Source organism: Haliotis rufescens, unplaced genomic scaffold, assembly GCF_023055435.1.
Source record: "Haliotis rufescens isolate VD_foot unplaced genomic scaffold, xgHalRufe1.0.p SCAF_9, whole genome shotgun sequence".
Taxonomy (NCBI): domain Eukaryota; kingdom Metazoa; phylum Mollusca; class Gastropoda; order Lepetellida; family Haliotidae; genus Haliotis; species Haliotis rufescens.
The window spans coordinates 20,024,913-20,169,091 of NW_025964383.1; the positions used below are offsets into that span (position 1 = coordinate 20,024,913).

Here is a 144,179-nt window from a genome sequence, read left to right on the forward strand (position 1 = left end):
CCTGACCACCCGATCCCGTTAGTCGCCTTTTACGACAAGCATATATAGTCGCCTTTTACGGCAAGTATGGGTTGCTGAAGACCTATTCCGCCCCAATCTCATTAAAATCAGATCTTAATTCTCGCTACCGCTAAACTCATTAAAATCAGATCTTAATTCTCGCTACCGCTAAACTTTGTTTAGCGGTAGCGAGAACTAAGGTCTGATTTTAATGAGATTGATTCCGCCCCGAATTCTAACGGGTCCGATGATGAATAAGAATATGTGTGTGACACATAGTGAATATATTTGAATAAGGAGCTGGCTTCAGTGAACGACAGACCAAACATATGTAGAATAATACGTCTATGCCATGAAAACATATCCGTTGTCATCTGTTTAGCAACGTGACGTACTAATTGCTTTCAAAGACAAGGATACATGTTCAATTGCTGTAAGCAATATTCTATTAATATCCGGCGGCATGTTTCTTATCGAGACTGAAACCAGTGGCTGATGTAATGAGCAACGTCGGGTACGATGACTCGCAATCAACCATGTCACCTAACCTAGGCGATCGTAGATCTGCGACTTGTCGTAATAGTGACTTCTCGCCAGAGCGGCATTTGAAGATACAGATCTTCTTGCTCAAGCGACATGCGGAATGCCTTTGTAGACGTGTCTGTTCTTACAGCCATAGTTGAGTCATAACGCTAGGATCCCTTTGTGAAATGAGGCCCTGACCACCCGATATAACCCCGATATAACCCGAGAAGCAAAGATTTATTGAGTATGGTTTTACGCCGCTTTTAGCAATATTTCAGCTTTATCACGGCTGGGGACACCAGAAATGGGCGCACACATTGTACCCATGTCGGGAATCGAACCCGGGTTTTCGGCGTGACGAGCTAACGCCTTAACCACCCCCACCGACCCGAGAAGCAAAAGAGACTGCAGCTTTAATTCAACCCGTGCGGGGTGATGCAAATAAGAAGATGAGTAATTCACCTCCTTCCATGACATTATTTTATTCATGATAGATGTCACATTCACATTTACATAATTTTTTTTTTACTTTTCGTTACGTATGTACGATGCAAAACTAACAGGATATGAAGTTTATTTAAATCACAATGATACACAAACTGTACGCGTGTCTCATCCTGGTTGAAAACCATGATTTAGCCCGAATATATCGTGGACAAATAACGGTATACAAATATTTGTCTTGCTCAATCTCAAGGTTCTCTCAATGGACTTCACTGTGATGGACATGTCAACATGCATGTGTCCATTGTTTGATGATGTCGCTGCATTCCGATGTGACGTCATCTATTTTCACTGCTGTACGGGTAAGCGGGGAAAAAAGAGTGTTACCGCTTGTTTTACCAAAAAATAGATGAAGCACACGTCATGCCTCTTTGGGTGTTAAAGAGTTGTTAAAGACTAGGGCCAGACAAGGACCAAAAACCCACGGTTCCAAATAAAGTATCCGGACCTCCATTAGAACCTACTCATTAATACCCGCAAACCGGAAATAATTAACTCAATGTTATTCATCTATTTTATCAACTACAAAAAAATGTTTTGTTTGTGTGTTGTTTAACGCCGCACTCAGCAATATTTCAACTATATGACGGCAGTCTGTAAAGGATCTAGTCTGGACCAGACAATCCCGTGATTTATATCCAGCATCGATTCACACAAAATCGGATACGATGACATGCACCAAGACAGCGAGCCTGACCACCCGATCCCGTTAGTCGCCTCTTACGACAAGCATGGTTTACTGAAGACCTGTTCTAACCCGGATCTTCACAGGTCCTACAACGAACTGACAACTTATTGGTTTAGAAAGAATTATAGATAGCACGTTGATCTACTTAAAAGAACTGACGACAACGAAAAAGATACAACCTAATGACACTAACAAGAATCAGACAATTTACTGAACAAAGAACTGACAACTTCTTCATCTATAACTAAAAACAGACAACTAATTAATTCACAACAAAAACATAAAAGTTGTTTGTCTCCTACACAGACGAGACTTACAGATTTACTTCAAAGAAGTGACGACTTGTTGATATGCTACAAATCAGAAATAATAAGTCGATCCACAAAGCACTATTTACTCCGCTACAAATATCTAACACCTCATTTACTACCAGATAAACTTGATAGTGTTATTCATCTATTGAAAGAACTGGCGCCTTATTGACCTGTCTTTACTTGCCTTATACGGCAACTGAAGACAACTTCAAGAATTTATTATGCCAAAACGTTTACACTATCTGGTATCAATATCGCACATCTCATGTCAAAATGAAAACTTTCAACCTGAGCCCGAAGGGTAAAAGGGAGACTACTCTTCAAACTTCAGAGGCCAAACCGTGTTGATAATTTTAACTTTACCTAATCTTTATAAAACTCACGAAAGTGATCTAAAAAAAACATTAACGTCTTTGCACGTTAAAATTTATGATATTACAACATAAAACTGTGTCGAATAACGAATTTCTGTACCAGAATTTCCATGTGAAATATGTGAGGTGGGTGTTGGAAAATCCAAAATGGCTGTTACTGACGGTATATGGTCTCATATGGGGTCAGTAGTTCAGCTCTCTGATTGGTCAATCTCACTTTGAGGCATAATAAAGACGATAATGTACCTGCAGTTCTTATATTGTCCAGATGAACGAGTGCATGACAGAGTAAGCTAAATCAGAATTATGTATACTGTGAAATACGAAATAACGAACATGCTTATAACGAACTGATGGATATTCTGTGTATACTTTAGTGATATAACCTTTCAGAATTGTGTGCACACGGAAGAGACGGTTTGGGCAAAACTGGATACGGTGAATTGTCTGATAGACATTACAGTAAACTACGTTTATAACGAACACGCTTATAACGAACTGACGGATGTACTGCATATACTTTAGTGACATAACCTTTCAGAATTGTGTGCATTCGGAAGAGACGGTTTCGGTCAAACTGGATACGGTGAATTGTCTGATAGACATTACAGTAAACTACGTTTATAACGAACACGCTTATAACGAACTGACGGATGTACTGTATATACTTTAGTGTTATAACCTTTCAGATTTGTGTGCATTCGGAAGAGGCGGTTTCGGCCAAACTGGATACGGTGAATTGTTTGATAGACATTACATTAAACTACGTTTATAACGAACACGCTTATAACGAACTGACGGATGTACTGTATATACTTTAGCGATATAACCTTTCAGACTTGTGTGCATTCGGAAGTGGCGGTTTCGGCCAAACTGGACACGGTGATTTGTGTGATAGACATTACTTAGAAGTTGACGGATGGCAAGCCAGACAAAGTTTATGGATAACAACTTCTTTAATTTATGTAAAGGCGACGTTTCGGTATAGATCGGTGGATCCCGTGGTTTCACTGTTTCGAGTTAATACACAACACTGAGATGGAATGGCGACATGTAGATTCATACGATGAGCACCTGGTGCAGTTTGATACGATGCATGTGTTGTAACCATTACGCTGCTGGTGTTGTCACTTCAAGGGACCTGACTGCTGTTCCCGAGGATACAGAGATGTGCTCCACTCTCAGCGAGGGGGACGCGGAGGGGAAGTCCGATACCATCTTTCCGCCGACATATATCTGGAAACAGTGCAAGATAGGACATTGACATTCACCGGGAATAATAACTTTGCTTGTTTGTTTGTTTGGGCGACGCACTAACCAATAATACAGCAACACGACGGCGGCCTATTAAGAAGCGACTCTGGACCAGACGATCCAGTGATTGACATTGTGAAAAATTATCCACGCCGTCAGGGTATGATAAATCACTAGCAACCAATCCAGTTGGTCGCCTCTTATGACAAGCATAGATTGTTTGGTCCAATTCTAACCTGGAATTCCCAAGTAATAATTTAAAAAGGTAAACAATTCATCAACTCAGCTCTGTGGCATGTTCTATATCTTTACCTACTTTGCTTTCCTTTACCTACATGTACCTACACAATCAGCAATGTTTTCTATCACGGCGGCTTGTGAATAATCGAATCTGGACCAGATATTACCAGCAAAGTGCCACGCTGTCGAGTCTGATCTCCCACAATCTCATAAAAATCAGATCTTAGTTCTTGCTACCGCTAAACAAAGAATGTGTTTAATTTGTTCTCACAGATAGAGCGGTATTGAACAAACTTCGTTAAACCGTCGATGAAACTAACACAGTTGCGATAATAGTCACTGTGCTTGTATTTACATACACCTTCTACCGTGCTGTCTTTCAAACAAATCTGCAATAAACACAAGGAAATGCGGACTATCATGCTAATTTCCGATCGTATAAGAAAATCCAGGTTTTGTTAAGAAGGTGGCATTGGGCAGTTTATTGGATCAGGGTGCTTAATACGGCGACTGTCACTTATATATGTATAGCAACCACGCGAAGGTGTAAACTTCATCCTTCTGACCCGTGAAGATCTGGTAGAATAGGTCTTCAGTAACCCGTGCTTGCCGTAAAAGGCGACTATGCTTGTCGTAAGAGCGACTAACGGGATCGGGTGGTCAGGCTCGCTGACTTGGTTGATGCATGTCATCGATCCAAATTGCTTGGATCGATGCTTATGCTATCAATCACTGGATTGTCTGGTCCAGACTCGATTATTTACAGACCGTCGTCATAGAGCTGGAGTATTGCTGAATGCAGCGTTAAACAATAAACAAACAAACAAACAAACAAACAAACATCCATCCATCTTGGAAGTGAGAACTTTCCTTCATCCCTACCCTGATTAATTCATAACAATATCGCCTCCGTGGGTTACTTGATAGAGCGTCTGCCCGGAGAACGGAAGGTCGGTGGTTCGATTCCCTGGCCGCGTCATACCAAAATACTTTGAAAGATACTTGTTGTTACACTGTCTGGCGCTCGGCCTGAAGGTGATAAAACAAGGAATTGTCGGCTCGGGGTCAGTATACCGAGTCTGAGTGGGGTATCCATGTCAACCATCGTTGGCTAGCACTACAAGTCCTTCCTAGTACACCCACATCCTGAGACACACCCACGCAAAGACAAACACACCGCACGTCTCTAGATAAGTGCAGCATTCTCGAACGCCATCTTAAACGGCATTTCACCTCAACTTTACATTATGCTTTTGAAACAAACTACGATCGATGTCCGCAGGAACGGCACTGTCCGGTATTACGAGGTTTCTCTGTACAACATACAACATAACTTACCACGTAGGAATCTTTCAGCACTTTTATGCTCAGTTTGAACGCCACAGGTGCGAGCCCATGACTCGCTACTTCCTGCGTCGTCAGTACTTTGCCGTTCAGGACGTTGCTGATAATCAAGGAGTTCACTACTTGGTCATAGGTGATGAGAACAACTGCCTCTGGACCAGCTACCAGTGCCATGCGGAACCTGGTAAATACAGACGCATAGTTAGAGTGAGTGAGTTGGGTTCAACCACAAACTGGGGACACAAGGCACTGAACTCAGTGCACGGGTTCATGGTGCTGTCAAACCAATTATCATTATTGGACCGAATGTTGGATTCGAACCCACAACCGTTGAGTCAGACTACCGACAAGGGACACAACTTTGGAGAGTGAACGCGACACCTTAGACAACTTGGCCACCCGCAACCCCGTATTCTATATGCGTTATGAAATTGTGTTGAGATCGTGAGAAACACGGGAATAGATCAAGGGTTAGTGTAGGTTTACTGAAATGCGAGTCCTGGAGATTTTGAGGATGGAGGTGGGGTGTGGTTACGGAAAATGTAAATTATTTATTCCAGAAAAGAAAGGAAAAAAAGGATAACCTTGCTTAACATTTTAAAAACCAAAACTATTCGCTGGACATAAAGGATGTGCTGAAAGAAATACACCGACAGATGAAATTAAAACTTTCGGTGTATCTTTCAGATATTTCTTGTAACGTTTAAAGCAGTGACTGAAGCTGTTTTCTGTAACCATAATTGAAGACCCTAGCCTCATCCACCCATAACATGAAATGATCGGTCTCCATCTGTTAGGACAGTTGTCAGGTCAAGGTCAATACAGATTAGGTCACTACTTACACGTTCGTTGCCCTTGACAATGTGGCCTGCAGTATGATGACATCCCCGGTTTTCAGCACACATGGAATGGGGAAATTGGTCTCCTGGACAACAGAGAGAAAGTTTTAACTGAATCCAAGTACAAATGTAACTGGAACATATTTGCATTCAAACGTTAACAACTATAGATCATTTTTAGAGCTAGGCTAACGGTATTTTAGCCACATCATGACCCATTTAGAAATCCACGTGCAGGGATAAAGTGATGAAGAGCCAAGGATCACTGTTTGTTTGTGTTTCTGTTGTTAACGCCGCACTCACCAATATTCCAACATTCCAACTACCGTATTCGACGTTATAAGCGCCCAGGGCGCTCTCAAAATTAGACATAGCGGGCTCTTATCAGAATATTATTTTGGTTTATGCTGACAGCCTGAAATGTATATATACGACGGATATATTTTTCCTGGATTTAATTGCCCATAATTAAGGGTGCATATAACACACGAGTGCGTATTATACACGAATAAATAAGTCTTGTGCACATTGATCAATCCGAAGGGGTGCTAATTGGGATTGTTCACTAGCCAATATATTAGCAAATATAGCCGTTGGCGCTTATTAGAGCAGGGCACTTATTACGTCGAATACGGTAGTCTGTAAATGACCATGTCTGGACCAGACAATCTAGTGGTTGACATCATGAACATCGATCTGAGCAATCGGGATACGATGACATGCATCAACCAAGTCAGCGAACCTTCGAAGTCATGTGTCCAATTCCACATGTGGATACAAGGCGTAAAACTCTTTTATTGGGGTTCCCCTTCTGATATAATTGGCACAATACTGAGAGTGGCGTAAAACCAACTAGCTCACCACTCATGAAATGCTATTGTGTCCTTACCTTGCCTAGAGGCGCCAGGCTAGTCCATTGGTAGCGTTCGCATTTGTCAGGTCTGTAGAACTTCCAGGTGCCGTCACTCCAGCACGTGACCTTGGTGTGTGACCCGCAGTAGCGGTGTTCGACGTTACACTTCACATGCCCTTCAGCTCCCATTGACGTCTCGGAGGTGATGACCTTGGCATTGGGCACTGTGGCAGTTGCGCAGTCTGTGTAGCCTCTCTCTGGAAAGGCAGCGTGGAGAGTACGACCTTTGATATTTATTTTCTGAAAGGATACACTCCCAACGCCTCCGAAAACACTGTATTTTGAGTATGGACTGAAGCGTGATTAAAGGATGTGAGAATAACCCTTGTGTTGCGCTTATCATTATGAGTAAGGGCCCGCACATGAATGCTGATGGAGACAGTTCAGAGCAAGGGCCGATAGATCAAGCACTCATTGCCTTAAATGACCCTTGGCTGACCAGGCGAATTGCAGATCTCATGGCTTACATTGACCACGACGGCGCGGAACGACGTTTAAGTAACTGTCGTAGGGTTCAGTTTAAGCCCATTCGTTTCGACAATATCAAAGTCAAGATAATTTAAGATTCTTGCTTGGGACGAACGCCCAGAGTAAGGAATCAACTCTATTCCATATGACACTACCACACCGGTTCGGGGGCAGGCAGTGAAAGTAGCACTTGGAAAATATTTATGTTTATATGGAAAGACATTTTTTATTATTATTATTATTTATTTTTTTATTTAGTTTTTTTTTATTTTTATTTTTTGTTTGTTTTTTTTTTGGGGTGTATAGTAGTCTCGGTTATATTTGTCAGCTGTGATACATTAAATTGAAAAGGTTAAGTGGGAATACTTTGTGGATTCCCTCATTGACGTACTATGACATGAAGAGAAATCAGGTCCAAAGAGAGTGGACCCCTGAAGATTCCGGGGTAGAACAGGCCATGTTTGCTGTAAAAGGCGACTATGCATGTCGTAAGAGGCGACTAACGGGATCGGGTGGTCAGGCTCGCCGACTTCCTTGATGCATATCATCGATCCCAGATGCTCATGAGGTCAATCACTGGATTGTCTGGTCCAGACTCGATTATTTACAGACCGCCGGCATATAGCTGGAATATTGTTGAGTGCGGCTATAACAACAAAACAACCAACCAAAGAGAGTTCTAACTACACTTTAGTGGAAACAGGCGCCTTGTTTTCGTGTTATATAACCAGGTCTCTTTGGACCTGACCGCCTCCGTGGTCTATTGGTAGAGAGTCCGCCCGGAGAGCAGGAGGTCCGGGGTTCGATCCCCGACCGCGTCATACCAAAAGACGTTAAAAGATGGTACTTGTTGTTACCCTGTCTGGCGCTCGGCATTAAGGGGCAAAAACAAGCACTGGTCGGCTCGGAGTCAGTATACTGACTGTGTCTGAGTGGGGTATTCATGTTCAACTGCGGCATGGTATCTCAGTGAGCTAGCACTATAAATCGGCATCAGTCCGGACTAGTACAAGCAGCCACACACACACACACACGTGCATGCACGTCGATATATAAGTGAAATAATCTTGGACGCGACGTTAAACCACATTTCACCTCACCTCACCATATACACCACAATTTAATTAACTAATACTCGGACGGTTTGACCTGAAAAACACACTCATTTATAACAACAACAACATATTACTGTTGCCAGTATGTTGGGATCAGCAGCTGTGATGCAATGGCGGCGTTGAGCGGGGACAGAGAAAGATCGATATTATTACATTCGACCTGTAACACTCATATTTATCATGAGAAGGCGACGCGATTCGCTGTGCAGAGTTGCGTCCCTTGGGCACGCCAGAAACCTATGATTGTGGGTTCGAATCCCGGTTCGCCCCGATTATGTTTCTAGGTTTGTCAGCACCATACCCGTGCTCGTGGGTTTCACCGAAGTGGTAAACGTCTGAGACCTGCATCACTTCGGGCTTTCCTCCCACATTAAGCTGACACGCCGTGATATAACTGGAATAGTGTTAAAAGCGGCGTTAAACCCAACTCACTCACTCACTCACTATCGCGAGAATATGTTTTCATATCCCGACGGTCTTCTTCACTGTTTACGGTGCAGACTAAACTAATCGTCACATCCGTTTACTATAATTGTACATTTTAATTCAATTTTTTATTTCAGAGCTTGCGCAAAAACGACAAGTTCCGGACTGCTGAATCGGTTTATCAATACTTACCAGGTGTAAAAATGTGGACAATGTCGACATTGGGAGCCTCGACTACTACGCTGCTGATTGTTGTGAAGTTGACGACATGGGGGGACGTAGCCACGGACGTCCCGTCTACTCGGACCTGGATGCAGATAGTTGGGCTTAACAATTAATCGAAAAATCGATGTATTGCAATTATCCATTATAGTTAGAACATGTTAGCGAGTAAGTAATCATTGATGTGCTTTTACGACGCTTTCAGTTATATTCCAGCAATATCATATCAGGAGACACCAGAAATGAGCTTTCCATATTTTTGGAAGTTTGGAAGTCGAACACGTGTCTTAGGCGTGACGAGCAAACGCTTTAACCACTGAGCTACCTCACCGCCCCAAAACCGCGTTAAATTATTGCCAGTTTACACAGAAGCAACTTAATGAAGCGTAACACTGATGTTCACCATTGGTTAATGTAGTGGGACCGTTTCCGTGGTCTAGTGGATAGAGCGTCTTAGTGGACGTGAGCCTTGCTTAAAGATTGTGTAGTGAATCATTGTTACCTCAAAATGTGGTTTCAGGATCGTGATAGTCAAGTGGAATCTCTTTTTGACCGGGAAAGGGAAGGGATTAACAGGGACTGATCCTCCCCCACCGGGTACTGTGTTACCCAGGGTAAGCTGCGACGTCACGGAGTCCGCCTTTAACATAAAGTGTTTGAGCTGTTCCTTCATCAAACTGACGCTGATCGACCTGAAATGTACATTGAAATTATAACATGAATGTGTTATACGTTTTGTACTGTTGGAAAATGTCTGAATTTCCCGATTTGATAAACATGATTGATGATTTCCAAATGTGTGTACTACATGTTGCTAACGCTTAAGGGATTTGACCGGACGTACAGATGGGAGGCCCGAACTCATTCCTATATCTCCTCTCTAGGTGGGCAGCGATAACTGCTTAACCAACCATTCGGCAGGACCCTGGGTAGAATACATATAGATCCCCAGGGGTGACTAAATGGGATCAGATATTCAGGCTCGGTGACGAGGTTAATTTGCATGTCATCGCACCCCCACGGCATGGGGCGGCATCAGTCAGGAGTTTGTCTGGCCCAGACGCGATTATTCATAGCTGGAATGGTGCAAACACATCACCCAATCCGTATTTATATTGTGACAGGAACCGTAAAAATACTATCATTATGGGCACAGTTAAGACAGATACTATAGTACCGTAACAGTAAACTGTATAAATATGTACATTAAAAATACCCGACAGGGCGATGCAGGGGCTACGTACGTGTTCAGAATGAGATACATGGCGTACGTACGTGTTTTGTGTGAGATACAGGGCGTACGTACGTGTTTAGTGTGAGATACAGGGCGTTCGTACGTGTTTAGTGTGAAATACAGGGCGTACGAACGTGTTCAATGTGAGATACAGGGCGTACGTACGTGTTTAGTATGAGTACAGGGCGTACGTACGTGTTTAGTGTGAGATACAGGGCGTACGTACGTGTTTAGTGAGAGATACAAGGCGTACGTACGTGTTTAGTGTGAGATACAGTGCGTACGTACGTGTTTAATGTGAGATACAAGGCGTACGTACGTGTTTTGTGTGAGATACAGGGCGTACGTACGTGTTTAGTGTGAGATACAGGGCGTATGTACGCGTTTAGTGTGAGATACAGGGCGTACGTACCTGTTTAGTGTGAGATACAGGGCGTACGTACCTGTTTAGTGAGATACAGGGCGTACGTTCCTGTTCAGTGTGAGATACAGGGCGTACGTACGTGTTCAGTGTGAGATACAGGGCGTACCTACGTGTTTAGTGTGAGATACAGGACGTACGTACATGTACGTGTTTAGTGTGAGATACAGGGCGTACCTACGTGTTTAGTGTGAGATACAGGACGTACGTACGTGTTCAGTGTGAGATACAGGGCGTACGTACGTGTTCAGTGTGAGATACAGGGAGACCGTGGAACCGACTAGTCTCTTGCAAGGCCAGGCGAATTTATTAAGCTGCGACTGAAATTTTATAAATTGGAAGAATACTAATACACAGCAAAACATACATGTACACATTTTTAAAAAAATAAAAGTTGTAATAATTTCTTAAGCAATTGATGTGTTCAAGCTAAACGCAAACATAATTCACTTCTGGTGGCCAACGTTTCATATCTTTCACATGCCACTGTATACTAACAGAATAATCAGCGGGAAGAAAAACAAAATCAACACGTTGACTGAGTAGAAAACACAACGAGTGTTAATTTACCTTTGGTATCCAGGTCATTTGCCGGCATTCGCCTTTTACTTGGTTCGTGACTGGGCCGGTAGCAGCACACCGAGACACCTTGTCCTCTCCACAGAACATGTACGTGTCTTCAATGCACCTGTACTTAGTTGTAGTGTAGTCCCCGGCGCTGTGTTCGTCAATTGTCATCTGGTATGGCGGTGGGTCTGGTTTGGTACACATGGCCAGATTCCCAACTGAAAAAAAGATACCACACTCAATACCCGATCTAGCTACGAATTAATGTCTGACGTCCCGTTGATCAGATGTTTGTTTGTTGTTTAACGCAGCACTCAACAATATTCCGGCTGTATGATGGCGGTCTGTAAATAATCGAGTCTGGACCAGATATTCCAGTGATTGACATCACGAGCATTGATCAACGCAATTGGGATCGATAACAAGCATCAACCAAGTCAGCGAGCCTGACAACCCGATCCCGTTAGTCGCCTTTTACGACAAGCGAAGTCACCTTTTACGGCAAGCATGGGTTGCTGAAGACCTATTCTATCCCGGAATCTTCACGGGTCGCCAGTTTATTTGATGTGGAAGTAAACTGGTCATTTAGGTTAGGGGCCGACCATTTGATACAGTGGAGGAAAAGGGAAATTGTCCCAGAAAATGCTTGAAACAAATATTAATGCTTCAGATTGTTGACAAACAATTGTCAGACACAAAACACAGAGCACGTTCGTCAACCAAGTCAGCTGGCCTGGCCACCCGATCCCGTTAGTCGCCTCTTACGACAAACATAGTGGCCTTTTACAACAAGTATGGGTTGCTGAAGACCTATTCTTCCCCGGATCTTTAATTATAGGGCAGTTTGGTATGCTAGGAGTGTAAGTGTTGGCATGGGTTCGATTTCCCACAAGGATACAAGGTGTGAAGTCAATCTTGGTATACTCAGTCGTGATATAGCTGGAGTAGAACAACAACGGCTAACTAACTTCTCAAGCTTTTTGTCAAAAAGTACGATTGTTAGTGGTGGCACTGACCCCGTGTACAGAGCACGGGCCGTCACAATGACAACCACGATGTATTAATGGATTTTTAAGGGTATTTGTTTTCATTATGTTGATTATTTCTTCATCTGCGAAGTTTATGTCACACTGGTTTGTTTGTTTGTTGTTTAATTCCTTACTCAACAATTATATATCAGCTACATGACGGCGGTCTGTAAATAATCGATTCTGTACCAGACAATCCAATGATTGACATCATGAGCATCGATCCACGTAATTGGGATCGATGACATGCATAAACCAACTCAGTGAGCCGGACCATCCGATCCCGTTCGTCGCCTCTTACCACAAGCATAGTCGCCTTTTACGGCAAGCATGGGTTGCTGAAGACCTATTCTACCCCGGATCTTCACGGTTCCTGGAATGTTTTGAGAGAGAAAAACGAACATTTGACAGCTTTTTAAGAGCTTTGACCCAGTTAGAATCCCACTTGCAGGGGCATAGTGATGAAGAACCAAGTATCACTATATGTTTGTGTTTCAAACAGACTTCAATGTGGATTTACAAAAGAACATGGAGCTACAACTGCTATCCACATACTGAAAAAATACATAAAAAAGCTGGTACAGGTTTGAACCCCCGCAGAAAACATTCGCCCAAATGCAACATGACCACAACCACAACGCAGATTTTCGAACGCAGCTTTCCAAATCATGCATTGTTGAAAACGTGCAAAAAACGTGATTTTGAGACATTTGGTCCAAATGCACGTGCGTGATTGTGGCATAAATACCGACGTTGGACAGAGCAGGCATTCAGTAAGCAAAAAAACCACCTCCGAAACAGATGTGTCAACGGCGGCAATAGCACTATGGCATGCCATCAGCAGACGAACAGTCCTTCGACGACTTCGTACGGCTGGTATACGAGCCTACCGACCCTTCCGTGGAATGGCCTTGACCCGTCTACACCGCCAACGCAGACGGCAATGGGCACGAACTGTACGTCGGTGGCAGCGACGTGACTGGGCGAGAGTGCTCTTTACAGATGAAAGTCGGTTCTGTCTGTTCAGGAACGATGGCAGAGTTCGAGTTTTTCGACGAAGCGGAGAGCGACTAGCGCCAAACTGCATTAGAGAAGTTCACCCGTTTGGAGGTGGAGGCGTCATGGTATGGGGTGGCATTTGTGGCCCGATTACAACACGGCTGGTTATCATCCAAGAAAACCTGAATGTTCAGCGATACAGGGATGAAGTGTTGAGACCTGTTGTGGTGCCCTTTATTCAACATCAACCAAGAGGATTAATTTTGCAACAAGACAACGCAAGGCCTCACACCGCCCGAATTGTTCAAGACTACCTGGACAACGTTAACGTCAACGTATTGCCCTGGCCACCTTGTTGTCCAGACATGAACCCCATTGAACATCTCTGGGATCATCTTGATCGTCAGCTGAGACAACATGTACCGCCTCCAGCGAACCGACAGGAACTTGAACATACTCTTATGGAACAGGATTCCTGCTGACGTTATCCGCCGACTGACGACGTCAATGAGGAGGACTACTGTGTCATTAATGGACTCTTCATGCATTTTTTCAATGAACTCTGATTTGTGTAATTTTTAATTTGGACCCCTTGACTCTTTCTTTGTGTATTGCGGAAAATGCAATATCGGCATTACAATGCATTTTCATGGAAAATGATTTCGGTTTATAAATTAATCATCATAAATCTCAAATATGCCTTTGTTTTTGGTGTTTGGTCAAGTGAAGTCGGTGAAAACTTTCTTTTGCCCGGTAGTTTATATGGCGGTGGTCTGTAAATGACCATGTCTGAACCAGACAAACTAGAGGTTGGCACTTGAGCATCGATCTACGCAACTGGGATACCATGACATGAATCCAATTCAGCGAGCCTGACCACCCGATCCCATCAGTCGCTTCATATGGTGTTGAAGCATGGGTTGCTAAAGACCCATTTCTAAGCGGGATCTTCACTGGGGACATGTCAGAAAGTGAAATTAAATGTTATTGTTTTGACAGAATTAAAAAAACAAACAAGCAGCACCACTTTCTATAATTACCATCTTTTACTTTGGCATTGGCACTAACGCGTATTCTCCCAACTGGAACGGTAGACGGCCACCCCGAACTCGTTATGAAGTCGCGACCGATGACGTAGCCAGCACCAACACGCATCTCGCTGTCATTGCCCCAATCCAACCAGAAAGGCATGTACTCGCCGCAGGAGAGGGGGCTGTGCCACTTTGTCAGTTCCGTTTCACATATCGTACAGTCGGTCTTTGTGTTCTTCCGGGCACCCAGGGTAAACTGGACATTTATCCCCCACACTTTATCCGCTATGACGTCAACAATAACCTCTGTGCACGAGTTTACCAGGAATAATTTCGTCCTCTTAGAACCAGTGAGGGGCAAGGTAACCCACGTGTTATCGGTATCCGGTTTCAACGGTTGGTCGCTATAGGCGAGGGCATTATCTGAAACAAATGGGTTGTAAGGCTTGTATTTGCAATTACACATTATTATATTTATTTCAAGTTTAATTTGACATTTCCTTGCATTATCATTAGCGGGACTCTGCATGCTGTAAAGCTTGTAACCTGTGAAGATCCAGGATAGAACTGGTCATAAGCAACCCATGCTTGTCGTAAAACATCACAAACGGGATCGGGTCGTCAGGCTCGCTGACTTGGTTGATACATGTCATCGATCCCAATTGTGTGGGTCGATGCTCATGATGTCAATCACTGGATTGTCTGGTCCAGACTCGATTATTTTACAGACCGCCGTCAAAGAGCTGGAATATTGCTGAGTGTGGCGTTAAACAACAAACTATAAAGCTTGTTTGTTGTTTTTCAACGGTCTGAAAATATTTGAGTCTCGGCCAGACACGCCAGTGGTTGATATAATGAGCATCTCCCAAAGCCGCCAGGATATAATGGTAATATATAATCTCTCACTAACACACACCTGACTCCCTCACTAACACATACCTGACTCCCTCACTAACACATACCTGACTCCCTCACAAACACATACCTGACTCCCTCACTAACACATACCTGACCCCCTCACTAACACATACCTGACTCCCTCACTTACACATACCTGACTCCCTCACTAACACACACCTGACTCCCTCACTAACACATACCTGTCTGTCACTAACATACCTGACTCCCTCACTAACACACACCTGACTCCCTCACTAACACATACCTGTCTGTCACTAACATACCTGACTCCCTCACTAACACACACCTGACTCCCTCACTAACACATACCTGTCTGTCACTAACATACCTGACTCCCTCACTAACACACACCTGACTCCCTCACTAACACATACCTGACTCCCTCACTTACACATACCTGACTCCCTCACTTACACATACCTGACTCCCTCACTTACACATATCCCACCTCACTCACTAACACATACCTGACTCCCTCACTAACACACACCTGACTCCCTCACTAACACATACCTGACTCCCTCACTAACACATACCTGACTCCCTCACTAACACATACCTGACTCCCTCACTAACACACACCAGACTCCCTCACTAACACACACCTGACTCCCTCACTAACACACACCTGACTCCCTCACTAACACACACCTGACTCCCTCATTACACATACCTGACTCCCTCACTAACACATACCTGACTCCCTCACTTACACATACCTGACTCCCTCACTAACACACACCTGACTCCCTCACTAACACATACCTGTCTGTCACTAACATACCTGACTCCCTCACTAACACACACCTGACTCCCTCACTAACACATACCTGACTCCCTCACTAACAAATACCTGACTCCCTCACTAACACATACCTGACTCCCTCACTAACACACACCAGACTCCCTCACTAACACACACCTGACTCCCTCACTAACACACACCTGACTCCCTCACTAACACACACCTGACTCCCTCATTACACATACCTGACTCCCTCACTAACACATATCTGACTCCCTCACTTACATACAACTGACTCCCTCACTAACACATACCTGACTCCCTCACTAACACATACCTAACTCCCTCACTAACACATACCTAACTCCCTCACTAACACATACCTAACTCCCTCACTAACACATACCTAACTCCCTCACTAACACATACCTGACTCCTTCACTAACACTAACCTGACTCCCTCACTAATACATACCTGACTCCCTCACTAACACATACCTGACTCCCTCACTAACACATACCTGGCATCTGAAACTCGACAGTCCGGACGGCCATTGGTCCTTGCATCGACACAGCGGGGATAAAATCTCCCTCTACATCGACCTGCACGTCTCTGACGTCTTTGCCGTCAACACCTACCTATGAGATATATATATTTCTTAAACATCCAAACTATGAGACATATATCTTTCTTAAACATCGAACCATAAACAATATGCTGATATGTAAGTGTTAACTTATCAAGTGGCCGGTATGAGACTTTTTCAGCTTGATCAATCGTTAAACATATACACACAAAACAACCACTTTATCCCTCTCCAACCGTCGTACAGGTCTAATATTGAACGAAAATGATCAGAAATAGTGTAAAGAACTTTGCAAGGCAGAATTCGAAATTTAAATTTAAAATAAGAATAAACAGCATTAGAACGAGTATAGGGATTTCACTCCAATTAAACACAGCACAACAACATCAACAGCAGCAACATGGTCATCATCGTCGTCGTCGTCATTTACATCAATATTTTGCCTTCTGTCACCAATAGATCTGTTTGGTCAAATATCATTGGCTGATTTGTCCGCATCTTCCCGAGGCAAGGGCGTTAAAGTCCAGTTTCCACCCTTGCCGAACTAGGCTTGAATATCCAGTGTCTATTAGAGAGAGATATTTGGAGATTTTACGAGCGCTTCAGCCTCTGGCTATTTCGCACTCGGCTTAGTGTCTATTACGAGTTATGTCCCTCCTATATCCCTCCTATTGACCAATCAGATTACAAGTCTCATATCACATGCATTTGCTTTAAACAAAATGGCTGTGCCCAGTCAAGAAGATCTGATCGCTAATCAAGATCTATATTAATGAAACGAACCTTACCCCCCGATTTGCATGGTCAACTCACTTGAGCAAAAAACATGAAATGACTTGCAAAATATTTGTCGACGCCCACTTGACGGTACACATGCTTTGCAAATCCTGCAGTCGAATTAACTCTGCACGTTGAAATCCATGTTGTTTACGAACCAGATGTCTAGTTCATTACGCGATTTTGATTGAACGATGCAGACTCGTTAGTCAATCCTAAGTGTAACTCCGGATTTCAAGCCAAGTTCGGCAAGGATGGAAACTGGACATTTATGGTCATTGTTTACGAACCAGATGTCTAGTTCATTACGCGATTTTGATTGAACGATGCAGACTCGTTAGTCAATCCTAAGTGTAACTCCGGATTTCAAGCCAAGTTCGGCAAGGATGGAAACTGGACATTTATGGTCATTTAAAGCCCTTGCCTCAGGAAGATGATTTTTCCTCTGACGTTGACTTTAGGGGTCTTTAGATAAAGAGAAATAATCGGTCCTGAGGATACATGACGATACACATCCTTATCCATGACCCCTTACATATCATGTGGTTATCGTCGGGTGTATATGGGGGCACGGGTGGCCCAGTCGTCTGAGGCGCCGCGATTCGCTGTGCAGAGTTGCGTCCCTTGGGGCACGCCAGAAACCTATGATTGTGGGTTCGAATTCCGGTTCGCCCCGACTATGTTTCTAGGCTTGTCAGCACCATACCCGTGCTCGTGGGTTTCACCAAAGTGGTAAACGTCTGAGATCTGCATCACTTCGGGCTTTCCTCCCACATTAAGCTGACACGCCGCGATATAACTGGAATACTGTGAAAAAGCGGCGTTAAAGCCAACTCACTCACTTACTCTGGTGTATACAATCATGAAATTAACATCTACTTCATAATTTAATTCTGTAACGTATTGTTGAAGTATCACTGTCTCTCTTCAAGCTTAGGTGTAATCGTTAAGTCTTGCATTTCCTTGTGTAAAATTCCCATCACAGAGTATGTCATCATATTGTAATAGAGAGGTTATTATCCATTGATTGATTCATTCATTGTTGTTTAACGCCGCACTTAGCAATATTCCAGCTATATGACGGCGGTCTGTAAATAATCGAGTCTGTACCAGACAATCCAGTAATTGACATCATGAGCATCGATCATCGCAATTGGGATCGATGACATGCATCAACCAAGTCAGCGAGCCTGACCACCCGATCCCGATAGTTGCCTCTGACGACAAGCATAGTCGCCTTATATATTTGATTAATCAACAGTCAACTAACAGGAATCATTGTATATACTTGAATATCACTCACACGGAAGCTCTTGACCAGATACGTGATGACCATGTGAAACTCCTGACCCATGTGGAACGGGAAGGAGTCGATGATGATGTTGCCGGTGACGTTGCTAGCCAAAATGAAGGTGTTGATGTACTGGACACTGGTGAAGATGATGCTCGCTGTCAGGACGGGCGTGTGTCTGGCGGTGGCGGTGTTGACGAGCTGTATCTCCATCCTGGAAACAAGGATAACCAGGACGATTCAGCAGCAGCATTCCCACACTGACAAGGATCATTTTGCTACAGAAGCATCGCTGGAAGTACCTTGTCGCTATAGTCACTGCCAGAATGTTGCTGGGAACACCTTTGGTAGGACCATGTTGCTATGGAAACATCACTGGACGGACATTGATGCTACGGAAATAGCAGTCGGGGAAATAGTTGCTGCGAGCTGTGGGTAGCATTTGCGTGTGCTTGTCTGGACGACAACGACCTTACACCATACAATAAACAATATTTGTAGAAGTTTAATTGCATCTTTGTATTTTTGTCTTGTAACATAAAATGTGTACTTAAGATTCTTGAAACATTACACAGACGGAAAAGCAAAATGATTAAAATGACCAACACTTGAGCCAAAGTTGGCGTTGCGTATATATGGAACTCCGTCGAAGACACTGGAGGACATGTGAGCGTGAACGCATTCTTCCCAGTCTGAAATGAAATATACGATAAAGCCAAATAACTTTGGAATTCTCACTTCTAACCAACAATATGTAATTGTTATGCGACATAATAATTCTTCCGTTTCCTTGACATCAACAAAATACATCACTAAAATACAACGTTTTGACCTTGACAGGAATGGCATACACATGTGGAGCATGGCTCCTCTTAAATTTCAAATTACTTTGAAATTGACCATTGTGTTACAATATGCGCCAGTGGTAAACGCAATAATCCTTTTCGTAACGATCCAGGGCTGGTTGAGGAAGCCTACTGGTTTAAAGGGTTTGGTTGTCACATTGAAGGTCCGGGTTCGATTCCCAACTTGGATACACTGTGTTAATGTCGTGATATTGCGGAAACATTATTAGACATTCAGACTCGCACACTAACTCGTATCGATAAACAAAATAAACAGTTATGTTGGTCATATATTGAAGCAGCCACACTCGTTGTCACAGTACGGAGTGGTTTAAGATTTAATCAGGTTATCAAGAATAATTGTCATTGGCCTTCATCATATCTCGCATTAGTGACCTGATTAGGAGATGACCAACATCTGCGTCTCCATCGTTACACCGACACCCCCATGAACATTAAAACTTTCATTCCAAATCTTTCCAAAAAATCAAACCGGTATTTTTTGTTTGCTGTTATATCACAAACATAAATGAGGACAAACATAGTATCCACGTCGTGACAATAAAGAGCAATACAACGCCTTCAAAAGCAGTTCAGAGCAGTAAAATGCCTTCAAAAGCAGTTCAGAGTAGTAACGCCTTCATAGGCAGTCCAGAGCAGTAAAACGCCTTCAAAAGCAGTCCAGAGTAGTAAAACCCCTCCAAAGCCAGTCCAGAGCAGTACAACGCCTTCAAAAGCAGTCCAGAGCAGTAAAACGCCTTCAAAGGCAGTCCAGAGCAGTAAAACGCCTTCAAAGGCAGTCCAGAGCAGTAAAACGCCTTCAAAAGCAGTTCAGAGCAGTAAAACGCCTTCAAATGCAGTCCAGAGCAGTAAAACGCCTTCAAAAGCAGTCCAGAGCAGTACAAAGCGTTCAAAAGCAGTCCAGAGCAGTACAACGCCTTCAAAAGCAGTTCAGAGCAGTACATCGCCTTCAAAAGCAGTCCAGAGCAGTACAACGCCTTCAAAAGCAGTTCAGAGCAGTAGAACGCCTTCAAAAGCAGTCCAGAGCAGTACAACGCCTTCAAAAACAGTCCAAAGCAGAACAACAGGATTAAATGCAGTACAGAGCAGCAAATGATCGAAATATAGCTGCCCACAACATACGTACAATATCAGGGTATCTGAATGTCGTCACGAAACATGTTCCTTCCACGGTCTGCCAGATCCCCTCGCGGCAGGTGCTGGAGGGCGGGGCTGCCCCACACGGAGCCGTGCCCACCTCGCACGTGTATCTGGCGACTAGGGAGCTCCCTGTCGTGGTTACTGCTTCTACTTTCATTCCTGCCATTGTGGGCGGGGGCAACATGCAGTCAAAGGGTCCGGGTTCTGAAAATATTTCTTCAGCCATGCAGTTCTCTAGAATATAGACTTTATCTCGGCCTCCGAAGTGGTCGGGGAGGAATAGGTCCCCAACACCAAGAGATTATCGTTAGAAACGAACGTTATGAGCACAATGTCGATCGGAACAATCAACAGTGGCTGTCAGTCTCGATAATTCAATTTACTTACAGCCATAACTTAGCTGGAATATTGCTGACTGCGGCGGACAACATCCACTTAGTTTGTTAGTTAATTCGTAGCTTAACGCCACACTCAGCAATATGCCAGCTATATGACGGCGGCCTGTAAGTAATCGAGTCTGGACCAGACAATGTTTGGCATCATGAGCATCGATCCACGCAATTGGGATACGATGACATGCATCATTCATCTCAGTGAGCCTGACCACCCGATCCCATTAATCGCCGCTTACAACAAGCATAGTCGCCTTTTACGGCAAGCATGGGTTGCTGAAGACCTATTCTACCCCGGATCGTCACCGGTTGCACCCATTCAGGCCATGTCAAGAGGGAGTTATTTGTTTCTGCAAAGCCAGTTGATAACAATGGTAGATGTTTAATTTGAGCATCTTTACTTGAGCTTCAGACATGACTATCGTTTCACTGAACCTTTTGCCAATTGATGTGACGGGTGATATATTAGTGCTTACCTTTATTTACGCCATGTCCCCGCGTCCAGACAACCCTCCTCAAGTTAGCGCTGACCGGTGATATTGACAGGATTTTGTTCGGCTCTATGGTGTATGGGTAGATCACCACCGGACGGCCGTTGACGGTTATCTACAAACAAATATCACGACAATTTACACTTGCAGGTTATAAATAACAATATCAACATTATGTCTATAAAACAGTCGGCACTCATAACATGACAAAAAAGAATGCTCAATAAAGGAATGACCCTCCCTTTGTATCAGTTCACTGAAGCAAGAGTGAGTGAATGTTGTTAAATGCGGCAGTCGGTATTATCAAATCCATAACAAATGATTGATATAATGAGCAACGTTGAACGCTGTCGTGAGTAGCATGACACGTAATCATCCAAGTCAACAAGCATGACCACCTGATCGATGTTAATTGTCAAGCAAAGTTTACTGTTAACTGTTTACAGTGCACACTTATATAAGGATTTTCTTATGTAGTACACACTTACGTACATACAGATGTTTTCCTGCAGTACACACATGCGTACATACAGATGTTCCCCTGCAGTAAACACTTATATACAGATGTTCCCCCGCAGTTTATACTTACATACAGATAATCCCCCGCAGTCTACACTCACATATAGATGTTCCCCTACAGTCTATACTTACATACAGATGTTCTCCTGCAGTACACACGTACATACAGATGTTCCCCTGCAGTGTAAACTTACATACAGATGTTCCCCTGGAGTCTACACTCACATACATATGTTCCCCTGCAGTCTATTCTTACATACAGATGTTCCCCTGCAGTCTATTCTTACATACAGATGTTCCCATGCAGTCTACACTTACATACATATGTTCCCCTGCAGTCTATACTTTCATACATATGTTCCCCTACAGTCTATACTTTCATACAGATGTTCCCCTACAGTCCATACTTTCATACAGATGTTCAGCTGCAGTACACACTTACATACAGATGTTCCCCTGCAGTCTATACTTACATACAGATGTTCCCCTGCAGTACACACTAACATACCGATGTTCCCCTGCAGTCTATACTTACATACAGATGTTCCCCTGCAGTACACACTAACATACAGATGTTCCCCTGCAGTACACACTAATATACAGATGTTCCTCTGCAGTACACACTTACATACATATGTTCCGCTGCAGTACACACTTACATACAGATGTTCCTCTGCAGTACACACTTACATACAGATGTTCTCCTGCAGTACACACTTACATACAGATGTTCCCCTGCAGTACACACTTACATACATATGTTCCTCTGCAGTACACACTTACATACAGATGTTCCTCTGCAGTACACACTTACATACAGATGTTCTCCTGCAGTACACACTTACATACAGATGTTCCCCTGCAGTACACACTTACATACAGATGTTCCCCTGCAGTACACACTTACATACAGATGTTCCCCTGCAGTACACACTGACATACAGATGTTCCCCTGCAGTACACACTTACATACAGATGTTCCGCTGCAGTACACACTTACATACAGATGTTCCCATGCAGTACACACTTACATACAGATGTTCCCCTGCAGTACACACTTACATACAGATGTTCCCCTGCAGTCTATACTTACATACAGATGTTCCCCTGCAGTCTATACTTACATACAGATGTTCCCCTGCAGTACACACTTACATACTGATGTTCCACTGCAGTACACACTTACATACAGATGTTTCCCATGCAGTACACACTTACATACAGATGTTCCTCTGCAGTACACACTTACATACAGATGTTCTGGCAGTAGGGTAAGGACCACGTGCCATTCTTTTCCCGACTTGAGGGAACTGACGTCGCTGGCGGGTACCGTATTTCCTGTTGTGACGTTTGGATTGAAAAAGTAAACCTCCAACTGTTTGGTTGATGAGACGTAGTTCAAAACTATACCATTCTCTGCCAGGTCGTCGGTAAACTTGAGTTTTGATCTACAAAAATGATAAAACTGTCGACTAGGAGATTATTGTCCAAGGGGTTTGAAAAATCGACACACGCATGATGACTGTCGATCTTCGTCAAAGAGGATCATTTCGTTATACTGGTGTATTGTTGAGAATAAATTTTGAGGTCATCTGTTGGTCATGACGCAATAAATGGATACAATTTATCAGAAGAATACGTTGACATCAGTGAAGTGTTGTCATTTCATTTCTGACCTTCTGCTTGAGTTCAGAACCATTGCTGTACCGACGATGTGTGATGCTTCTTGTTTCTTGTTTAAGGTGAGATCATGTAAACGTCGCGTTCCAGAGTATTGCACTTATATAGCGACGAGCTTGTACGTGTGTGTGGCGGCTTGTACTAGTCAGGACTGATGCCGATTTATTGTGCTAGCCCACTGAGATACCATGCCGCAGTTTAACATGAAACACAGGCATTATGCATAATGACTTAATCTTTCACGTCTTGCAAAGTTGTTTGCACTTCGGTAGAATAGCGGTGAGCGGCGCTCGCTGATCAACCTGTTCCATTTCTTCACTTAGGTACAATAGGCGAAAGCCAATAAGTATTATTGTCACCGGCGTAAAACGATTGCAGGTTTGTAAAGTTGGTACAACCAAACTCACTCACACACCCAATCCACTAGCGAAATAAAACTTAAGTATATCCAACACAACCCTGTTCTATAAGATATATTGTACTTCTCACCTAATACCAAAAGACACCATTACGGCTAAGCTGAAGCTACCAGTCCCGGTGTCATCAGGTAATGAGCGTTAGTGAAGGAAACTTATTTGTTGACATGTCTTACGTTGTTCCTTGAGGTGTCACCCATACTTCCAGTGCATCACCGATGTTCACAGGGCATTGCAGTTCCACCATGGACATCTGTAAAGAGGGACAGAAGAAGACGAATTGGTTCTTATTGCATACTTACTTTGACACACACAGTACAGTTTAACATACTTACAGGGGCGGTCGGGTAGCCTTGTGGTTAAAGCGTTCGCTCGTCACGCCGAAGACCCGGTTCGATTCCCGACATGGCTACAATGTGTGAAGCCCATTTCTGGTGTCCCCTGTCGTGATATTGCTAGAATATTGCTAAAAGCGGCGTAAAACCCAACTCACTCACTCACTTCATAATAAACACACGTACAACTGTTGCTCAGCGTCGGGCGTTTAGCAACATACTGCACGGTCAAACAATACGACAGCTGTTGCTCTTCCTTCGTGATGTTCGACCCACGGCGACGCCATTGCACGCCCCAGACCGTCCATTCATCCCTAGCAACTCGGTAAGCACGTTATTGCATGTCTTGCAGTTGCTGCAGTTTGCTGACTTTATTGGCGGAAACATACGTGCTCTGCACCACAATGCACTTATGTAATATTTAAACAACGTGATTAAACTGAACAAAATTTATATTAAAACTTAAATACAAATCTTACTTATTGCTGCGAGGGATTTGGGAATGACACACACTAAATGGATAATAAAATGTGACTCATTTACACCTAACCTGTAAATTTTAGGGCTGGTTTATTATGTTTAAAACGTATTTCGTCTGTTAACGTAGACAATAAGGGGGCAGCCTTTCAGTTTGTCATGTTCGTGCATTTCAATTTACGGGGCCGCTTTTTACAACTTTGATTTTAGAGCCATCTCCAACAAAAACAAGATTAGTCTTAAATTCGGCATCTTAGAAACATAATATAGGCTTGCTCTACCTACACGGGGTAGAGAGAAAGTTCGAGATAAGCGATGTCATGGAACACTCACACCCACACGTTCAAAGACAGCCTGTTTACAGACAATGTCGGCGTCCGGCCAACCTGAACTAGAGTTGCAGTTGATTGTGGTCCTCCCGCTACACAGGGCAAACCCCTCCTGGCACCGGTAGGTCGCTGTTGCCGCCGTGGCCGAGTGGGAGACCTGGACAGAGGCACCCCCGGGGAGAGGGGGGCGGGGACAGTCGAATGGGGACCAGTCGGAGATTACCCCTGAAGCGGAGAGTAAAACACAGATATTACACCTATTTATTCACTATTGGAGCCAACGTAGCATAGTGTACAATATGAGTTGACGAATGAAAGTAATATTCAGCTGCAGTCTACAATATTCCAGTTATATCACGGTGGCTTGTACATAATAAAGTGTAGACCAGACAAACCAGTGATTGAAAGCGTGAGCAGCAACACGCAGTCACCCAGAACCAGACAAACCGATTCCATGTCTACAGCTGCCTCTCACGACAAGCAATAGGGTGTTGGGGTATAGTATTTTTTGGATTGAGTAAAATATGATCGATCATGGTCCATGTACGTGTACCCAAGGAAAATGATGAAGGTACGGCTATACAAGGAAATTGGTTATTTACCCGAAGATAATTCCGAGGTGACTGTGTAATATTGATATCAGGTTCGGTTTGTTTGTTTGTTGTTTAACGCCGCACTCAGCAATATTCCAGCTACATGACAGCGGTCTGTAAATAATCGAGTCTGGACCAGATAATCCAGTAATGGACAACATGAGCAGTGATTCACGCAATTGGGATCGATGACGTGCATCAAAATATAGATATCAGGTTCGGTTTGTTTCTTTGTTGTTTTACTCCGAACTCAACAATATTCAAGCTATATGACGGCGATCTGTAAATAATCGAGTCTGGAACAGACAATCTAGTGATTGATATCATGAACATCGATCCACGCAATTGGGATACGATGATATGCATCAACCAAGTCAGCGAGCCTGACCACCTGGTCCTGATAGTCGCCTCTTCCGACAAGCATAGACGCCTTTTTCAACCCACAGCATGGGTTGCTGAAGACCAATGCTAACCCGGATCTTCACGGGTCAGATGTCAAGTACCAACATAAGAATCAGTAATGGTATTGTTCACATGGCACATTTGTGAAAGACAGCTATTTAACCATATGATTAACCGTAACCCTCTGGTTAAACTTCACCCTCTGGGTGTCTTGGTGATGGGGATCGGGGTGGTTGTTAAACTGCGGAATAAATGTTTCTCCATTCTTTGAGCAAATATCTGGCATTGGAATTCATGTGGGGTGCTTTATGTTTCCATGCAGTGCAATTTGTTGTGAAGTTTGTTTAAGGTGTTAGTTCTTGTTTTAGGGGATTGTGACCTATTTAAGAATCTCGGGCTGTTTTTTGTCAAACGTGGTTCCTAGCTTGTGGGAGACACGGGTAGCCCAGTCGTCTAAGGCGCCGCGATTCGCTGTGCAGAGTTGCGTCCCTTGGTTACGCAAGAAACCTATGATCGTCGGTTCGAATCCCGGTTCGCCCCGATTATGTTTCTAGGTTTGTCAGCACCATGCCCGTGCTCGTGGGTTTCACCGAAGTGGTAAACGTCTGAGACCTGCAACACTTCGGGCTTTCATCCCACATTAAGCTGACACGCCGTGATATAACTGGAATACTGTTAAAAGCGGCGTAAAACCTAACCCACTCACTCACTCCTTGCTTGTGGAAGTTGCATGAAAATTATTGTCTTGGCTTTTGTACAATATATATAATCTTCATTACAGGCTATGTAAACAAGGCGACAAAAACATTCTTTAATAATCAGAAAAAAATTATTCTAAAATTCATGTGTACGATTCCGACCATATCAAAAGCATGTGTCAATGATTCAGTATCAAACAGTGATGATACCAGGTGTGCGCGAAAAGGTCCGTACCTTGTATTGTTGGTTTTGATACAAAGACTTCCACTTCACACATCGTCATTGAATCACTGGCATCCAGTTTCTTCATACTACGGATCTTGACATAGCGACCAAAGACGTCAGGCAGACAGTCCAGCACCTGGCGTTTACCGTGGGGGAACTGTCCAGGGTGGGAGAAGCAGGACTTGGCGGGTGTGGCAGGGTAGAGTGTCGGGTCGTGCATCAATACCTCCACCTCAAAGTCGTGGAGAAACTTCTCTGCATCAGAAGACATGTCCAGAGCGTGAAATTATGAAGACAGGGAGAGACTTTGTATCGTCATCATTCCAAACCATACAGAATTAATGGGTCTACATGACGTTTCACATATCAAGTCTTTGAATGGCATTACGAAGTACAAAAACACACCAAAGCTTTATTGTCTGTGCTAATTATCCTTCTGTCATCCATTTGTCCGTTGTCATTACAATTGCTGTTACATATCAGTGCTAATTACCCCCTCCTTCCGTTTGCCCATTGACCCAATGTCCATTGTCAATTACCAATCAGCGATAATTTGGTTTAAACATATTTATTTTCACAAAAGTGTGAAAATGGATTGGTAAACAAGCGAAGCGCTTATGTTAATACCGCTCCATTACACATAGGACATATTACAATGAATACATAAATGAAGGTTAGATGTAACAAATAAATTGTACATGCCAAGCTAGATGTGTACATTTAATACATCTATTTGCAGTTTATTTTAAACAATCATTTAACTGAAAATCTGCCAGTTTTTAATATAAAGTGTTGAATAGAATCTAATATTAGCGTTTGCTCTTCCTTACTCAAATCCGAATTTCCGCATAGAACTGTTTGTGAAGAATAACCATGTTGGTAAAAATACATTAAATTTTCATTTCGAAGTCCTCTAATTAACTGTGAAGTGTTCCCTATCTGTTGTCAATAGCTTTCACCTATCAGCAGCAATTAAATGTTGGCTTCCCTTGTTAAGTTTCCACCTTTGTTATCGTGTTACTTTCTTGTTCTTACAGATACAATAATACGTTCTCTGCTTCATAGCATTTATTCACCAGATGAAGCAGTAAGTATATATATATCGAAATGTTGTGTTTACTTTCCGTCATTTGATCAAATGAGGAAGTGAGGTATCTCTGTAGGGAGGTCACAAGTCACACGTTGGGAACATAAAAAGGGCTCGGGACGTTTTTAGTCAGGTCGACGTCCAGACTCACCGCAACCCGCACACGTCTTCTTGTGTGTTATAGCCAGCCTGTCGATGTAGTAGTATGCCTGTAGGTCCACCTGCCACCATGGGTTAGGGTCCTGGGCGGACACTTGCCAACACGTCGTGCTACTGGCGGTAGGGGAGGGGAGTCCGTCCACCACTCTTCCCGCAGGGCTTCCGGTAGTTGAAGACCCCTTGGCCGGCTTCTGAAGTGCAACGTTCCTGCTGATGGGTTCTGTAACGATCCATGAATACAACGTTACATTTTGTACACGCTTGTATGAACAGTCTTAAAAAATCGAATCATTTTAATTGATTGATACATCAACTATATAATTCCTATGTTATCATTCAATAGTAACAAATGATGAAAATATACATTTATACTAACGGTAAGGTGACGTGAAATGGGGTTTAACGTTGCGTCCAAAATTATTGCACTTATATAGCGACGTGCATGCACGTGTGTGTGTGGCTGCTTGCAGTAGACCGGACTGATGCCGATTTATAGTGCTACCTCACTGAGATGCTGCAGTTTAACACAAATACCCTACTCAGACACAGTATACTGACTCCGAGCCGACCAGTCCTTGTATTAGCTCCTTAATGCAGAGCACCAAACAGGGTAACAACAAGTCCCATCTTTTAACGTCTTTTGGTATGACGCGGCCGGGAATCGAATCCCGGACTTTCCGCTCTCCGGGCGGACGCTCTACCACTAGACCACGGAGGCGGTCTTATACTTACGACAGAGATGGAGAAATATGTCTTTGTATGGGTGGTTGTCATCATTTGATTTTTGTGAACTCGTGTGTCTGGCAAAAAGACAAGGAAGACGAATTCTTCTTGGAGAAAACCTACCTTTACCAGCACCTTGCATAGTACATTGATGACACCGGGTGTTCATGAATAGCATGTGAATGTCTAGTCATGTCAATAACAATTGTACTGTGTTACATAGTACGTCATTAAACACCTGACAAGTTGATATCTTCATGACTTTATCAGTTACAGGATCAGATAAACTTATTGTTTGTCAACATGCATCGCGTTTGTTTATTTGTTTGTTGTTAAACGTTAAGTGTTCCAGTAACGTGATGGGACCGCTTCCGTGGTCTTGTGGTAGAGCGTCCGCCCGGAGAGCGGAACGTCCGGGGTTGGATCCCCGGTCGCGTCATACCAAAAGACGTTAAAAGATTGTACTTGTTGTTACCCTGTCTGGCGCTCGGCATTAAGGGGCTAAAGCAAGGACTGGTCGGCTCGGAGTCAGTATACTATGTCTGAGTGGGGTATTCATGTTAAACTGCGGCATGGTATCTCAGTGAGTTAGCACTATAAATCGGCATCAGTCCGGACTAGTACAAGCAGCCACACACACACACACGTGCAAGCACGTCGCTCTATAAGTGCAATAATCTTGGATGCGGCGTTAAACCCAAATTCACCTCACCTCACCAGTTACGTGATGGCTACCTGAAAATAATCGAGTCGATACTCGACAATCCAGTGATCCACGTCGCGGACCAAGCCTCGTCCTCGCACGACAAACATAGGTTGCTGGGTATCAATCGAAACCAGGAATTTTGTTTTCTGATATGAGACGGCAAATCACAGTGTCGTTGATGCAGATTGAAAATTAATACTTCCCTCACAAAATGAACTATTGATTTTATGTTTGCAGGAGAAGTGTATGCCATCGCGAAATACATACTAATACATGTATTTACCTTTCTTAATTCCATTCAGAACTCCCTTGCTCAGTTTCAGTTTCCTCAGAGGCAGGTTGGTAAACTGTAGACGTTTAGCCTTCAGAGCGTCGAACACGTGGTCCACCTTCATAACCTCCTTCTCGTCTATTTCCAGCTGAAAGAAAAGTAATATCAGATTACCTTAAAAGTACAAATATTGACCTCGATTAAACTAACGTTTGTATAAAGTTGTTGCTGTGATATCAGTGTATTCATTTATCCTTCATTCATATTGCAATGAAAATTAATGTTTACTTGATACAACAAAAGCTACGACACTGATGTATATAGAGAGTTATCTACCCTTGACGTATACTTAATCTGGGGAAAAGACCTGATGCAGTCTCACGTTTTCTTAAATCAAGAAACCAAAATGAACCCTTTATTATTTAATACCAGTCAGATTGTAATTCTGATCGTTGCGCCTAAATAAATTGCTTTGCATTATTCAATTAATTTTATTACAAGCTTATCACAAAACCTTTTCTTTCGAAAACATTTTTTTTTTCGTTTTAGTCATAAAACAATTTGACAGCAAGTGAAAAAAAGAGCGATCCAAATTTTGTTCCTGAGTATATTGGAGGCAGTCAGAGTGAATCAAGACAAATGAAAGTCAACCATGACAGTAAAACGGAGATCCTGAAGCATAAAAGGGAGGTGATCCAACCTGTGATGGAGATATCTTTGTGTGGAACAGACCCGTCTCAGATTGTGGCCCCTGGGGGACGTGGGATATACTTCAGTGACATTTTGTGCCAAGTTATATGCATATAATCGCCAGAGTTAAAAGATTCAACAGTGTAAACAGACATTTAGGAAACTTGTCGGCCATCTTGAAATAGGAGGCCATCTTGAATTTTTTCAGACGTGTCAATAGTCGAAAACGATCAGTAGTTTTGAACATCTTTTTAGAAACATAATATGGCTATTTCGAAATACAACACATACTTTTTTTTCATCAAAACATTGAACCTCATCTGAAATATGGAAGATATATTGATAATTGGTGGACATATTGGATTAGGCAAATTAGACATATTTCCCAAACTGGGATTGCTTGGGACTTTTAGATTGTTATTTTCGGGACCTTGTAGAAATGCATTGTTGTGAAAACAAAATTCTGTTGCAATTTGTTCCAAGTGAAACCTTATTTTGCCTGGATTATTTATCATGAATGTGTCCGTTTTATCTGATTCTTGTGAGGCTCGGTTAAAATGGGGATCTGTTGGTCAGCCTCTGTGCTTGTTTATGGCGTTGAAGGATGCTCATGATCCAGGCACTGGTTTGTCTGGTCCAGACCCGATCATTTACCGACCGTCGTGATATAACTTGACTTTTGCAGACCGTGGCGAGAAACAATATTCACTCATTCATTCACACATTGTTACCAGTTCTAGAAAACTTCCTTACAACCCGACTACCCACATGGTACAATGTGTGAAGCCCATGTCATGTGTCCCCAGCCGTGATATTGTTCACAAATGGCTACAATCGGCGTAAAACCATACTCACTCACTATAACCATCATATCCCCTAATTCAACCGTCTTTTGGAAAGCGGGGCAGAGTTGGAGCCCAACCTTTCGTGAGTGTGAGTGAGTGAGTTTTGGTTTTACGCCGCTTGTAGCACAATTCCAGCAATATCACGGACGGGGAACACCAGAAATGGGCTTCACACATTGTACCCATGTCGGGAATCGAACCCGGGTCCTCGGCGTGACGAGCGAACGCTTTAACCACTAGGCTACCCGACCGCCCCCAACCTTTCGTGTAATCGCCTCAGGGCTAAGAATACCTACATTACACTTACCACGATGTGTTCCGGGAGGAATGTGAACACGATGTGAGCTGGTTGATGGGGAACAAAGGGGAGTGTCTGGAGACGTTGATTCCCTAAGTGGTGACGAATATAGGCAAAGGGGACTGCAGCAGTGGTCGAATCCATGACGACCTCCATGGCTATGTTATTGTTGTCAATCATGACAGATATCTTCACGCTAAACAAATATCACCGTAGAGGGTATGATTCTGACAAGCAGTGTGTAATTAATTCAAAGTTGTGGTTAGAAATAAACATCGTTGAACTTGATTTATAACGTTTCGGTCACAAGCAAACAAATGCAATAGATACTAATGATAACAATAAATATCAATTTCGCTCATTTGAGCACATGTATCCTAAAAGCACAAGTCACGGTATTCGCCAAAGATTAAATTAAAGTATATAACATGTGGTAGTCGTAGCTACGACTATTGTAAGATTAAGCTGAAGTATTGGTCTTGTTGCAGACGTAGCTACGACTATCGTAAGATTCAGCTACAGTATGAGACAAATAGCAGTTGCAGCTACGACTATCGGCAGATGAAGTCAAAGATTTGTGGCAGACGTAGCTACGACTATCGTAAGATTCAGTCACAGTATGAGACATATAGCACTTGCAGTTACGACTATCGGCAGATGAAGTCAAAGGCTGGTGGCAGACGTAGCTACGACTATCGTAAGATTCAGCTACAGTATGAGACATATAGCAGTTGCAGCTACGACTATCGGCAGATGAAGTCAAAGACTTGTGGCAGACGCAGCTACGACTATCGTAAGATTCAGTCACAGTATGAGACATGTCGCAGGTGTAGCTACGACTATCGGCAGATGAAGTCAAAGACTTGTGGCAGACGCAGCTACGACTATCGTAAGACTCAGTTACAGTATGAGACAAATAGCACTTGCAGCTACGACTATCGGCAGATGAAGTCAAAGACTTGTGGCAGACGTAGCTGCGACTATCGTAAGATTCAGTTACAGTATGAGACATATCGCAGGTGTTACTACGACTATCGGCAGATGAAGTCAAAGACTTGTGGGAGACGTAGCTACGACTATCGTAAGATTCAGTTACAGTCTGAGACATATAGCACTTGCAGCTACGACTATCGGCAGATGTAGTCAAAGACTTGTGGCTGACGTAGCTACGACTATCGTAAGATTCAGTTACAGTATGAGACATATAGCACTTGCAGCTACGACTATCGGCAGATGAAGTCAAAGACTTGTGGCAGACGTAGCTACGACTATCGTAAGATTCAGCTACAGTATGAGACATGTCGCAGGTGTAGCTACGACTATCGGCAGATGAAGTCAAAGACTTGTGGCAGACGTAGCTACGACTATCGTAAGATTCAGTTACAGTATGAGACAAATAGCAGTTGCAGCTACGACTATCGGGAGATATGTCGTATACGAGGGATATGTATTCACTGATTCAAAGTGTACTCACTCAGGAGACTGCGGTGTGGCCCAGATCTCAAAGGATGTAAAAATCGTCAAAGGACAGCTGAACACAAACTCCGAAACCTGGAACAGCACACGGTCTAATCAGGAACACCACCGTCAAAGGTGATGTAGGAACCTCAAACACAGTTGCCAATACGTCGCTCATCATCTCAACTCTCTGACTCTTGTTGCCTGTTTCTACCCTTTTAGCTAGCTGAACAGCACTCTGTTGCAATCACATATTTTTTGTTTCCTACTAATGTAAGCTGTTTAATTATCATTTTAATTTATATTTAAATTATAATTTATTTTTTACTAATCTTAGTTATATGAATCTGTAACTATCTTTTTAATGAGTATTGTTTCACAAATAATAAAGAAATGGCAAACAGAAACGATTGATGAATACAGCGAAGAGAAAAATTAAGTACTCTGAAAAAAAAAGTCAGTTACCGTTATACTTAGTTTTTATTCAATCTATCCAGTATGTCTGCTTACACTATCGTTCTCGTCATATTCGAGCTGTGAAGGGGAACATTTTAGGGAGGCACCCGTCCACACTTGACCCTTGGAACACCTCATGACTCCCTTGCTGACGTTACCACAAGACATGGAATTGGCGTTGCACGTGAGTGTAGCAATGGCGTCAGTGTCGGTGTAAGTCAAGGTCATCAAGCTGTTCTTGGGCGCAGTTGGAGCACCGCAGTCAAAGGGAGACCACTCTGTTAACAGGGGTTGCGAACCTGAACTTTACTCATCAAGGCGTAACCAAACATCATCCAAATACTTATACTACTGTTCAATACAAAAGTCCTCAAATACAAAAGTCCCATCGGCCACGACTGAAAAGCATACAATGTGTATGGATACAAATTGTAATAAACATCAGAATTGAAAAATATGTATATTTCTTGTAATTTGAAGAAATATGCCATGGCGTGACAACATAATAACTGACACTGGAAGATAATCTCCAGCAAACGTACTGTGATGTTGGTTACATATTTCACTTCCTAGCAGAGCAATCATACCAATTGACCACCCAGTAACCACATTCAGAAACAAGTGAGTTCATGACAGGCAAGATAATACATAGTACATATTTCACTCCCTAGCAGAGGAATCATACCAATTCCCTATCCAGTAACCACATTCAGAAACAAGTGAGTCCATGCAATGCAAGATAATACATAGTACATATTTCACTCCCTAGCAGAGGAATCATACCAATTCCCTATCCAGTAACCACATTCAGAAACAAGTGAGTCCATGCAATGCAAGATAATACATAGTACATATTTCACTTCCTAGCAGTGGAATCATACCAATTGACCACCCAGTAACCACATTCAGAAACAAGTGAGTTCATGCAAGGCAAGATAATACATAGTACATTTTTCACACACGTTTAAGGGTAAGTCTGCTTCCGTAAACTCCCACTTCACAAAACGTAAGCAGGTCGTTGGTGTTCTGCCCGGCCTTGGGTTTAATCCTGACGTATCTCCCCAACACCTCCTTGTCACAGGCCAGTTTCTGGGTGTCTCCATCTGACATCGCGCCATGGTACATGTGACAGACCTCTTCTCCGTCTGACCTCACCGTGATCTCAAAGTCATGTGACCTCGTAGCTGTAATAATGAGCCAACACGATGCTTATTACGTTCATAGTCAGGAATATGGATGAGATATAGATACACGCTATTATTGTAATTGTTTAAACGATGCCTTTTCTTATTTGATCATGGTTCTTTTTTATTACAGTCCCATAGAACGATTATGGGCGGTTGGTTGGGACAAGTCAGTGGAGAAATTACAGTCGCATTCCCAGCTACCACTCGATGACAAAATTCATCAAAGCCTGGACTGTCCGCCAAGACAACGGGAAAGCAATAACATAATGATATTATATTAAGTGAGTGAGTGTGGTTTTCGCCGATTTTAGCAATATTCCAGCAATATCACGGCGGGGGACACCAGAAATGGGCTTCACACATTGTACCCATGCGAACGCTTTAACCACTAGGCTACCCGACCGCCCCGATGTTATATTTCCAAGTATTTACTATATATACTCACAACAAGGGCCGGTACAGTTGATGGTTGTGATGACAACGCTGTTGACGTAGTAGTAGCCGTGTAAGTCTACCTCCCAGTACACGTTGACGTCGGCTGCGGTGTGTGACCAGCAGGTGTTGTCGGCCCAGACGGGAGAGGAGTTGCCGTCCACGAGCCAGCCAGGTTGAGATCCATCTTTGTCCGAGCTGGATGTAGCGGGTTTGTTCAAGGCAAGGTTTGTACTGACTGACTCTGAAAAATACATGATTGTTTAAAGGTGAATGAGTGACATGGAGTTCCAGTGTTTCAGTGTTCGCAGAATTGTGTCTCTTAGTCGTGCAGGATCCTATATTCGTTCTGATAATGATCTTCGGTTTGATGCTCATGGTTTTGACCAGGGTGGTTTGTGTGTTTGTCAACTACTAATTTGTTAGATAATACCAGACACCGTGTGAATCATATCCAGTCGAAGTCGAGGATGCTTACATCCCAATGTGCAATATCTTCACGTATAATTGTTCTTACGAATCTTTCAGCTCATCCTCCCACCCCAGCACAGTATATTTTATCTCCGTTATATCATGAAAATAGATCAAATGTAATGTACTGGTGCATATAGGATGTAATATACTGGCTAATCAAGAATGAAATTCCCAATACCACAGGCATATAACGCCTGGCTCACAACAAACGATCTTCGTATATTGTATTCACGTAGACGTTCAGATCCAGGTCTTGTGACAAGTGGACGATTTAACCACTAGATCGCCCAACTATCACTTAAAGTTAAGATATTTTTAAAGATGAATCTGGTCTGTCTTGTTATGTAGTTCTGACACATGTATCCAAAACACTTATCTTTTTTGGCGGAAACTTTACCACTAACCTTTCGTGATGGCGTCGTTCATTGCTATCAAAACCTTGCGATTGTTAAAGCCATACGTGGTGAGCGCGCCGTGTTTATGGGCTGGCTGGTTGTGTGGATACTTCATGACGAGAACATCGTCAATCTCAACCTGGAGCACATGAACCGGAACACACAGATGTCAGGAACACAAGAACCAAACATACAGCGATGTTAAGAACGCAAGAACCAAAAACACAGCGATGTCAAGAACGCATGAACTGTAAACCCAGAGTTGCCAAGAACAAGAACTGAAAGAACAGAGATGTCTAGAACACGAGAACTGAAAACACACAGATGCCCGGAACATGAGAACTGAAAACACACAGATGCCCGGAACACGAGAACTGAAAACACAGAGATGTCTAGAACACAAGAACTGAAAACACAGAGATGTCCGGAACACGAGAACTGAAAACACAGAGATGTCCAGAACACGAGAACTGAAAACACAGAGATGTCAAGAACACGAGAACTGAAAACACACAGATGCCTGGAACATGAGAACTGAAAACACACAGATGTCCAGAACACGAGAACTGAAAACACAGAGATGTCCAGAACACGAGAACTGAAAACACACAGATGCCCGGAACACGAGAACTGACAACACAGAGATGTCAAGAACACGAGAACTGAAAACACACAGATGCCCAGAACACGAGGACTGAAAACACAGAGATGTCAAGAACACGAGAACTGAAAACACACAGATGTCTGGAACACGAGAACTGAAAACACAGAGATGTCCGGAACACGAGGACTGAAAACACAGAGATGTCCGGAACATGAGAACTGAAAACACAGAGATGCATGCCCAGAACTCGAGAACTGAAAACACAGAGATGTCAAGAACACGAGAACTGAAAACACACAGATGTCTGGAACACGAGAACTGAAAACACAGAGATGTCCGGAACACGAGAACTGAAAACACAGAGATGTCCGGAACAGGAGAACTGAAAACACACAGATGTCTGGAACACGAGAACTGAAAACACAGAGATGTCCGGAACACTAGAACTGAAAACACAGAGATGTCCGGAACAGGAGAACTGAAAACACACAGATGTCCGGAACAGGAGAACTGAAAACACACAGATGTCTGGAACACGAGAACTGAAAACACAGAGATGTCCGGAACACGAGAACTGAAAACACAGAGATGTCCGGAACACGAGAACTGAAAACACAGAGATGCCCAGAACTCGAGAACTGAAAACACAGATATGTCCGGAACACGAGAACTGAAAACACAGAGATGTCCGGAACAGGAGAACTGAAAACACACAGATGTCTGGAACACGAGAACTGAAAACACAGAGATGTCCGGAACACGAGAACTGAAAACACAGAGATGTCCGGAACAGGAGAACTGAAAACACACAGATGTCTGGAACACGAGAACTGAAAACACAGAGATGTCCGGAACACGAGAACTGAAAACACAGAGATGTCCGGAACACGAGAACTGAAAACACAGAGATGTCCGGAACACGAGAACTGAAAACACAGAGATGCCCAGAACTCGAGAACTGAAAACACAGATATGTCTAGAACACGAGAACTGAAAACACAGACATATCAAGAACACAAGAACAAAAAACACTGACATGTCAAGAACACAAGAACAGAAAACAGACATGACAAGAACACAAGAACATAAAACGGATATGTCAAGAACACAAGAACAGAAAGTAAAACATGTCAAGATGACAAGAACAGAAAACACAGGCATGGCAAGAACACAAGAACAGAACACAGACATGTCAAGAACACAAGAAAAGAAAGGGAAACGTCACGAAGCAGACTTAACAAGCATGTAATATTCAGTCCCGTCTTACAGTGGTCTGTGACTAATTGTATCCAGGTCAGAAACACCAGTATGATTAACCATTCACATCAGTGATACACAAGATCTAATGAACACAGTCAGTTGACATACTGAGGACCTGTTCAGCCTCTGAATCCCCATTGGGAGACAGTGTAGCCCCTCATGCATGATGTTCCTAACGTAGGGAAACGAAGGCCAACAACGATAAGCCTATCATAGACACACGAACACGCACTTCTGAATCGGAACGTGATTCCACTCACCTGTAGGTAGTCACTGAGAAACGTGTATACGAAATGGTACTCCACATCAGTTCTGATTGCTGGGAAGTTCACTTTAAACGGCTGTTGTGGCTTAAAACCGTCTTTGAAATGAAACAGTCCGGGACTGTTGAGATCAAGACTCAAACTCATGACTGTAGGTACTTGCTTTGTCTGCAGGAACACGGCGGGCTTCCTGAAATATTTAACCAGGTTCAAAAGGTGCATTAATTTTACTCCCGTTGGGAATAGGATTTCACTTTTTAACGGGCCACGTGGTATCGTGTGTCCAAGGATGTAACGCGTAAATGGACTAAACACAGTCCGCTTTATTTCTGCATAAGAAACTGTTCATTGTTGAAATTCCTTGGTTGCCTAAAAGCCCATAAGATGTTAGACATCCATGTCTTGTAATGTTCTACTGTCTGAAAGAGAGTTTGCTGAGTCTTGGTTATAGCATAACGATAAGAGTCTTACATCGCTGTGAAGCGTTGCAGATATTATCTTTTGAAAGACCGGGATCAAAAGCCACAATTATAAAATAAAATAAAATAGTTTCAATGTACTTTTATTTTAAGACAGCTCCATCTTTGATGAATTAAAAAAATAAAAGACAATAAACAAAAAACTGATACAAAATCAAAGAAGAAACATTTCTATGGAATGCATTGTATGTGTGTCTCTGGACTCTACAAACCTCCAAATGTGAACGAAGCTTTCTCAGAAGCAAATACATGTCAGCTTGAATACAAAGAGCCCTGCACAGAATAAACGTTTGTCTTCCTTCTCAACCGACCGAACCATAACAATCACGCAAGCAAAGATTCTTTTGTTTTCGTGAACTGCACATATTCATGTCGCTTTGGTCACAAGTCCATATATCATTTTATGGTTAACGGATAGTACGAAATGTGAACCAACACTTACGATTTCATCCCGTCAGGTGTTGTCCACAGGTGAAGACTTGAGCCGAGTTTAATAGGACACTTGAAGTCGTACCTGGTCATCTGAAAACAGAAATATTTAGTAAATAGTAACAACTGTTGCCGATTTATCTCAACGCTTCTCTGCAAAGTTGCGGAAAATAATTCTTTTTACGAAAAGGTTGCTCAATGTCGGGTACGGATAGAATATAATACAGTCAAGTCTCGTTAATCCGACAATCGGCTGTATCCGAGACAAATGATGGGAACCGATTAAATCAGTGCTATTTAGACCCGTTAATCCGACAGTCTCGCAGTCCGACTCCGACACACCTAATTTGCAACGAATTGCAGAAATCACTCATTAATCTCGTTAATCCGACACAGTGATCAGCGTACTCCGTGGTCATCTGTCCGCGAGTACACAGCCCCATGTTTTGCGAGACATGTCGGCGAGTAGCTGCATATTTCAACTTGCTTAACCAAAAACAATTACTGCTTTAAATAAACAAAACAGGATTTATCACATGCCTAGATTACCTCAATCTCATTAAAATCGGATACAAGTTCTCGCTACCGCTGAGGACACCCCATTACAGGTCATGTTAGAAAGACCTTTCGCGAACTTTGACCGACCAATGAAATTACTAACAGGAAGTCGCCATTAGCCACTAAGAAAACAGCTTTCTTAAGCCTTGCGGCACTAGTTTCAAATTGGCGACTTCCATTCCAGACTTTGCTATGATTAGGGCAAAATACGTTTAGAAGGGCGGGACAACTCACCGCGCCAAACACCATCGGTTGACATGACTCTGGCTGTCCCTGCCATCCGGAACTGCTGTTACAACGTACGACGTTGTCGTCACTGCACATGGCGTAGCCGTCGTCACAGACGTAGGTAGCCACTGCCTCGTCCAGGGAGTGGGATATTTGAACCGCCATGTTCTCCAGCAGAGGGGGGAAGGGACAATCTTTAGGTGACCAGAGTTTTTTCTCCGCTGGAATCGGGATTTCTTTTTAATATATTGGTGTCATGCCTTCCAGTTTTTTTTATTGTAATGCAATCGTTTAGAATGTGACAGTTTATGGTTCTTGTACAAAACATTATTTGCTGTCAACTCCGTTCAAACAAGAAACGGATAATTCAGGACAATATGGGATTTTATATAGCGCTGCATTATTTGGTTGTAGAATTGTTTTAAGTCACACTCTAAGTAGCACAACATATCACATGAGATGGGAATATTTCGTAGGAATCAATTGTCAAAGGATGATATAAGGGATTTAAATGTATCAAAATTCGGATTTACATAAAACTACCGACATATATATTTATTCAAATTGTTAGTAAGTAACTGGTATTTGTCATTCATTGAATTTGAATGACACTGTTCACAAAAACCTATTTATCAATTTGTCAATCAATAATTTAAAGATTTTAAAACCCCATATCGAAACTGTACATTCGCTTTTCTAAATTTTGACCAGTTAGTATCAAAACGATACATTTTAGTGTTTTATGAGATTTAACCGTTTAAAGGAACCTTTTTACAGAGCAAGATGGAAATGAAAAACATTTATTTGAATACATGTCTTTTCGAGTTTGCCTTATCTAGTAGAAAATCAACCGACTCATTCAGAGCACATTGAAATATAGCCACTGATTATGGGGTTGAGATTAAGGGGGCGTTATGACAACATGGCACAGCGAAAGAGGGGGGTGGGGTAGCCAAAATTATAACAGCTATACGGGCCTAGGGGGGGGGGGGGGGGGGGGGGGGGGGCAAAAAAAGAGAAAATTATCTAGGGACTGACTCGTCATTTATTAATGAAAATTCGGGATAGGTATCATGAAAAAAATGGTACATAAAATGAGGCGGGGGTGAAGTTCTCGGAAGCTTATCGTCTTGACAAATATGATTTAACCAATATGTCATAACCGATATGACAGTAGCCGATGAGAATGGCTGTCATGTTATTGGACGGATGTTACTCACGTTTCAAAACATATCTATATCCCATCACTTCCACCTCACAAACTGTCAGTACATCAGTGAGGCTGTTCCTCAGGGTACCCCTGAGTCGGACGTACCGCCCCACGTGCTCCTCCCGGCACGGCTTGTACTGGGAATAGGAGATTGCGTGTTCCCCATTGACGAACTGGCACAGCCCGGCCTTCGCACTGGGATCCGTCACCGGATTGGTCATGTACACGTCCAGGGCGTAGTCATGGAGCCCGCCGCCTGCAATAGAAAGGTGGTGTCAGTTTGATAGGTCATAGAATGAGTGAATTGTGTTTAATGCTGCAGTCAGCAATAGTCCAGCAATCATGCCCGCGTGTACAAAATCAAATTCGACCAAGCAAGCGGTGACTGAAAACGTCACTGAGGTAAGAGCCATGCCACCTGGTAACGATTAGACGCAATCGGTCAATTCACAGCCTCACCATCCCATTTTGTAAGCACGGGATACTCGGTACAAATTATAAATAACAATAATAATATTAATATTAATAATAATAATAATAATAATAGGCCTATTTATATTGCGCTATATCCATGGGAATGCTCAAAGCTACACTACCATTACCCCGGTGAATGGATCAGTGTACATTCAACCATCATTCTCAGCTCCTTGGGGAGTATACAACTCAAGCTGCATGTGAGGCGCTCGAAGGTTAACAACCAGCCATCTCTTCCTACCGGGTACCCACTCACAGCTGGGTGAACAGATGTACCTTTCGAACAAAGTCACTTGCCGAAGGAGACGCCACATGTGTTACGTATACATGAGCTTCAGTGTGGGGCAGGACCGAAGCCCTAGAAACTCTCAGGAGCCAAGCTGCCAAACACAGTCACCCATCCAAGTACTCTCTGCTACCAACGTTGCTTAACTTCACCTGTTTTGTGACCTGTGCGCTGTGCACGGGTCCATGTGCCGCAGAAACTAGTCTGCCCGAACCACGTCTGTTCATCGGCCTTCCGCCCATATTAAAATACAAAGCCATGATACACTCACACACACATATAAAAAAGGCCTTTAACGATTCACTCAATCACTTAGTCCCTCCCAAAAGGTTATTGGCAACTTAACCCTCTTTTCGAAACGGGATATGTGTCGTTTCTGTGTGACCTACACGACCTACCACAGCCACCCGCCGGGCACCCTTCTCCATTACGGCTTGTGACGACAACAGCTGTGACGATGTAGTAGTTTTGGATGTCCACCTGCCAATAGGGTGCCCAGTCACTGGCGTCCGACTGCCAACAAGACCCCGGCCCTGTGGCCAGGGATCGTCTCGACCCGTCTACCACAAGCCCAGAACGTTCCGCGTTGGACGATGCTGTAGTCGGCTTTCTCAACGAAAGGTTGCGACTGGATTCTGTGGTGGAAAAATAGTATATCATACAACAACATTCACTAGAGTTAAACAAATGACTTAATCTATAGTTTAATCCATATGTTTCATTTTAACCTACGTGTTTGTAAATGATATATGTCATTTGGTTAACTTTGTCGAAGTTGGGCGGTGGCGTAGCCTAGTGGTTAAAGCGTTCACTCGTCATGATCACGCCGAAAACCTGGGATCGATTCCCCACATGGGTATAATTTCTGGTGTCCCAGGCAGTGATATTGCTGGGATATTGGTAAAAGCGGCGTCAAACCGACTCACTCTGTCTAAGACACACGTGGTGTCTCCTTAGACAAGTGACTTTGTTCGAAATGTGCCACTGTTCACCCAGCTGTGAGTGGGTACCCGGTAGGATGAGATGGTAATGTGGCTGTTAACCTTCTAGCGCCTCACAGGCAGCTTGGGTTGTATACTCCCCAGGGAGCTGAGAATGAAAATCGTATGCTCACCGATCCATTGACCGGGGTAATAATAGTGTAGCGCTATGAGCATCCACTCGGTGAATGGAATCTGGCGCATTATAAATGTACTTATTATAATTATTATTATTATCATCATCATCATTATTAAGCATTGTCATTATGTGTCACTTTGTTTATTTCGGCATTGACACAACAGTAAGTAACCCAAGGTTTTGGGTTCAACCAACATCAACAAGGTCACGTTGAGGTAGGTTCGTGATGGCGGTCGATGTCATCGCCTCACCCACCTTTTGGGGAACTTGGTGAATTTCCCAGTTACTCAGAGATTCATGCAATGACACCAACAAAATCCCCACACAAAACATTTGACACACCAGAAGGTATTATTTCCTAGAAATAATAAATATCTTGTATGTTTAAGTTGGAAAAAGAATCATAGGGTTGGCCGGGGGGAAATAGGTCTGATACCGATCACTCATTGGTCGATTGGCATACGTGCTGACGTTAGGTAAACATTTTCATTTCTAACACCCCAACCCCACCCCGACTCTTTCTTGAGGTTGTCACAGTCAACACGTCCCCTGTCCCTCGGCTCACACCAACTCCAGATGTCATCTCAACATTTTGGAATTTCATATCGAGGGATAATTTACTAGTTTCAACAGTTCACATGACCATAACAATACACAACACAATCTGACGGCAGTCGTAACCCTTGAATATTGATACATAGTGTTCGCCATCAAAAGGTTCAAGGGATGACCATGGCAGGATGCAAAACCACTACTGCATTGCTTATTGAAGTACCATGTAGGTTACAGGGTTGGTAGTTCCATGTCTATCAATATGGTCGGAACCGTGGAGTCTCACGCTTTAACGTGTGTACTCATTTGAAACATGATCGTATTAAAGGATTAATTTTACAGTTGGTAAATAAATCTTTCCTCGTATCAAATATATACAGGAGTCGATAAAATATTTCATATTAAAATACTCTCGGTATATTTATATATCTTGTAATTTTCAAATGATCCATGTCAGCACCAATAAAACAACTTCGTACCTTTTTGGGTGGCCTTCGTCCAATCTTGATTGAGCATGATTTTCTTGATGGACAGTTTCTGGTCTTCAACAGCTATTCTGTCAATTAGCGGCGCTGGTACGTGATGGGGGACGGCCAGGAGGGACTCGTTGTCAACTAGAATCTGAAAACACACGGTTGACAGTACCGGTGAGGTGGTGAGGTGAAATTGGGTTTAACGTCGTGTCCAAGATTATTGCACTTATATAGCGACGTGCATGTACGTGTGTTTGTGTGGCTGCTTGTACTAGTCCGGACTGATGCCGATTTATAGTGCTAGCCCACTGAGATACCATGCCGCAGTTTAACATGAATACCCCAATCAGACACAGTTTACCGACTCCGAGCCGACCAGTCCTTGTTTTAGCCCCTTAATGCCGAGCGCCAGACAGGGTAACAACAAGTACCATCTTTTAACGTCTTTTGGTATGACGCGGCAGGGGATCGAACCCCGGACCTTCCGCTCTCCGGGCGGACTCTCTTCCACAAGACCACGGAGGCGGTCTTGACAGTACCGCCACAAACATATACATTGATAACTTTTTAATAAACTAAATTCAATCTTTTACACATCAAATGCTAGCGCCTTGGGTAGTTTCGGGGTGCAGAAGAGGTCACCCGAATTTATTGTTCGTATCCAGAACTGTTGTTGATGCTATCGGCCACTACTTTCATGACCACGAACTTATCACATGCTGCCGGACTATTGGAGTATTGCCACTGCGGCATCAAACAACATCACCTCACTTCCTTTTACTCTCGTCATTTCATTAAGAGGCGGGGCGGTCGGGTAGCCTCGTGGTTAAAGCGTTCGCTCGTCACGCCGAAGACCCGGGTTCGATTCCCAACATGGGTACAATGTGTGAAGCCCATTTCTGGTGTCCCCCGCCGTGATATTGTGGAATATTGCTAAAAGCAGCGTAAAACCAACTCACCCACTCATTAAGAGGCGACAATACTGATCAAGTGCGCTCGGTGCAAAGGTTGAATGTGTGGCATCGTACCCCGACGCTGTGTGACTATGCTCATAATATCAATCATTGGTTTGTCTCTGCAGGGTCGACTACCTACGGGCCGCCGTGTTATAGCTGCAGTGTTGGTTCTTGTCGCAGTTCACAGTATAAACTATGTAAGTCTTGTTCGGCAACGTTCCTAAACGTACGTACCTGCAGGTGTTCTGAGAGGAAGAGAAGGGTGATGTGAGACACGGTTCGACCCTGGAACGGCATGGGCGTGTCTGCAGGTATGGTGGTGGATATTCCATCCACTTCATAGGAGTATCGGATGTACGACCCCACAGCCGGCCACTCGAGGGTCATCTGTAGAGCCGTGTCATTGCCCGCCTTGAAGGCAATGTACGATCTGGATTGGAAACAGACATTCAATTACATAAATGACAATATTTACATGTTCGTTCGTTCGTTTGTTGTTTAACGCCGCACTCAGCAATATTCCAGCTATATGACGGCGGTCTGTAAATAATCGAGTCTGGACCAGACAATCCAGTGATTGACATCATGAGCATCGATCCACGCAATTGGGATACGATGACATGCATCAACCAAGTCAGCGAGCCTGGCCACCCTATCCCGTTAGTCGCCTCATACGACAAGCATGGTCATCCGCCTTTTACAGCAAGCATGGGTTGCTGAAGATTTATTCTAACCCGGATCTTCACGGGTTTAGTTATTCATGGAACACTTTCAAGTGATATTAAAAATGATAAAATGTATAACACGACAAATAAAGAAATGACAATATCGAAAGGCAGGGTGTTACTGTTTGTGGCATTAGGCAACACACACTGAGTGTTTTTGTGGAAAGTGTGTGAGTGGCGGGTGCTGCCGGTAGGCTCAGACATGCTTACACTTATTGCGAACACCATTGATGTATTCCAGTGATCCATTCAGATTAATTTCATCTCTGATGCATGTTTCTGCCGTTGACTTTTAAATTTATTCAGAAAGCGCTTTTTGATGTGGCTAGATGTAAATAGGAGTTACCTATTTTTCGTCCAAAAGGCTGTGCAGGAACCTATGATTGTGGGTTCGAATCCCAGTTCGCCCCGATTATGTCTCTAGGTTTGTCAGCACCATACCCGTGCTCGTTGGTTTCACCGAAGTGGTAAACGTGTAAGACCTGCATCACGTCGGGCTTTCCTCCCACATTAAGCTGACACGTCGCTATATAACTGTAATACTGTTAAAAGCGGCGTTAAACTCAACTCACTCACTCGTCCAAAAGGTGACAGTGAACAACATGAGCGACAGGTGTCGTCGGTGGGGAAGTGTACGCTCACCTTTTCACCCGGTATATTAAATACTTGATAGTGATTCATAAACACATGCTCATGATATAGACGGAATCGTACAATGGACTCTGCTTTTAGCAGATATTTCTTATAATTATAGGAATGATTTTGTCGCTTTTATTGTTCTGTAAATCGTGTTCTATGAACTATCTGGAAACGTTACCCGCTCTGTTTGGGTTCGACCCACACTTCATGTGCAAAGCCCACCTTCAACCGACATGGTAGTTCCACGGACCCAATCTGTGTACAGAAATAACATCATCAAGCGTACGTTTACAATGTTCTGGTTTCGTAAATTATTGAATTGTTGAAATGTCCTAAGATCGGTTAAAGGTTTCACAGTCAGTCAACAACGGCAGTGTGACAGTCAGCAAAAACATTACGTGATAGTGTCTCCTCCGTCTTTCAAGTATCTCTACCCCCACCGTTTCTTCTGTGTTTCAAGCATCTCTACTCCCTACCATCTCCCATGTTTCAAGCATCTCTACTCCCTACCATCTCCCGTGTTTCAAGCATCTCTACTCCCTACCATCTCCCGTGTTTCAAGCATCTCTACTCCCTACCGTCTCCCGTGTTTCAAGCATCTCTACTCCCTACCATCTCCCGTGTTTCAAGCATCTCTACTCCCTACCATCTCCCGTGTTTCAAGCATCTCTACTACCTACCTTCTCCCGTGTTTCAAGCATCTCTACTCCCTACCATCTCCCGTGTTTCAAGCATATCTACTCCCTACCATCTCCCCTGTGTTTCAAGTATCTCTACTCCCTACCTTCTCCCGTGTTTCAAGCATCTCTACTCCCTACCATCTCCCGTGTTTCAAGCATATCTACTCCCTACTGTCTCTCCTGTGTTTCAAGTATCTCTACTCCCTACCATCTCCCGTGTTTCAAGTATCTCTACTCCCTACCATCTCCCGTGTTTCAAGTATCTCTACTCCCTACCATCTCCCGTGTTTCAAGCATCTCTACTCCCTACCATCTCCCGTGTTTCAAGTATCTCTACTCCATACCGTCTCCTCTGTTCCCGAGTCCACCCTGATACAGGCTTTGGGTTGACCCTCCCAGCCCTTGTCACTGGTACAGTACAGCAGGTTGTTGTCGTCACAGCCGCCGGAGTAGCCGTCGTCACAGGAGTACACCGCCACAGCCGCGGCCAAGGAGTAGTGGACATCCACCATCGCCTTGTCCAGCAGAGGAGGGTTCGGGCACGAGAAGGGGCTCCAGCCAGTCACTGAAAGACGATGGACACAGATAGTGGAGTTGAAACAATATATCATAAGAAATGACAATCTATTAGATTTGAGAACATTTCAAAAGGTGACCGAAATATGATGTGATACACGTTATATATCACATTGCAACATTTCCTCGTTGATCATGTTATTATATTATAGCACGTTTGATATCATTTCACTTATCACATTTGGAATGTAATATCTGAACTATATCGTTATTTCTCACATTTCATTCATTTCACCATTGGTAAACAATTATGATACCTAACCTTGACATTTATGTCTCACCTTTCGTATGCACTATCCCACCTTGATGTGTCGTTTCACATTTGGTATGTAATATCGCACCTTAAAATGTTGTGTCGCATCTTCAGTGTGCAATATCCCACATATATATGTCTTACCTTTGGCATGCAATATCTCACCCTGATGTTATGCCACCCTTTGGTATGCAATATATTTCCTCACTATGCAATGTCTCACCTTTGGTAAGCAATATCTCTCCTTGATGTTATGCCACCCTTTAGTATGCAATATATTTCCTCACTATGCAATGTCTCACTTTTGGTAAGCAATATCTCACCTTGACGTTATGTCACCCTTTGGTATGCAATATATTACCTCACTATGCAATGTCTCACCTTTGGTAAGCAATATCTCACCTTGATGTTATATCCCCCTATGGTATGCAATATATTTCCTCACTATGCAATGTCTCACCTTTGGTAAGCAATATCTCACCTTGATGTTATGTCACCCTTTGGTATGCAATATATTTCCTCACTATGCAATGTCTCACCTTTGGTAAGCAATATCTCACCTTGATGTTATATCACCCTATGGAATGCAATATATTTCCCCACTATGCAATGTGTCACCTTTGGTAAGCAATATCTCACCTTGATGTTATGTCACCCTTTGGTATGCAATATATTTCCTCACTATGCAATGTCTCACTTTTGGTAAGCACTACCCAACTTTAATATGTTATATATCATCATCGGTATGTCATTTTCCACCCGATGTATCTCACTGCTGATACGATGAGTCTCACCTTTGCTCCCAAACACCTCCAGTTCACAGACAGTGAGCACCCCTCTAGAGCCGGCCACGTGCTGTACCCGCACAAACCGCCCGGGGGCAGGAGCTGCACACTGTTGTTTATCTCGAGCACCAGGTGGATGTCCAACCGTCGACACACACAGTACGCCAACAGCTTTGGGGTTGAGTTCCGGGTTCTGACTGTATACGGTTATCTCGACGTCTCCTTGTCGTTTCTCTGGTTATAATAATTAAAATAATATAGACTGTGCCGACATTATCATTACAGTAAACTACGGTTATCACGAACACGCTTATAACGAACTGACGGATATAACGAACTTACTTTTTTGTCCCGACTATCTGCTCTATTATGCTGTATATATGCTTATAACGAACTACGGTTATAACGAACTAAAATTTGTGGTCCCTTTGAGTTCGATATAACCGTAGTTTACTGTATTTGTTACAGAACCCAGCATAGTGTGGCTACGTCTCTGCGGCATCATGACGTCATAATGTTTTCTTTGATAGGCATTTAGAAGATTGACTATTAAGTAAGGATAAGATTCACGATGTCAATCACTGGATTGTCTGGTCCAGACTCGATTATTTACAGACCGCCGTCACATAGCTGGAATATTACTGAGTGCGGCGTTAAACAAGAAACAAACAAACAAACATACCGTCTGAGGCACTCCTCGTCAAGGCGATGGAAGTGACGTGGTACATGGATGTCAGGTCGACCATGACCCACGGGTCAACAGCGGCTGTCACGAAGCAGTGGTTAGAGGTGACGTTGTTGTCGGTCCTGCCGTCTACGACAGTCTCCAGTGAGTAACGCTCGTACATCACGGCACTAGCCAACACCGGTTTCTGGAGAGCTAGATTCTCTGTGGAAGTATATCAATAAGTTTAAAAAACTGACCCCAAAACGCATACAATTGTCCACATTAGTAATTGTCCTGGTAATATAAAAGAGTTTAACATTAGTGAATGAGTGAGTATTGTTTTACTTCGCTTTAGGCAATATTCAAGCAACATCATATACTAATGTGTGGAATCGACCTTGGCTCTGGCGTGACGTGACGCCTCCTAAAAAACTATGATTGTGGGTTCGAATCCCGGTTCACCCGGATTTTGTTTCTAGGTTTGTCAGCACCATACCCGTGCTCCTGGGTTTCACCGAAGTGGTAAGCGTCTAAGACCTGCATCACTTCGGGCTTTCCTCCCATATTAAGCTTACCCGTCTTGTTATTACTGGAATACCGTTAAAAGCGGCGTTAAACCAAATTCACTCACTAACACATTTGACGAGCGAACATTTTAACAGATTGCCTGTACCACCACCCCTTACAAAGGTACGACGTTCAGTGCAGAGTTGACTGTTCTCGTTGTTGGTCTGTCTGCACCATACTCGCGACCTTCGTCACTGGACGTCCACCAGCTGACACATTCTAATATACCTGAAGTACTAAGTGGGTGAGTGAGTTTGGTTTTACGCCACTTTTAGCAATATTCCAGCAATATCACGGCGGGGGACACCAGAAATGGGCTTCACACATTGTACCCATGTCGGGAATCGAACCCAGGTCTTCGGCGTGAGTAGCAAACGCTTTAACTACTAGGCTACCCGACCGCCCCCTCAAGTACTAAGACTACAAGTACTAATAGAATTACTTACGACCTGTTTCCGTGATTACAGGTGTGCCTTCGGTCGTTGTACTTGCAGGCGTTGTGCGTACAGGCGTAGTAGATGCAGTTGTAGTAGGTTCAGGTGTAGCAGACGCATGTGTAGTAGACGCAGGTGTTGTGGGAACGGTCGTAACAGGCGCAGGTTGAGGTGGCAGGACGGGTTCCAGGGCACCCGGGGGTAAGAGTCGCACCTCATACAGGCGACCACGCCCAGATACGGCAAGTTTCTGCACCCCGGAGCCCAGGGCTGCTTGGCCGTCATGATGGGCAGTTTTGATTCCGTTAACGAAGAGCTGTCACAGAAATAAATACCTTGAACGATTTGTTTGTTTGTTTGTTTTTCTGTTGTTTTACGAGCACTCAGCAATATTCCAGCTATATGACGGCGGTCTGTAAATAATCGAGTCTGGACCAGACAATCCAGTGATTGATATCATGACCCTTTAATGGAGCATATTTTCCTCTGTACTGAACAACATATTCCAACCTTTATATTCTGGAGATGTTGGTACTTGATGAACACTCTACATGAATTATTTCTTGGATTAAAAGTGACTTGCAAAACATGCATCTGAGCAATTATAACTCCCTGCTGAATGTCAAAGGATGGAAATTCACTGAAATCTAAAAGTTTATGAATAAATAGTTCATAATTATTGATATTCCATCGAAAACGATGAAGGCGTCATTTCGAAACTTGAACCTATGATATTTCTGTTTAAAAAAAAACATAATCAAGATATTAAGTTGTTTTGGACATTAAGCTGTACGTTAAGTGAAGATGTGTATATTGACATACAGCTTGAAATCGATTTAACTATATGACAATGATATTCATATTATGTTTCCAGTTGATCATCTTCGGTTTGTCAACGCCATGTTTGGCCAGTGTAGGTTAGTTTTCCGCACTCACTCACTCATAAACATACCCGCCCACCAAGAACGCATCAACACACAAACACTCACACTAATGTACTAACTCACTCACTCACTCACTCACTACCTCACATACTCACATCCAGAACACTCACGCACCCTTACTCACCTGCTCCCCCGCCCGACCGCCCGACCGCCCGGCCGAACGCCCACCGACCCACGCACCGACCCACCAACACACCCATTCACTCACTCAACCACTCACCCACTGACTCACTCGACCCGTGAAGATCTGGGTCGTCAGCAACCCATGCTTGTCGTAAGAGGCGACTAACGGGATCGGGTGGTCAGGCTCGCTGACTTGGTTGATGCATGTCATCGTAGCTTAACTGCGTGCATCGATGCTCATGATGTCAATGACTGGATTGTCTGATCCAGGTTCGATTATTTACAGCCCGCCATCACATAGCTGGAATATTGCTGAGAGCGGCGTTAAACAACAAATAAAACAAAACAAAACCCACTCACTCACTAACGAACTATTCACTCCTTACTCCCCCGCAGCACGCACGCTCATTATCTGCGTACCTCATATCGTCCTCCTCTGCGTGAAACCCTCCATGTTGTGGTGGACGATGTTGGAGACGGAGCCAAACCAAACGTCATGGCACCTGCCTTAACCTGTCCCTTTGATATTCCCACGAGAAACAAGAAGAGTTGTGTCCTTTCCTCCGTCAGTCGCACACCGAAGCTGAAGAACAAACCAATGAACATATTACCTTTCTATTGGACCCGTGAAGATCCGGGGTAGAATAGGTCTTCAGCAACCAATGGTTGCCGTAAAAGGCGACTATGCGACTAATGGGATCGGGTGGTCAAGCTCGCTGACTTGGTTGATGCATGTCATCGATCCCAATTGCGTGGATCGACGTTCATGATGTAAATCACTGGATTGTCTGGTCCAGACTCGATTATTTTACAGACCGCCGTCATATAGCTGGAATATTGCTGTGTGCGGAGTTAAACAACAACCAACCAACCAACCTTTCTCTTGAAAAAAAACCACCACTTATTTTGGGCATGACACTGCTATGTTAGCAGTGTGTGTGTGAGAGAGAGAGACACTAGGAAGAACACGTGCAGGTACATGCATGTTTAAACATAGGATATAAGCGATGGCGTGGTTGATTTATCAGTGCTCGCTGGATTGGAGACCAGAACATTCGTACCCAATTGTGTTCTTCAAGGTCACGTGTACTCCCTCTCTTCAGATCCGCATTCGTTAAACACTGCTTACCGATGGCATGTTGTGAGTATTAAATAACGCTCCACTGTCTCAAGAGCAATTTCATTGTGCGTACACACAGTTGAGACGTATTTCATGATAATACTTCGGTAAGCAGTCAACTCACAATGACAAAGTCCAAGGCTTGTAATTACGTCGACAAAGGAACATTTATATATGAGTGTCGGCCCGATATACCAGCATTCGACAGCTGTTGCCAGCTTTTTGAGACAAATGCATTTGGTTTCTACTCATTTGCATCTCTACTCATCGAATTCCGAAGCCTCAATCAAAGTACGGAAACCTTTTAGGGCCATTTGCTTTTTAATGCTATGGCATTTGACATTTTAAGATACTAATTTGAAAGTTCCAGATGCTGTGTTGAAATTAAAAGATAATGATCTTGAAATTTCAAGATATTGCGTTGACATTTTGTCACATAAACTACTTGTTCACAACCTTTCGTCACCAGTATAATGAACCCACAGAACATGAACACTACGTGTATATAATGTATTCCGAGGTAGCGCATTATCTTGAAATTTCAACTTAGTATCTTGAAATTACAAAAAAAGAAAGATACAAAAGCAGATGGCCCTGAAAGGTTTCCGTACAACTGGGCCACCCGTCGAATGGGTTAACATGATTGTTGTGAACATGACGTGCGGGGTGACCTACTCGTCTTGTGACGTCATCACGAAGTATATCGAGTTGTGGTCAGTGAAGGGACAGTCCAGTATCACGTAGCCAGCGTTCACACTCTGCAACGAAGAAAAAGAAGTATTTCAAAAGCAGTCAGAGACTTACATCTGTGATAGTGGAAGAGCGTCCACCCGGAGAGCGGAATGTGCGGGGTTCGATCCCCGCCGCGTCATACCAAAAAACGTAAAAAGATGGTACTTGTTGTTACCCTGTCTGGCGCTCGGCATTAAGGGGCTAAAACAAGGACTGGTCGGCTCTGAGTCAGTATACTGTGTCTGAGTGGGGTATTCATGTTAAACTGCGGCATGGTATCTCAGTGTGGTAGCACTATAAATCGGCATCAGTCCGGACTAGTACAGGCAGCCACACACACGTGCATGCACGTCGCTAAATAAGTGCAATAATCTTAGACGCGACGTTAAACCCCATTTCACCTCACTTAATTATGATGTGACTTGTTTGTCAGCATTAACATCACACCAAGTTCAACAACCAGCTGTGATGAAGATAGAGTTTCAACTTAATTTATCATTGGGATGTTTCAATTCGGTACAGATGCTAGTATCTTTATGAAGGTAGTATTACAACTAGGTTGGATATGATTATGTAGCTAAGAATTACATACACACAAATCCCTTCTGAAAGACTTACGTAGATTAATCTAATCTAATCTATATATATTGTTTGAATTACAGCTAGTGATATAAGGTGTTTTATCATACCCCCATGTCAGAATGATGAGATCTCATTGGCCCACGTGATCTTGATAAAATACTTTATCATTTCTCCATGTCAGAATGATGAGATCTGATTAGTCCACGTGATCTTGATGAAATACTGTGTAACCCGCCTTAGAGGGTAAAATTTCTCAAAGGGGGAATAAAGTTGTTAAACCCCGCCACGAGCAAGTCAGGCTGCACGTGGATTCCTGGGAGGCAGAATAAATCCCCCATACATACCCCGCTTCAAAGCAAAAGCCGCACGCTTTTTCCGAGTCAATGGAATTTCTGTGACAGCGCAAGCTAACCTCAGCTCAATCGAACAGCTGTTTTCTATCAATTTTGAATTTGTTTGAATTATTTTACAATATCATATTAAAACATGTCGGTAAGATAAATTCGTTCTAGAAGGACAACTCGGACCATATGGGGTTTTATGCGTCCCCCGTTAGGTTTGATACCCCGAGTCTGAAGCTCACCTTCCACACCACACGTCCGCACTTCCCAGGAGGGGCGGTCCAGACGTCGTTGTTCCTGCATCTGCTCACGTCGTTACCGTCACAGACGCCGTACTGTTCACTGACACAGGTATACCTTGCTACAGCCTCCTGACCCTCGTACGTCAGCTGGAAGCGAAAGATAAATAAGTTTGTTTGTTTGTTTGTTTGTTGTTTAACGCCGCACTTAGCAATATTCCAGCTACGTGACGGCGGTTTGTAAATAATCGAGTCTGGACCAGACAATCCAGTCATTGACATCAAAAGCATCGATCCACGCAATTGGGATCGATGACATGCATCAACCAAGTCAGCGAGCCTGACCACCCGATCCCCTTAGTCGCCTCTTACGACAAGCATGGCAAAAGGGGCAACTGTGCATATCGAATTGCGGCGACCAACCTCATCACATTAGACATTTACAAATTCATAGGGGTTTTGTCGAGTTTAGTAAAACGAAATACAGTAAACTACGGTTATAACGAACTCAAAGGGACCACTAATTTTAGTTCGTTATAACTTTAATTCGTTTTAAGCATATATACAGCATAGCTACAGCAAATAGTCGGGACCAAAGAGTAAGTTCGTTATATCCGTCAGTTCGTTATAAGCGTGTTCGTTTTAACCGTAGTCTACTGTATAGATAAGTAATGATAAATTATTGACAGAAATAGATGAACAAATACCTCCAATTATAATAAATGAGACATTTGTTTAATTTGAAGAGGTTGGAAAAGTCGGACATCGACGATTTATAAATGCTAGGAAAATGTTGTATTTGAGAACAGAAAGAGAAAATTGTCTGACTGACATCGGCTACGAGTGCAGTGGTGTCGTGAATGAGTGAGTGAGTGAGTGAGTTGGGTTTAACGCAGCTTTTAACATTATTCCAGTTATATCACGGCGTGTGAGCTTAATGTGGGAGGAAAGCCCGAAGTGATGCAGGTCTCTTCGGTGAAACCCACGAGCACGACAGTCCTAGAAATATAATCGGGGCAAACAGGGACTTCTGGCGTGCCTAGGGGACACCACTCTGCACGGCGAATAACGGCGCCTTCGAAAACTGGGCCACAAGTAAAGTGGAATAACGCCGTAATATAATATATTTGTCTTCATGAGACATGCGTCTTCTGTGAAAATTGCAACAAATATATACTGAAGAGCAAAAGAAACTATAACTTAGTTTTTTTCTTATGTTTAATTTTCAATTGAAAATATCTTAAGTTAGCGACATTATATCCAAAAATTAACTGTACTGGTGCTAATATAATTAGTCAGCACTCAAAGAATACTTCTATGTGGTCTTATTCTTTTAAACATAATTTGATTTAAAACTTTCAAATAGTAAAAATAATGTTTTCCCATTTTTGACAGCTGGACCCGTGAAGATCCGGGGTAGGATAGGTCTTCAGCAACCCATGCTTGCCATAGAAGGCGACTATGCTTGTCGTAAAAAGGCGACTAACGGGATCGGGTGGTCAGGCTCGCTGACTTGGTTGATGCATGTCATCGTATTCCAATTGCGTGGATCGATGCTCATGATGTCAATCACTGGATTGTCTGGTCCAGACGCGAATATTGACAGACCGCCGTCATATAGCTGGAATATTGCTGAGTGCGGCGTTAAACCACAAACAAACAAATATTAACAGCTGCTGGGTATCTTAGACATCTTATCTTTGAAAATCAATATATTTGCGTTTTTAGGCACACATTTACATTTAAAACACGGCAGGGTCATGTGGATGCAAATTCATTTCTTACCCCAGTCTTCACTGGACAAATATATATTTACACAAACTTGCAAAGCCACAGATTACGGCTTTACAAACTGTTGAAGGAATGAGTGATGATGGTTAAGTAGACATAATCAAATTTAACATTAGTTCTTTCAATTTGAAATTACATTTAAAATAACTTGGTCTACTCTCTTTTGCCTCTCAATTTTGGAACTGAAATATTTTTCGGTGCACGTGAGAAAAAATATATTCTCTCATCTGAACCCAACTCTCAGACATTAATTGTTTTATAGTGCGTCAGTACTGCTATATCAGCATTTACATCCTTAACAAGCGAGAGACTCAGGTAAGAATACTACACCCGAGTTACTGCTCCGTCAGGGGTGGGAGGGGACACACAGTCAAACGGACTCCTAACTGAAACAGAGAAAAACACAGTCACTCCAAATGGCAGACTATTATTTGAACAACCGAGTTTGCGGTTTACATAAAATATGTTCCACAATGACTGCGCTACAGTGAAACACTGTCAATATCGACGCAGCCGTTGCATGGGTTGCTGAAGACCTATTCTACCCCGGATGTTCACGGGTCAGTGAGTGAGTGAGTTTGGTTTGACGCCGCTTAGGCGTGTCAGCTTGTTGTGGAAGAGACGCTCGACGTGATGCAGGTCTTGGACGTTGACCAGTTTGGATGAAGCCTGCAAGTATGGTGCTCAGAAATCAAGAATCAAAATCAAGATGAACCGGGATTCGGGCCCGCCATCATATGATCCTGGCACGTCTAAGGGACGCAACTCTGTAAAACGAACTGCGCGGCTTTCGAGATTAGACAACCCGTCTCCCATAATATGTTGTAGGGTTAAAATTATATACAAGTCATCAATATATCCGCTGTTTGTAAGTTGAAGCCATTACCGGAGGGCGTCATTTGCTGCATCAAGGCGCGGGTGATGATCGTGAGGTTGTTGAGTCGCTGAAACAATGGCGTCATCTCCTCCCGACACGAGCACACAGGAGGGGGTGTTGGATACAAGGCCGTGGTAGTTGACGTGGACGTTGTTGTAGATGTAGGTGTGGTAGTTGTCGGGGGCTGTGTTGTAGTTGTCGATGTCGTTGTAGTTGTGGTTGTGGTTGTGGTCGTCGTTGATGGTGTTGTTGTCGTTGTTGGCTGCGTAGTCGACTTAGTAGTAGTAGCCTCTGTTGTCGCTATGGCTGTTGCTGTTATGATATTTAAATAAAATATATTTTTGGAAAGAACTTTCCATACATAAATGGTCATATATCTTTAAGAGTCATAAAGATAAAAACAGCTAATTACTATGGAATAGTGTAAGGGACATTCTCGCGGTCTCGCATTCTCGCGATCTCGACCTTTGGAAACGAGCTAAATATGCCCAAAACACGAGAATGCGAGATCTCAAAACTCTTGCGTTCTCGCGATCTCGAGTTCTCGTGCTTTTGGTACGTAGCATATATTGTCAAAAGTTAACAACGCCAGAATGCGACATTTGGACATGATGCAAATCTCGAGTTGTCAAATTAAGCCACAAACACACGAAATCGCGAGAATGCGACATTTCATTTTCTCGCGATCTCGCGTTCTCGCGTTTTAGACGCTGTCCGTGCGCATGCGTAATATCATAAGATCAAGGCGCATGAGCAAGTCCTATGTAGAGTTGAGTCCTCTCTCGTTGTTACAGTTTCCTATGTACTTTATATTAAAACCCTCAATTGCAACCTTCTTCATATAATTTAAGAAAAGAAATTCTGTGCATGAATGCCCAATGATAGTGAAAACATTAAAGTGTCACCGTCAGTGAGTGAGTAAAACTGTTTAAAGACCGCATCAGCTGTATTGCAGCTATTCGCGAGTACACCGTCAGTTATAGAAATAATCACAGACCAGTGGGGGCGGTCGGGTAGCCGAGTGGTTAAAGCGTTCGCTCGTCACGACGAAGACCCGGGTTCGATTCCCGACATGGGTACAATGTATGAAGCCCATTTCTGGTGTCCCCCGCCGTGATATTGCTGGAATATTGCTAAAAGCGGTGCAAAACCATACTCACTCACTCACTCACTCGCAGACCAGTGATTTTCTCACTGAGGCAATATTGCACAGGACTAGCATATTCATGAAAGCAAAATTCTCACTGACCAATTTGCCAAAATTACAAAATTAATTAATAGATTTCCATCCGCTCCCGCCTAGCTACAAAACGTCCCACTTTACATTATTTTATAGCTAAAATGGATAGAATTATCATTAAACCGCCCGCATGTTATCAGAAATGAGCGGGCCACTTGGCTTTGATCCCACTCTCCGTTGATTGGTTACTGACTCTGTGGGCGTGTCAAGTTCTGTCCATAAATTAAACAATCACCTGAATCATGTCACGCCACAGTATGTATTCCTACACCTGGAATGTTTATCGTCATTTTTGTCTGCTTTGATATACTAGTATACAACAGTTTATGGTTAAACTATTGTAGATAACACGGGTTTTCGTTGTCGAATTTAATAAAGGATAAAGGTATGAATCGGATAAACCGACGTGCACACTGTATGAAACCGCGTGCCTCAATAAACCGAAATCAATCCTTAAAATGTTTTGTAAATATGTAAAAACACTTTTACAATTGGTGGAATAAATCAGCAACTGAGATTGTTAGTGACTATATCCTCGAAGGGGGTTAAAGTAGTGTAAAATTATTGCCCCCCTGAGAGGGTATGTAAGACCACGTCTTTCAAAGTATTTTTATTTCTGCCTCGTTTTTAATCGTAGCATATGAGTTGTTTTAATGTTTGGCTATATTTGTCACCCATCGACAAGAACTGAAGGGATGATCTATATTCGGCTGGGGTCCATGCAGGTAGTAAAAGTACTGTAAGTGCCCATGGTCCCTAGGGTGGTGATCTACCTTCAGTTGGTGGCGATCTATAGCCCGTTTTTATATTGTGTTGTTGAATGATAATTTATTTTTACATGCTTTCAAACTATAAAATCTGTGATATTCTAGTTACCATACTGTCCTTCGATGACAAAATTTTATATAGTTTAAATATATATTATTAATGTCAAATTTTGTCTCGTCACGATATGGCTGAAATATTCCCGATGTGACGTTAAACTGTTACTCACTCACTCACTCCTTAAATAAATTACTTTTCAGTTACTATTGTATTCACAAACATACTTTCCTCAATGTCCGGCACACATTCCTTCACTTTTGGGTGGAAGATATATCCCTTGGGACATTCTTGAATCTCCACCGTCCTCTCTCCTCTGCAGAACAGATGGTAGCGCGTGCGAGGGATGCCGGGATACGGGATTTCCCCATCCGGTTGCCCAACACAGGAAGCGGAACACGCCATGCAATACTCTCGACCCAGACACCGTCCTATCCTGTACTCGCCTGAACAAATCATTTTTATATGACAATTGACATTTGAATAACCTATAAGATTAAAATTTGAATACAATTAGATTAAACTTGAAATTAAGATTAGATTAAAATTAGAAAGTTCTTGAGAATGTGCCATGAATAATGTAAATAAAATGTATTTGGTTGCATTATAAAGTGACGCCAGAAAGAAAGTACACCAATCGGTCAGTCAAATACGTAAACATAGAAATGAAATATTTCGTGATCGAATATGGCACACAAACACAACAAAATGTATTCGATAAAATAAAGCGTCTTGAAGTGTAAATTTGAACGAATGACTTTCATTTTGCGAAAACGACGTCGGCACTCCTAGAAAGAAATGCACGTGCAAAAGTGATATAAAAAGCAGCTGACAGCACACGTTCGGAACACAGAAACAAGAGTAGAGAGTTGGTATGTCTGGTATGGCCCAGGATGAGACCACGCATGCCCACATGGCAAGAACATTCGGTTTCACCCGGGTTTGCATAACCAGGTTAATGGCGACGGTTACGGCAGACAGGTCACACAACAGACATGTCTGGGAGTGGGAGACCCGGTGTGACCATGACCATTGAAGACCTTCACATCCGTGGACTTCATCTCCGAAACCGCGCCATCCCCTGTGTTTGATACAGATATCACATTTGTGTTTTGGACTTTTAAGTTTACAGTTTTAAGACGTCTGATTTCAGCCTGTCAACGTTTTGATAACGTTTGTATGTTTTTTGCCAAATCCAGTTTTCAAGTGTATGCTTTCTTTTGCCTTTCATTATACAACGCAACTTCTTCAAGGATATATATATTCCTAAAATACACATAAGCTAATCACTCATTATATGTAGATGTTTATGTTAAACACAATTAAAGACTGGCAAGTCAAATTTGACTTTCGAAAATGTGTCGCGTTGACCGTTTTTCGAGACGGCGCACTGCCAATATCAGACCATAGGACCGGTGTCTTAACGATACATCGTCCTAAATGATATTCCATCAAGTTAATGGAGTTGAATTATGGTTATTAAAAGAAGCAGCCAAATAATGTGTAGTAAGGCGCTCTTCCACTTTCGAGACATAGGTAGGGCTTAAGGTAAAGGAACATCATCAAGTTGCCTCTAAAATACACAATGGATATTTCAGCGACGAGCGGTACGTTTCTTGTACTTACAAGGAGATTTCGGCTCAAACTTGTTGCCACACGGGGTTTTGATCAAGTCAAACAGCTGACACGTGGCGCTGCTCTCGTCATACAGATGCATGTACTGGCACTCCGACTGGTAGGGCTTCAGCCCGAAGTGGTGATACCTCGTACTGCAGTCGTAATAACGAGCGCAGTTCCTTGGGTCCCCGAACTTGGCAGAGGGGTGCATACGGCAGTAGGTGCTGATTGATTCTGGAATTGAAAGTATGATTAAGATTTCAAATTGTTTTTGTTACTTCTATTGAGGTATATAAATTACGTAAAAAAGCAAGTTACACAACGGATTTACGCAAAATGTGCACAGCGTTTTTACCTTCATACTGCCATAATCGAAAGAATAATTTATACTGAAGTCAATTCATATTGATAAATAAATTTGTGACATCGTTCTGCGCAATAATGCAACACAAGGCCCTCCCATTTTATCATCAGCCAATCAGGAAACAGTAGTCTGCAAGAGGGCGTGGCCTAATTTAATTTTCGGTTTACGGAAGCAGAGAGACAAAAAGACTTGCTCGATTAGCCATTCAAACAGCAAATCCTCTTGATTAACGAAATAATGATATGTTTGAAGGGGAAAGACATCAATCGTCCTGATAAACGGATCCAAACTAACGAGAGTCAACGTGAACTTCAATCCTACACTTCTCGGTGTGAACATAACCGTTTAATTCAACTTCGATTTCGTTAAATTCCCTATGTACGAGATAGTAATGTCAACACGTAAATTCGTCCACGCACGATGATATATGATCGCAAATGTCAAATGTTTGTGCATGATCTTGGACTAGAAGCACCAGAACGCGAAGGTCTTCAGCAACCCATGCTTGCCGTAAAAGGCGACTATACTTGTGGTAAGAGGCGACTAACGGGATCGGGTGGTCAGGCTCGCTGACTTGGTTGATGCATGTCATCGTATCCCAATTGCGTGGATCGATGCCCATAATGTCAATTACTGGAGTGTCTGGTCCAGACTTGATAACTTACAGACCGCCGTCATACAGCTGGAATATTGCTGAGTGCTGTGTTTAACAACAAACAAACAAACAAACAAACAAACAAAGTAGGACCATGTGTGTAAGCCCGAAGTACACAGATATAACGATACTCGCAGCGTGATTTCGTGGATGTATACCAGCAGGTCATGACCTTAATATGTTTATAATTATAACGACTGTCCGCTAATTTCCTGACCGACAGTTGAGTACCACCATGCAAATTGCCCACGGCGACGTTCGCCGTCATGTAACAACGACACGGTGGCGACGTAAAGGCGTCAAGTGCCCGTATGTAGATTCCCCTGGATTGACAAGATGGAGTAGACGGCACTGACATCCACACGATATTCACGAAAAATCCTCGTTAGCCGTGTGTCACATCTACAGTTTAAACTGACTTAACTAGAAATAATTTTCAAACTGTATCTGATGATGATTTCACGAACCAGAGGAATAAAGAGTAAGTTTAGCCAAATAGCTATTGTCAAGGAATAGTTTTGAAACATGGAACATTAATTTTTTATTAAAATTGTCTGTCTATCAATGTGAGTATGAATAAACAAAAATAAATTTGTTTTGTCAGGAAAATACAACATATGGTTTATCTATTTTTATTTAAAATAAAATTCTAAATTATATGGGAAAAATGTAGTAAACGCTGTTTCCAAGTGTATTTTACAACTACTACCTCGCCATATCGTTAAAGGCGGTATAAAACAATTGCATGTGATATCGTGGCATTTAATTGGTAAACCAAGCAATTAAATTTGGGTTTATGTCACCATACATCTAAGTATATTAGGCCTCGCCCAATAACGGACTACTTGCGAGACGTGCTTGGCATTCCCTGTGTCTAGCATGTGATACCACAGACTCCAGTTGAAACAAACACAATTAATGATATAATTTACACGCAACAAGCGCAAAATGTATTTTACTTTGCCAGATTTACAGCGCCTGTCGTCTGTACCAGCTTCGTGATGGCCGATAAAAGCAACACCTTCGGCGATTGTCATTTAGGGAATGATCTTGACGAAGATCTGGAGAAATTGGCCGGCGCCAAGAATTGATTGATTGATTGTTGTTTTACACCGCACACAGTAATATTCCAGCTATATGACGGCGGTCTGTAAATAATCGAGTCTGGACTAGACAATCCAGTGATTGACATCATGAGCATCGAGCCACGCAATTGGGATAGATGACATGCATCAACCAAGTCAGCGAGTCTGACCACCCGATCCCGTTAGTCGCCTCTTACGACAAGTATAGTCGCCTTTTACGGCAAGCATGGGTTGCTGAAGACCTATTCTACCCCGGAATCTTCACGGATCCAATCACACGTTTGCCTGGCCCAGACTCGATTATTTACAGGCAGCGGTGATGCGCTAAGATCTTGCTGACTGTAGCCTTATACAGCACTAGCTGACAAGCAGAAGTAGACAAAATAGTATGACATTGTGTATACCATCAGCATGTTGTGTCTTGTAATAACGAAAATGTTCTTTCTTTTGAAATAGCAATCAAGTTCGTGTTTTATGAGTTGTAATGATGTATGACCCAATGACACCCAAACAAGTCACAGTTTGTAGTAACTTCATTTTGAACTAATATATGCGACACAATTCCATAATCTCGAAATCTCTGTTAAAAACAGGGGTCCATTGAATGTATGTATTGAATCATACGCAAGTGTTCACGAATCACTATCAAATTGTTATGACACCCACTGTACGCGAAAAGGAGAAGGGATGAATTTGATATAGATAATCTCACCGAGTGTCTTTTGATATCAAATATATCAACATGAGTTGATGAAAGTCTAAAAGTTTCCGTTCCTTGCCTTCTGTATCAATACTTACTTTGATAGTTCGATGTGCAGTTCTTTTCGATCGGATCGAAAACTTCTTCTGAAAATTTACACATTAAATTTGACAAAATTTTCCCTCCTTTACAGAGGATGTGTTCAGGCGAGTAGATAGTTCCGGGTTTGGGTGCATAGCCATCTTGTACACACTGACTGGACACAGAGACACACTCTGTCTTGTAATCACCTGGAAACAGGACAAAAGCAGGTTACCTGGGCATCAGAAATACAGACCTGGTTTGACAGTGGCATTTAGGCGTGCTGTTCAAAGATAATAAATAAGAAAAGTTGCAATACATTCTTGCTTGTCATGAACATAACACTAAAGGAGTGAGAGATTGAGTGAGTTAGTGAGTGAGTGAGTGAGTGAGCGAGTTGTGTTTAACGCCGCTTTTAACAGTATTCCAGTTATATCACGGCGTGTCAGCTTAATGTGGGAGGAAAGCCCGAAGTGATGCAGGTCTCAGACGGTTTACCACTTCGGTGAAACCCACGAGCATGGGATCCAGACTCGATTATTTACACACCGCCGTCATATAGCTGGAATATTGCTGAGTGCGGCGTTAAACAACAAACAAACAAACAAACAAAGAGAGAACATTTTAAATACGAAACCATGAATTATGTTATGACCAAAACGTTCCACGGTTAACCGAATCAGGTTTCAGGAAAAACTGATCCAGTTTCAGCGAGGATGTGCGAATGCATGTTCCTACTGCCTACGAAAAATGTACTTTGTATTTAAAGGAAAAACAGTAAGCCCGTGAGATATAATATATCTTTCTCTGAAACGCCAAGGTCGTTTCTCACTGACATTTTGTCTGTTCAGGACATGTTCAAAATATTAATGCGTGAACATAGGATGGTCTTTAATCGACGTCTATACGCAGCGCACGTACTCCACAAACAGGCGTTGGCAGTTGAAGTCATCATAATGACGCATGCCTTTGGGTAATACTGATTTATTAACGAAACACAAGTGATAATTAACATAGTGTGTACTGTCACACGATTGAACACTTTTAACACAACGCTACGCTGTTTTCACATTTTTCTTTTGTGAAAAACTCCATAATGTCATTCGTAGATTATTTTCTATTTTATTTTCGAATACCTAAATCCAGTGAAATTGCATATATATAAAACTAATGGAATTGTTTGTGAAAATAAGCATCTAAACATTGATTGATTTTTTTTATCATTTGGTATTCAGTTCCTTATTTCAGAGAAAACAATTGTATGTGTGGAAGCAGTGTCCACAAATAAAAGCTACAAAATGCTTTCCATAATTATGAAGTATCCCTGCTCAAAGCAGAGTTCTTTGCACGAATCAGACTATATCGTAAGCATGTGTCATCGTGCTATCAAATAACGAGGCTACCAGGTGTTCGCCAAAAGCTGAACGTGTCCTGCCTGACCAGTGAAATTACTAGTGAAACACGTCACAAACATATGCAAAGAACAACATAAAAATGGTAGGTCCTTTGCTATCAATGAACTGCCCCCAACAACCATCCCTAGTATCAATGAAGCTAAACTGAAAATCCATACCCCTATAAGTACGTTTATCGTATTTATCGTATCAACTATTCCTTACGACCCGGGAAGTGAGTGAGTGAGTGAGTTGGGTTTAACGCCGCTTTTAACTGTATTCCACTTATATCACGGCGTGTCAGCTTAATGTGGGAGGAAAGCCCGAAGTGATGCAGGTCTCAGACGTTTACCACTTCGGTGAAACCCACGAGCACGGGTATGGGGCTGACAAACCTAGAAACATAATCGGGGCGAACCGGGATTCGAACCCACAATCATAGGTTTCTGGCGTGTCCAAGGGTCGCAACTCTGCACAGCAAATCGCGGCGCCTTAGACGACTGGGCCACCCGTGCCCCCCGACCCGGGAAGACCCGGGTTAGAATTGGTGTCTGACAACCCATGCTTGTCGTAAGATGGGACTCACGGGATCGGGTGGTCAGGCTCGCTGTCTTGTTGATGCATGTATCCCAAATGAGTAGATCGATGCTCATAATGTCTATCACTGGATTGTCTGATCCAGATTCGATTATTTATAGACCGCCGTCATATAGCTGGGATATGTTGATGCATGTCATCGTATACTAATAATATTGCGTAGCTATAGATCAATAGTCATGATGCCAAACACTAGATTGTCTGATCCAGACTCGATTATTTACAGACCGCCGCCATTTAGCTGGGATATGTTGATGCATGTCATCGTATCCTAATAATATTGCGTAGATCGATAGTCATGATGCCAAACACTGGATTGTCTGGTCCAGACTTGACTATTTAGAAACCGGCGTCAAAACGCTGGAATATTGCTAAGTGTGGCTTTGAAAACGAACAAACAAATAAACAAACATGTGAAGGACATTTCCAAGGACAAACATTATGTCCGCTACAATTCTTTATATTGACTTGTACCCACGTTCCGGTGTTTGTTCGGGTGAACGCTTGACTTGTATTTGCATGTGTTTGTGACGGACGCCACCGGTAGGGCAGAATATGCTCACTTTTTGCAAACAACAACCTATGGAAGCCCGTGAGCGTCATATACGTACACTTGTTGGCCGGGGGATTGATACACGCCACCTCGTTACTCCGCTGGTTTTCCCTGCACACCGCCAATTCAGGGTCAAACAGAGTAGGATAAGAACATTCGTTCTCGTAGATCTTCAGTCCATATCTTTTGTCAGGTGTTTTCCGTGAACAGTCGTAAAACATCGCGCAGCTGTCCGGATGCGGGAACCGTAAGTGGCTATAGATGGGGCAGTATTTTTGTGCCACTTCTGAAAGTAACAGAATATGATCACAAACAACAATCATAATAACAAAAACAACACTTTCTAAAGCAATAATATGTAATAGAATGCTTATAGCCTTTCGATTGTAGACAGATTGACAGATTGTTTGGTTTCAGATTGAATGAAACTGAACATGGTGTATTCGACGTGTACTGAATATACTAGTACACGTTTTGACTCTTTTATTACCCGTGATGATGATCTGGGTCAGAGGTGATCTTCACCAACGCATGCTTTCCGTAAAGGCGACTAAGCTTGTCGTAAGAGGCGACTAACGGGATCGGGTAGTCAGGCTCGCTGACTTGGTTGATGCATGTCATCGATCCTAATTGCGTGGGTCAATGCTCATGATATTAATCACTGGATTGTCTGGCCCAGACTCGATTATTAACAGACCACCGTCATACAGCTGGAATATTGCTGAGTGCGGCGTTAAACAAAAAAACAACCAACTAAAGCCCCGCGGTGAATTCCCAAGCAGCGCTATGCTTGTCGGAAGAGGCAACTAAATGGATGGGACTGGTGCCATCGTACCTGATTATTGCATACACTATCAGTGGATGGTTTTCCTGGTGATATCTTGATTACGTACGAGCAGCTGCCATATAAGTGGAATATTGCTTAGTGCGGCGTCAAACAACAAACAAGCTTGAATCTTCGGAGCTCGTTCAGATTTAAGGTGTTAAGACAAAAAGGAAGAATTACAATCTTATCAACAAATGTAAAGACATGTAGTGAGTACACACTAGGTGCCAGATATAACATAGATAGCATTAACCCTTAAATTGTGTGGGAGAAGGATACTAGTGCCCTACACCCATTTAGATAATTTAAACCCACGATACATTAAGTTTTCATTCTGTCAGTATTTAATTCTGATCTTTTTACGACAGCAATTTTTTTTTTCTTTTACAACTTTGAAAATAATTCGTTCGAAGCTTGTATATCTTTGCGTAAATGATTTGTGGTATATGAACCATCATATGGTTGTGAATGTTTATTTAGTAATCCATTTGTCCCACAGCAACCTGTATTTTTCGTTCAGTTAGGCATCCGCCGTGAGACAGTTGCCATTTTCCACTGACATCAATAATTTAACATCACTAATCTCTCGGCCACTTAAACTGGTTAGTTGTACTTCTTACAATCAAGCCAATGGCTACCACTGTTTATGAACTAAAAACTTTAAAAATCGGTAAGATGATTTTGAATGATAAATATCATGTCATGATGACCCATGTGTCTTATGATAAGACATATACCAACACCCGTCGATAAAAGTTTAAAACTCCTCGGTAAAGCCTTTATGGACTTATGGTGATATATTTAAAAGGTTCAAGAGTGAGATCATGTACAAGACAGATACAAGGTATTTGTACAAAATAATACAATGCGAGTACAAGTGAGTGAGTGAGTTGGGTTTAACGCTGCTTTTAACAGTGTTCCTTTTATATTGCGGTGTGTCAGCTTAATGTGGGAGGAAAGTCGTTCAAAAGAGGTGCAAAGTTAGTACAAGGCAAGTTTTAAATGGAAACACAATAAGTGTTTATACCTGTATTTATTTTCTACAAGGAACGGAAATAACTTACTGCCCATGTTTATACATGATGGGGAAACGCGGAGACAGTTCTGGGATGTTGCGTCAAATCTCAGTGATGAGGGACAGTTGAGCCAGACGCCGTAGGTCGTCATGCCCTGGGTGTAGCAGTGGAGGTACCCCGTGCAGTCCCAGGGCACCTGAGTCAGACCTGATGACCTCTTGCAGAACAGGTTGACCAACCAGCGGGGAGCATGGCCATTCCTCAGCGTCTCCCCAACCGCCAGCAACATCAGCATCAGCAGGAACAACAACGACCACCTCGGTGACACCATCATGTCACATTGATTCCTGGATTAGGGAATACAAGACAATGATAAATCATGCATAAGTGAATACGCGACATTCTTGTTAGTGAATGAACGATATGCCACACATTGAATCATACATAATAATTCATACATAAGCGTTTGTTTGTTTGTTTAACATCGCACTCAGCAATATCCCAGCTAAGTGACAGCGGTCTGTTAAAAATCGAATCTGGATCACACAATCCAGTAATTGACATTATGTGCATCGATCTACTCAACTGGGATACATGCATCATCAAAACAGCGAGCTTGACCACCCGACCGCGTTAGGCGCCTCTTACGACGGGCATGGGTTGCTGAAGACCTATTCTAACCCAGCTCTTCACGGGTCTCTGCATAAGTGCATAAGCGATAATTATGTCAGTAAATGAACGACATGGTTTACATCAAATCCCGTCTGAACGACATTTAACGTCATAATTCCTGCATCAGTGAATAACTGGCATGTCGTATAGTCCCTACATTCAGATGAGTGAATTAGACATATATAAGTTGCCGCATCAGTGAGTGAGTGAGTTCGGTTTAACGCCGCTTTAAACATTATTCCAGTTACATCAAGGCGTGTCAGCTTAATGTTGGAGGAAAGCCCGAAGTGATGCAGGTCTCAGACGTTTACCACTTCGGTGAAACCCACGAACACGGGTATGGTGCTGACAAACCTTGAAACAATCGGGGCGAACCGGGATTCGAACCCTCAATCATAGGTTTCTAGCGTGCCCAAGGGACGCAACTCTGCACAGCGAATAGCAGCTCCTTAGACGACTGGGCCACCAGTGCCCTCTGCTTCATCAGTGAATAAACGACATGTCACATATGTATTCGTACATTAATGAATGCACATGTCACAAACTAACTCCATCATTTCCCAAAAAATGTCCCATGTTAATCAAGAGAGTTAACGAACGACATCAGACATAAAACCTACATGCCACATATAAATTCCTACATGAGTCAAAGAACGCCATGAAACATGCAAATGTATGTATTCAGAATGTATCCAATATCTTGCTCTCCATGAAATTTCCAAAAATATAATAGAATACTTAGAATACAGGCTACTGTATGTTGGTTATATCATTGCTGTCCCAACCTCTCTATTATACCCTGCGTTTTTCGAATCCTTTCCTGCCTCGTTGGATGTCAGTAATTGTCAATCTTAATGGTTCACCCGACTTTAACATGCTTGCATGATTGATGGTCCAGGCAGGTCAAACATTCTACATGCTTAACATCAGAATAATTCATTTCATGATACACCCTCAAGGAATTATTTCCAGGCGGAAACATCAACGCGACATATATTTATTGGAGTTGCAGATTGTATATAGAGATTATTATACAAGCATGTGTGTCATACTGATTTTACGAAACGAGTGTCAAAATTTTTGTATTTCCCCGCCCAGAGGTTTCTTAAAATCAATGTAACATACGTGCGAGTATAAAAATTTCTTTATTACCAATTTTTCGTTTTAGCTCCCCTTTAGAAAAATGCACTGGTCAAGACTGCCGTCTTAGAAAACCATTTGTCGAAAGACGTCTACAATCTTCAGTTATGACGTCGTTTCTTGTGTGACATCATTCCGACCTTACGTCTGAAAGGATTCGAATGACGTCAACAATGCTACCCACATGACGTAAGCAATACAATGATGCGCGAGCAGTGATATTTGAACTAATGCCAAACGAATTTTATTAACTCGGTTATTTCTAACCTTATGGGTATATTAATAATGTCAGTAACTAGTTCCTTTAAAGTTATATATTGCCCTTGGGATAAGAGCAACAAACGCAGTCCCTAGAACTACAGGTGTCGGATCTGGTTCAACAGAATCTACCGTTTATAAAGATGGTTGAGTTGGTTTTAACTTCGCTTCGAACAGTATGTCTTGAATACTTACCTCTGTACTGGAACTCACGATCAAATGCATGGTGAGTGAGTGAGTATGGTTTTACGCCGCTTTTAGCAATTTTTCAACATTGTACCCATTTCGTGAATCGGACCCGGGCCTTCGGCGTGACGAGCGAATGCTTTAACCAGTAGGCTACCCTCCCCCCCCCCCCCCCCAGCCGCGACTAACGGGATCGGGTGGTTCGCCTCGCTGAATTGGTTGATGCATGTCATGGTACCTAAATTGCGTGGATAGATACGTAGATGGATTGTCTGATCCATTATTTACATACCACCGTCATACAGCTGTAATATTTCTGAGGGCGGCGTTATACAACAAACAATAATTCATTTCATTAAAATGTCGTGCTGTTCTTCATAAAGCACAAACAGGAAGCAAGCACCGATTGATGTGTCATGATGACGCAGTGGTTCTCTGTCGGTTCTCTGTCCCAAGTGTTGAATATTGAAGCATCACGGATGAATAATGAAAATGTACTAAGCACGCCAGGTAAACGTTGAAAATGGCAATATGTAAATTAGAAGCAAATCCTGTGGAAATTTATGGGAAGGCCCTGACTGTACACCGCTTGTCGGGAGGGCGGCGACAGATAGCATTTGAAAAGGGGCGTACGTGTAAATGCGGATGTAACATTCAGTTATATATAGGGTCGGTATTCATCTGTCAGGACAGTCAAAAAAATGTCAGCGAGTAACTGGAAATACCTAAATATATTACACATTAATGTACATATCTTACCCTATATACAAATTCTGTAACATGTGCAAACGAAATGAGTTTTTCCCTGGTAAACGAAATGTATTTGTTTTTTCTGCCAGGATATATATCTGTACATGCAAGGTAAGTGTTTTATATCTGCTAGGGTACATGTAAGGTACGTGTTATAAACGATAATAGCCAGGTTTGACATGAACCGATTATATACAAACACTATGTAAACGCAAATATAAAATTCTTCAATGATCTCATAAAAGTAGACGTCACATTATTTGCTTTTAAATAAATTACAGAGGAATATATATATATATATATATATATATATATATATATATATATATATATATATATATATATATATATATATATACAATAAAATCAAATTTCTTAGAATACGCAGGTCTTATTAATTCCATAAAAACATATATGGATTCCAAATCTGTATCATTAGACAGACCAATTAAACAGCCATTCATTCCAAGTAATTTTAAAATTCTATATAAAGAAGAAAAGGGATGCAGACTAGTCTATGCCACATTATTTAACGAATATGCATTAAAAGAAAAAATACGGAGTCAATTAAAATCGGAAAATGATATTAACACAGAAATACCGGAAGACATTTGGAGGACTTACAACTATGTACAGCCATTTAGAACAACAAACAACACGAAGCGAAGATGCTTCCAATACCGTATTATTCACAGCATTCTTACAACAAATAAGACTTTTACAAATATAAATTCATAACTTTCTCACTTTTTTTCACGACAGAAAATGAAAGTCTCCCCCATTTACTATTTGAATGTACAGATGTAAAAATGTTTTGGCAGCACCTGGTTCAATTGATAGAGAATAGAACTGGTACTATACTGAATATAGATAAAAATCACATTATTTTTGGATTTTAAAGAGAAACAATTATGACGCCTTGAATTTAATTTATATTGCAACAAAGCCATATATCTACTTTAAAAAATGTTCACATTCTCTCCAAAATATTACCGAACTGAAAACATATGTCTTAAGCTTACATCATACGCGAATATATGTCTCATACACAAAATGTGAATACGAGAAATTTATGCCAGGGTCGTTATGCCACAACCTTTTTGCATAACCATACCGTATTTACACATTTGCCTATCCTACATGTATTTGGTCACAATAAATTAACTTCATATACTCATATTGACCAACATAATGTCCTACCTGTATCAAAGAAAAAAGAAATGAAGTGATTAAAAAAGTGCTATAAATCTGCCAGAGCACATGTAAGGTAAGTGTTATACATCCGCAAAGGTACATTTCTTTTTCTGACAGGGCACTTGAAAGGTAAGATCTGCCAGGGTACATGTAAGGTAAGATGTGCAGGGTACATGTAAGGTAAGATCTGCAGGGTACATGCAAGGTAAGATCTGCCAGGGTACATGTAAGGTAAGATCTGCCAGGGTACATGTAAGGTAAGATCTGCCAGGGTACATGTAAGGTTAGATCTGCCAGGGCACTTGAAAGGTAAGATCTGCAGGGTACATGTAAGGTAAGATCTGCCAGGGTACATGTAAGGTAAGATCTGCCAGGGTACATGTAAGGTAAGATCTGCCAGGGCACATGTAAGGTAAGATCTACCAGGGTACATGTAAGGTAAGATCTGCCAGGGTACATGTAAGGTAAGATCTGCAGGGTACATGTAAGGTAAGATCTACCAGGGTACATGTAAGGTAAGATCTGCCAGGGTGCATGTAAGGTAAGATCTGCCAGGGTACATGTAAGGTAAGATCTGCCAGAATACATGTAAGGTAAGATCTGCCAGGGCACATGTAAGGTAAGATCTACCAGGGTACATGTAAGGTAAGATCTGCAGGGTACATGTAAGGTAAGATCTGCCAGGGTACATGTAAGGTAAGATCTGCCAGGGTGCATGTAAGGTAAGATCTGCAAGGGTACATGTAAGGTAAGATCTACCAGGGTACATGTAAGGTAAGATCTGCCAGAATACATGTAAGGTAAGATCTGCCAGGGCACATGTAAGGTAAGATCTACCAGGGTACATGTAAGGTAAGATCTGCCAGGGTACATGTAAGGTAAGATCTACCAGGGTACATGTAAGGTAAGATCTGCAAGGGTACATGTAAGGTAAGATCTACCAGGGTACATGTAAGGTAAGATCTGCCAGAATACATGTAAGGTAAGATCTGCCAGGGCACATGTAAGGTAAGATCTACCAGGGTACATGTAAGGTAAGATCTGCAGGGTACATGTAAGGTAAGATCTACCAGGGTACATGTAAGGTAAGATCTGCCAGGGTACATGTAAGGTAGGATCTACCAGGGTACATGTAAGGTAGGATCTACCAGGGTACATGTAAGGTAAGATCTGCAGGGTACATGTAAGGTAAGATCTACCAGGGTACATGTAAGGTAAGATCTGCAGGGTACATGTAAGGTAAGATCTACCAGGGTACATGTAAGGTAGGATCTACCAGGGTACATGTAAGGTAAGATCTGCCAGGGTACATGTAAGGTAAGATCTGCAGGGCACATGTAAGGTAAGATCTGCAGGGTACATGTAAGGTAAGATCTGCCAGGGTACATGTAAGGTAAGATCTGCCAGGGTACATGTAAGGTAAGATCTGCCAGGGTACATGTAAGGTAAGATCTGCAGGGTACATGTAAGGTAAGGTCAGCCAGGGTACATGTAAGGTAAGATCTGCCAGGGTACATGTAAGGTAAGATCTGCAGGGTACATGTAAGGTGAAGATTTGTCTGCCAGGGTACATACTTATAAGATAAGGGTTATACACCTGCCAGCTAGGTTCATGCAAGGTAAGGATATGTCAGTCATCTCACAACACAGACAGTTTTCGGTGGGAGTAAGCACGATGGGATGAGTTTGTAAACTTTGTCGATAGTTGCAGTGACCATTTTGCAACATTATGTGATAATAAATTACACACAAATTTAGACTCTGCTGTAGAAGTTTTACAAGACCTATTTAAAAATAGTTTTATATAAATTATGGGGCATCATGAAGCACGATGACGGAACAAACTACACCAACATCAGCCACACTGGTTTGATAGGGAATGCGAGACACTGAAACGTACAAAATATGTCCTTCTTGACAGGGTTAAGTTTACGAATGATAGTGAACATTGTATTGAGTATTTAAACGCCAAAAACTTGTAAAAGAAGAAAGATTTATTATGAAAAGTCTGTCTCTGAAGAAAAGTAAAGTTTATAAATTATTTTTGGAAAACAATCAAGAAATATTGCTATAGACGGTAGCTGGGATCCACATCCATCACTGCTGATGATTGACTTGCCTACTTCAGAGAACTTTTAAATCCGCAAGTAAATTCAAATCACTCATTTTATAAAGATGTTGCATATGTTCTAGAAGACCATTCTACAATAGACTGTGATGACTGTAGAAAATGGGATAAACTTGTCAATATCAGAACGTTTAATAATTAATGCTCTACAACATTTGAAAACTGGCAAATCACCGGGATCCCGCAGCTGTGAAGAAAACCTGTTCTCTGTTTCCCTTTAATAAGCGTCTTTATAACCCTATTCTTCAGAAGATTAATTCCCGGACTCATGGAATCTTGGACTTATTGTCCCATTACATAAATCCGGCTCGTAGGATGACGCAAATAACTGCAGAGGCATTGCCATTTTAGATATAATTTTAAGTAAAATATTCATATCAATTATTGAATCTCGCATAAACAGACACTGTCAGAATGCCAAGCAGCTTTTAGAGAAGATTAATCGCATATTTATTTATGTTCACTGACACATAAATATATCAGAAAGAAGCGTGGGCATTTTTACTGTATTTGTGTTGACTTCAAGAAAGCATATTGTCTTTCTGTCTGATTATTAGTCAGGCAGGGTACGTGGAAGTGTTGTTAGGTTCGCAGGTCATCACAGTGCTAACACGGTATTTCGAGCACATTTGCTTTCCGGTGTCTTCACTTCACTTCACTTCACTTCACTTCACTACCTATTACATTTCGCCAAGGTGGAGCATATATAAAGAAACGGGTATCAAAACATACAGTAAAGTACGGTTAAAACGAACTCAAAGGGACTACTAATTTTAGTTCGTTATAACCGTAGTTCGTTATAAGCATATATACAGTATAACAACAGCAAATAGTCGGGACCAAAAAAGTGAGTTCGTTATATCCGTCAGTTCGTTATAAGCGTGTTCGTTATAACCGTAGTTTACTGTACATTGTTATCATCTCCTGCTACTTGCATTGTGTTGTAAAACTTATATTATGTTATAACATTTAGACTAAAAATACTTGCATGTGATATGTGTAAGGTTTTATCCATACAGTCTGACTATAAGCAACAGTGTACGTTTATGAATTGAACTGACAATGATGCCTTTCGCTTCAATAATAGTTGTGTGTTTGGGAAGATGTTGAGCTTTTCTTGAAAAATATCTTCAGGAATTATCAATGATGCAATCTTTTGATGAAACTTTCCCCCAGAAATCGCTGCCATACACTCCATATGTTAATGTCGCAAATACAAGCTCCAGGGATATGTTGACAGCTCGTTGTTAATGTGTATCAACTGTCTAAGGCTTTCATATGTTAATTGTGTCCTCGCAGCGATCATGGTTTTTTTGGAGGTGTAGCCCGTACACGAGCGTCAACAATGGACAGTGGTAGGTGGAACAATACATACATTGTCAGGACGACACCATGTGTGGGTGTGTCACATCATATTGGATCTTCCATTGGTTGTGATAATTTTATATTAAGGGCCGTACATTTAACATTCTGGGAGCCTGGATTTTGTCACAGACGGCATATTTTACAGGAACTTTTTTCCAAACACAAGTTGTTTTTTCTCTGTAAGGTGGACCCCAACATTTGTTCACAACACATTTACTTCAGGTCACCTGAAATGTCCAGCGAATGATCTGTTTTAGTAAAATCTGAACAATTAGAATAATAGTGTAGATATGAAACGGACCATATCCAAGACGACAGAAACTCGCTCTTAAGTGAATCGCTATTATGACGCAAGACAGCATGGAGTAATGAAATGTATGCAAGTTTCGACTGCATGGAGTTTTCAGACGTATGGTGAGTAAGGCTGCATGGAGTTCTAAGATGAATGCAGGGTAAGACTGCATGGAGTTATAACATGTATGCGGGGTAAGACTTCATGGAGTTATAACATGTATGCTGGGTAAGACTGAATGGAGTTATAACATGTGTGCAGGGTAAGACTGCATCGAGTTATAACATGTATGCAGGGTAAGACTTCATCGAGTTATAACATGTATGCAGGGTAAGACTTCATGGAGTTATAACATGTATGCAGGGTAAGACTTCATCGAGTTATAACATGTATGCAGGGTAAGACCGCATAGAGTTATAACATGTATGCAGGGTAAGACTGCATGGAGCTATAACGTTTATGCAGGGTAAGACTGCATGTGTTATAACATGTATGCAGGGTAAGACTGCATAGAGTTATAACATGTATGCAAGGTAAGACTTCATGGAGTTACAACATGTATGCAGGGTTAGACTGCATAGAGTTATAACATGTATGCAGGGTAAGACCGCATAGAGTTATAACATGTATGCAGGGTTAGACTGCATAGAGTTGTAACATGTATGCAGGGTAAGACTTCATGGAGTTATAACATGTATGCAGGGTAAGACTGCATAGAGTTATAACATGTATGCAAGGTAAGACTTCATGGAGTAACAACATGTATGCAGGGTTAGACTGCATAGAGTTATAACATGTATGCAGGGTAAGACCGCATAGAGTTATAACATGTATGCAAGGTAAGACTTCATGGAGTAACAACATGTATGCAGGGTAAGACTTCATGGAGTTATAACATGTATGCAGGGTAAGACTGCATAGAGTTATAACATGTATGCAGGGTAAGACCACATATAGTTATAACATGTTTGCGGGTTAAGACTTCATGGAGTTATAACATGTATGCAGGGTAAGACTTCATGGAGTTATAACATGTATGCAGGGTAAGACTTCATGGAGTTCTAAGATGTATGCAGGGTAAGACCGCATAGAGTTATAACATGTATGCGGGTTAAGACTTCGTGGAGTTATAACATGTATACAGGGTAAGACTTCATGGAGTTATTACATGTATGCAGGGTAAGACTGCATGGAGTTATAACATGTATGCAGGTTAAGACTGCATGGAGTTATAACATGTATGCAGGGTAAGACTTCATGGAGTTATAACGTGTATGCAGGGTAAGACTGCATGGAGTTATAACATGTATGCGGTGTAAGACTGAATGGAGTCATAACATGTATGCAGGGTGAGACTACATGGAGTTATAACATGTATGCAGGGTAAGACTGCATAGAGTTATAACATGTATGCAGGGTAAGACTGCATGGAGTTATAACATGTATGCAGGGTAAGACTTCATGGAGTTATAACGTGTATGCAGGGTAAGACTGCATGGAGTTATAACATGTATGCGGTGTAAGACTGAATGGAGTTATAACATGTATGCAGGGTGAGACTACATGGAGTTATAACATTATGCAGGGTAAGACTGCATAGAGTTATAACATGTATGCAGGGTAAGACTGCATAGAGTTATAACATGTATGCAGGGTATGACTGCATGGAGTTATAACATGTATGCAGGGTAAGACTTCATGGAGTTATAACGTGTATGCGGGGTAAGACTGCATGGAGTTATAACATGTATGCGGTGTAAGACTGAATGGAGTTATAACATGTATGCAGGGTAAGACTACATGGAGTTATAACATGTATGCAGGGTAAGACTGCATAGAGTTATAACATGTATGCAGGGTATGACTTCATGGAGTTACAACATTATGCAGGGTAAGACTGCATGGAGTTATAACATGCATGCAGGGTAAGACTGCATGGAGTTATAACATGTATGCAGGGTAAGATTGCATTGGGTTATAACATTATGCAGGATAAGATTGCATGGGGTTATAACATGTATGCAGGGTAAGATTGCATGGAGTTATAACATGTATGCAGGGTAAGACTGAATGGAGTTATAACATGTATGCAGGGTAAGACTGCATGGAGTTATAACATGCATGCAGGGTAAGACTGCATGGAGTTATAACATGTATGCAGGGTAAGACTTGATGGAGTTTTAAGATGTACACGTAATGCTGTTGATGTGTGTATCCAAGTACATGAGTGCTGTTTATATGTGTATCCCAGTACATGAAATGTTGTTTATGTGTGTATCTAAGTACACGTAATGTTGTTTATGTGTGTATATGAGAACACGTAATGCTGTTTTTATATGTGTATCCAAGTACAGCTAAGGTTGTTTTATAAGTCTGTAACAGCACGCGCAGGGTTGACGTATAAGTATCCTAGTACATGTAAGGTTGTTCATAAATCTGTCATTGTACGTATTAAGTTGTTTTATATCTTCACCTTACACACTAAAATTGCAGCATGAATCTAGGCCCTTATGCCATCATATATCTATAAACGAATTTTCAAATAATCGTGAACAGCACAGTAGCTGAGATCGAAAAGGTGATACACGTTGAAAAGTATATATTCGTATCCTGGTTCAATGTACCAAGGATACATAAATAAAGAAACCAAAACGGTAAATGTCTTACCTTGACGTTTGTAGCACAGCACGTTGAACACACGACCTAACTGGCAGAATTCATGTTTGAGAATACGGCAGAATGTACGTCTTGCCCAGTTAACAGATCCTAATGCACCGGAGGCCGTATACACGATCTGGCTGCAGGGCATGTTAAACATGTCAGTGGCCAATTGGAGTTTAACATCACATGAATACTTATATCTTGCTTTTTTCTGATGCTAACACCTTAACCTGCATGATTTAGACGACAGGTGAAATAAAACTCTGTGTGGCATTGTTTTATGAAATGATTATTACACGCACGTCAGTTTTATGAATTAAAGATGTACAAGTACGACAATGCGAACTTATTCTTCTCGTGGACTTGACAATAAACGTTACAGTATGATACGTATATTGCTAGGTCCTTTTGACTTCGGAGTATTGTTTTTTACTCTAGTTTATCTGGAAATACTACACTGCATATAAATTTATTTGGATGCGAACTTTGAGCCACCGAAATAATCATGTCGCGGCACGGATGGCCCAACCTGAGGCGTTGGAAAACGTTGGGCAGAGTTGCGTCCCTTGCCAGAAACCTGTGATCGAAGGACGTAATTCTAGTCGCACTGATTATGTTTCTTGGTTTGTCAGCACCATACCCATTCTTATGGATATGTTGGTGCGAACCCTGGTTTCATCACGGATTTCTGTGATCCATTCATATATTTTTTACCCCAATGGAATCAGTTTCGTTGGATAATCAAGACTGGTTATTCTCTGGCGTTGACGTTTTATATTTTACTGAGGTGGTAAATGCTTAAAGGCCTGCACCACTTCTTGCTTTCCCCAACATCAGGCTGACACGCTAATCATACAGGATAATCATAGTCGTTTTCCTGTCCCAACTAGACAACAAGTCGGTTAAACAGGACCTACAAAATTAAGAACACACGAATCAGTGGACATGTTACAGTGATGACATAGGGTGTTGCAGTAAGAATGATTATGTCCCGTCTAACCGGAAGCACCCATTATGGGTCACGGAAATAAGGGAAGGCAACACAAAGAGTTTGTAACTAATGATGCCTCAAGTGACAATGATATATATATATATCATTGTACAAATAAAAGCGACACCGATGGCACCCGTCACAAACACATGCAAAGGCAAGTCAATTGTTCACCTAAGATAGCAGGGGAACATGCCAAAAAGTCAAAATAGGGAATTGCGTCGGAGATCATTTTTGTAGCTTGATTTGTCAAATTTGGAAATGTCCTCCTCATGTCTACCATAAAAAAAATAATATTTGAAAGCTTTACTGAGGCCTTTCATTTTGTAATCGTCATCTAACAACAACTGAGCAAGAGTTGTGTGGCGCTCTTTGGAATCTTGGTAGTAAGAGCATGCTCGGGGGTACATCAAGAGTTGTGAAATGTGGTCATCAAGGGCAGAAACTGCAGGTAATGTAGGTTGTGTTTCATGATGCATGTAACTAACGTTGGCCTGGGTGGAGCTTTAGCCTGAAATTGCTTTAATTTTATTTCAGAATTGTGACATTTCTTACGATCCCCGGATGTGGGACATGCACTGTATGTTATGTTTTACCAGGAACATTTGAGTGATGCAAGGTATGCGGATTCTTTAAGTATATATAAAACGTATTTATGATGTTACTTATATATACCGATGCAATGTAACAGTGCAGACAAAAGTCAGAAACAATATTTGAGTTCACTATTTGTAAAAAAAAGATAATATATAGACGATAATATTATTATCGTGCTGTCATCTATTTATAGATTCCATGTTTAGCGAGTTAATAAATATTTTTGGAGAATTTTTTAAATATGAACGACAAAACTATTTCTGCAATTGTAAGGAAAGCCTTCTGAAAGCATAGTCCATTGTGCGATTCCGACTATATCATATACCTGTGTCTATGAATCACCATGGGATACTGATGATACCAGGTGAGCGTATCCTGCCCGGCCAATGGCACCCGCCACAAACACATGCAAAGACCAGTCAAGTGTTCACGGGAACATAATTAAATTATGGTACAAGTCAAAATAGGGAATTGGATGGGACATTATTCACTGATCCATTTGGATGGCGCGTGGTCCTGTGCACAGCGCACAGATCACAAATCAGGTGAAGTTAAGCTCATGAGGGGTGTTAACCCCAAAACGTTTGTTTGTTGTTTTACGCCGCACTCAGCAATATTCCAGCTATATGACGGCGGTCTGTAAGTAATCCAGTGATTGACATCATGAACATCGATCCACGCAATTGGAATCGATGACATGCATCAACCAAGTCAGCGAGTCTGACCACCCGATCCCGTTGGTCGCATCTTACGACAAGTACAGTCACTTTTTAAGGCAAGCATGGGTTGCTGAAGACCTATTCTACTCCGGATCTTCACGGGTGATCATATGTATGAAATTGGCGCATTGGGGATTCAAACAAATCACGACCAAAGGACGCAAACATTGCAGAACGCAATACGGACCCTTATACATCTGGGCCAAGTATAGCCTTATCGATTTGTCGAAAGGTGATTGCATTTTCAATGTTCGTCTCAATTTTCCATATATGAATGACTAATTATTCAATATCAAGCACATATAAAATACCAGGTTTACATTATTATATCGCAATTTGACAGCATATTATTATTTTAATCATTCTTAGCATACAAAAGAAATGTCTCTTCAGAAGACAGGGTGTTGTGTGTTTCAGACCTAAATGTAGGTTATTATTTATTTATCAAGTGTGTGTATGTGTGTGTGACCATTAAATCACATCATACGACCAGCATAGGTTGCTTTGGAACCTTAAGTATTTTATCCCGTTTGAATAAAGTTCAGTCTGCAAGATGTGTATTTATGTAGATGTAATTCTTTAAGAATTAATCCTACTTCTATCGGATGTTAATCTGGCTATATGTACAAAGCCATTGGAGAAAGATCATGGTCACGGCGACATTTTGACGTTACCTCTGACGTCACTGGTGACACGATGCTGACAAAATAGTTCCTGGCTGTTAGTGTCTCTTCTTTCAAGAAACAGCAGAAACGTGATGGGGGTTTCATGCAAACGTGATCGTTGTGTTTTAATAATTCCATGCAAACATAAAAAAATGAAGCGTGTTATCAACACTACATTTGAAAGTAGCGACCGTGCGTCGGACGTACTTAACTGAGATGCCGCCGAGGGAGGATAAGCATGTTCCAAATAGACAGTCTACGGATTCATTTTTCAAACTTTCTGAAAACCGAACAGTTTTATCATCATAGGAGGTGTCACTGTAAATGACACGTTTACGCTTTGGAGCTTTCAAGCTGGAATGGGGATCGCTGTCAGGCTCGCCGTCTACTTGGAGTCCTGACCTCGCCGCATGGCCGATGTTGGAACACACCTCCCAGATTGGGCGTGAGACAACAGCGCGGACACAATCGTTTGAAGACTGTTTTACGCCCGAAACACTTTTCCTAGTTTCTGCTAGACTCACGCACAAAACATAGCGAACACACAAACACACGTACGCACACACGCAAGCACGCAGGTGTTCGCGAAAAGTTGAGCGTATCCTGCTCCACCGTTGGCACCCGTCACAAACACATGCAAAGGCAAGTCAATTTTTCACCTAACAAAAGCACGGGAACATATGGAACAAGCGTAACTAGAGAAATAGGGATCTTGCTTTAGTTGCATTACACATCTTTACACCTGTGATAGCCATGCTGTACATTTCCAGGGTGCAAGTGTGACTGTTAGAGCTGTTATTTTTTAAGTGGAAATCTACGCGTCCTGAAGAGTTGATTGTGAGGGTGACAAACTGTTAACCCTTAACTCAAACTTTTAAAACTGTGATTGTGACTGACGTACGGCTGTCGCTTGTGTACAAGGCAAGGAAGGAACCGTCTCAGCAGCAATAAAGTTGCATATTGTTCTATGTTCCTCGGAAACACGTTATCACTGGTTGAACATTTTGTGGACGGAAAGTTTCATGATATGAGGTGGGAGACGTTACAATCCGTGGAGCGTTGCACCATTATCAAACGTGGACTGTGTGATTATGAAACTGTCCAAGGGCGTAAGTTTCAGCCCTCGGATGGTAGCTCAGGGTGGAGACGGATGACAAAACTCAGGGGTGAATTTTAAGACGACAGCAGCCATGTTTATTGTTGATGGTTTGGAAAAAGTCGAAAAGGTACATGTTGATAATAACGTGACAGAACGCACACCGGGACCGAGTGGCCAATCTTCCCGGGTTGGAGAACTGTTCGGTCACTTACACGAGTCGATCTTCTGGCTGTCTCCCTGACTGACCATATCAGTCGGGTTTTGTAGAGCGAGGTATTACGTAACGTGTATGTATATACGTAAGATCCGGCGACGTAAGGAGGTGTCTTAACTGAAATTTATAGATAGCGCTGGAGATTAAGGGTCCTGCCCGGAGGGGCTTATGATAAGAGGGGATACGCCAAATGTTTGCTGAATATATTAAACAGACAAAGGGCATAGAATTTCGGTGCACTTGGAAACATATTGAACCAGTTAGGTATTAAGATAAATGAAATGTAAAATAAAAGTATTGAAATGGTTTGCACTATTTTAAATAAAAGTATTGAAATGTTTGCACTATAACAAAACGTATATTTCATGGGGGGCCAGCTGATTTAATAATGGATTGCTCAGAGAGAGAGAGAGAGAGTTCCTGGATGGCGCTTGAAAACCATCTCACACAGACCAGAAACCTGTCTGGCATTGATGGCCAAATTAGATGGATCATTGGGAACCAAACGATTGGTGGGCCTCATGACCATGGCTTTATATGTTTTGTTCAGGGCGAAAGAAAAATGTTTGATGTCAGTAGGTTTGGCCTGAGCTAGAGTGGCGACATGCTTTCCTTGCATGTGTTGGATCCATAATATGCCCCACTTCGTATATCATCTTAGATCTCAGACCAAAGAAAACTGTATAATTCCATCCAAGTGTTTGAAGGATATCTTCATAAGTGTACCTCTAAACTGTCCAGATTCACAAAGATTGTTCAGTTCATCGGATGAGAATGACTTGCCCTTCACCGTGTTTCTTGTGAATATCTTTCAGTTACATGTCATGATCAGTACCTGAAGGGATAGACAAATGTTCCTATTTATATAATGTTATTTCTTATATCTTTTAATACTGAATTGTAGGCAGCCCATACTACTTTGTTCACAATCACCACTGAATATTACTATTCACAGTCACCTGACTGCTGATCACGACCCGGATTGTAACTACGTCATATAATACGCGTTATATATGTGTTGATAAACCACACTGTCGCAATTAAGTAAATAAATATTTGCTATGGGCAATACTTAGCTTGTATATATTTTTTGTAACGTTCTAGTTATTCGTGGATACATAGGACACACATACACAAAACAAACTCATGAATGATGCATTGGTGCCTTGAAATGCAACAAGAAAGAATCGTGTTATTTCCACGCCGTCCTGATCATCGTTTACTCCTACTACATGCATGATTTGAGGCAAGATCAAAGGCGCCGCCAAATATTTATTAGACAACAGACAGAATCGTCCGTTTCGCTTTGAACCACCAAACCACCCGGTCGGTAGGAGTTATCTTATCGGTGCGCAAATGACTATGTCCCGTCTACCGTGGAGTTGGATGTGCTGTCATTGTCGAATGATTGTGTGATAGATGCGAAATATCTCGTTGTATATCTATATATCTATATACTACCTGTGTAAAGCCTTATGAAACTGAGAACCGAGGAGCCAAGTAGTACTCGCATTCGCACAAGGAAGCAAATTATAGTAGATATTAGTAATGAGTGAAGCTTGAAACGTTACAAACTTTCTTCGTTGTTCCCGTGTAGTTTCTGTGGAGGCTCTTCGCATTTTAGTGGAAGTCACAGAAGATATGTTTTGCATGTAATGTTTTGATTAATGTCAACCCATGTATGTCAACAATAAGCAAATAAATAAGTCCATGGATAATGCTTTGTTTGACGTCATTGTTTTGTTTCCATGTTAATATTATATACGGTAAAAGAGTAAGAGAAGGTTTTGAAATAGGGTTCCTCTGAAGTAACAACTAGTACTGTTGTTTATCATAAACATGACTACTAATTTCTTCTCTCACTTTCCAATAATACTTCATTTCCATTTTTTCAGTTCTTCGGAATAACAGTTAAATTGAAATGAATTACATGAAAAGAAAAACGTTGACATGACCACAAGATAATGGACCTGATGCATGTTACCCTGTGAGATCTGTCACATCTATCACTAACTTGATGCTTTCTCCATGTTCAGCCATTTCGAATATCCTCCACTATAGCTAGTTATTAGAAACAGTTACAAAACTATTTGCATTTTACTTTAATATCATCCTCCATGCTTGCAAAATGTAAAACATATATACTTAGTAAGATCTGTATATAATCCATACAATAAATTAATGTTCATTCGTTAAAATATTGATGGATGTTGGGCATTGACCCTCTATTGGTAGGGCATATTGATAATATTTGTGTGGGGAGGTGACCCCACGATACTTTCTGAATGACAAAGGCATTGAATTTAAAAGAAAATATATTGGTCAGTTCATTTCTTTCACTTAAATAATTCAATGTTGACGAAGGGCCAACGCGCAAATACAACCAACAACACCTGTTTCGGAATGAAACAGGCGATTGAATGAGCAGTTCGAGATGTCGAGGGTACAACACTTGATGCACGTGGAGAACGAGTTCATGTTGATAGGGGGGTTCAGCTACATGCATTTGGATGGAATTATTCGTGGGAGATAATACACGGTTGGAACAAAAGGATTACGTTATAAGAATTATTTATGTCGGTATAGTGGCGAGGTAACTGAACAGAAATATAGGTCTTGAATATTAACAAAAATCGACATATAGTAATTTGTTAAGGGGTTAACGTTGTTAACTAAATACCATTCTGTAACATCGATTAAATGAAATACACCATTTGGTAGTGAGGTGAGGTGAAATTGGGTGTAACGTCGCGTCCAAGATTATTGTACTTATATAACGACGTGCATGTACGTGTGTGTGTGTGTGTGGCTGCTTGTACTAGTCCGGACTGATGCCGATTTATAGTGCTAGCTCACTGAGATACCATGCCGCAGTTTAACATGAATACCCCACTCAGACACAGTGTACTGACTCCGAGCCGACCAGTCCTTGTTTTAGCCCCTAAATGCCGAGCGCCAGACAGGGTAAGAACAAGTAACATCTTTTAACGTCTTTTGGTATGACGCGGCCGAGGATCGAACCCCGGACCTTCCGCTCTCCGGGCGGACACTCTACCACTAGACCACGGAGGCGGTCTCAAGTTCAAGTGTGATATCGTTTGAATGTATCTAAATGTTACCGTGTAAAAAGGTGTTGACATCTGTTACATAGTCAAACGTATATAAATTTATCTTCACACGCAGCGCTTTATGTATTATTGTTCATAATGTTTATGTTGAAATGTTGCACAGCGCTTGTATAAGAAACAAATTCTCCAGAAACAAATAATTAAGCACTAAGAAACCTGACAGACTTATGTTCAATCCGTAATCTGTAGGTCTGTTGACTTAACATCCATGAGTATGGCACTGCACCTCTGATCTGTTCAGTTTTACCCGACTGCAGTAAAATCAGACTATCAGATCATCGATATACCTGAAGCTGAAGTTACACTTCTTAGCCAATTGCAAATTACCTTGTTTTGTCTTTGCCAGTCCGAACAGAAAATCCGATTCGTTATGCATAAAGAAACAGATCTGCAAGAAGGGGAGCACAATTGGTGCCCATGGGGATGCCTACTTCTTGCCTAAATGTCTTACACTCAAATATTTCGGAGATGTTATCTAAGGAAGTCCAGCATTTCACATATTGTTTTCTCAGTAAACTTCAGATATCATTTGGTTTCATTTTTCACAAATTGTCCCGAATCTCTGAATACAGATGCGTATCTGTATCTGTGTACACTCCGTTTTGTAACAAAAGCCCCATGGACCAAGGAATGCAGTTTTTCCTTTAGTATGTCATGTGGGAGTGGTATACAAAGTTGAAAAATCAAATGTTTTGACAGAATGGAACTTGGTTCTTTTCTGAGATTTGTAAAAGGTCAAGCAAATCCTTTGAGTTCTTAAAAATCCTCATGGTATTATTTCCACTTGTCTCAAATACTTTTTGTGAATATAAAGAAAGCCCTCCTTGATTGTATTAAGGATTATGGTCAGTCTTTGAGCCAGGGACTAGGTGGTACATTTGCTGGACCCAGGAATATATCAGTCCTCTCTTTGTACGGCTTTTTATCGAGCTTTGGAAACCAGGGTCCACTTGAACAAAGCGAGCTTAGCGCTACGACTATTGTAAGCCTATGTTAAAGTATGGAAGTTACGATCATCTTAGCGCAAAGATCGCTTTGTGCAAGTGGCCCCAATACAAAAGAGGAATGGACATGTCTTCAGGTTTTAGAGTCAAGTCAAAAGGTGATAGTACTGATTTATGTTATTGGCAGATTTCTTCCCCAATTAACATACTGGCCCTATATGTGGAATTATTTGATATATCATTTATACCAAGTTCTTTGATCAAACAATTAATGTCGTGATGCTTACATATAATGGTTATGTCATTTGAGGCCTTGTCATGTAGGGCAGTCAGACTCTGGATAACAGCTGGCTGGGACAGAATGGGTTTATTCCAATTTCGTTTCCTTTTTAAGTTTGTGCATTCTACCAATGACAACATCACGTACTGACTTAACCCGCTCTGAAAGACCCATGTACAAGTCCGCCTATGTACAAGTCAAACCATGTACAAGTCCACCCATGTACAAGTCCACCCATGGTCAATCCCACCCATGTACAAGTCCACCAATGTACAAGTCCATCCATGTTCAAGTCTACCCATGTTCAAGTCTACCCAAGTCCACCCATGTACAAGTCCGGCTATGTACAAGTCCACCCATGTACAAGTCCACCCTTGGTCAAGTCCACCCATGTACGAGTCGACCAATGTACATGTCCACCCATGTTCAAGTCTACCCAAGTCCACCAATGTACAAGTCCACCCATGTTCAAGTCTACCCATGTTCAAGTCTACCCAAGTCCACCCATGTACAAATCCTGCTATGTACAAGTCTACCCATGGTCAAGTCCACCCTTGTACAAGTCCACCAATGTACATGTCCACCCATGTTCAAGTCTACCCAAGTCCACCCATGTACAAGTCCAGCTATGTACAAGTCTACCCATGGTCAAGTCCACCCTTGTACAAGTCCACCAATGTACATGTCCACCCATGTTCAAGTCTACCCAAGTCTACCCATGTACAAGTCCGCCTATGTACAAGTCCACCCATGTTCAAGTCTACCCAAGTCCACCAATATACAAGTCCAACCATGTACATGTCCGCCTATGTACAGTTCCACCATGTTCAAGTCCACCCATGTACAAGTCCACCCATGTTCAAGACGAGTTCCGCGTCAGTGAAAAGCAAATATATATTCAGTACCCAATGAGAAGACCTGCAGTCATTAATAAAGGACAGGACACAATATGATCGTGCTTACATTTTATTTCCTGTGGCACGATTATAATACAGACACTAATAAATACTGTTGAAATCAGCTTCATATAATTCTATCACGCCCTGTTGGATACAGACGAAACACGGGAACAACAACTCGATCCGGGACTCAGGAAGAGGTTTGTGGGCAACTCAGTCTGAAAAGGATATAGATTAATCATTTACCATGTTATATAATGGGGTATTGATGTGTGGTGCCAGGAAAACAACACGCTTATTTCTGTATACAAATTGTGTGAGTAGCGGGTGGTATCGGTAAAGCAGGACCTGCTTACACTTTTCGAGAAAACATGCTGTAATCAGCAGTGATTTTCAGTGATCCATTCATATAATTTCCCTGCTTGTTGCCTTTTCTGGCCGATGGAATTTTTTGATGGAAAATCAAGACTGGTTATTGACGTCTTGTATTTAATTAAATCACTTCTTCTTTAACAAAAATAATCCCGATTCAGAAAAGAAAGCTCTTCTTACATTTTGTGTCAGAGATATTCATACTCGAGAATTGACTTGTTAGTTTTCGGTTCATCGAGTTATTTAGGGAAAGGCCAAAGTGCAAACTGTGTGAATCCGAGAAGCCGAAAGTAGTTCGAGTTGAAACTTGCCTCTATTGTCTTCGAGTTATTAAACCAAACTTGTTCCTTGTTAGGCAATCAAGTTACTGGCAACTACATGTAGATTGACACAGCTGTAGCGCTGTTTCCATATCTAGTCATAACATATGACGAGGGAAAATATTATCTAAAATTCCTCAGTGTCAGTGTAAATTGTGATTACATTAAGGTCGGTTTTGATTGCCACTCCAGTGATAGACACGTAGTCACCAAATACCTCCCATATAATCATATCGTTGTTTTGGAAATCATATACTAATTTATTCCCTCCTTGCCTCTGTCACACAAAACTTCTGAGATGGGTCATGTACTTTGTTTGTGAGATGTTTTACGCCGTACTCACCAATATTCCAGCAATATGACGGCGGTCTGTAAATAATCGAGTCTGAACCCGACAATCCAGTGATTGACATCAGGAGCATCGATCCACGCAATTGGAATAAGATGACATGAAGCACGTCAACGAGCCTGACCACCCGATCCCGTTAGTCGTCTCTTACGACAAGCATAGACACCTTTTAAGGCAAATATGGCTGAAGACCTATTCTACCCCGGATCTTTACGGGTTGGGTACGCGCAGAGAGTCTGTCGGCTAGATAAGGGGACTGAGGGACAGTGGTACGAACTCCATGATATGATAAGCAAATATAAAATATGAAACGTCAAGGCCAAAGAATATTCTGCTGAGACCAATAAGAGGCAGTTGTGGCACCCGTCACAAACACTTGCAAAGGCAAGTCAATTGTTTATCTGACATAAACAGGGGAACATATGGTACAAGTCAAAATAGGGAATAGCGATCTTGCTTTAAAAGGGTACTAGGCATGTCCTGCCCTACCGGTAGCACCCGACACTCTCACAATTTGTACACAAAAGCAAGTGGCTTTTTGTTTCCAGACGCTGCACAGCAGAACGCCAGTCATAAGGTGAGGTGAAATTGGGTTTAACGTCGCGTCCAAGATTATTGCACTTATATAGCGACGTGCATGCACGTGTATGTGTGTGTGTGTGGCTGCTTGTACTAGTCCGGACTGATGCCGATTTATAGTGCTAGCTCACTGAGATACCATGCCGCAGTTTAACATGAATACCCCACTCAGACACAGTATACTGACTCCGAGCTGACCAGTCCTTGTTTTAGCCCCTTAATGCCGAGCGCCAGACAGGGTAACAACAAGTACAATGATCTTTTAACGTCTTTTTGAATGACGCGGCCCGGGATCGAACCCTGGACGTTCCGCTCTCCGGGAGGACGCTCTACCAAAAGACCACGGAGGCGGTCGCCAGTCATAAGACGGCGGCCTGTAAATAATCTTCTTGACCAGACAATCCAGTGACAAGAACGCCTGCCATAAGACGGCGGCCTGTAAATAATCCAGTCTTGACCAGACAACCCATTGACACGATAGACCATTTAATGATTTTGCTCAATAAACGTTATGTTAATTTTGAATTACGTCTGCTGTGTTTATGTGCAGATATTCTGCTGAATATAAATAAAAAGAAACACTTAAAAAACACGTTGGTTTTTCAACACGGTGACAAGACTCGTGACATACCTACATTTAAATTACTTTCTCCCCAAACACCTGCACTTCACACAATGTCAGAAGATCACGTTGGTCAGACCTCCCCGGAGAGTTGAGTCTCAGGAAGCGTCCCCGGACCGCCGTGTTACACTGTAGAGCTCTGGTGGTCGTGTGAGGAAACACTCCAGTAAACGTCAGACACTCCACGCCCACATCAGAGGGTCGTGGTTCTTGATCGAATAACTCTATCTTGAAGTCGTGAAGCCTTGAGTCTACAAGCCAAACAGGAGATGAGCAAATGAACATGGTGGACCGACATGAGGGAGACAACACATACATAACAAGTTGGTGGACATGGAGGCCATTTAATGGTCCGCTAGTGATCAATAGCATGAGGTGCAATGGGCAACGGACGTGATGGTTCTCTCAGTAAGCAAGGTCTGAGTGTTTGGCCTTTCCAGATGGTCATGTTTGTTCAGTACTTGCTGTAATCCACTGATCCTTACGTTTCGTCCTTTGGCATAACGACAATGTTCATCAAGATAAACTCGTCAATATGTTGTGCGGTATTGCTATTTTGCATGAAGGGCGCGGCTCGCCCGGTCCCTTAAGGCGCCGCAACTCGCTGTGCAAACTACAGGTTTGCTCTCGTTATGTTTCTAGGTTTTCCAGCACCATACTCGTTTCCACTTAACCTGGATCACTTTCGTCATATAAGTGTTCACTTACGAGGGCTGGCTGAAAAGTTCTAAGCCTAAGTGGGATATCTCAATCGGATTGAAACCAACTTTTGCCACCAACAAGTACAATCATTTAATGAATCATAGACATAAGAACTGCAACTGTGGTGTTATTATTGTCTCTGTACCAGACCATCTTGTGAACCTACCCATTGAAATCACCAGAAATGGACAAAACTGGCTTTAGGGCAGTCATCAAGTACCTGCAATTGAAAGGGCTAACTCCAACACAGATACATGCTGACATGGTCTCCACTTTAGGGGATGATGCCCCTTCCTTTTCCACTGTAAAGAAGTGGGCTGCGGAATTCAAGCGTGGCAAAGAGAGCTTTGACGATAACCCGCGTCCAGGAAGGCCTTCAACAGCAACCATTCCGGAAAACATTGCCTGGGTGCATGACATGGTGATGGCTGATCGACGATTGACCACTCGACATATTGCCAGTGTTGTGGGGATCTCTCATGAGAGGGTTGAGCACATTATCACCAACGAGTTAGGAATGACAAAAGTTTCTGCAAGATAGGTGCCAAAGCTCTTGACAGCGGATCAGAGACATGTCAGATTCCTGACGTCCCGTGACAATTTATGCCGTTTTGAAGCAGATCCCGATGATTTATTGGCTCGATTTGTAACCATGGATGAGACCTGGATTCATCACTTTCAACCAGAAACCAAAATTCAGTTAAAAAATGGAAGCATCCGGAATCACCAGCTCCCCAAAAAGCCAAGTCGGTTCCTTCTGCTGCAAGGATATTCTGCTGATTGAGTAAAAGTATCTTGAAAAAGGCCAGACTATCAATGGAAGATATTATGCTGACCTACTGAGACAGTTGCGTAAAGCTATCAAAGCTAAGCGACGGGGAATGCTCACTAAAGGAGTCCTGTTCCACCAAGACAATGCTCCTGTTCATAAATTGGTGGTTGCCATGTCAGCGACCCATGATTGTGGCTTCGAACTCATTGACCATCCCCCTTATTCACCCGATTTGGCCCCGTCAGACTTCCGACTGTTTCCTAAAATGAAAAAGGAACTAGCCGGTCGCCATTTTCCTAGTAATGATGACGTCATTTCCGCTGTGAATGACTTTTTTAGGGTGGCTGAAGAAAATTTGTGAGTGAGTGAGTGAGTGAGTTGGGTTTAACGCCGCTTTTAACAGTATTCCAGTCATATCACAGCGTGTCAGCTTAATGTGGGAGGAAAGCCCGAAGTGATGCAGGTCTCAGACGTTTACCACTTCGGTGAAACCCACGAGCACGGGTATGGTGCTGACAAACCTAGAAACATAATCGGGGCGAACCGGGATTCGAAACCACAATCATAGGTTTCTGGCGTGCCCAAGGACCGCAACTCTGCACAGCGAATCGCGGCGCCTTAGACGACTGGGCTACCCGTGCCCCCCAGGCCTTGCAGCATCGCTGGCAAAAGTGTGTAAACCTGGAAGGGGACTATGTGGAGAAATAAATGAAAAACATCGACTTAGTACGGGTCTTTCCCACTTTTCAGCCAGCCCTCGCACATGTTAAAACTCACTCATTCACTCACACAAGACCGCACTCACTCACGCAGGAACGCACTCACTCACTCAATCACTCACTCAATCGCTCGTTCTAAACTTTTTACATAATTACTAAGTTTGTTTATTTGTTGTTGAACGCCGCACTCAGCAATGTCCCAGCTATATGAAGACGGTCTGTAAATAATCGAGTCTGGACCAGACAGTTCAGTGATTGGCATCATGAGCATCGATCCACACAATTGGGATACGATGACATGCATCAACCAAGTCAGCGAGCCTGACCACCCGATCCCGTTAGTCGCCTCTTACGACAAGCATAGACACCTTTAACGGCAAATGTGGGTTGCTGAAGACCTATTCTACCCCGGACGCACTCACTTTCGTCATATAAGTGTGTACTTACCACACGGCTCCCCGCATGAACTCCTGCTGGTGATGACGATGTTGACGATGGTGTAGTTAGACTGTAAGTCCACCATCCACCACGGATGCAGGTCCCCTATCTCAGCAGCCCAGCAGGAATCTGAGCTCCAGTTGTGTGCAGCGTTGCCATCAACAACTCGGTGATCGGAGTCGTTTGTGAAGGAACTACTGGAGGTGACAGGCTTGTTCGCCAGATTTATTTCCTGGGTTGCTGAATGTAATATTTAATATTTATTAGAATATATATATCGTTTCAAATACGACATGCACGCCCATTTATCAAACTAACACGTTGAAGATGTTTTCGCTGTGGTTTATCTCGAAGGGAACAGGATAAAAACATCATAATAGACACATTTTGTATGCACATAATATTTCGTAATGAACATATATAATTTCGAAATCACCTCCTTTTTGACATTTCTATGTCCTCTTGTATTTTGTTGTTGTTTATTTGGTTATTTGTATGAGTCAATGATCATTTAACAAATATTCCTTTTGTTTTCCCACCTGTTTTAATCATTGGTGTTTACGACACCAGCAGTTTACTTTCTGAAATATGACCACATGATCATGAGTGTCGTACTATATATTCATTTTCTTCATTTTTTGGGGAATAACTTAATATTTCAAGAAAATTGCTGAGGTGAGAATGGTCCTTAGGCACAGTCAAAATCAACGACGTTGAACAGCATCCTGACTCGAGAGGATGTCTCGTGCTTTCGTGGGCCAACTCTGATTTTTTTTCCCTCAAATGTGTTGTATATCATATACACGTACAAGCTATTTTAACATGCAATATTTGTTGGGAAAGCTTAGTTCATGCGTCACTCCGAAGACGTGAGTTTGATTCCCCTCATTGGTAAAGTGTTAAGCCCATTTTTGGAGTCCCCTGCCGGGGGAAAGGCTGGAAAAGTGCAACACGCGGCGTAAAATCATACTCACTCAACATGATGCCACATCAATGTGATGTCTGTATTGTGTGTACAGGGGAGCAATAATAAGCAGGAATTTTGTAGTAGATAGCGAGCCTGACCAGCCGATCCCGTTAGTCGCCTCTTACGATAAGCAAAGTCGCCTCTTGGGGCAAGCAGGGTTGCTGAAGACCTGTTCTTAACCGGTATCGAATGTTGTCAACCAACTCGTATTCTTGTGGGGTCAATCGTTATATGGAAGGCGGAAAATATGGTTTTTGTATGCGTTGAAACGGACCTTTTGAACAAGCATTGCTCAACGTTGCCTGGATTCGTGAAAATCCGGGGTCTTCAGCAACCCATGCTTGCCATAAAAGGCGACTATGCTTGTTGTAAGATTTCAATCACTGGATTGTCTGGTCCAGACTCGATTATTTACATCGGGTGATCAGGTGGTCAGGCTCGCTTACTTGGTTGATGCATGTCTTCGATCCCAATTGCGTGGATTGATGCTCATGATGTCAATCACTGGATTGTCTGGTCCAGACTCGATTATTTACAGACCGCCGTCATATAGCTGGAATATTGCTGAGTGCGGCGTTAAACAACAAACAAACAACGTTACCTGGCGCCTGGGTGCTTTGGATGCCAGTGGCTGCTTCTTGTACATCTCCTGCAGATAAAGGCCATTAATAGTGTCTATACATTAGCCTGGAATAGTTTCACAGGGAATGAAGAGCAAAGACAAGAAACGGTAGAGACTGACCGCTTAATTACACAATTGAATTAAAACATTATTAATTTAGCAGTTGCTAAAAACCAACTGTACAAGCGCGAAAACAATATAACGAAACTAAATTAATTGCAATAGAAAAGATGAAAGATGACCAACCACAGTGAGATTTATTCCTCTGAGTTTACTCTTTTGAAGAAAGTGAGTGACGTTATGAGTGACGTTATGAGTGACGTTATGAGTGACCTTGTGAGTGACCTTGTGAGGTTTCGGAGTGAACTTGTGAGTAAGCGAGTTGAATTTCTATCAATTCTTGTGGGTTTCATCCACGTGGTAAAGAACTATAGCCTGCGTGACGTTGGGCTTCCTCCTCGTATTGAGCGGACACCCCATAACACTCCAACCGACTCCCTCACTAACACATACCTGACTCCCTCACTTACACATACCTGACTCCCTCACTAACACATACCTGACTCCCTCATCTACATTTACCTGGCTCCCTCACTAACACATACCTGACTCCCTCACTAACACATACCTGATTCCCTCACTAACACATACCTGGCTCCCTCACTAACACATACCTGGCTCCCTCACTAACACATACCTGACTCCCTCACTAACACATACCTGACTCCCTCACTAACACATACCTGACTCCCTCACTAACACATACCTGACCCCCTTACTAACACATACCTGACTCCCTCACTAACACATACCTGGCATCTGAAACTCGACAGCCCGGACGGCCATTGGTCCTTGCATCGACACAGCGGGGATAAAATCTCCCTCTACATCGACCTGCACGTCTCTGACGTCTTGGCCGTCAACGCTTACCTGCGGATCGCATAAAATAGAGCAAAGTCTTTGGTGACTTACGAAACTGTAAACAGAGTATCCTATTGTAGTACTGCGAGTATCACTATACTAACTAAAGTATAAATGGTGAGTGAGTGAGTGACTTTGGTTTTACGCCGCTTTTAGCAATATCCCAGCAATATCACGGCGGGGGACACCAAAATGGGCTTCACACATTGTACCCATGTCGGGAAAAAGTATAAATGGCCCACTTAGATACAAGCTTTGATATACATATCAATGTAAGTATACTGCCTTGCGTATTTGTTTGCTACCTTCTCAGATGTTCCATTTGTTTGTTTGTTTGTTTGTTTTCTTTTCTTTGTTTGTTGTTTTTTGTTCAACGCAGGACTCAGCAATATTCCTTTTGCGTTGAACAACAAACAAAAACACAAACTATATCATAATCCTGTACTTATTCTACGTTATCAGTCATAAGTATTTAGAGTGAAACTCAACATTAACGTTCAATATGGGTAGGAGAGGCAGTAGTAGTGTCTTTTTGATTCGGATATTATTTTGCACGTACACCGGTTGCTACGTCCTATTTAGACAAACTTGTTTATATCACTGTATTTATCTATACATTCGATTTCATTACCAAACAGATGTGTGAGAGGATGTATCGTCACAGAGTGGTAGAAGTACTTTGCATTTTATTGTAACAGAGATAATATACGTATTTAATATCTTAGGGTACGTGCGGGGGCACGGATGGCCCAGTCGTCCAAGGCGCCGTGATTCGCTGTGCAGAGTTGCGTCCCTTGGGCATGCCAGAAACCTATGATTGTGGGTTCGAATCCCGGTTCGCCCCGATTATGTTTCTAGGTTTGTCAGCACCATACCCGTGCTCGTGGGTTTCACCGAAGTGGTAAACGTCTGAGACCTGCATCACTTCGGGCTTTCCTCCCACATTAAGCTGACACGCCGTGATATAACTGGAATACTGTTTAAAGCGGTGTTAAACCCAACTCACTCACTCACTCACTCACTCTTAGGGTACGTGCAAATCTAAAGTTCATTCAGCGCACCAGACTCAAATCCCAATGTCGCCTTGATTATGATTCATGGTCTTTCTGCGCTATATCCGTGATAGAAAGCTTCTCCAAAGTTGTGAAAGTCGTCAGAAAGCTTTGTAAACTCACACGCCCTTACATAACTGACACAATGGTGAAATCAAGGTTAACCGGAACTCTCTCTATTACATGGTTACGAAATATCTGTGACATCATTCAATTGTTCAAACGTTTCATTATTTTTCAGGAATGGGCATGTGGTTGTCAGTTATATATTATCTTGCACTAACATTTCAATTAATTTACACTTGAAACAGACGGAACCGTGTTTTTAAATGATTTCAAACTTTTTCGAAAAAAAACCCGTCTCGCCAGCGGGGTTCAAAGCCCCATCATTTGGTCTGAGGCCATCTAATTGCCGACCTCAGCTACGACGACACGTGACAGTACGAACAAACTCTTAAATATTTTCAAATAGTTGCATGATCCTAAAAGCAACAAAATATGAATATAATGTTGTCTTAAAGTTGGTTTGGGCGACTCACATAGCATAAATACAGTCCACAAAGAGTTCTGGTGTAATTTTCAAATATTTTCCACCAGAGGTGAGGTGGTGAGGTGAAATGGGGTTTAACGTCGCGTCCAAGATTATTACACTTATATAGCGACGTGCTTGTACGCGTGTGTGTTTGTGTGGCTGCTTGTACTAGTCCGGACTGATGCCGATTTATAGTAATAGCTCACTGAGATACCATGCGGCAGTTTAACATGAATACCCCACTCAGACACAGTATACAGACTCTGAGCCGACCAGTCCTTGTTTTATCCCCTTTATGCCGAGCGCCAGACAGGGTAACAACATGTACCATCTTTTAACGTCTTTTGGTATGACGCGGCCGGGGATCGACCATTCTCCGGGCGGACGCTCTACCACTAGACCACGGAGGCGGTCTTTTTTCCACCAGAGAAAGTTTTGTCAAAGTGTAAAAGTAGAAATGTGTTTGAAGTAGGGGAATATCCTCGTAACTCTCTATTCCTTAAAACAGATGGGCCTCGGTTTCATTATTTTTGAGGAATGGAAGGACATTGCCGAGGACATAACGTCGTTGTAAATGTTTCTTGTTGGGGATCATCTGTCACTCACACGGAAGCCCTTGACCAGATACGTGAAGACCATGTGAAACTCCTGACCCACGTGGAACGGGAAGGAGTCGACGATGATGTTGCCGGTGACGTTGCTGGCCAGAATGAAGGTGTTGATGTACTGGACACTGATGAAGATGATGCTGGCCGTCAGGACGGGCGTGTGTCTGGCGGTGGCGATGTTGACGAGCTGTATCTCCATCCTGGAAACAAGGATAACCATGACGATTCAGCAGCAGCATTCCCACACTGACAAGGATCATTTTGCTACAGAGCATCGCTGGAAGTACCTTGTCGCTATAGTCACTGGTAGAATGTTGCTGGGAACACCTTTGGTAGGAACATGTTGCTATGGAAACATCACTGGACGGGCATTGATGGTACGGAAATAGCAGTCGGGGAAATAATTCACTGGCCTAGGACTTTAACAGGCTCTTCGTAAGTTTGAACGGGAAGACTTCCGCCTGTATCCACCCCACCATCGTCCAATATATATACGATTAAAAAGATCGAACGGCAATGCACACATTTACTTTTTGGAGGATACGGGCGGATGTCTTTCCGTTTGGACATAGACCTTTTTCAGGGCGGTGGGACAACCTAGTGGTTAAAGAGTTCACTCGTCACACTGAAGGCGAACATGGAAACAATGTGTGAAACACTTTGCTAGTGTCCCCCGCCGTGATATTGCTGGAATAGTGCTAAAAGCGGCGTAAAACCATACTCACTCACACCCTTTTTTTCAAGATATTTTTCACCGGATCCTCAGTATTCAGGAAATAGTTGTTATCAAATCGTCAATTTCCAACAAATTGATCACACTGAATCCCGCTTATGCCGGATAATGTTGTTATTGAGTCCATAAATTTCAAGGTCATGGTGCCATTGATTCCTGATTATTGCAAACAAAGATGCTATTGAATTTTCATTGTATCTAACATTTTTACTTTAGTGCGATCAAATCATGTCACACACCATTATGGTATTGTCCGTGCCTGGTTCTCCCTGAATCTACCCGTTTTTGTTGTTGATATATTAACGTGTAAATGTCCTGCTATAAGAGTTTGTTTGTTTGTTGTTTAACGCCGCACTCAGCAATATTCCAGCTACATGTATATGACGACAACATTCGAGTCTGGACCAGACAATCCAATGATTAACATCACGAGCATCGATCCATGCAATTTGCATCGATGACATGCATCAACCAAGTCAGCGAGCCTGACCACCCGATCCCGTCAGTCGCCACTCACGACAAGCATAGTCGCCTTTTACGAAGACCTATTTCCCCCGGATCTTCACGGGTCCCTGTTATAAGAACATTGACTGACTGGTTAGGTTATGATTCAAGAGAGCATTATATTCTGGGAATGTTTAAGTGAAATGCTTCAAAATTCACACTGTATTTGTTCTCTATTGTTTTGTTACACTACTTTGATTACTTGTATGCATTACCCACGGTTACGTTCTGCCTATTTCAGCACAACATCAATTCAGGAACCAACAAGTGTTTGTAAATAAGAGCGATAAAAAAAACATTATTTTTGATAATAAAACTCTCTAAAAGTCCATTGTCCACTTCCGTCTACATGACAAGCATGGGCTGGTGTATTATCAAATAGTGATGATACCAGGAGTTCGAGACAAGGTGACCGTATCCTGTCCCACCGGATATTCCAGCAATATCACGGCGGGGGACACCAGAAATGGGCTTCACACATTGTACCCATGTCGGGAATCCAACCCGGGTCTTCGGCGTGACGAGCGAACGCTTTAACCGCAAGGCTACCCGACCGCCCCTGAAGAAACACGAGGACGTGGGTACAAGTCATTTTAATGAATAGTATCAGACATCATTTTTGTCACTGATGCGTCAGATTTGGAAATGGCCTCCACATGTCTGCCATAAAAGGTTTTGAAAGTAAGTAAATTTAATTAACTCTCAGACCAGTAACGGACAAATGTTTCAGCCCAATTAAACACTATAATCCAAATACAAAAATAACTGAAAATACTTACTCTTGCGCCAAAGTGGGCGTGGCAAACACGTGTATCTTCGTCAAAAACACAGGGGGACATTCCATTTGGATAACATTCTCCTTGGTCTGTAAACAATATTATACTTCGATAAATTTAGAAAAGGAGTATATATTAAATCGCGGAAGACAACCGAATCAGAACAAATATGTTAAACATACATCTGTAATCGTGATAAATTTGTCCCATCGTCCGACCTAGTGGTATTTTAACAATTCGTTAATCTAAAAGATTATCATTCTTAAAATATCGGGGCACGGGTGGCCCAGTCGTCTAAGGCGCCGCGATTCGCTGTGCAGAGTTGCGTCCCTTGGCTACGCCAGAAACCTATGATTGTGGGTTCGAATCCCGGTTCGCCCCGATTATGTGTCTAGGTCAGCACCATACCCGTGCTCGTGGGTTTCACCGAAGTGGTAAACGTCTGAGACCTGCATCACTTCGGGCTTTCCTCCCACATTAAGCTGACACGCCGTGATATCACTGGAATACTGTTAAAAGCGGCGTTAAACCCAACACACTCACTCACTCTTAAAATATCACACAAACGGACTTGGATACACCAGAAGAATAATGTAGAGTAGGGTGTTGTTACCACGACTGCGATACGTACAATATCAGGGTATCTGAATGTCGTCACGAAACATGTCCCTTCCACGGTCTGCCAGATCCCCTCGCGGCAGGTGCTGGAGGGCGGGGCTGCCCCACACGGAGCAGTGTCCCCCTCGCACGTGTATCTGGCAACTAGTGACCTTCCCGTTGTTTGCACCGTCACGTTCGCGCCTCCAAGTGTCGGGGGTGGCAATGAACAGTCGAATGGGCCCGGTCCTGAAATGAGGAAGACTTCATTTCTCCTTCCTGATGCAAACACTAAACGAACAAGCATCCCCGAGGCCATCGGAAGGAACTTTCCTCAACCGTATGGAAGACCCGGGAAATAGGTTTGTTTGTTTGTCTGTTTGTTGTTTAACGCCGTACTCAGCAATATTACAGCTATATGAAAGCGGTCTGTAAATAATCCACGCAATTGGCATGGGATCGATGACATGCATCAACCAAGTCAGCGAGCCTGACCACCCGATCCCGTTAGTCGCCTACTTTTACCGGGAACTTGGAAAACGCATGGGGTCATTTTTATGTTGCCTCTTCTCTCACCTGGGGCTCCAAACACAATGGTCAATGCCAGGCCAGAACTAGCCAAGTTGTACATGAATGTCGATATTACAATGATTCAAGAGAGCTTTTTATAATAATAATAATAATAATAATAATAATAATAATAATTATAATAATAATGCGTGAATATGTAGACCGCCAAATCCACCCACAAGCATGCTCGAATTATCAAACTGGTTAATGCATTAGTTTCCACTCAATTTTTATTCTCAGCTCCCTGGGCATAACACAACCCAAGCTGTGTTGTGAGACGCTGGAAGGTTAACTGCCACATTACCATCTCATCCATCCGGGTACCCATTCACTGCTGGGTGAACAGAGGCAGATTTCCAAGAAAGTCACTATCATAAGTGAGACACCACAAGTTCAACATGTGCGCTTCAGTGTGGGACAGGAACGTTGTCCAAGAAACACTCAGGGGTCAGGCTGCCGACCACGGTTACCCATTCAACTAAAGTACATTACGTACTAATGCACCAAATATATAAAACGTAGAAGACCCATAGAGATCCGGGTTAGACTAGGTTTTCGGCAACCCATACTTGTCGTAAGAGGAAACTAACGGGATTCGGTGGTCAGGCTTTGCTGACTTGGTTGATGCATGTCATCGTATCCAAATTGCCTGGATTGATGCTCATGATGCCAATCAATGGATTATCTGGTTCAGACTCGATTATTAAAAGACCGTCGTGTAGCTGGAATATTGCTGGGTGCGGCGTAAAGCAACAACAAAGAAACAAACTGAAACAGATAACGGTTCGAATCCAGATTTGCTTTGATTATCATCCCTGGAGCGTTGATGAAGTGGTAAATGTAACGATCTGCATCATTACTGGCGTTCCTCCACATCAAGCTGACACGTCGTTCTGTAACTGTTAAAAGTCCCGTTTGACCCAACTCAATCAATTATAATGGCCTACTTTTAACGACGCCGGTTCCTCTCGTCCAGACGAGCCTCCTGATCATGAAGGTGAGGTCGGTCCCTGATATAAAACGTATCGTCCTCGGGTCCATCCTGTGTGGGACGGTCAAGACGCCCCGGTCGTTGATAGATATCTGACAAAAGAAACTAGCAGTCTTGAAAGCAGCAATATCCCTATTGTTAGTGCTAAGATAAGGCATCGCCGAGAGCCAAGAGAGAGCATTTATCGTAAACACATACGGTATTCCCTCATTTTCGTCGTTCTGCGTCATGTGGGATCATTTTCGTTATGAATTGTATTGTTTGTTGTTTAACGCCACACTCAGCGATATTCCAGCTATATGACGGCGGTCTGTCAATAATCGAATGAATCCAGTGATTGACATCAAGAGCATCGATCCACGCAATTGGGATACGATGACATGCATAAACCAAGGCAGCGAGCTTGACCATCCGATCCGATCGCCTCTTACTACAAACTAAAAACGCCCTCTGCTCACTGAATGTACCCCTGTGGGTTGATCTCTGTCGGAGAAACACAACATACATTTCGACAGTCAGTCAACATTAACAGAAATGGTCAACTGGTTCACTGAGACAACTATATGAGAAATGCTATACTACCTCACAGATGCCATCTATTTGAAATCTGAGGATAGGATATTGAGGTAAGGAGTAGACTTCCCCATGGGCCCCATGATGATGATCATCAATAATTTTGTACAACATCGCCCACATGGAACAAAAATAGAATATTTCTATGGCAGACATAACAACATGGTATATATACATAACGTAAAGGCATGGAAACTGAAGAATAATAAACGGCGACAAAACCTTTCCAGTTTTACAATTTTAAAGGGAATGAATTTCAGTATTTCTGCTCGGAATGGCAAAATCAAAACATCAGAAATTTGGTCTTATTTCGTTCATTAAAACGAGTAAAGTAAATAACAACCTCCGTGGTCTTGTGGATCTGTCCGGAGAGCGGAAGGTCGGTGGTTCGATCCTATGGCCTCGTCATACCAAAAGACGCCACAAGATAGCCCGTATTGTTACCTTGCCTGATTCTAAGATAGGATTCAGTATTCTGTGTCTGAGTGATGTAGCAATGTTAAACACCGGTATGGTATTTCAATGGACGAGTACTATAAAACCGACGGAAGTCTTCAAGCAATCACACAAACACGAACATGCAAGTCGCTTTGTAAGTGGAATAGTTTTGAATGCGACATTAAATCCCATCTCACCTCACCTACCATCTGAACTAGAAAAAAAAATAGGTCCGAGAAACAGCCTCACCCACCTTTCCAGTTATGTTATGTCCAGCGGCGCCAGCCTTTGGTGTCTGGTCTTTTCATGTTACGATGTTTTCCCTTTTTACGACTCATTTAGAGTCGTTACTACACATATAGTGTTCAGCTCTTCTCAAGTACACACTTCCATACAGATGTTCCCATGCAGTACACACTAACATACAGATGTTCCCCTGCAGTGTATACTTACATACAAATGTTCCCCTGCAGTACACATTTACATACAGATGTTCCCCTGCAGTACACACTTACATACATATGTCCCCATGCAGTACACACTTACATACAGATGTTCCCCTGCATTACACACTTACATACAGATGTTCCCCTGCAGTACACACTTACATACATATGTCCTCATGCAGTACACACTAACATACAGATGTTCCCCTGCAGTCTATACTTACATACAGATGTTCCCCTGCAGTCTATACTTACATACAGATGTTCCCCTGCAGTCTATACTTACATACAGATGTTCCGGTAGTATCGTGAGCACCACGTGCCATTCTGTACCCGACTGGAGGGAGCTGACGTCGCTCGCCGGTACGACATTTCCTATTGTGGCGGTTTGATTGAAGGTGTAGAACTCCAAACCGTTAGTCGATGGCAAATAGTTTAACACAATACCGTTAGCTCTGATCTCATCCATCAAATGTATTCTTGGTCTAAACAAGAAACAAAAATATATTTGCCGATTATATAAAATGAGGACCAAATATATAAGCACCGAAAATACAATAAACCGATTTCCATTACACGTCGTAGATAAAATCCAGTCAAATATTCTGTTCGTGATAGCATTATCGATTATCCATTTTACAGGGATAATCTTTGTCATCTATAAAGACTGGTTCGAATAAACCACTGAACCAATGTAACTAAAATCAGATATTTGCTCTCGAACGACCCCTCTCCATTGGAGGCCGCGTCCGACGAAATTTATATCAACCAATCAGCATCGAGACTTCTCGAAGGAGAGAAGCATTCAGATTAGTGCATCTTATTTCTGTATATTGAAACGAACACAGACGCTCGGTTCCGAATGGGAAATATTAAAGGTTCATCTGACGTGATCTCACACGGAAGATATATCATATACTGATGCGGCGAGGTATCTCAGTGAAGCATCCGATTTTCCGCGATTGCGGCTGAACTTACTGTTGTACGTTGGGTGTTACCCATAGTTCCAGAGAGTCACCAAACCGGATGTGACATTGCAATTCTACCACTGACATCTGTGTTTAGAAAAAATGATGAAAATAACATTCAAAACACATTCAAAACAACATTCACTTAGCAGTAACATTGCATCATTGAAGTTACATGCATTAGTGCATGTTAAAACGAATTGTATCAATAATTTGATAATGTTTCCAATTTAATGAACGAAGCATATGCGTATGACTGTGTTAAAGATCTGTGAGTTAAGTTCAATACCGAGCACAAGTGTAGTAAGGGCGCCTTGCGCTCCACAATTGTGTTGACGTAATGCCAACAATACTGTTTAGGCTGGTGTTTCTGGGGTACCCTGCGCGTCAGTAACGTTTAATGACAATGTAAAGAAATATCGTTTTCAAACTTCTCGCGCCATTTAAAGGATGCTTCGTCTACTACAGAGTGGAGGCCATTTTGTAACGAAAGTTTGTACAGAGAATAGTTAGAATCGCGGAATATCTCGCAGGCAGGAATATGGACTGTTAACTGTGAACGCTATTGAGGGATATGACCTGTTAACTGTAAGTGAAATAGAGGAATATGGACTGTAAACTGTAGGTGTTATAGAGGAATGTAGACAGTTTACGGTAAGTCATATGGAAGAATGTGTACTGTCAACTGTAGGTGATATAGAGGAATGGTGGCTGTTTACTGTAAGTTCTATATAGGAATGTGGACTGTTAACTGTAAGTCACATATGGAGGAATCTGGACTGTTAACTGTCAGTCCTATATAGGAATATGGACTGTCAACTGGAAGTCATATATGGAGGAATATTGACTGTCAACTGTAAGTCATATGGAGGAATGTGGACTGTCAACTGTAAGTCATATGGAGGAATGTGGACTGTTTACTGTTAGTGCTGTAGGGGCATGAGGGCTGATAACTGTCAGTGCTATATAGAAATATGGACTGTTAACTGTAAGTGCTATAGGGGAATGTGGGCTGTTAACTGTCAGTGCAATATAGGAATATGAACTGTTAACTGTGATTGTTATAGAGGAATATGGACTGTTAGCTGTAAGTGTTAAAGAGGAATATGGACTGTTAACTGTAACTGCTATAGACGTATGTCACTACTGATGTTACGAAAATGTTGAAGACCCACACGTTCAAAGACAGCCTGTTTACAGACAATGTCGGCGTCCGGCCAACCTGAACTAGAGTTGCAGTTGATTGTGGTCCTCCCGCTACACAGGGCAAACCCCTCCTGGCACCGGTAGGTCGCTGTTGCCGCCGTGGCCGAGTGGGAGACCTGGACAGAGGCACCCCCGGGGAGAGGGGGGCGGGGACAGTCGAATGGGGACCAGTCGGAGATTACCCCTGAAGCATTCAAGTTTACAAATATTTTATGAATGGATGTATCGACAACTGAAAACTTGATGGGAGGGGAATCCGTCCACCACTCTATGGGCTTCGTTGTAACGTCAATCATTAATAGATACGCGTGTGAGTGGTCGTAACGCAGCTCTGAACAGTGTTTCAGTTACATCATGGTATGAATTTGATGTGGAGAAAAAGTCTGAAGTGATGCTGGTCCCAGACCTTTGCACAATTACAATCTTAAACGTCTACCATTATGCAGAGAAAAACAAAAATTGCTAGGCCTAATTTTAGTATGAAATTTTGAATTTATGAGATTTATTTTTCTTTCTTTGAAGGGAACACCTTTAGAAAGCAAAGTTGGTTCATCTTCATCTCAATTAAATACTCCAGTAGTGTTTAAATCTTGAATTAAGTATCATTATTATTAAAGTTGCGCTTCTATAGATGCATATACGTAGAGGAAACTGATGGTCGTTACTTCTGTATGTGAGTATATATACAGCAAGACACACGTCTTCGAACAACATCATATACTTGGTAACTTATGTCATATGTTGAGCTTAATATTTGGTAATATTCTGTGTGCCAGTTAAGACACTCCGTACCTTGTTTTGTTGGTTTTGATACAAAGACTTCCACTTCACACATCGTCATTGAATCACTAACATCCAGTTTCTTCATACTACGGATCTTGACATAGCGACCAAAGACGTCAGGCAGACAGTCCAACACCTGGCGTTTACCGTGGGGGAACTGACCAGTGTGGGAGAAGCAGGACTTGGCGGGTGTGGCAGGGTAGAGTGTCGGGTCGTGCATCAACACCTCCACCTCAAAGTCGTGGAGAAACTTCTCTGCAACAGAAGAAATTTCCATTCGAAAAATTGTATGTTATTCAAACAACTTTTTCCTTTGTCAATGTTTGAAGAGATATGTACATGTGTGAGGACGGATCTATTCAGAAGTCAACCCTATTGAATAACTCGGGTGGCAATCCCTTACCGCAACCCGCACACGTCTTCTTGTGTGTTATAGCCAGCCTGTCGATGTAGTAGTATGCCTGTAGGTCCACCTGCCACCATGGGTTAGGGTCCTGGGCGGACACTTGCCAACACGTCGCGCTACTGGCGGTAGGGGAGGGGAATCCGTCCACCACTCTTCCCGCAGGGCTTCCGGTAGTTGAAGACCCCTTGGCCGGCTTCTGAAGTGCAACATTCCTGCTGATCGGTTCTGTAAACAGACACATATTTCTTAACTGATATATTTTTACATCTATCCCACAGTGCTTCAAGTAGTTGAGGAATGATTGGCCCGCTTTTTAAGTGCATCATTGAGACCCTTGAAGATTCCGGGGTAGAATAGGTCCTCAGCAACCAATGCTTGCCGTAAAAGGTGACCATGCTTGTCGTAAAAGGCGACTAACGGGATCGGGTGGTCAGACTCGCTGACTTGGTTGATGCAGGTTATCGATCCCATGCGGGGATCGATGCTCATGATATTAATCACTGGATTGTCTGGTCCAGACTCGATTATTTTACAGACCGTCACCACATAGCTGTTATATTGCTGAGTGCGGCGTTAAACAACAAACAAACAAACAAAACTTGGCACTGATTTCGAGAGAGTTTCCAAGTAGCTTACCTCTTTTCATTCCATTCAGATCTCCCTTGCTCAATTTAAGTTTCCTCAGAGGTAGGTTGGTAAACTGAAGACGTTCAGCTTTCAGAAAGTCGAACACGTGGGACACTGCCATTATCCTCTGCTCGTTTATGTCAAGCTATAATTGAACAAAATAATAACTGGAAACCTCTGAATACATGCTGCGTGCATGCTAAATACATGCTTTATCATACATTTGCAGATTTTTTAGATCAGAAACAGACTTCGAATGAAGAGTTGACATTTGTGTTTCGACGGCTTACCCTTACTGTCGCTTACTTCTCTCTATTCAGAACAAAGTAGGAACACAAATTATTGATACACTTACCACGATGTGTTCCGGGAGGAATGTGAACACGATGTGAGCTGGTTGATGGGGAACAAAGGGGAGGGTCGGGAGACGCTGTTCCCCACCATGGTAACGAATGTAGGCAAAGGGGACTGCAGCAGTGGTCGAATCCATGACGACCTCCAAGGCTATGTCATTGTTGTCAGTCAGGACAGATATCTTAACGCTGAAAACAAATACTTCACAGCGTCAAATCGAAATAAGGACAGTATATGTGTCTGTTGTGGACTAACCCAAGACCAACACTCAGAACACTGGACAAAAGATTGTACCTTGACCATTTGAGGTAAATTGGTAAAACTAAAAGCATCAAAACCCTTTCCCTATCCATATGAAATCTCTGTACGATTGTACGAGTCCGACCATATCCTGAGCATGTGTTTATGACTTCAGGAGTTCGCGAAGAGGTGAACGTGTCCTGCCTTACCCATATGAACAAGTCATAAACACAAATAGGGAGAAAGACGGTAAAAATGTACACCTATCACCATTTTAGTTATATTCAGAAGTGTCAATGTTGCGAAGACGAAGCAGTGGCAGGTCTAGACCATTCGGCAACCCCAGAGATCTGGTACAGTACAGATAAGAATCATAACCAGACCGAAATTCGAGATTCAAACCGAGTGTTAGCGGATCCTAACACAAATCACCAATACGAATCTGCACAACTAATTATGACGCTTCAGACGAAATTATACATATGTCTGTAGATGAGGTGTTTGTAGTTTACTGTTTGAAGCTTACTCACTCAGAAGATCGAGGTGTGGCCCAGATCTCAACGGAGGAGAAGATGGTTAGTGGACATCTGAACATAAACTCCGACACCTGAAAATGCCAGAGTCACCATATAAAACAACTAAAGACGTGAAGATCCATACTTTACAGCAAGATCCATACTTTACAGCACGATCCATACTTTACAGCACCTGCAATATTTAACCATTCTTTCTTTTTAACCCTCGAGCTATTTATTTGAACTGTCCAATGTATTATTAACCTAGTGTTCTTTACATAAACAAAATTAAAATGAAAGCATATTTCACACATTTTCAAGCGTTCTCCTATACGTATTTGTCGGTCAGTGAAATAATTATAGGATAGGAGCATCCGAAAAAACGTTTTTTTTAACAGAACAGAATCATATTTATCAATAAAGCTGTTTTTTTGTTGGTTGTTGTTTAATGCTGCACTAAATAATCGAGTCTGGACTACACAATCAAGTGATTGATATGAGCATCGATCCACGCAATTGGTTGGTTGGTTTGTTGTTTAACGCCGTACTCAGCAATATTCCAGCTATATGTCGGCGGTCTGTAAATAATCGAGTCTGGACCAGACAATCCAGTGTGTGACATCATGAGCATCGATCCACGAAATTTGGATACGATGACATATTTCAACCAAGTCAGCGAGTCTGACCACCGGATCCCGTTGGTCGCCTCTTACGACAGGCTCAGTCGCCCTTTACGGCAAACGGGTTGCTGTAGACTTGTTCTACCCCGGATCTTTACGGGTCTATCAATAAAGAATTTATGATCTTACAGCATCTTTCTCGTGGTATTCGTGCAGCGAAGGGGAACAAGTTATGGAGGCACCGGTCCAGACTTGACCTCTTGAACACCTCATGACTCCCTTGCTGACGTCGCCACAAGACAGGGAGTTGGCGTTGCACGTGAGTGTAGCGATGGCGTCAGTGTCGGTGTAGGTCAAGGTCATCAAGCTGTTCTTAGGGACAGTTGGAGCACCGCAGTCAATAGGCGACCACTCTGTTCACATTGGATGCAATCTTCATAACATCACTGAATTTACATGGCACATCACCTTATAATAGTTGTATTACGTTCCACAAAGAATGAAGTGTTAACTACTTAACGTGATAACGTACGTAACTGAACTTTATTACGACACATGAAGTTGGATGAATGATAAACCATAACTGTCATCGATGACAATAAATCCTTATGAACTAAAAGAAAGCAAGATATAAAACATCGAAATAACATAACTCTAAATTCACATCTTCCCTTTACATATAATCACACACCTCACATATCTATCCAAACATTCTCGCTATCTTGACCTTTGAAAATAATGGGCGGTCGGGTAGCCGAGTGGTTAAAGCGTTTGCTCGTCACGCCGAAGACCCGGGTTCGATTCCCGACATGGGTACAATGTGCCCATTTCAGGTGTCCGCCGCCGTGATATTGCTGGAATATTGCTAAAAGCGGCGTAAACCATACTAACTCACTTTGAAAACAAGCTAAATATGGCTAAATTTCGCATTCAGCAACCACATTTAGACATGAGTGTGTTTATGACAGGCAAGATTATACATAGTACATGTTTCACTTCCTAGCAGAGGAATCATAGTTACCAATTCCCTATCCAGAAACCACATTCAGAAACAAGTGAGTTCATGCAAGGCAAGATAATACATAGTACATGTTTCACTTCCTAGCAGAGGAATCATGCCCATTCCCTATCCAGTAACCACATTCAGAAACAAGTGAGTTCATGCAAGGCAAGATAATACATAGTACATGTTTCACTTCCTAGCAGAGGAATCATGCCCATTCCCTATCCAGTAACCACATTCAGAAACAAGTGAGTTCATGCAAGGCAAGATAATACATAGTACATATTTCACATACGTTTAAGGGTAAGTCTGCTTCCGTAAACTCCCACTTCACAAAACGTAAGAAGGTCGTTCGCGTTCTGCCTGGCCTTGGGTTTAATCCTGACGTATCTCCCCAACACCTCCTTGTCACAGGCCAGTTTCTGGGTGTCTCCATCTGACATCGCGCCATGGTACATGTGACAGACCTCTTCTCCGTCTGACCTCACCGTGATCTCAAAGTCATGTGACCTCGTAGCTGTATTAAAAACAAAGTACGATATAAGGTTCATAGTCAGGGGGAGTGAGTGATTGAGTTTTGTTTAACGCCGCATTGAACAGTATTGGGTTTTATCATGGCGTGTCGGCTTCACTGGAAAGTAAGTGATGCTTGCCGTACATAATTACCACTGTGGAGGAGTTTTACCCACAAAACACTACAATAATAATCAGGTCAAATACACACAGGATCCTGGCACGCCTAAGGAACGCAACTCTGCACAGCTAACTGCAGAAGTTTTGATTAATTGGTCATGCGCCCTGGATATGTAACTGTGAGTTGAAATTTTAACCATCTTTAAACCGCATTTCATGTTTGAAATCTGGTCCGTTTTCTAAACACATTAATGGTGTTGGCATACCGAGGACCATGTTCTAAAGAGAGTTGAAATGGCATGAAGAGCGACAATTTAATATTTAACTCAGAAAAATTAAAAAAGGGTAAAACGTTGAAACATTTTGGTTAACTCCTTGCCATGCAGATCGTCTTAACTAAGAATACTTTTGAAACAATTAGACCAACACCTTATTCTGATTCTATGTTGTGACAGGTACTTTAAATATATGTGTTTAATACAATGAAGTTATCATTACAAAATAGTACCAACATTGAACTGTAACTACCTAACCTATTAAATAGTTTGAATAAGAAAATGCTGTGTTCAATTAGAGATTTCAGACGTATGCAAAATCGGGTTTGACCAGACAAACCAGTGACTAAATTCCCGAGTACCATATATATTCTTTTTTACTCACAACAAGGGCCGGCACAGTTGATGGTTGTGATGACAACGCTGTTGACGTAGTAGTAGCCCTGTAAGTCTACCTCCCAGTACACGTTGACGTCGGCTGCGGTGTGTGACCAGCAGGTGTTGTCGGCCCAGACTGGGGAGGAGTTGCCGTCCACGAGCCAGCCAGGCTGAGATCCATCTTTGTCCGAGCTGGATGTGGCGGGTTTGTTCAAGGCAAGGTTTGTACTGACTGACTCTGGTTTAGAGAAAACTTATAGTAGAACATGTTGAAGCGTTTTCTGAAAGTCGTGACACAGCAAGTACCATCTCGTGACGTCTTTTGACATGGGGATCGAACCACCGATCTTCAGCCATCGGGGCAGACGGTCTCTCCACTAACCAACGGATGCGGTTAATAACATAGAAACGTACTATTAATTATATCGATATGTAATGGGTGGTTGGTTGGTTTGTTGTTTAACGCCGCACTCAGCAATATTCCAGCTATATGACGGCGGTCTGTAAATAATCGAGTCTGGACCAGACAATCCAGTGATTAATATCATGAGCATCGATCCACGCAATTGGGATCGATGACATGCATCAACCAAGTCAGCGAGCCTGACCACCCGATCCCGTTAGTCGCCTTTTACGACAAGCATTGTCACCTTTTAAGGCAAGCATGGGTTGCTGAAGACCTATTCTACCCCGGAATCTTCATGGGTCCGATATGTAATGTCAGGTTGGTACTATATTAGTTTGATGACAACACTCCCACACAGGGATCACAAGGAGTAGGCATCGTTTTTGACGCGTTCTCTGAAGTCACAAAAGTGAGTTGGTGAGTCGTAGGCTAGTCGTGAGCTAGTTGGGTTTAACGCCGCTTTACGGAAGTGACAACTTAATGCGCGGGGTGGGTGGATGTCATGGGGGTGGGTGGGTTGGGGTGGCGACGGGGGACGGGTATGTGTGTGTGTGTGTGGGGGGGTTAATAAGGTTTCGGAAGTTGTACACTTAAACCCATGGTGCTGTCAAATTCATAAAAAACGTACGGGTGAACCAGGATCCGAACCCACGGTCATAGGACGCAACTCTGAGACTTTTAATAGACAGTACACTGTGATTAAGGACATTATAAGAGATTAATACATTCTTTGTAATTGTGTTGCATGACAAGTGTCAAACTACAAGTATTTCGTACTCCCTCCGGAAAAACCATCCTGACACCGGTTGCCATCGAAATACAGCTCTGGCTGCCATCTCTATACATTTGCCGTACCGAGGTTACATAGTGTAAAGTAGACATGAAACATTTATTGATAACAACTTTTTAACTCAATAAAGAAGATGTTATCCATGAGACGCTCATGTCTCCATGTTCTTCAATCTTCTGAAAGCTTATTTTCAAGACTTACGTGGAGAGGAATTCAGTTTAACAGATACATGCATATTGCATTATGGACATCAAATTTAATATTAAATCAACATACAGCAGAAGTAAAGCTAAAAACGTACCTTTCTTTATATCGCTGTTCATGTCAAACAGAACCTTTCTATTGTTAAAGCCATTCGTCGCCAGAACAGTAAGTTCATGTGTTGGCTGGTTATGAGGATACTGTGTAATAAGCACGTCATCAATCTCAACCTGGAACACAGGAATATGACCATTAGTCACCCCTCGCGCCTTGTCGCTAATGTTATGTGCGAAACACGAGCCATTCAGAATACACATATGACGATAAGATAGTTGGTCTTTTTTTACAAGTATTGTTTGTATCTAAACATGCCAAAGTTAGTCACAGTTGCCATGACCCTGTTTAATAACAATGAGTGAGTGAGTGAGTGAGTATGGTTTTACGCCGCTTTTAGCAATATTCCAGCAATATCACGGCGGGGGACACAGAAATGGGCTTCACACATTGTACCCATGTCGGGAATCGAACCCGGGTCTTCGGCGTGACGAGCGAATGCTTTAACCACTAGGCTACCCGACCGCCCCCTGCTTGATAACAAATGGGAATAAATAACAACCGTTATATTTCGAAAGTAGCCATGTAACTTTACAAAACGAATTTGCGGTACAACAAGTTGACCAGGGGGAACCAAGTTGATGAAATGGCCACGAGAGGGGCAGCGGCAGCCACTTGGCTTGATGCGAGAGGTAAGGAAAGACACAGCGAGCTTCACTTTCCTTGACTTTAATTTGACTGTGATACAATATATATCGTAGAAATAGTGTGTCGTTTCTGTATTGGAACCATAGGATCTGTCACAGAATTGATATATGAGAATATGAGGCATTGTTGCCCCCTAGGCCATGCAAGGATCCACTGGTCTTGGGCTTAATGCAAGGATACTCTTGGTTATCCGGTGTAAAGGCTCACATCGTCATCTATAACTTGATTACTGTTCTATAGGTTGTTATGAGAAAACTCACTCACTCACTTACTCACTCACTCACTCAGGACATGTGTAAGCTCTCTACCTTTCCCTTCTCTAATTAAAAACGTTAACGCCAGAGAACAATTAGTCCCATATTGTCTGTCGAAACAGATTTCAATAGGCGTTGAAGGCAAAATATAGTGATGAAAATGAAAAGTACTGTAAATAAGGACCCGTGAAGATTCCGGGGTAGAATAGGTCTTCAGCAACCCATGCTTGCCGTAAAATGTGACTATGCTCGTCGTAAAAGGCGACTAACGGGATCGGGTGTTCAGGCTCGCTGACTTGGTAGATGCATGTCATCGATCCCATTTGCGTGGATCGATGCTCATGACGTCAATCACTGGATTGTCTGGTCCAGACTCGATTAATTTACAGACCGCCGTCATATAGCTGGAATATTGCTGAGTGCGGCGTTAAACAACAAACAAACAAACAAACAAACTGTAAATAAGCATGAACCAGGAGTTCGTGATAACACCCGCCACTCGAAGATTTGCATAAAAAAGTTCTCAACAGTTAATGAACACATTTAGTTTTACGAAAATGTTCAAAATTTCAAAACGAGTTTTAAATCTGGTGAGATTCCAAATTGGAAACTATTTCAACAATATGCATTATATTGATCAGCTGTAAGTTTTATTGTTTATATTTTTTGTCCCGGCAGCCCGCAGTTCCCTCTACATTTGAGGAGAAAAACACACAACATTGCATGAGTACGAAAGTCTAATGGTGCCGTTTTTGGTGGCATTTGTATTCATTTCTAAATCGAAACTTCTGTTTATTTCAATTATTCTCTCTATTTTGTCGAAATTTCGATATTTTCCTCGTTATTTCGATCATATTCTCGTTATATTTTCCCGCTACTTCGAGTTTGTTCTCGTAATTTCGATTATTTACTCGTTGTTTTAAGTTTATTTAAAAACATCTAAATTCCAATTTTGTTTCTCGTTACGTCGATTATTTTCTCATTATTTTAAATTTATTTAAAAACTTAAAATTTCGAGAAACTGATTGAAATAACGAGAAATTTCGATTTAAAAAAAACTAATAATGCTACCAAAGTGGCACCATTGGGCTTTCGTACATTAGTTGGGATACACAACGATACAAACTTCACCTGAATATAGTCGCTGAGGAAGGTGAATACAACATGGTACTCCGTGTTCTTCCTGATCGCTGGAAAGTTCACACCAACTGATTGTTGTGGTTTAGAGTCTTCTTTAAAATGAAACACGCCGGGATTGTTCAGATCCATACTCATACTCATCGCTGTGGACATTTGCCGTGTTTGAAGAAACACTGTGGGCATGCTGAAAAAATATTGTTTCTAGTGTATATGAGTGAGTGAGTATGGGTTTAAGCCGCTTTAAGCAATATTCCAGCATTATCACGGCGGGGGGACACCGGGGCTTCACACATTGTACCCATGTCGGGAATCGAACCCGGTCTCCGCCTGACGAGCGAACGCTTTAACCACTCGGCTACCCAACCGCGCCGAGTTTATATGGAAGTGCGATCATCAAACGACGTCAAGCACTGAGGTCAAAGAGCTGAAGAATCGATCCTTGTGTGTTATTTATACAAACAATAGCGAGGCAGTGTCTGAAATAATAGGAACAACCGGGTAGAAAGTAGAAATAGTGAGTGAGTATTGTTTTACTCCACAGGTAGCAATATTCCAGCAATTGTAGAAATAGGAATATTTAAAAAAACCAAGTTACGTTTGGTTGAACTGCGTGTAACACACGTAGAACAAGAAAGTATGCAGTGACATCCCAAACGGGATCGGGTGGTCAGGCTCGCTGGCCTGGTTGATGCATGTCATCGTATCCCAACTGCGTGGATCGATGCTCGTGACGCCAATAACTGTAATGTCTGGTTAAGACTCGATTATTTGCAGACCGCTGTCATATAGCTAGGGTATTGTTTAGTGCGGCGTTAAACAACAAACAAACATATTTTACACACTGTACCTTCATGTACCAGAGATACGCACAGTGTTGACCAACACTTACGATTTCATCCCGTCAGGTGTTGTCCACAGGTGAAGACTTGTACCGAGTTTAAAAGGACACTTGAAGTCGTACCTGGTCATCTGAAACAAAGTAATGTCAGAGAAGGATATCCCTTATACGTCAGTGTTTAAGTGTTTTTTATTTGCATTTATTTTTATATTTATGATATTTTATTAACATAACCATTTGGTTGGGCATTATCTATACTTTTTTTAAACTAACATTTCATCGTAAAATAAGGAATATGTGACGATATAATGTAGTCAAAGTTAACATGTGCATATAATAATAATAATAATAATATAAATAATAATAATGATGATGATGATGATGAAGATGAAAATGATGGTGATAATGAAGATGCTAATGCTCATAATGATAGTGATAATGATGATGATGATGATGATGATGTCTATATTTTTGTGAACCAGAGAGATACAATCTATGGTTCACTAGTACCAGTTTGAAATTTGAGCCAGATTATCAGGTCATTTGAACTATACATACATTCAAATGCAAATATCTCCGCATAAATAAGCCCGACTGACGTCACAGTTCCCTCTGCGCAACTCACCGCGCCAAACACCATCGGTTGACATGACTGTGGCTGTCCCCGCCATCCGGAACTGCTGTTACAACGTACGACGTTGTCGTCACTGCACATGGCGTAGCCGTCGTCACAGACGTAGGTAGCCACTGCCTCGTCCAGGGAGTAGGATATTTGAACCGCCATGTTCTCCAGCAAAGGGGGGAAGGGACAGTCTTGAGGCGACCAGATGCTTTTGTCTGCTGGTTTGGTACATATGACGGTAACAGTGACATTTCATCAATCTAAACCCCCTAACCCGGACATAAGTTAATCCGGACGTGTTCAGTGTTCAAACTACCGTTAGGATAAATGGGGTTTCATGGTTTCCGCTTAAATTTAACGTAATAATAGCTTCAGGAAGCCTATACTAGAATTCATAAGATTGAACATCCGCGCTATCTCGTTCACGTGTACAATACTTCGGAGATAAACATACTATGTTTTCTATGTAGAGATACGTTATCTGTAGCTTTAACCGCGCTAAATTGAAACTGGAACCGAAAGCGTCAAGGATGGCTGGTTGTTGTTTAACGCCGCACTCACCAATATTCCAGCTATATGACGGCGGTCTGTAAATAATCGAGTCTGGACCAGACAATCCAGTGAATGACAACATGAGCAACGATCCACGCAATTGGGATCGATGACATGCATCAACTAAGTCAGCGAGCCTGACCACCCGATCCCGTTAGTTGCCTCTTACGACAAGTATAGTCGCCTTTTACGGCAAGCATGGGCTGCTGAAGACCTATTCTACCTCGGATCTTCACGGGCCCCATGGATGGCATTTGGTTTCAAATTCAATTTAATGCAATTCAAAATTTATGCTAAAGGAGACGCACATTTTGTTCTGTGCAAATATAAATACACAATTAAGCCAATATGTAAGTTTCCCTTCACACAAGATCGCCGACTTGAGTGTGAGAGAGCAACGACAAGTTCCACACCTGTTGTTGCACCTTGACGCCAGTCTTGATTGAGTTTGATTTTCTTGATGGATATTTTGTCATCCTCCACAACTATTCTGTCAATTAGCGGCGCTGGTACTTGATGGGGGACGGCCAGGAGGGACTCGTTGTTAACTAGAATCTGAAAACACAGAGTTCATATAGAGCGTGACCCTACGTCAACATGGCTTGCTGGGGTCAGGTGGAACAGGGTTTAACGTGTGTTTAACTTGTGTGTGCGTGTACGTGCATGTGTGTGCGTGTACGTGAATGTGTGTGCGTGTACGTGAATGTGTGTGCGTGTACGTGCATGTGTGTGCGTGTACGTGAATGTGTGTACGTGTACGTGAATGTGTGTGCGTGTGCGTGAATGTGTGTGCGTGTATGTGAATGTGTGTGTGTACGTGAATGTGTGTACGTGAATGTGTGTACGTGTATGTGAATGTGTGTGTGTACGTGAAATGTGTGCGTGTACGTGAATGTGCGTGTACGTGAATGTGTGTGTGCGTGTACGTGAATGTGTGTACGTGTATGTGAATGTGTGTGTGTGTGTGTGTGTACGTGAATGTGTGTGCATGTACGTGTGTCGGATTGTACTGATGCCACTCTTATAGTGCTACCCCACTGAGATATTATGCTGCAGTTTAACATATACCCCACTCAGACACAGTATACTGACACCAATCCGAACTGTCCATGCTTTATCCCCTTTATGCCGAGCGTCATGCAGGGTTAAAACAAGTACCATCTTTTAACGTCTTTTGGTATAACGGGGCCGGGGATCGAACCACCGACCTTAGCTTTCCGGGAAGAGTTAAAACTGAACGTCGCATCGGTATTATTTCAGCCATATAGCGACGAGACCAAGTTAATATATTTATAATTTAGATAATTATGCAAAGTTATATTAAAGATTTACGTCATCACTTTAGCTACTGGTGGTTGTGCACAATGCTAGCCAATATTAAAAAAATCGACAGGGAGCTAATCGTATTATTTATCATAGATAGAGACCTGTTTAAGGCTTGTCTGGATACTAAACATGTGCATTCACTTATGCTTTTATTCCCGTCTCAGTTTATGAATTTGAAGGATTTCCCGGCCTGGCTGTTCGTAGTTTCGGATCTGTTGACTTCTTCGGTAAAGCTATTTTTCGCGCAGTGTAACGTTTTGTGGTTGTCAAACATTTTTGCCAGTTCTAAACATACTGAGTATATCACCTGTGAGAGACTGAATGATGTATTGAAAAACGTTGTTCAGATGCGTAGCGCGGGAACATTGTCCCAAAAGGCGCAATTATCTGTGAAGATTTACCTCCCATGGGTCCGCCAGGATCTAATAATGTTTGGATTGAATGTTAATCCCAGATTCGCTCGAAAATGATTTGTCAACAAGAGGCCCATGAATTTCCCTAAAGCTGTTAATGTCTAAGACCTACATCACTTCAGCCTTCCCTCCCTCATTGAGCGGACACGCCGTGATATAGCTGGAATACTGTTCAAAGCGGCGTTAAACCCAACTCACTCACTCACTCGTGTATCTGACCTGTAGGTTTTCTGTTCTGTAGACCAGGACAATGTGCGCCACAGTTCGACCCTTGAACGGCATGGGTGTGTCTGCAGGTATGATGGTAGCACTCCCATTGACTTCATAGGAGTAGATGATGTAGGGGCCGGACGCTGGCCAATGAAAGGTCATCTTCAGTGCCGTGTCATTGCCGGATTTAAACATAATAAAGGATCTGGAACGGACATGAACAATGTATGTGTTCAGCACGAAAACGAAAATCAAACATATACTAGTTGTAGCAGTACCACGAGGGGTACATGGGGTTTCATACGTCCCGCGTTTGGTTTTGTACCACAAGCCGGAGTGTGAAGGCAAATGCACAATTGATAGAAAACAGCTGTTCGATTCAGCTGAGGTTAATTTGTGCTGTCACGTGACTCAAATGGACTCGGAAAAAGCGTGCGGCTTTTTTTTGCATTGAAGCGGGCAATTAGGGATTTATATTCTCCCTTACAGAAATCTAGGTGCAGCCTGTTTTGCTCGTGGCGGGGTATAAGAGATTTTTTTGTTCCCCGCTGAGAAATGTATTTCCCTCCAAGGCGGGATACATCGTATTTTATCAAGATCACGGGGACCGATCAGATCTCATCATTCTGACAAGGAGGTATGATACATGACCTGAATACATGTACATACTGATGTGTTTCATCACGTGGATCTAAGACGATGTGTCCTTTCCACAAAACACCTGTCCACATTTATCATTACAAATGACAAAGAGAGGGGTATTTCACCGTAAAAAGTCACAAAATTTCGTTATTTTGATCGGAATGTAAACGTTTGTAATTTACATTCCCTACGAGCAAAATTTTATCTAATTTCATTGAATAAATATATAGGTAGTACCTACCCGCCTCGTTTGGGTTCGACCCACACTTCATGAGCGTATCCCAGCTTAAGTTGGCACGGAATTTCCACAGAACCAATCTGTGACAAAAGACAAATCAAATACAAGGACATACAGTGTTTAGAGCGTGCATGAGTCCCACATATAATTACTTTAGCCTTTTTTATCAGTTTCTTTGAGAGGCATTTAGAAGTTGGAGTACTAAATGAGTAAAAGATATATGGATGAACAATTGTAATAAAGAAGTTGTTCATCCATATATCTCATCCTTACTTTTTTATCAGAATAAGAAGAATGGTCAGGCCATTGCGCTATGCGCATAAGTTAAGATGTGTGTCCTATGAGCTTCTAGTGGCTACAGCATTTGTTGGAGACGCCATAATGACTAGGACAGGACATACTGACCCCTGGAAACTACAGACGGAGAATGCTAGTTTATTCTATATCGCGAGCCAGGCAGTCGCTGTTGTTTTGGAAATGTCAAACTATAATTACTGGACACATGAGTCATGAAAGGGGCGTCCGCTCGTAAATCAAATTCGTGATAATCGATGAAAGTATATTTCACCATTTTATTTCACCATATTTTTCAAATTGTTGCTATAATTGTATTTCATGGACTTGAACTACCAGGGCTGTTGCCATTTTGGTGTGTTTGAGACCCTATTGGTATATATTTCCTGGCGACCCGTGTAGAATGTATCCCCAAACCACAGCTGCCAGTCGCAGGTGGCGATTTATTATAACCCGTGATGATTCCTGGTTAGAGTTTCTCGCCACCTATGCTGGTTATAAGAGGCCACTTAGGGTGGTCAGGCTCGCTGACTTGATTAATGGCGTGTCGACGTACCCCGAACCCGCTCATAATATCAATCACTGTATTGTCTGGGCCAGAATCGATTATTACAGGCCGTCATCATATTGTTCGAATATTGCTGAGTGTGGCATTAAACAACAAACGCACACATACACTCCTTTCGTATTCCACGCGTTAAGACCCGTGAAGATCCGGGGTAGAATAGGTCTTCAGCAACCATGCTTGCCGTAAAAGGTGACTATGCTTGTCGTAAAAGGCGACTATGCTTGTCGTAAGAGGCGACTAACGTGATCGGGTGGTCAGGCTCGCTGACTTGGTTGATGCATGTAATCGCATCCCAATTGCTTGGATCGATGATCAGGATGTCAATCACTGGATTGTCTGGTCCAGACTTGATTATTTACAGACCGCCGTCATATTGCTTGAATATTGCTGAGTGCGGCGTAAAACACCAAACTTCCACGTGTTAAAGTTAAACAAAATTCAGCAATGCAGTTTATCCCAGCTTTCACCCAACCGCCTAATCTTTCATCTCCCTGCCACCTCCTCTTAGTTTCCTTGATATCTACTCCCTACCATCTCCTCTGTGTTTCAAGGATATCTACTCCCTACCATCTCCCCTGTGTTTCAAGCATCTCTACTCCCTACCATCTCCCGTGTTTCAAGCATCTCTACTCCCTACCATCTCCCGTGTTTCAAGCATCTCTACTCCATACCAACTCCCGTGTTTCAAGCATCTCTACCCCCTACCATCTCCCGTGTTTCAAGCATCTCTACTCCCTACCATCTCCCGTGTTTCAAGCATCTCTACTCCCTACCATCTCCCGTGTTTCAAGCATCTCTACTCCATACCAACTCCCGTGTTTCAAGCATCTCTACTCCATACCAACTCCCGTGTTTCAAGCATCTCTACTCCCTACCATCTCCCGTGTTTCAAGCATCTCTACTCCCTACCATCTCCCGTGTTTCAAGCATCTCTACTCCATACCAACTCCCGTGTTTCAAGCATCTTTACCCCCTACCATCTCCCGTGTTTCAAGCATCTCTACTCCCTACCATCTCCCGTGTTTCAAGCATCTCTACTCCATACCATCTCCCGTGTTTCAAGCATCTCTACCCCCTACCATCTCCCGTGTTTCAAGCATCTCTACTCCCTACCATCTCCCGTGTTTCAAGCATCTCTACTCCCCACCATCTCCCCCCGTGTTTCAAGCATCTCTATTCCCTACCATCTCCCGTGTTTCAAACATCTCTACTCCCTACCATCTCCCGTGTTTCAAACATCTCTACTCCCTACCATCTCCCGTGTTTCAAGCATCTCTACTCCCTACCGTCTCCCGTGTTTCAAACATCTCTACTCCCGACCATCTCCCCCCGTGTTTCAAGCATCTCTTCTCCATACCGTCTCCTCTGTTCCCGAATTCACCCTGATACAGGCTTTGGGTCGACCCTCCCAGCCCTTGTCACTAGTACAGTACAGCAGGTTGTTGTCGTCACAGCCGCCGGAGTAGCCGTCGTCACAGGAGTACACCGCCACAGCCGCGGCCAAGGAGTAGTGGACATCGACCATCGCCTTGTCCAGCAGAGGAGGGTTCGGGCACGAGAAGGGGGTCCAGCCGGTCACTGAAAGACGTCCGCAAACATATTGACAGTTGAGTGAGTGAGTGAGTTGGGTTTAACACCGCTTTTAACAGTATTCCAGTTATATCACGGCGTGTCAGCTTAATGTGGGAGGAAAGCCCGACGTGATGCAGGTCTCAGACGTTTACCACTTCGGTGAAACCCACCAGCACGGGTATGGTGCTGACAAACCTAGAAACATATACGGGGCGAACCGGGATTCGAACCCACAATCATAGGTTTCTGGCGTGCCCAAGGGACGCAACTCTGCACAGCGAATCGCGGCACCTTAGACGATTGGGCCACCCGTGCCCCCTTCTGACAGATGAAAGACCTGATACCATGTGTCTGTCTTATGAGTGAGGACATTCCACGGCATGGTTTACGAAGTTTGTACCACCAAAGGACACGGGTATGGTGGTGACAAACCAAAGGTCATAGTTAGATGAAGCGGGAATTCGAACTCACGATCAACGTGTTATATCGAAGAGATGCAAAGGCCTGAAATTTAAGCTACAGGTGTTGGACGTATCAGTGATGTCTGTGGATGTCTACGCAAATTCATTACATGGTAACACTGAAAATATTACAATGAAAATAACAGTTATATTAACTATAAGAATCGTGGAGACAAAATGCTACATGTTTGCAAACAGTACGAACCAATAATAGATGTAATATTTACATACTTTATTAGCAAGGACCTTGGATGCTAATCGAATTCACTGCCAGTAGAGGAAACGCAGTCTGTATTTCTTAAACAACATAATCTGACTTTAACCAAGCTGTATCTAGAAAACCGAAAAACATTACAACTGATCAACCGTGCCTGGAGACGTACGTGTAGCCGTTGGTGTCGGCGTTGACGATGAAGATGCTGTAGATGGAAGTGTAGACGGAGTGGATCCAAGGGTAGATGGAGCTGCGGATGTCGGAGTAGACGGAGAAGATGTTGCAGATAAAAGTGTAGATGAGGAGGATGCAAGGGTAGATGGAGCTGGTGTTGTCGGGGCAGGTTCTGGCAGGGTCCCGGGGTCAGGGACCCCGGGGGGCAGGAACCTCGCCTCAGTGAGACGCACCAGCCCATAAAGTGACAGAGTCAGGACGCCGGAGAACTGGGTTGTTCCAGCGTCGTGTTCGGCCGTTTTCTTACCGTTTACATAGAGCTGAAAAGAAATAGAACACGGTTTAAATAAGAGGATACCATTAACATGTATCTGCATTTGTAATAAAAGAAAAACAGTTTCTAAAACAATAAGATTGGTTGGTTGGTTGGTTTGTAGTTTAACGCCGCACTCACCAATATTCCAGCTATATGACGGCGGTCTGTAAATAATCGAGTCTGAACCAGACAATCCAGTGATTAATATCATGAGCATCGATCCACGCAATGTGGATCGATGACATGCATCAACCAAGTCAGCGAGCCTGACCACCCGATCACGTTAGTCGCCTTTTACGACAAGCATAGTCACCTTTTACGGCAAGCATTGGTTGCTGAAGACCTATTGTACCCCGGATCTTCACGGGTTTAAATAAGAGGAAACCATTGATATGTATCTGCATATGTAATTAAAAAAACAGTTTCTGAAACAATAAGACATCTGGTTATATTTAAATTTAAGTTACTTACAATGGCACTTAGCAAACAAACATTATTTGTACAGGGGCACGGTTGGCCTAGTAGCCCCAGGCGCCGAAATTCGCTTTGCAGAGTTGTGTCCCTCAGTTGTGCAAGGATCCGCTTATCTTACATACGAATCCTAGATTCGCTTGATAGTGATCTTTGAATGAGTCAGTGTAGTTCCACGCGGCTTTTGGCAATATTCCAGCATTATCACGGCGGGGGACACCAGAAATGGGCTTTGCATACTGTGCCAATGTCTGGAAACGAACCCGGGTCTTCGGCGTGACGAGCGAACGCTTTAACAACTAGGTTACCCGACCACCCCTTCGAAAGTATGTTTATGATGTATATGACTATTGTAATAAAATACTGGAGACATATACCATATGCCAGACATATACTAAAATAATGATAGACGAAACTAAATGTCATGATGGAACAAGTCATGGATGCACATTTATGTATCACACACAAAGATTAATATCACAACATTTTTCGAAGGCAAGTTAAATGTTACAAACCAACATCTCCGCATACGTACTTCATATTTATTCCGATGAAGTGAAATTCTCCACGTCGTCTGGGAAGAGGTGAGTGGTCCTGCGATAGAATAGGCTCTACTATTGCTTTCAATGGTGCGCTTTGACATGGAAATGATGAATTTGAAGAGTTGAGATTCATCCTCTCTTAAGGTGATGCCAAAACTGTCAACAATAACAAGTAACCAACGGTAACAAAAATAACAAATAACCATTTAAACAACTGCCTGCAATATTTCAGATAAATCACACTTCTAGTTATACTGAAAAGAATGGTTAGGGATTATGAATATTTTTGGTGATATTTTAGTGGTGAAGACTGAGTTTATTTGAATGTGTACGGTACTTAAGACTAGTTCATGGTCCCTAACTTTCGTTCTTGAGTATTAGTATACATGGTCTGGCAAAGCAGTCACTGAAAGCATGAAAACGATCTACGCAATATTTCTTGTTGTTTTATGATTATCTCCACAGCTATAGGTAAACACTGTCGTCTGGACCAGACAATCCAGTGATTGATATCATGGGCGGTCGGGTAGCCTAGTGGTTAAAGCATTCGCTCGTCACGCCGAAGACCCGGGTTCAATTCCCGACATGGGTACAATGTGTGAAGCCCATTTCTGGTGTCCCCCGCCGTGATATTGCTGGAATATTGCTAAAAGCGGCGTAAAACAATACTCACTCACTCACTCACTCACTCACTCCAAATGTGGGGGTAGCAAACAAACAACAGCATGCGCAGGCAGTTAGATCGCAGTGCATGAAAAGAGGACAAATTGAAAACGTAAAATTCATGACCACTTACTCGTTTTGTGTGTCCAGTACCAGTAATATCGAGCTGTTTGCGATTGGAGGACAATCTAATGTCAGTAGGTATCGACCCACGCTCTGCAAAAACAAATCATTCAGTTTTTATTGTGACCTCAGTTTGTACTACTGTTAAGACTGTCGGCATATTCATAACAACATGTTATGGCATTTAATGGCATTGTGTATTCGTAGGCAGCCATGGGAGTAGTGCCATGTTACACTTATCAGAGGGGTACACAAAGTAGGTGATCTAGACTACCAGATGTCGGACTTTCATTGTTATGGAAGCCTCGGTTGCTGAGTGGGTTAGATCGCTGTGTTTGTGTGCTGACGATTGTGTGTTTGTGTGCCTCAATCTGAGAATGTGAGTCCGGGATAGGACTTCATCCAAGTACTATAATCTATACTTCACGAAGAAAGAGTTTAACAGGATTAAAGATATTTAGGATAATGATGTCGCAACAAATATATTTCTTCCCAGCCACATATGTTGTAATAGTCTCATTCTGTGGCGTTTCTTACGTTGTAAAACGCATCTGTCTCCTCCAATACCGATTGTACTTGAGAGTTATGTCGTTCAATAACCATAATGTTTCAGTTGTCAACATTCCCTTTATGTCGAGCAATATTCCAACAGCTCTAGCTTTTGGTGTTATATTTCTTAGCTATTGAGGTTTTGGGTTGGTTGGTTTGTTGTTTAACGCCACACTCAGCAATATTCCAGCTATATGACGGCGGTCTGTAAATAATCGAGTCTGGACCAGACAATCCAGTGATCAATATCATGAGTATCCATACACGCAATTGGGATCGATGACATGCATCAACCAAGTCAGCGAGCCTGACAACTCGATCCCATTAGTCACCTATTACGACAAGCAAAGTTGCCTTTTACGACAAGCATGGGTTGCTGAAGACCTATTCTTCACGGGTCTAGCCATTGAGGTACACTCGAGCATACTCTCTCTTCCACGATTTCAAAGTGCGTCATACGATGAAGGTTACAACATTCAAGGCCTCAGTAAAGCTTTCAAAAAACTTTCATCAGTGACAAAAAATATATCCGATGTAAATCCCGTGTTTTTCAGGTGAACAATTGACTTGTCTTTGCATGTGTTTGTGACGGGTGTGACATGTGGGCATCATACGCTCATCTATTCGCGTACACCTGGTACCGTCACTTTTTGATACATTGATTCATAAACACATGGTTATGATATAATCGGAATCGTCCAATCGACTCTGCTTCATGCAGAGATTTCTTTTGATTATAGAAATGTGTTTTTGGTTTTTTTCAACAAAACTGCAAACGTCTAAGATTTACATCACTTCGGACGTTCCTCCCACATCACACGCCGTGATATAACTGAAAAACTGTTCAGACCGGCGTTAAACCTAACTCACTCACTCAAACAGAAGGAATGGGGTTGCAGTGAACACCAACCTCATCTTCTCGTATCTGCCACACCACACGTCCACACTTCCCAGGAGGGGCGGTCCAGACGTCGTTGTTCCTGCATCTGCTCACGTCGTTACCGTCACAGACGCCGTAGTGTTCACTGACACATGTATACCTTGCTACAGCCTCCTGGCCCTCGTACGTCAGCTGGAGAAGATGTCGTCATTACTTTAATAATGAATTGATTATCGTATCACACCTTATTAATTTTGAGGCCTTAATAAATTAATTATCGTATCACACCTTATTAATTGGGAGGCAAAACGAAATAATTATACACGAGAACTACATGTATATATGTTTTAATTAATGTGCAAATTTTACAAAACGACTAAAAAATGTAGTCATTTCATAAATTGCCTGTAAAATATGTCCATTCATATTTGATTATGATAATGACTTCCAAAACATTTTGATGTCGTTTTCATCAACCTGGTACTGTAGCAGGATTAAAAGAAAACGTACATTCTTTTGCTTCTAATCCTAGCATGATTACTCACATTGTAATGGGTTTTTTAAGCCCCTTCGACTTTTCGGAGGCTCTGTCAAATATATGGACTGATTTTTTTCAGTCAATTTGTTCCTGATTGAATCAGATCTGACGAACATACTGAATTTACATTACACGTTGACAGTAACATACATACATATATTTTCACATGAGCTTGTCGTATTGAATATTAACTATATGACTTTTATATTTCGCCAGCGAGAGTTTCTTAAACATGCACTGGATAACACACACGATTGTAATAGTCATAATGAAGCGTTTCGCTCTTCAAAACCGTATACTGACGCTAACAGGGTTGACATGACATCAACAGTGTGTGTTCAGAATCTGGAATAAAGGAAATTAAATATACTACACCCGAGTCACTGCTCCGTCAGGGGTCGGAGGGGACAGACAGTCAAAGGGACTCCTAGCTGCAACATTTAAGACACTGATTACAACATAAAAATTAAAATATTGACACATCAAAGGCTATTTATGTTTATTGTTTTACGCCGCAGTCAGCAATATTCCAGCTGTATCACGGGTGCCTGTAAATAAACGAGCTTGGGTCAGACATACCAGTGATTGATAGTATAAGCAACGTCTAATGGCGACAAGGTACGATAAATTGCACTCAACAAATTCACCAAGTTTAACAACCTGGCCAATTTTGTCGCAATGACAAGCATATTTTACATGGAATAAATTCCAGGCTGTAACCGTTACTGATTTCATTTTAAATATACACGAATAAAATCCATGTTCGCTGCTGATTTCTGTTTTTATATACAAACAAGGGAGATGATACTAGTTGGAACAGGAACGACCACTAAAAGACATAAAGGTCAACGATGAGTTTTAAGAGGCCGAGAGAACGTTCTCCCGAATGGAATCTATGGTTGGTTTGTTGTTTAACGCCGCACTCAGCAATATTCCAGCTATGTGACGGCGGTCTGTAAATAATTGAGCCCGGACCAGACAATCCAGTGGTTAATATCATAAGCATCCCAATTGCGTGGATCGATGACATGCATCAACCAAGTCAGCGAGCCTGACCCCCCGATCCCGTTAGTCGCCTTTTACGACAAGCATACTTACCTTTTACGGCAAGCATGGGTTGCTGAAGACCTAATCTACCCCGGAATCTTCACGGGTCGAATACTGATAATCGAGACTGGGTATTCTCTGGCATTGATATTTTGTATTTTGTATTTAGAAACAACAAGTAGGTGACGCAACACGCTTCACTTATCGAGCCTGGGAAGCAACAAAAGTTGAGAATATTTGAGAAGCCATTACCGGAGGGTTTTATTTGCTGCATCAAGGCGTGGGTGATGGAAGTAAGGTTGTCCAGCCTCTGAAACAATGGCGTCATCTCTTCCCGACAAGAGCACATAGGAGGGGGTGTTGAAAACGAGGCCGTGGTAGTTGACGTGGACGTTGTTGTAGATGTAGGTGTGGTAGTTGTTGGGGGCTGTGTTGTAGTTGTTGTTGTTGTTGTTGTTGTTGTCAACTGAGTAGTCATTTTTGTAGTTGTTGCCTTTGTAGTAGTTGTTGCTGGTGCTGTCGTGACTGTTGGAACAACATAACTATAGTAAACTACGGTTATAACGAACTCAAAGGGACCACTTATTTTAGGTCGTAATAATCGTAGTTCGTTATAGGCATATATACAGCATTTATACAACAAATGGTCGGGACTAAAAAAGTTCGTTATATCGGTCAGTTCGTTATAAACGTACTTTACTGTATTACTAAAGTGAGACTATTTAAGGCTCTTTGGGCGCAATGGACATACAGTACATTTGTAGAGTGCCGCTGCATTACGGGGTAGTTGCGTATGTTTGGTTTGGTTTGGTTTGTTGTTTAACGCTGCACTCAGCAATATTCCACCTATATGACGGCGGTCTGTAAATAATCGAGTCTTGACCAGACAATCCAGTGATTAATATCATGAGCATCGATCCACGCAATTGGGATCGATAACATGTATCAACCAAGTCAGCGAGCCTGACCACCCGATCCCGTTAGTCGCCTTTTACAAGCATAGTCACCTTTTACGGCAAGCATGGGTTGCTGAAGACCTATTCTACCCCGGAATCTTCACGGGTCCAAATGCTATTTGGTATGAATGTTTCACTATAATCACCTTCATTTTAGACATTGTTGGCGCTGCTTTAAAAGCCAAGAACGTAATGCAAATACTTAAACTTATGTTGATAGAAAGGAAGAATTGACTTGTCTCAGAGTAGTCTTCCTGTCATCACTGACATAATAGATACTCGGACTCGCGAAACGTCTACACTACCAAAACAAGTTAAGAACCGCCGGATTCTTTATTTGTAACCGGTCATGTCATGAGAGATTAACTAAAGTAATTTTAAATAATCGCTGCCATGACAGATTAACTAGATAATAATGTGAAATAGTCGGGTGCCATGACAGATTAACTATAGTAGTGTGAAATAATTGCTGCCATGACAGATTAACTATAGTAATGTGAAATAATTGCTGCTATGACAGATTAACTATAGTAATGTGAAATAATTGCTGCCATGACAGATTAACTAGATAGTAATGTGAAATAATTGCTGCCATGACAGATTAACTATAGTAATGTGAAATAATTGCTGCCATGACAGATTAACTATAGTAATGTGAAATAATTGCTGCCATGACATATTAACTATAGTAATGTAAAATAATCGCTGCCATGACAGATTAACTAGATAGTAATGTGAAATAATTGCTGCCATGACAGATTAACTAGATAGTAATGTGAAATAATTGCTGCACTGACAGATTAACTATAGTAATGTGAAATAATTGCTGCCATGACAGATTAACTATAGTAATCCGAAATAATTGCTGCACTGACAGATTAACTATAGTAATGTGAAATAATTGCTGCCATGACAGATTAACTATAGTAATGTGAAATAATCGCTGCCATGACAGATTAACTAGATAGTAATGTGAAATAATCGGGTGCCATGACAGATAAACTATAGTAATGTGAAATAATTGCTGCCATGACAGATTAACTATAGTAATGTGAAATAATCGCTGCCATGACAGATTAACTAGATAGTAATGTGAAATAATCGGGTGCCATGACAGATAAACTATAGTAATGTGAAATAATTGCTGCCATGACAGATTAACTATAGTAATGTGAAATAATTGCTGCCATGACAGATAAACTATAGCAATGTGAAATAATTGCTGCCATGACAGATTAACTAGAAAGTAATGTGAAATAATCGGATAGCATGACAGATTAACTATAGTAATGTGAAATAATCGGGTGGCATGACAGATTAACTAGATAGTAATGTGAAATAATCGGATGGCATGACAGATTAACTGGATAGTAATGTGAAATAATCGGGTGGCATGACGGATTTACTAGATAGTAATGTGAAATAATCGGGTGGCATGACAGATTAACTAGAGAGTAATATGAAAGAATAGCTGCCATGATGGGGTTAGCTAGATAGTAACGTGAAAGAATCGGTGACACGACAGATTAACTAGATAGTAATGTGAAAGAATCGGTGGCATGACAGGTTAACTAGACAGTAATGTGAAAGAATCGGTGCCATGACAGATTAAGTAGACAGTAATGTGAAAGAATCGGGTGGCATGACATATTAACTAGATAGTGATGTGAAAGAATCGGGCACGGTAGTCCTTAACTCCTTTTTGGTAAAAGCTGGGGAACATATCCATATTTCTCGATTCTCTATATTCAGATTTAGCAATATAATGAACACATGCATACTTTCCTCAACGTCCGGCACACAGTCCTTCACTTTTGGGTGGAAGATATATCCCTTGGGACATTCTTGAATCTCCACCGTCCTCTCTCCTCTGCAGAACAGATGGTAGCGCGTGCGAGGGATGCCGGGATACGGGATTTCCCCATCCGGTTGCCCAACACAGGAAGCGGAACACGCCATGCAATACTCTCGACCCAGACACCGTCCTATCCTGTACTCGCCTGAACAAATCAGTTTCATGTGAAACAACATGTTTGTTTTGAATGTTTATTGTGTAACGCCGCACTCAATGACGGCGGTCTGTAAAATCATCAGTTCTGGACCAGACAATCCAGTGATTTACATCATGAGCAGCTGGCATGCCTCAACCAAGTCAGCGAGCATGACCACCCGATCCCGTTTGTCGCCTCTTACGACAAGCATAGTCGCCTTTTACGGCCAGCATGGGTTGCTTAAGATCTATTCTACCCCGGATCTTCACGGATCGAAACATGTATCTGCAGGAACTTTTTATCATTGTCGTGTTATTCCATGTTGGGTAGGCGCATGACAAAATCAGTTGTCCATCGTCAGTTGTTTATCTGCCGTCTGTCCGTGATCTGTCCTTTTACAATCTGATATATATCCTGAGCAACAAATGTTCCTGTAACGACCACTTTTTTCACATTTTGTAATGGGGGTTCAATCTCAGAATGACATGAAACAGCATACCCAAGCACATCCATGTTAATCAAGAATGATTTGGTTCAAAATCACAAGTTTGAAGTGGAAGACATTTTGTGGAGTATGGGTATGTTACCGGGATAAAAAAAAAACAGTATTCAGGCTTTTTGGGTTCTCTTTGTCAGTTGACAAGAAAAACACTCAAATGTTCATGGTTCATCGTCTTCAGAGATTCCACAATTATCGACGATGATCGAAGCTGGAACAATTGAATGATCGAAGGGTCGATATCTACAAACATTGGATCGACAGCTCGATATAACAAGTACTGTACATACAAAAGAGTAAGTGGTCATGAATTGTACCTTTTCAATTGTCTACCTTTTCATGCAATGCAGGGCGACGGGGTAGCCCAGTGGCTAATGCGCTCACTCGTCACGCCGAAGGCCTGGGTTTGATTCCCGACATGGGTACAATGTGTGAAGCCCATTTCTGAGATCCCCCGCCGTGATATTGCTTGAATATTGCTAAAAACGGCGTAAAAACATGCTCACTCACTCACTCACTCACTCCATGCAATGCGACCCATTGCCACAGGAAGTGACACGCCAGTTCAACGTGCACAGAAACACAATCTTGACTCTGTCCACACAAAAGATTGGCCTAGATAACGGAGGATGTCCTGCAATCCGATATTTGGTCACGATACAGAGATTGGAAGGAGCTTGGCATCTATAAATCATCTCAGAGTCACACTATGCAAACTGATCACACGTTTGATTTTCTAAATTGATGTTAGGCATCGTATTTCCATTCAGTTTCTGACACATGTTTTTTGTGTACTTACAGGGGGATTTCGGCTCAAACTTGTTGCCACACGGGGTTTTGATCATGTCAAACAGCTGACACGTGGCGCTGCTCTCGTCATACAGGTGCATGTACTGGCACTCCGACTGGTAGGGCTTCAGCCCGAAGTGGTGGTACCTCGTACTGCAGTCGTAATAACGAGCGCAGTTCCTTGGGTCCCCGAACTTGGCAGAGGGGTGCATACGGCAGTAGGTGCTGATTGATTCTGGAATTGAAAGTATAGTTAAGATTTCTTTAGTTTGTTTGTTGTTTAACGCCGCACTCAGCAATATTCCAGCAATATGACAGCGGTCTGTAAATAATCGAGTCTGGACCAGACAATCCAGTGATTGATATCATGAGCATCGATCCACCCAATTAGGATCGATGACATGCATCAACCAAGTCAGCGAGCCTGACCATCCGATCCCGTTAGTCGCCTTTTACGACAAGCATATTCACCTTTTACGGCAAGCATGGGTTGCTGAAGACCTATTCTACCCCGGAATCTTATGTAAGTTCTCAGAATATAACAATAAACTGGTGGACTGTCAACTTCGTAACCCTCGACCATCAGGCGTGCACATCTTCCCAAATGACCTTCCGTCAGCAAAATAGACCGTCTCGAACTGTCGGGCAGGCGGGTATTTTAAACACTGCTTGAATGGTGTTGTGAGTGTTGATTCCCAACTCACATCCCCATCAGAGACAAATCATTCTAAAACGTTGGGTGACGTCCCTTTATACAGTATTTCCCAACCTCTCGCGGACCTATCTATACTATCGCTGCCACCAAGGCTCCTAAATGTGACAGTTGGCTACAACCATTCTTGGTTGGTTGGTTGGTTGGTTGGTTTGTTGTTTAACGCCGCACTCAGCAATATTCGAGCTATATGACGGCGGTCTGTAAATAATCGAGTCTGGACCAGACAATCCAGTGATTGAAATCATGAGCATCGATCCACGCAATTGGGATCGATGACATGCATCAACCAAGTCAGTGAGCCTGACCACCCGATCCCGTTAGTCGCCTCTTACGACAAGCAAAGTCACCTTTTACGGCAAGCATGGGTTGCTGAAGACCTATTCTACCCACCATTCTTGGAGTTGAACACGCAACCCACTGACCCTTATGTTTACAAACAAGTGATGACTGCCCTGACGCCCAATACTCTTACCCTGCTAAATTGTTGTCTTTGTTTGTCAATTTGAATTTCTGTTTCATCACAAATGTAATTGGTGTAGTAAGAATGTAAGGGAGCTGATTGTGGCTGATTTTCCGTTCGTCGGTTATCTCGAACCAATCTCATAAAACAAACCAAAATGTAAATTTATCTTGGAAATATGGTCAGGCGTAAACCTTTTCAAATTTACTATGATTGCATTCCCAAAGACATAAATAAAAGTACAAACGTTACTTCATTTGGGGTTAGAGGTCGAATTTCAAGATTCTTGTAATGGCCGCGCCCACACTGGTGGCAGCGACGTTACCGGAAATGTAACGAAGGTGTCACGCGCTAGGAAGGAGAGTGGGTATTTCCTTGCGTTCCAGAGTTGAATTGGATTGTGCAGATCACGGTAATTAGCGCATGATGTCTTGTCATGAAAAATCACTAATATGTGGAAGAATTGTATTCATGTTTTTGATGTAACGAATACTTTATTCTTGATTATTTTGTAAAGTTTTTCAAATATAACTCCCTTCGAAACTGTTATTTTAAAATTGCGATTCTACAATAGTTAAGGTCATTGAACTACATGAGTGAGTGAGTTAAAATTTAACGTCTCATCGGCATTATTTCAGCCATATAGCGACGTGACCAAGATAATATATTCACAATTTAGTTATAAATGCAAATTCGTATTTAAAAACAAGTTGTGAAACATATTTGAGAAAAATATATTTAGAAACAATTCATGAAACATATTTGAGCATAACAATATTATATATACAGTTTTAAAACACGGGCTATAGGCCACCAGTAACCAAAGCTAGACCACCTCGCTGGGGATCATGGGGACTTACAGTACCTCTGCTACCTGCATGATACCCAGCAGGATTTACGTCATCACTTTAGCCACTGGTGGTTGTGAACAATACTAGCCAATATTAAAAAATACTCAACAACGAGTTGGCTTAAAAACACTGGTTGGTGATAGTTACATCGATTATGCTAGGATTACGTGTCACACTGGGGGGCAATAATTTTACGATACTTTAACCCCCTGGACAGAGCCTTCAATAAAGTCAGTAGATAATAGCATCACACCAAATTCACAAACAAACATTTAATTATTCACATACATTTTTAAAATGTATTATACAGACCAATTTCTTTCAAATAGCTGATGAAAAGATGCCCGCTGACACGGGAAAAGAGATCTTTCAGATTTACGCTTTGATCATGTGAATCCCTTGCGATTGCAAAGGCCACACGCCAAGCAATATATGCTTGAACTAGACGAACCTTCGGCAAGTAACACAACCTCAACCATGCTGCACTTGGGATCTTGCCCTAGGGTATGTGCGTGTTGTCATACAGAACACGGCGACGACCCGGTAAAGTTGGCGTGCAGATCGTGTTAGCAACAGCAACAACTCCACACTGACTGAGGACAGGATACATTAAATACCGCCTTAGGACTCACCGGACAGGTGTCAGGGTAAATATGTACATTAAACAAACTTAAGACAATTACAAAAAAAATGACATTTGCAAAAACAAAATGCGTGACTAGCTGATGAATATCCTATTTCAACTTGCATTTTTAAGTTTAAAAAGTTTACGGTTAACATTGTGACAAAGGTAACGCATGCCGTTTTGAACATTCTATAAATGACAAGCTTCATGTTATACTAGTATATCGCTGACTGTGTAACTTTCAATCTATTTTCGTATATATAAAATGTCCCAAATCAAAGACCAGGAATAGAACGATAACCCTAATAATCCACTAGTGTTTGGGGATTAAGCACGCCTGATCAACCTGGTATCTCAAACAATAGGTGCAGTTTGTGAAAATATCCCAGCGACATCACCCGGACTTGCAACTGCCCTGGTTATATAGCAGCATGAATAATGCTAATGTGTCTACATATTCATGTTCCCAACAACATCATTCGATGGGCGAGTTTCCGGAGTGTATTTAGTTTCTTACTTGAAACCATCTGATACTTAAACTATTCCAACGTGTGTTTGTTTGTTGTTGTTTAACGCCGCACTCAGCAATATGCCAGCTATATGACGGCGGTCTGTAAATAATCGAGTCTGGACCAGACACTCCAGTGATTAATATCATGCGCATCGATCCACGCAATTGGGATCGATGACATGCAATTCAGCGAGCCTGACCATCCGATCCCGTTTGTCGCCTTTTACGACAAGCATAGTCACCTTTTACGGCAAGCATGGGTTGCTGAAGACCTATTCTAACCCGGGATCTTCACGAGTATACGGGTATACGGCATACATTTGGGCATACATTTATTACTTAGTTCAATCTCATTAAACTTTGATATTATTCTCATATACACCTTTCTGCGTGAAGATCCATGTCACGATATGGCTGAAATATTGCCGATGTAACTCACTCGCTGCGTGACATCTCCACAGAAGGTTGCCTAGTCAAAAAGAAGGCTGAGTGGGTTCAGATGTCTTCTTCCTAAAATGATTCGACTTCATTTTTGTACCACCTCGATTCGAAATGTCATTGTTCTCTCTTTTGAATGCAGATGCCATGTCGTTCAGAAACAACATGGTGTATTAAATATCCACAACAATATTATGGCGCAGCCTTAATAATTTACATTCGGAACTTGTCGTTTTAGTTCGTTTTCGAGACACATAACTCAGATATGTGTGGTTTGAAGGCTTCGCTCAGCCTGACCGAGAATTAAGAGGCCTAGCTGATTGGCTGGTAAGACAGTTGACCTGACACGACGTTGTTTGTTGGTGTCCTCAGATCGTCACGCAGAGAGGTAGAGTATCAGACTAAACGATTTGATTTAAATAAGATATTTACTTAGCTATTTAATAATTATTCTAATTGAGTGACTTTATTTTGTGCCGTAGTCAGAAAATGTTGCAGTTATATAATAATCATGTGATATTTGGAACTATGAGCTCTGCATTTTCCACGTGAGTTAAAAGAGTTTTAATGGAAAATTATTATTGACGTACATGCGTGTATTTGTAGAAGAAAGATATATACTTAACAACAAAAATTAGGGATCACTAATATTTTTTGGATATATTTTTTATGAAATTGTGTTCTCAGTCTTCACTACAAAAGAAATCCATACAATAATCATGATCCCTAACTTTATTTGTTGAGTATACATACTATCTATTCATTACAATATGTGAGTGTGCTTATCATAAACGCATGATTATAAAGAAATTATTTAATACATTTTTTGAATACTCACGAATGAATGTTGGATTTGGCCAATGCAATTTATGCCGAGACACCAGGAGAATGAGTGACTACCGTTTGACTCACTTTTATCAATAATCCAGCTGGAATGCCGCGAATAAACTCATGCATTGTAATCAGATGGGGAATGGTACCCGAGCCGTGATATGTTTTGGATATTTCTAAACTAAAGTCTCTTCATACTCTCTTCAATACAGCTCTAATCAGTTTACTTACTTTGATAATTGGATGTGCATGTTTTGTCGACTGGATCGAAGACTTCCTCTGAAAATGTACATATTAAATTTGACAAAATTTTCCCTCCTTTACAGAGGATGTGTTCAGGTGAGTAGATAGTTCCGGGTTTGGGTGCATAGCCATCTTGTACACACTGACTGGACACAGAGACACACTCTGTCTTGTAATCACCTGGAAACAGGACAAAAGTGAACGGTAAAATAAATGAAGGAATGAATATATGGATGAATGAATGAATATATGGATGAATGAGTGAGTGAGTATGGTTTTACGCCGCTTTAAGCAATATTCCAGCAATATCACGGCGGGGGACACCAAAAATGAGCTTCACACATTGTACCCATGTCGGGAATCGAACCCGGGTCTTCGGTGTGACGAGCGAAGCTTTAACCACAAGGCTACCCGACCGCCCACCGATGAAAGAATGAATGAAAGAATGAAATATATACTTCTTAATATATCAACAATATGTAGTTTTTTAACTCACAGTAATTAATATAAAAATAATTGAGTGCATCATGTCATAAACATATTTATGTCATTCTGATAATCTTTTCAGCATTGACAAAATAGTATTTTGTCAACATTTGTCAGTCATTACAGAAACGCCCTTTAGATTGATTGATTAACGCGTTACTAAGCAATATTCCAGCTTCTTGACGACGGTCTGTGAATAATCGAGTCTGGACCAGACAATCCAGTGATTGGCACCATGCGCATCGATATACGCAATTGGGATACGATGACGTGCATCAACCAAGTCAGCGAGCCTGACCATCTGATCCCGTTAGTCGCCTCTTACGACCAGCATGGGTTGCTGAAGACCAAGTTTAACCCGGATCTTCACGGGTTTCATCAGATAGCTAAACTATTTGATACTGCATAGGTAGTAAAAAAAAAAGATACCTTTGTGTGAAAATCCCTATTGTACATTAAATTACGTCCTGCAGCATCATTTTTTGGCTGGATCGTGGGAAATAAATTTCTTTTATATGTAGTTTATTAGTGTCACCGGGTCGTAACGGTCCAGTGACTATAACGTTTTCCCCACTTGACTATCCGGCGGTCGGCACAGTTCGGGACCGTCCGGCACAGCTCGGGATATTTACGTTCATAAGCGTTTCGTTAGAGAATTTGTAACCCGTTAATTTTATTCTCTAGCAGTTTAGTCGCATATCTTCATCGCGTCCTGATTTGATACATGTTATCTCATATATGTATAAGAGCTTATTCAGTGTTGAAAGTGTTTGAAACTTTGATTTTCGCGCAGTAGCGGGATTATATCATACTAGGGAGATATTTCTCATGTATGTATGGTCATTTTTGCCACCTTATTAATTGTAAATATCTGGCTGTAAATGTTTAATGATACCGTTGTATAGTTTATGTTCTGGTATATTTTAGTATATTTTGTCTATACATCTCCCATATTGCGTTAGTAGTTAGTCTGCTGTTCGGGTTTTCCCTATTCTAAAAAGCAAAACTCTGTTAGCTCACCATGCTACAGCATTTCATGGCGAGGAAGAGTGTGTTGTTTGTTTGTTTGTTGTTTAATTGTACAAGAGACTTATTTTAGGGATGGGCTCTCAGTGCGCATTTCTCCCTATCTTACCAAGTTGGTTGGTTGGTTGGTTGGTTTGTTGTTTTACGCCGCACTCAGCAATATTCCAGATAATAGGACGGCGGTCTGTAAATAATCGAGTCTGGACCAGACAATCCAGTGATTAATATCATAAGCATCGATCCACGCAATTGGGATCGATGACATGCTTCAACCAAGTCAGCGAGCCTGACCACCCGATCCCGTTAGTCGCCTTTTACGACAAGCATAGTCACCTTTTACGGCAAGCATGGGTTCCTGAAGACCTATTCCACCCCGGAATCTTCACGGGTCCTATCTAACCAACCAAGACGAGGTTATTCGCTCAGTTAAGCATTGAGTTAATTAACTCCCAGATGTTAATTAGTCACATCCGGCTTAATTGGCTGTCTGTGCGGTTTGTCGACTGTCTTGTTAGAGTGTGAAGCCCATTTCTGGTGACCCCCGCCGTGATATTGCTGGAATATTGCTAAAAGCGGCGTAAAACCATACTCACTCACTCACTTGTTAGAGTGTTGATTTAGCTGTCTTTTGTAATAGCTGTTATAATGAGTGAGTAAGTAAGTATGGTGTTACGCACCATACGCCGCTTTTAGCAATATTCCAGCAATATCACGGCGGGGGACACCAGAAATGGGCTTCCCACATTGTACCCACGTCGGGAATCGAACCTGGGTCTTCGGCTTTATCTAGTAGGCTACCCCACCGCTCCCAATAGCTCTTATACAGCTGTTTCACAAATCAGCTTCGATATTTGTTCTGGCTTATTAATCTGTGATCATTGTTAGTGGCAATTGGGTTCTTGATCTTTTAAATTGGCCCTCATTAGTTACGTTTAGCTGCTGATAATAATAAAACTGTGATCTTTGTTTGTTTGTTGTTTAACACCGCACTCAGCAATATTCCAGCTAAATGACGGCGGTCTGTAAAATAATCGAGTCTGGACCAGACAATCCAGTGATTGACATCATGAGCATCGATCCACGCAATTGGGATCGATGACATGTATCAACCAATTTAGCGAGCCTGACCACCCGATCCCGTTAGTCGCCTTTTACGACAAGCATAGTCGCCTTTTATGGCAAGAGTGGGTTGCTGAAGACCTGTTTTACCCGGATCTTCACGGGTCACTGTGATCTTTTACCACGTTTACAATTATTACTTTATGTATATTAAATGACACATCCTAGTCTCCGGGGCACAGCTCTGTGACATTACTTTGCTTGCTTCCTTGTTTGTTGTTTAACGCCGCACTCAGCAATACGGCGGTCTGTAAATAAATCGACTCTGGACCAGACAATCCAGTGATTGACATCATGAGCATCATCTATGCAATTGGGATACGATGACAAAGTCAGAGCCTGATCGCCCGGTCTCGTTAGTCGTCTCTTACGACAAGCATAGTCGCCTTTTACGGCAAGCATGGGCTGCTGCAGACCTATTCTACCCCGGGTCGGACCTGTCTTCACGGGTCGGACCTGTAGTTACTTACACTTAGTGGGAGGGGGGTTGTTGCAGGATATTTCGTTATTCGGATGATTTTCTCTGCATGTTGCAAGCTCTGGGTCAAACAACGTGGGGTAGGGGCATTCGTTCTCGTAGACCTTCAGTCCAAAGGTCGTGTTGTCCGTTTTACGGGAACAGTCGTAAAACATTGCACAACTGTCCGGATGAGGAAACTGTAAGTGGTTGTAGATACGACAGTATCTGCGTGCAATAACTGAAATAACAGAGATACAGAATATTTGATTAGGTTTGTTTGGTTTGGTTTGTCTGATGTTTAACGCCACACTCAGCAATATTCCAGCTTTATGACGGCGGTCTGTAAATAATCGATTCTGGACCAGACAATCCAGTGGTTGACATCATGAGCATCGATCCACACAATTGGGGTGAGTTGAGTGAGTTAATAATTAACGTCACATCGGCAATATTCAGCCATACCGTGACGAGAAGTTATACATTAAATATACATACATTTAGACTTTATAAAAACCTGTCATCGAAGGACAGTATGATAACTAGAATATCACAGATAAGATTTAAAACTAGTTGCGGAACATTTAAAAGCATTAAGTATTAATGAACAACACAATATAAAAATGGGATGTCCAGCCGAAGGGTCATAATCGATATGAATATGAAGCTCAATAGAAGCGGATCCTGACACACCGTCTGTCCAGCCGTGCCCCACGTAAGCAACTAATTCAACCACATAAACGACACTGTTTCAATTTTCTGTAGATAAATTCAAACCGTCAACGCCAGATAATTATCATTCTCGATTATACTTGGTTTGTTTTTAACGCCGCACTCAGCAATATTCCAGCCATATGACGGCGGTCTGTAAATAATCGAGTCTGGACCAGACAATCCAGCGATTGACAGCATGAACATCTATCCACGCAATTGGGATCGATGACATGCATCAAACCAAGTCAGCGAGCCTGACCACCCGATCCCGTTAGTCGCCTTTTACGACAAGCATAGTCGCCTTTTACGGCAAGTATGGGTTGCTGAAGACCTATTCTACCCCGGATTTTCACGAGTCTACAGACTCTACTAGGCGCAAAAGCAAAACAATGGATCGCTAAATAATTGTGGTACTCACCTTCCTTGTTGATACACGAAGGTGAAAACCTGACACAGTTCTGAGACGTAGGATCGAATCTCAGTGATGTGGGACAATTGATCCAAACTCCCTGGGTCATGATGCCCTGGGTGTAGCAGTGGAGGTACCCCGTGCAGTCCCAGGGGACCTGAGTCAGACCTGATGACCTCTTGCAGAACAGATTGACCAACCAGCGGGGAGCATGGCCGCTCTTCAGCGTCTCCCCTTCCGCTAGCAACATCAGCAGAAGCAGCGACAACCACGCCCACGATGTCATCCTGTAGCCGACTGTTGTTAGATAACCTGGAACAAAAACACATTTTATCCCGATTTGTGTTAAAACTATTCAGGTGAAGATATATTTTTTATATTTTTTTACTGGTTTGACAATCGGGAAAAAGATCCACAACACAACATTCTTTTATGGGTCTTCAGCAACCCATGCTTGCCGTAAAAGGCGACTATGCTTGTCGTAAAAGGCGATCAACGGGATCGGTTGGTCAGGCTCGCTGACTTGGTTGATGCATGTCATCGATCCCAACGGCGTGGATCGATGTTCATGATGTCAACCACTGGATTGTTTGGTCCAGACTCGATTATTTTCAGACTGCCGTCATATAGCAGGAATATTGCTGAGTGCGGCGTAAAACAACAAACCAACCAACCAACAAACATGCATCGCTGCGGGACTTCAGCCCATATAACTGACACACTATGTCAAGAATCAGAATGAGACACACAGCGATATTACTGTTCACGTGCCTATCTCCTGGAGGGCGCAATCTGTCAGTCCAGTAGTGAGTCAACACATTCTCCTCCTGGTTGCAACATCTTTAAATACCCTGCGCATCAATGCTATGTATAAGTTTCTTTTTCACAATTGTATTCAAGCATTTCCTACACAATATGTAAATACCTATTCTTTTTCGATACACACATCTTTGTTCAAAACAGTTCACGATAAATACAGATCTGGGCACTGAGGTAAAAGACCCGTGAAGATTCCGGGGTAGAATAGATCTTCAGCCACCCATACTTGCCGTAAAAGGCGACTATGCTTGTCGTAAAAGGCGACTAACGGGATCGGGTGGTCAGGCTCGCTGACTTGGTTTGATGCATGTCATCGATCCCAATTGCGTGGATCGATGCTCATGATGTCAATCACTGGATTGTCTGGTCTAGACTCGATTAGTTACAGACCGCCGTCATATAGCTGGAATATTGCTGAGTGCGGCGTTAAACAAAAAAAAAACTGAGGTAAAATATTTTTTCAGAGAACACATACGCGTAACCTGTTCTGGCACATAACAGAGTGGGAACTAGGATAGTCTATACTGGTATGAAACAACACGCTTGCACATTTGAATACATAGGCCAGAGACCATATACCGAGGGATATGGCCTCTGAATAGGTGTTTTTTAGCTTCATCACTGTACACAATCTCAGGATTGATAAGGCCATACTGGACCACTGATCATGAACACATTGAAACATATATATAACGAGAAATATCTAAGTGAGTGAGTTAAAATTTAGCGTCGCATTATCTCAGCCATATAGCAACGAGACCAAGTTAATATATTTACAATTTAGTCATTTTTGCAAAGTTTTGTTTAAAAACAAGTTGTAAAACATATTTGAGCATACTATATTTAGAAACAATTCATGAAACATATTTGAGCATAACAATATTATATATACAGTTTTAAAACACGGGCTATAGGCCACCAGTAACCAAAGCTAGGCCACCTCACTGGGGATCATGGGAACTTACAGTAGCCTTGCTTCCTGCATGATATCCCAGCAGGATTTACGTCATCACTTCAGCAATATGTAAGTATGTAACATTTCAATTTCAATAGGCCCGTGAAGATCCGGGGTAGAATAGGTCTTCAGCAACCCTTGTTGCTACATAAGGTGACGATGTTTGTCGTAAGAGGCGGGATTTGGGGGGTCAGGCTCGCTGACTTGGTTGATGCATGTTATCGATTCCCAGTTGCGTAGATCTATGCTCATGATGTTAATCATTGGATTGTCTGGTCGAGACTAGATTATTCATATAGCTGGAATATTGCGGCGTTAAACAACAAATAAACAAACGAACATTTCATTAATATACAAAAGCACATATAACAAATAATATTACTAAAATGTTTACTTTGGTTGTGAATATGTACATAGAAGAGGAACATGCGAAGCAAACAATCTGTTGAAGCAACACAAGCAGACTTCGGTGAACCGGTCGAGAGACCGACCACATCCCAGTTCTAGCGTCACGCAACATAAAGACATGCACTGTGCTGATATAAGCCTCACCTTGACGTTGGTGTCAGAGCGCAACGAAATCACGACTGTCAGAATC

The 144,179-nt window shown here is 42.3% G+C and overlaps 2 protein-coding genes across 3 annotated transcripts in view; both read right to left on the reverse strand.

The window, feature by feature from the left end:
• Nucleotides 1-1,682: 1,682 nt before the first annotated feature.
• LOC124144731 lies at nucleotides 1,683-79,189 on the reverse strand. Its single transcript, XM_048390909.1, has 49 exons — nucleotides 79,141-79,189; nucleotides 68,537-68,835; nucleotides 66,705-66,932; nucleotides 64,120-64,311; nucleotides 61,227-61,451; nucleotides 59,828-60,046; nucleotides 57,548-57,850; nucleotides 56,992-57,047; nucleotides 54,874-55,020; nucleotides 53,652-53,734; nucleotides 52,277-52,439; nucleotides 50,802-51,105; nucleotides 49,804-50,010; nucleotides 49,131-49,355; nucleotides 47,852-48,072; nucleotides 47,006-47,082; nucleotides 45,698-45,893; nucleotides 44,514-44,655; nucleotides 42,762-42,998; nucleotides 41,614-41,859; nucleotides 40,400-40,614; nucleotides 39,621-39,700; nucleotides 38,697-38,889; nucleotides 36,582-36,711; nucleotides 35,717-35,947; nucleotides 35,047-35,268; nucleotides 34,139-34,362; nucleotides 33,645-33,721; nucleotides 32,180-32,366; nucleotides 30,350-30,485; nucleotides 28,630-28,857; nucleotides 27,401-27,646; nucleotides 25,477-25,697; nucleotides 24,508-24,584; nucleotides 23,485-23,683; nucleotides 21,702-21,831; nucleotides 20,820-21,037; nucleotides 19,434-19,519; nucleotides 18,840-19,041; nucleotides 16,694-16,811; nucleotides 14,516-14,929; nucleotides 11,452-11,666; nucleotides 11,125-11,201; nucleotides 9,729-9,918; nucleotides 9,197-9,311; nucleotides 6,972-7,192; nucleotides 6,086-6,168; nucleotides 5,238-5,424; nucleotides 1,683-3,641 (listed from the first exon to the last, which is right to left on the reverse strand). The coding sequence occupies exons 2-49, from the start codon at nucleotides 68,820-68,822 to the stop codon at nucleotides 3,516-3,518; spliced, it is 8,805 nt and encodes a 2,934-aa protein (XP_048246866.1). The 5' UTR covers nucleotides 68,823-68,835; nucleotides 79,141-79,189; the 3' UTR covers nucleotides 1,683-3,515.
• Nucleotides 79,190-88,721: 9,532 nt separating this feature from the next.
• LOC124144695 overlaps nucleotides 88,722-144,179 on the reverse strand; it is a 55,491-nt gene continuing 33 nt past the window's right edge. The window contains exons 1-40 of one of the 2 annotated variants that reach the window (XM_048390910.1): nucleotides 144,134-144,179; nucleotides 141,817-142,119; nucleotides 140,698-140,925; nucleotides 137,585-137,776; nucleotides 132,933-133,157; nucleotides 131,425-131,643; nucleotides 128,940-129,212; nucleotides 128,016-128,071; nucleotides 127,133-127,294; nucleotides 125,684-125,766; nucleotides 124,881-125,043; nucleotides 123,554-123,878; nucleotides 122,495-122,715; nucleotides 120,279-120,355; nucleotides 119,405-119,600; nucleotides 117,860-118,001; nucleotides 116,898-117,112; nucleotides 116,324-116,403; nucleotides 115,426-115,618; nucleotides 113,379-113,508; nucleotides 111,889-112,119; nucleotides 110,891-111,112; nucleotides 109,782-110,005; nucleotides 108,988-109,064; nucleotides 108,219-108,405; nucleotides 107,873-108,008; nucleotides 107,234-107,461; nucleotides 106,840-107,085; nucleotides 106,017-106,231; nucleotides 104,852-104,928; nucleotides 104,160-104,358; nucleotides 102,373-102,508; nucleotides 100,890-101,104; nucleotides 100,262-100,347; nucleotides 98,244-98,445; nucleotides 95,945-96,062; nucleotides 95,112-95,159; nucleotides 93,553-93,783; nucleotides 90,926-91,163; nucleotides 88,722-88,888 (exon numbers count right to left, since the gene is read on the reverse strand). The exon at nucleotides 144,134-144,179 is cut by the window's right edge and continues 33 nt beyond it. In XM_048390910.1, the coding sequence (XP_048246867.1) occupies nucleotides 90,928-91,163; nucleotides 93,553-93,783; nucleotides 95,112-95,159; nucleotides 95,945-96,062; nucleotides 98,244-98,445; nucleotides 100,262-100,347; nucleotides 100,890-101,104; nucleotides 102,373-102,508; nucleotides 104,160-104,358; nucleotides 104,852-104,928; nucleotides 106,017-106,231; nucleotides 106,840-107,085; nucleotides 107,234-107,461; nucleotides 107,873-108,008; nucleotides 108,219-108,405; nucleotides 108,988-109,064; nucleotides 109,782-110,005; nucleotides 110,891-111,112; nucleotides 111,889-112,119; nucleotides 113,379-113,508; nucleotides 115,426-115,618; nucleotides 116,324-116,403; nucleotides 116,898-117,112; nucleotides 117,860-118,001; nucleotides 119,405-119,600; nucleotides 120,279-120,355; nucleotides 122,495-122,715; nucleotides 123,554-123,878; nucleotides 124,881-125,043; nucleotides 125,684-125,766; nucleotides 127,133-127,294; nucleotides 128,016-128,071; nucleotides 128,940-129,212; nucleotides 131,425-131,643; nucleotides 132,933-133,157; nucleotides 137,585-137,776; nucleotides 140,698-140,925; nucleotides 141,817-142,093 (6,771 nt within the window). In that variant the 5' untranslated portion in view covers nucleotides 142,094-142,119; nucleotides 144,134-144,179 and the 3' untranslated portion in view covers nucleotides 88,722-88,888; nucleotides 90,926-90,927. Of the gene's footprint in view, nucleotides 88,889-90,921; nucleotides 91,164-93,552; nucleotides 93,784-95,111; nucleotides 95,160-95,944; nucleotides 96,063-98,243; nucleotides 98,446-100,261; nucleotides 100,348-100,889; nucleotides 101,105-102,372; nucleotides 102,509-104,159; nucleotides 104,359-104,851; nucleotides 104,929-106,016; nucleotides 106,232-106,839; nucleotides 107,086-107,233; nucleotides 107,462-107,872; nucleotides 108,009-108,218; nucleotides 108,406-108,987; nucleotides 109,065-109,781; nucleotides 110,006-110,890; nucleotides 111,113-111,888; nucleotides 112,120-113,378; nucleotides 113,509-115,425; nucleotides 115,619-116,323; nucleotides 116,404-116,897; nucleotides 117,113-117,859; nucleotides 118,002-119,404; nucleotides 119,601-120,278; nucleotides 120,356-122,494; nucleotides 122,716-123,553; nucleotides 123,879-124,880; nucleotides 125,044-125,683; nucleotides 125,767-127,132; nucleotides 127,295-128,015; nucleotides 128,072-128,939; nucleotides 129,213-131,424; nucleotides 131,644-132,932; nucleotides 133,158-137,584; nucleotides 137,777-140,697; nucleotides 140,926-141,816; nucleotides 142,120-144,133 lie in introns of both variants that reach the window. The other variant, XM_048390911.1, reaches the window with a different exon arrangement.

Bases quoted from the DNA above. Each gene is read 5' to 3' on its own strand.
- LOC124144731 (XM_048390909.1), bottom strand. From the start codon at position 68,822: ATGATGGTGTCACCGAGGTGGTCGTTGTTGTTCCTGCTGATGCTGATG. The intron at 38,890-39,620 runs GTAAGTGTTGGT...TAAATATTTCAG, and splicing joins ACACCTGACGGGATGAAATC to GAAGCCCGCCGTGTTCCTGC. The intron at 30,486-32,179 runs GTAAGTGTAATG...CTTTTCTTTCAG, and splicing joins TCCTCCCGGAACACATCGTG to CTGGAAATAGACGAGAAGGA.